Source organism: Falco rusticolus, chromosome 8, assembly GCF_015220075.1.
Source record: "Falco rusticolus isolate bFalRus1 chromosome 8, bFalRus1.pri, whole genome shotgun sequence".
Taxonomy (NCBI): domain Eukaryota; kingdom Metazoa; phylum Chordata; class Aves; order Falconiformes; family Falconidae; genus Falco; species Falco rusticolus.
The window spans coordinates 7,926,725-8,068,249 of NC_051194.1; the positions used below are offsets into that span (position 1 = coordinate 7,926,725).

Sequence of the window (141,525 nt, forward strand, 5' to 3'; positions counted from 1 at the left end):
AGCACCGCTTTCCAAGCAAGACCCTGAGCACCTTCCATGAGTGTACAGCTTCAGCCACCTTCTGCCCTGTGCTGCTAGGCTCTGTTTGTCTGAAATAAATGTAGGCAGTTTTCCCTGTTGGCTGTGGAGATTTTGCTTGCTCAGGTGGATCTACTGGGAATATCAGCAGTTTTATTTTATTTTTCTACTAAAAGCTGTGTGTAGGTCTGTTCTATGCAGATAAACCCCCAGGTCAGTCACGCAGATAACTCCCTACCTTGCTTCCCAGCCAGGGGACAAGGATTCATAGATGTTGCTGCTGTCTCCCCATCCCTGGGAAGGATGGGAAACAGGCTAGATGCCCTCTTGCAGTGCTAGAGCTTGCAATTTCCTGCTAGAAGCCTGTGATCAACCTCATTTCTGTGAGCTATTCAAGCATTTGTGTTGTTTCACAGCATCTCAAGTGCTGACTGGAAGAAGCTCCAGGTTTTGGGGGAGTCCAGCAGGATTGCTGCTGGGGGCTGTGCTGGCAGGCACCCCCACATTGAGCAGCAGAGAAGGGCTGCCCTCCTGCCAACAGGTAAGAGGGCTCCTGGACATTGCTCTTTATCAGGAAAGGAAAAGGGGAGAAAAACCCCAACAAATCAGTTCTGATCACATGGAGATTTGAGCTGGCATTCAACCAATAAACACTGGAGGATAAAGAAACGCTGTGGAAAAAGTCATGTTGTGACATAGCCACAGCTGAGGTTCCTTCATTTTTTTTAAAGATTGTTTTTCCTTTTCTCCTCTTGGTTAAAGATGAGATTGGCAGAAAAGAGAAAGCATCATGAGTGTACAAACGCTTACCCAAGAAACCACGCAAAGGGTAAGTGGAGGAGTTGGCTTTCCCTGCAGGTGCAGCCATCTGGACACAGGGCACAGAGACCTGGACTAGAGCTTCCCACTCCATCCCCCATACTGGCGACATGTATCTGTAGCATCCGTAGACACAAGAAAAAAAAAAACCTAACAGGCTTGTGGGTGGTATTTTAGTTCCCATTTCCCCCTTGCAAGTACACCATCCTTCTGGCAGTATGTTCTACCCCTAACCCACGCTGTTAGGCTGGCACAGCAGCTGGGGGCATGGAAGGCCAGGTCTTGTCTCACTCAGCAGGAGAGCAGGGATCCCATAACCGTTCATGTCTCTTGCAGGGATGCAAAGGACCCACTGCTTTCCATTACCCATGTCTGCAGGACTTCCAAGGTCAGAATCTGGCCCCTCACGCAAGTCAGTCCTTGCCCTGAGGAGCTGCAGCCAGAGGAGACCAGGAGGCAGGAGAGCACTGATTCCCTGTGTCTTTGCCATCTCGTTTCCATGCTCTCAGGCCATCTGTGGGTTTTATCCCAGGAATACCTGTCACAGCCACTCCCATTAGTATTTGGCAATGCTTTCTTGCCCTTTCTCAGCATCTGCTGACCAAGTCCATCCGGTCATCCCCACTCCTCATCCTTCATCCAAGGCTTCATGATGCCGCTACCCACTTTTGCAGCACTGCGCCCTGCAGCACCTGAACACATGAGCTGCAAACCGGGCAACCCAGCTCACTAGCAAAGAGAGCTTCCAAACAGGGATTGAGCTGCTATTAATTTATCCTATATTTGTTTTGGAAAGATGCCTCGGGAAGGTACACCATTTCCCTTTCCAGTTAGAGGCTTACCAGCCACAGGCTGTCTTCCTTCTCAGAAACATTAATCTATGTTTATTTTGCATGTACACAATTAATCCCCAAGGCATTGCATTCAGCAGGCCAGAATCAGAGCTCCGTCTCCACCAAAACACTTCAGGAGAAAGAAGGAGAAATGCTGGACCTTTAGTGGAAGAAACACATTTATTTATTTGGGACCAAGGCAGCTGCATGGGGTATAGATGATTTTACTTGGTAACCCCATCAGGATTCACTCCACCTTAAATCAGGAAGGAAAGACCTGGAGCATCCATTTCCAGTGTGATCACCAAAGAGCAGCCAGACTTCAATTCCTATGAGGCTCATCAGAAGGTTTCCTCGTTCAGGATGCTCTAATTTACAAAATACTGATCTACCTGCAGCACCAGCCATGTTCTGTTCCCAGTTAGAACTTGTGCAACTCTGCTGAAGTCAATTTACGAGGCAAACATTTAATTTAGCAAGCAGGCTCGCAATCCTAAATTTAAACATATGTCAAGCCAGCTAGTAGCTTTGTTTTAATTAACTCTCAAACTTTGTGTCTGTCATCCCTTTATATAAATGAGGATGTTCTGCCAAGGGCAGACTGTAATCCTATGTGCATACCTATGAAACCGCCTGCTATTTCACAACCACTTTTCAAAGAGCTCTTACAGAGGCAAGGGGATGTGGATGTTATTATAAGGGTCCATATGGCAGTACGCTGGCACTGCAGTATTAAATCAGAGGTATTGTAGCTTTCCAGCCTAGATTCTCACAGTATCAGGTAACGTGTATGTAGCTTTATTGTTGTACAATTTTAGTGGCTATGCATTATTCAACAGCAGCCAAAGTCTCTGCGCTGCCGGAGGTGATTCAGTGATGATAAAGGGAATATGTTTTGCTCTAAAGGCAGTAGCAAAGGGATTTCACAGGCCGATATCTTCTCCACCCACGGAGGAATAATGGAAGCATTAACATTTCTAGTAAAGAAATCAGCTGGCGACAAATTCTCATCGATAATTAAAATGAAAGTACAAGCTGCCTTAACATGTAGTTAGACTTAGGAACTGTAACCTGCTCTCTAAATTAAATGCTTTCCTTGATAATTTGGCTCTCGCAGCAGGCACCGAAATCTGCTGGAAGATGCCATCTAGTGGGTTATGGAAGTTTATTTAAGTTTAAATCTGCTCGCTGGTGTGGGGCGAAGGTGGCCGGAACTGCAAACGCTGGGTTGTGTAATGCTTTTTGTAGACCTTCTGTTGTTTTTCTAGGAAATAAAAAATTTCCCTGCGGGCGTTTACATCGGAAGAGACCTAATATTTATTTTGCCAGCCCCGCAGCCGGCCACCTTCCCAGTCGTGAGGGCTGTGGGAAGAAATGAAGAAATTCGTTGAAGAAACGAATCCACTCCCCATTTTTGGAAAAGCTATACCACTGTTGAATTCCGGTACATGTTTAAAACCCACCGTCTCGCGTCTATACGTTATCTAGTTTACGGTAAGGTGGAGGCCACCGAATTGGTACCCGAGCCCGCAGCATCCCTCTGGCGCGAGCCGCGGCCGGGGAATTGATGCTGCGCGATCGCGCCCGGCGGTACGGCCGATGGCATCGCCCCCCTGGGAGCTCTGGGGCCGGCGACCCCGTGCCCCGGCTGCCGTGTGGCGGCGGGCAGCCCCCCGGGGGGGCACCGGCAGCCCCCCGGCCCAGACCCGGCCCCGTTGAAGCCCGGGGGCCCATCCCTTTCCCCTGCCTGTCCCCCCCTGGTGCCGGCCCCGTCCCTGCCCACATCCCAGCGTGTTCCGTGCCTTGCTAATGATTTTTCGGGAGAGCCTTAACAAGCGCTGCGGGGCTGCTCGCCCCGGAGCCCGGCCAGCTCTGCCGCAGGGCCCGCTGCTTAATGGCCGTGGGGACCGCTAATTGCGGAGCCTCCCTGGAGCAATTAACCACCTTGGCTTCCCCCGCCGCCGGCCGGCTCGGAGCCCGCTGCCCGCCCTCTCCCGCAGCGCCCGCCCCGGTGCCTCGGCATCCTTCGAGAGTCGTTATTAGAGACTCATTACGGGAGAGTCATTAGCGGGGCGCGGGGGCGGGCCGGCGGGGCGGGCCGGGGGCGGGCCTGCCGAGGCCCCGCCTCCCCGCGCGCGGAGCGGAGCGGAAGTGCCGGAGTTGCCGCCCGCCGCTGCCGCCGCCGCGCGCGGGGGAAAGTTGGGCTCCCTGAGGGCGGCGGCGGCCGGGCCGCGCTCCCGCTGCCCCGCGCCTCCTCCGCCTCCTCCGTCCCCTCCTCCCCGGCGGCGGCTCCGATGCGGCGGAAGCAGAAGCGGCTGCTGCAGGCGGTGGGGCTGGCGCTGGCCGCCCTCGTTTTCTTGCCCAACGTGGGGCTCTGGTCCCTCTACCGCGAGCGGCAGCTGGAGGGCGGCGGGGCGGCCGGCGGGGAGGGGGCCGCCGCCGCGGGGCCGCCGGGGGCAGCGGCCGGCGAAGCGCCGGTGAGTGGGGGAGCGGGGAGGAGGGGGTGACGGGGTGTGGGGCTGAGCGGCCCCCCGTGGGCGTGGGGGGGTGGGAGCCGCTGGGTGAGGGGCGGCTCCCGTAGGAGTGGGAGCTGAGGGGAGGGGGGCGTAGAGGATGGGCGCGTCCCTCTGCCTTGTCACAAGAGGGGGGGCCTCGGCGGTGACTTGGGGGGGCCTTCGGCAGCGACTGGGGGAGCGACAAGCAGCAGCCGCCCCCTAACGGGGGGGGGGGCGGGGGACAGGAGTGCAGGGGCGGGCTCCTGTGCCCCCGGGGAAGGCGCTGCTGTGCTGCAGCCCGAGCCTGGGCTGGAGGGGGTCGCCGGTACTTTCTTGGCAATTCGCAGACACGCAGGGTCCCGGGGGTCTGCTTGGCTTGTTTGGCCGAGCTTGGCAAGGGAATAAAGCGAGGGCTTTGCCCCTTGCTCCAGGGAGTAGGGAAGGGGAGTGTGTCCCATCCTTGCACGAAAAGGGCAGGAATTCTGTCTCCCAAGGGTGCGCCTCTGTGCCACTGCTCTTTACCTGCCTTGGAAAGGTACAGGCAGCGAACATCGAGCATCGCACCTGGCTCCCCGCAGAGCTCCAGGGAAGGGCTAGCAGAAAGGACCAGGTGGAGCCTGAAGATCATGTCTGGCTACCGATCCTCCTGTGGGAAAGGGGAGTGGGTAACTCTTCCTGAGAGAGGCACAGGGTGCCTGCTGGATACGTGGCCTGACCATATCACAGCACATGACTGCGTTCCTTTCTTGTCCCACTGGTGTAGTAGTAAATTTAACAGACAAACCTTTCTGCTTAGTGTGTGAGACAGAAAGGCTAGATCACCCAAATTAGGTGTGTGGAAGCTCGGTTTAGCTGCATTTACTTTTGGCTACGTAATTGCTTTATCCCCTTCTGGGTTTGGCTTTGTACCATTAAGAATGATTGGGACTTGAAAGCTTGAAATGTCAGTGTGTAACTATCAGTTCAGCTGCCGCTCTACAAGGCTCCGCTTGTTAAAAACCACTTAAAACTCTTAGTTGTCTAAATCTTTCCCTGCTTGGAGACTTGCTGCTATGACTGCACTGGAAAGGTGGAGACACCTACTGTGGCAATTTCTGCTGTGAGGGGGAGAAAGCTCTCGGAGGTGTAGTCAAACTGAGACTGAGCTCTTCCTTCCCAGAAGAAACCTTTCTTCAAATTCAAGTGTTTAGTGCAAGTCTAGGTATAACCATGATCATATCTTTGTAATATCCCGTGCTGGTGGGGAAAGGGATCAGCTGTTACCTGTCATAAAAGATAAATTTGTTGCAGTTACTCAAACCTGTGTAGAAATCCCTTTAACATACACAGTGATCATTACATGCTTGGAGTTCCTGATGATACTGCCATATGCTTGGATTTGTTGGGTGCAGGAAATCTATTTTGCATGACAGATAAAAATCAGGCCCTGTAGTCCACTGCTCTGTAGCTTGACATGGCATGGTGTTATGGCAAAAGGAAGACTGTTGTAATATCACGTCTTCCAGAGGTCGTGAGGATAAAGTTGGTGATTATTCTTAGAAAGCTTCAAAGTTCCTTGTTGGAAGTAGCAGTTCATTGTGATTAAATCTATAAGAGGTGAAAAATCAGTGACAGGCTGACTTTGTTTTCGGTCAATCTTCCAAGATTGTCCTTCTGTTGTGGACTTTGGGTAGCTGTAAGACTGGCATTTCCTACGGTGCAGTACATCACTGCTGACTTCTGTGCATATTCATTGTTCAAGGTACTTAGATATCCTGTACTGCCTGTGTTGTATAGAATGTTGACTCCGTTTTTCTTTAAGTCTCTTTAAAGTATGGCAGCTGTCAGTAAATTGAGATCTGCTTTTGTTTTGATGGTGTGTTGAGCTGGGCAGGAAACAGCTGTGCAGCTTACAGGAGAATTTGCAATAAAACCTCTGTGTGCTTGTGTAAATCAGAGTTACTGGGGTTTAGGCTGAAGGCTTCATCTTCCAGTCTAATCGATGTGGAGTTATGGGCTGTAGTGGGTCTCTGAGTGAAGATATACTTGTATCATATGCCTATTTCTTTGAAGGATTGGGCCCTGAAACGATAGCTTCTGTTACACTGAGCAAGGAAAAACATACAATGAAGGACAACTGGCTAAAATAATTTGGTAAAAATAATTTCAGATGGAGCAGAATAAAGACAAACCAAACGTGGTGCGTTTTTTGTTTTGGTTTGGGGTTTTTTTTACTGTTGTCATAGAGGTATCTGCCAGCTGACTGCAGAGAGTCTTCTGGGCATCCTCAGATTCAATGGTTCCAGGCTCTCTTCCTCGGTCCTGACAAGCATTCATGGTTTGTGTACTTACTAATCAACTTCCAGCTTGTAAATGAATGTGCTGTTTGTCTGCTTGTTCATGAAGCCATTTGGAAAACTCTGGATGATAGGAGGCTATATCACAAAAAAGATCTTCGTAGCAGTCAGAAAAGATTTTCTTCTGTTTCTGGCTTTAATTTGGCTTTTTGTGCAGGCTAATCTTTGAATTGAGGACATTTCAGATGTGATACAGTATTGAGCTTTTCAATGAAATCTCTGTCCAGGCTCATTCTTTCTCTTTAAATGGTGTCTGCTGTTTCAGTCAGTAATTTTATCTTTCAGAGTAACAGCAAAAGGGGGAAAAGGTTTTAAGAAATGGCTGAATTAAAGCTATAAAGCAATTCCTAGAACATAGAGTTGTGATGCTAAAATTTTCAAGTTTAAAACCCGCTACGAGTTTGTTTTGTTGTCTGTCCTGTGCTGCATGTTACCTTCAAAATGGCAATGTATCAGTGTGGGTGATTTTTGCCTTATTTAATCTTTCTAGTGCCTGGAACAAAAGTGTCAGAAAATTAAGCAATCAGAAGCCATGTAAATATATTCTAGGAAAGATTATGCTAAATGGTTTCTGCAGAAGTGCCTAAGCAGCTAATTGCTTCTGTATTTACATGTTCAGGGGAAACATTATGGTGGCTGAAAATAATGTATTGCTTTAATAAGGTGGATTAGGTCTGTGTTCTTTCCTCCTGCCTTTGGGTTTGTTCTTCTGCAGCTCTGTTGGGTGCTTTTTGCTCCACAGAGGAGGGATGGCCTTAAGTCATCAAAGCCTTGGCCTCAAGGTCGTGCTGCAGATAGCTTTTGAAAAGCTGATGCATTGAGTTACTCTTCACTACCGCTACATGCTCAGAAATGTCCGTTGTCAATGTGTATGTACAGTTGTTCAGCACATTATATGAATTAGGAATTCCTTTTTTCATGCTGAGTGTAACAGATTTGGCTAGTGTTGTGGCTCTGTATAGGGATGATGGTGACAAGGGACTGAAGTATTTCTGCTGACAGCAAAAGTGTTAGCTTAGAAGCTTCTTATACTTCGTGGTTGTACTTTTTTTGATCACCAGTATGTGTGTGTTGGTATGCTCATGTAACGCAGACTGACTTTTGCGTAGTTTCATCTTTTTCTTTTTTTAACAAGTATTCAATAAGTAAAAACATATGATCCGTAGGTGTGAGGGTAGGAAAGAGCAAGAGAAATGCAGCTATACCTTTTGTCTCTTGAATCTCTGCTGTCTTCCTCAGAGGCTGCTGGGTATCCTCAGCTGAAATGTTTAATTGATGTGTAGTCTTGCAGTAAGTAAAAGACAGATGAGTTAGTTTGTGGGCTAGTGGTTTATGCTTGGGCTAATGCAGCTATTTATGTGACCTCTAATGCTCTGCAGAGGTACTGCTCTGTACCTGTGTGGGCAGGCTGGAGGTCGGCACTCTGTGAGGTGCCTGCTGTTACAGGAACGTGGTGTTTGAACTCAAAGGGATGCTGAGCTTGAACATCTCTTTGAACTGCTGGCTAAAAGCACTGTAGCAAATTAGCTGCCTTTCGTTGCTTGGGTTTTTATCTGATATGGTGCATGGTTTATGGAGTCACCCTGTAGCATGTTGTAGTAGTAATTTGAGCTCTATAAATTAACTCGGGAGCATGATGGAAGTATATAAATCACATAGGTGATTGTGTGGTGCCCTCTGCTGCCAGCCGGCTGGAGTGAAATGGGACGTACCTGCCTGCTGGTAGGTTGTGAATGAGAAACCAGCTGCTAACTTGTGGTTGACAAACGGTTGGGGAGAATGCTCCTTCTGGAAAGGCTGGGGTCGTAAACTTTGGCTTTAGTGCAATTAAGCTTGAAGTTTCCAGCTGGTATTGCTGAAAACGTAGCCCTAATGATGAGCTGAGTGGGGAATGATGCTGCGCTGCCTTCCAAACTGCTGCGGCTGCTCATGTCCTCCTCAGCAGAGGAGGAGGATTGGCTTTGCCACGCTGACCTGGGGCAGCTATGAAGCTGTCGAGGATTGTCAGCTTCATGCTGCAGTTGGCAAAAGCTAATAAGGAGGAGGGTGGTTTAGCAGATTCTGTGCTGCCAAGGTTGGGGGGGAGGAGAAGGGCTTGGGAGAAGTGAGAGGAATACCTTTCTGCTCTCTGCCAGCCAGAGGTAAATGGAACAACTGACTTAACATACCTCATAGGCAGATTTCTTTGGCAGTTAGATGGGTCGTGCCCTAGACCTTGCTACTGCCTTTGAACTCGGGGGTCTGGCTCCTTGCAGACCTCTTGGAGACTGCCATTTTGGCAGCTGTATTTGCTAGTCACTCATCAGCTGATATAAAAGCAAACTTTGAAAAGCTTATTTTGGTAAGCATAGTGTAAAACAGTTGGCATCTAAGGGCTGAAGTGCAAGTGCTAGAGCTGAACAAGCCTGTTTTAAATTAAGAGTGACTGTTTTCCAGTATGGGCTACTCTAAAGTTGATCGCTTCAGTGCACTTGTGAAATGAGCAGGTTTTCCTGGACTGGGTAAGAGTGGACCGCACTGATTAGCAAAGTGAGCTGAAGCGAACATGAAGTGGCTAAACTATCTCACAACTATGAAGTGCAAAGTAAATTTGGAAAAGATGTTTATTAAAAAACTGGAGCTTTCAGTGGTGCTCACTCAGGGTCTCATTATTCCTTCTGGTGATCTTCACTATAATGGCAACACGAAGCTGAATGAACAAATGGGCTGTATTCTAGGTCTTCTATGCTGTGTGAAAACAAAGGGTTTGTTACACTTGCTGTTCTTTGGGGAAGGTTATCTCTATCAAGGAGTAGGTGCTCCTGTTACTGGGCAAGTGGTTCTGTTTCACCCTTCAGACGTGCTCTATATGCAGTTCTTAATAGCTGCAATGGTTACCTTTCTTCATGGAAGGAAGATTTCAGCAGGAAAATGTTTTGGCCTCTGGCATCGGACTACTTTTTAGGTCAGTGGTGAAAACCATAAATACAGTGGTCTGTGTGAATATGGATCAAATTGTGAGAGACGGCGAGATTTAAGAGCAACTATAGTTACAGATTTCCTGGCAGATAACTGCCATGTATTTGACTAAGTGGACTGCTAAACTAATGGCAGTATCATTACTACCACTGAGGAGTGTTGGTGAAATTAGGCAGAAGAATGCTATCAACCAGACTTGCAGTTATAGAGTATCATCTTCCATTCACTGTTTAAATACAGTTACAGGCATTGCTATAAAAAGATAAAGAAGTTAGCCTTCCTGTCACTCTTGTATTGGCTTCCCTGTGGAGCAAACTATAACCTTACTTGCATTGCGTAAGAACAGATCCTGTCTAAACTCTAAGCAAATTGTTATCCAGGTGTAAAAGCAACTGCACGCTGCTCCTGTTTCTTTGCAACCTTTTCCTGTACCAGGCAACACAGGCAGGTAGCCTTCAGCTTCCTTCTAGAAAGTAAAGAGCTGGTGGGGTGCATTAGGAGCTTGTAAGAGGTATTCCACTGTGTGCTTGAAAAAAAAAACAAACCAACCCTGTGCTGCGCAAATTTGTTTTGATCCAGTATGAAAGCATGTGTTTCAACCTGTTAGCATAGTATCCTGTTGACTTCAGCAGAGCTGACATTCGTAGGCTTTTATGGAGCGCACCTTAACTGGAGTGCACTGCGCTGAGTTTCCTGGTACTTCTGGATGGTGTAAATACTTATGTAAAAAAAGCTCCTGTGATATTTACCATCAGAGGACACTCTCTCATCATGCTTCATGTTTCCCATTCTGTTAACTCTGTAGAGTAACCTCTAAGTTACACCACTTAAAATTGTTTGATAGTAGCATGAATAATGCATGTTACTATATAGACACAGGGAAAGAAGTAACTTTAGTGACTTTGCGCATATGAAATCTTTTAATGGTAATAAGTACTCTCAGGTTAAGTGACCTGAGTGTATGTGTAGATTTCTTCTGGATCACCCTTACTAGAAAACTGGAAAGGAGTTTTTGCATGGCTGAGTGGATTAAAAGCTGGCTAGTTTGCGATGGCAAAGAGACATTAACAATCATTTAAATGTTACTTCAGTCAGACTGAGGTAGATTGGGTTAAAGCTGAATAGTTACTCTTTGTTAATTTAGTAACTATTCCTATTCTGGAATCAAATCGGGAATAGTTTTTCTACCCTACCTTTGCATTTTGTCTTAACCTGAGCTAATGTCCCTGAGCAGAGTGGTTTCAGTTAGTCCTACTGCAGTTTGGCCACTCAGGTATTCCTTCTAGATACAGCTTGGCCTGGGATTCCTGTGCTTCTGGAGGGATGTATAGAAGACATTCTGACTTGACTTAGGTCTCAGATGATTTGCAAAACCGATAGCTGTCAGTGGGGAATTTTAGCAGTTAACAGAAATTTTGGCAGTTAACAGAAAGTGTGAATCTGTTTATCGGATTTCAGACTCTTGATGCTCAAGTCACTTTCAGGAGTATAACAGCATGATGTTTTATTTCCAAATCCAGGAATAATACACTACCCTCCCCACACACACACCCACACACCCCCCCCACACACACAGCTTCTAATTTTAAATATTTATGTTCTGCTCTTGAATAAATTCCAAATTCTCCATTATCTCTTAAAAAGTCTACTTGTGACTTTACCTTCAGATCTGGCACGTTGTTCATGACTTCTTACAACCCAGGGAGTTAGGAAGTGTTACCGGTCCAGCTGTATTCAACAGGAATACCTCTCTGTGGTAATGGTATCTTTTCTATCAGTGTAACCAACTCCTGCGGTGGTCTTCACTGCATTTTGTGTTACCCTGGCTAGATGACAGATAGGTAACAAGGAAGCGAGTGTTTATCTACGCAGCTTTGTTAAGAATATAAGTAGTACTGGATATCAAATTATGGCTGACTTGTCAGACTGTGCCTCTTTTGTTAGATTTACAGGGTCTGGCAAACGGTTGTAGAAAACTGCAGTTAAGTAAATCAATATGTAGCACAGTAAGTTGCCAGGCAGCTCCCCTTTTCTAATGCCTAGGTAAAAAAGTAATTTCTACTGTGTCTGGGATCTGCTGGCAGCTCTGCATCTGAAGTCCTGTGCACCCCCTAAAATATAAGAAGTATGTCATTTGACATGTCTCCTTATTGCTCATAAGCTTGGTAAAGCTTTAAGTGGCAGCTTCAAAGAAGGGAGGTCTACCATTTCTTGGTCCTTAAGTTTGCTTTTCTTTCTAAATAATTAGCTCTTTTCTCTGCCCTTTTGCAGTTCCTCCATTTTCTCTAATCTTGGCTCCAGGGTTAAAAGAGAGCTCTCTAGAGCATATATATGTAATTAAGGCTTTTTAACCACAGTTACAGTGGAGTATAAGCAGTGTTCTGGTGTTTCTGGTACCCAGGGAAGAAACTTTCTTCAGTAGAAAAGCTGTTGATTTTATTGTAACTGAACTCTGCTCTCTCTGCTATCCCAGTCACAGAGTTCCTTCTGATACTGCTTCATGCCTTCCCACTCTTGGTAAGTTATCTTTCTAAGGTTGATGACTATTAATGACCTTCTCTCTTCTATAACTCACAAGAACAAAAATATTTTATTTATTCTGCCTGTCACTTTCTTGGAAATGCAGGCTGCCAGCTATTGAGTAGTATCCCTCACGAGTGTGTTAAGAAAGCTTGAGGAAATGTCATCCAGCTCATCTCTAACGTGTGACTTCTCTGGGTCTCACTGCAACTCTGTCCAGGCATCTGAACTAAAACACAGTTTTCATTAACTCTTCTAATGGGTGGTGGCATTTAGTAGACTTTCCTCTTTTGGAGGTCATGATATAAACACATGAGCCTGTTGCCACCAGTGTGAATCAGGGATGAAATTCCTCACTTAGTCTAGGTGCTCTTGGAGGTCTTACAACTCCAGTGGATGAGAGCACGCTTAGAGGCAATTACTGAACAGGAACTGATGGCTTAAAATTTGCACCCTACAAAACTTGGTTTGTGTTACTGTATCCTTTGCTTTTCTGTATTACTGAGTCAAATGGAATTGATAAGCAGTTTAAACATATTAAGGGTTTAAAATGGAAGCCCTATTTTAAGCGAGTTGATGTAACTCATGTGGGTATTACGATTCTTTTTCTTGGCCAGAAATAGAAAGCAAAGGAAGCGGGGAGGAGGATGGAGTCGGCGAAGGCTTGACTGCACGGTTGCTGCCCAGCCTGGTGGAGAAGTTCACTCTTAATATTTGTTTGGTGACTGTGTTGTCCAGTCTCAACTCCTTATTTATTTTTCAGCTGTAGTATTTTTTCTTCCCAATTAGCACAGGAAGTAGCAGAAAGCAACTTCTAAAAACTGTCTTTCAAAACAGTGACTGCTGGCATCCTTCCCTGTTAAGCTGAGGTAACTAATTTCTGTTCACAGCGTCTCCCCTAAACACTAATATGTATTTCTTGCATGTATGTCGTGCAGCTGATGTAGCGGTGACCTGACACATTTCCCTGATGTAGCTTTCAAACAAACAGACAACTTGGTCCGTTGTGCGGGGTTGCAGTTCACAAGGTGACTGCTGAGGTCAAACTTCCAAAAGGCCTTTCAGAGTATTTTTTTAAATGCACGGAAACTGCAGCTGTTTACTGAAATAATGACCAACCAAGGGGTTAAGTTTCAAACAAATGTTGAAGGGTTGTTTTCCAGGTACTAATATTTGAACTTGTGTCTTAAACTTGGATGTCTGTAAATGAACTCTTATCTTTCTGCTGTAGAGCTATTTGGTCATAAAAATAAAGGGTTTGCAGAATAACAGTAAATCATTCTGTCTCCTGCAAGAACTTTCTGGATGCATGAAATTTTCCTTGTTTGGCTACTCACTCTCCCTTTCCAAAAATCTGATTAGAACGATGTTTTTTTGTCTTTGTTAGTCAAAGTCTTGTGATGCTTTGGGCTTTATCAGATCTTATCTGGAAACACTGTCAGCTGTCCCTCCTACATGCAGAGCTGCTTTGCTTTTGCCCTCTTGAACAACTGTTTTTACAAGATTAAGTTGTTATGAAAAGTTTGGTTCTGCTTGATCTCTAAAGCCTGAAATCCTTTGCTTGCAGTTATGTCTGCAAGTTAAGGTGACTTTTCAAAGGAAAGTCAGCCTCTTCTCAGTCTTTGCTTACAATTATTCGGAAGATAAAACACTTAAAACCTCTAGTAGCTGGTCTTGTCTTTTCTCAGTGGAAGATTGCATAGGTTTGTCTTTGTACAGATTAACTTTACTAGGATTCAAATTCATTTGGGAAGTAACTTTTATCTAGTTCATGACACCAGCAAGAAAACAATTTTTTTTCTGTGATGGAAAAAGAGGTAGTTTTTTTCTGTTTTGAGTTTCCTAACGTTTCTCAGCTGAATCAGATGAAGTCCAAAGAAGAAATCTTCACAAGGACTAGTAAGCATGAGCCGTTGCTTAATAAATAAAACAGGTGAAACGGAGTTTGAGTGTTCTTAATGTTTTGACCAAAGTTTTCAAAGATGTCTTGAGGTGTGATGTTCCTTTGAAAAATGAGAGACTTAGTGACTTTGATCTAGGGTATGATACAAAAATAACCACATAACCAGGTCTGGCATAACATAAGATATATTTTTTTGTTTGTTTTCTCTTTTTTATATTATTTTTAAAAGAGTGAGCAGCTCCTTCACTTCTGCTCAGGCTGACTTTCATCTTAACTCTGCTTCCTTGAAAGTGGCTCTCTTTAGAGACTGTACTTTCAGCTCAGGTAAGTAAAAGCAAAATATATTTCCTCACTAAAGAAAATTGGTACCCCAAAAGCTAGATAAATACAGACATATCTATGTTGTAAAGGGCTTCAGTTAAGCAAGTAAGTTATTTTCTGTTACATTACAGAAGGTCACTTAAATTTAGCCCAACTGTCAGTTCATGTTAGCCACTACGTAACAGGCTTGTTCTGGATCTCAAAAAGAAGTCAACCCTGTGATTATCTTCTGTCTTCTCATTTATCTTCCAGGTGGCCGGTTGCCAAGGTTTAGTGTTTGATAGCCAAGTAATAAGGAATAACCCTTTTTTTCCACTCCTGTGTATGTTAGTTTTGCTGATTCACCAAATACACTCCGGACTGCCACTTCTCTTTGATGCTTAGGCTGAGGCTTACTGTGTTGGAAATATCTGAAACTCCTACTGATGTTTTGCTGTTGTGTGCTGCCTAATTTTTTGTGTGGCTGTTTTGGAATCTGATTCAAGTTACTAATTTAGCCTGGGATAAAAAGCAAAAAAAAATCTCCCTTCAGAAAACCAGCATCTGTTCACAGGTCTTGTTCACAGCAGCAAAGAAGTTAAATTGGTACAATTAAAGTGTTTGGAATGAGTCTTCTCAAGGTTATTTTGCTTGCCTGATTCTGAGGGCATCAAGGCAAGCTGCAAAAACATCTGCAAGGTACTGGAAGACCTGGAATTTTGGTATGGAAACCGGCAGAAGTGTATTCGGTTGTACATATGGAGACCAGGAAACTATCCAAGTTATTACTGTTGCCATTTTTCTGCTGTTGCTGCTGATTCTTTGGGAATGTGGTTCCTTTCCCTGTTCTGCCCCAGATTGTTTCTGGTCTTCAGGTGTGGATTGCATGCCCTGTGAATGGGGATGTGGAAGGTTGGAAGTGTCTTATCTGCAACGTGTGAAGGTCCTACTTGTGTTGTCCTTGATTTTGATTGCTGCAGAGTATCTGTGTATAAAAGATAATAGGTTTTCTTTCACCATAGTTGCATATTTTCTGCAAATAGGAACTTGGGCCAGCTGATTACAGAAAAAGTCCTTGGCAAAGCAATTACAAACTAACAAGAAATTGTCTCTAACCTCAGTTTGTGCCAAAACACTTTTCCTTGTGTTTTGGCCAAAGCTGTTATCAGTGTAAACTAATACTGGTTACTATGGGTGAAAAGCCTAAGCTCTGGAAACAAGCGATGTCTTGTTGCTTTCCAAGTGCTGATACTTTTATAATAAGAGGCTGCTCCTAGTAGAAGTGCATCTGAGAAGCTGTGAATTGATGCACGCAAGCAGAGAGCGCTGGCATTGCTGATAAATTAGCTGGGAATTGTCAGTCGTGTATAAACTCAAATATTGGCTTAACCTGAAAATGTTAAATGAAATATAAAACTACAGATTTTTCTCTCTGGATATTTGAAAACAATAACAAGTCATATGAAAACTTGTTTTTTAAAATTATTTCTAGAGGGTATGAGTTTTCAAGCCTAATGCAGCAAAGTCTATTTTTATAGTCCTTGAAAACAAAACCTGACAGACCGTATTTGCTAGCAGTTATATTGCTCTGGTGACAGTACTTCTTTTTAAAGCATGCCAGAGGAAATGCTCTGTGCCGGAGCATATGTCAGTGATTAGTGGGACCAGTGCTGCAGGATGAAGTAGGAGAAATATGGTTGCGTGTAGAAAAAGCTGAATGGACAGAACATGAGAAATGTAGCAGTTTATGGACGGGTTTGGTTTTATAGTAGGAATGGAAAATAGTTATTTTTAGGCTTATCTGTATGTAACTGACATGCAGTCTTCCAAATCGGTTGAGGTTTAACCCGGAGGGCAACAGGTGCCTTTCTCTGTAAGTTTCCCTTAATTTAGAAAACAATTTAGATAATGTTGGTATTTGCATGCTTTGTGTATGCCGGAGTGAACTGAAAACCCTTGGGAAGTGAGAGACTTTGGTGCCCAACTCTTCTTTTGGATTTTGGCCTGAGTGGATTTAAGGGCTCAGGCAGAGGGTGATCCTCAGAAACCAGCCGATCCTCTGAAGACCTGCCACCCTAAGCCCACAGTTCTTGCCAGTCAAGCCCCTGGGGCGTGTGCTCACGTTTTGCTCCCAAGCAGCTCATGCTGCCTCCCTGAAGCTCAGCAACCATCCTTAGGCAGCCGTCCTCGGCATAGAGCACCCCTTGTGAAGGATGCCGAGTTCAGAGCACAGCTCTCACACCTGTGCGTGAGCTGTGTGGGACTCCGGGTGCTGCATTCAAAGCCCAAAGCTCTGGGGTGGAGGGGAGAGGAGGACAGTGCCCCGACACCCTTCCACAAGGATCCTTGAAGAGGTGCAGTAGGTGCAGCACTCGATTGACTTTGCCTCCATGCTTTGACTGTGCAAAATGACAAATAATCCCAGCTCTGTGTCTGAGAGGAACGGCTCAGCATCAAAGCATACAGACAGGTGTTAAGCATTTGATTCTTATGCAATATAGAGGCCACCTGGTATGTTAGGGCTAAGTGCTTAAGACCTGGAGAAATCAGAGGTCAAAAGCCTGTCTTATGCAGATGTTTTCAATTTGATCCTGAAGGTGCCTACAGACCTTTCTCAAGGACGTAGACCCCACTGTGGGAATCACAGAGCTGGAAGTTGAGCTGAGAGATGCACAGCACTGCAATATCAAAGTTTTATGTAGGTTTAGCTCTTGACAACATAGATGTAGTCATCACTCAGGTGCTCCAAAAGATATTCTCTTGTCTTGCCTTATTCTTCATACCTTGTCAGTTATGTTGGAGTACACCAAAATTTTTCTGTTCAACGTAAATGGAAGCAAAATGAAAATGCCCTGTTCCCTTTATCAGAATTGATGTCTGTATTTGAACTTTTCCAGTATTTGTTTATGAAAACTGCTTGTTTCCCCTTCTGAAATCTTTTGTCAGAGCAGTTCAATACAACTTGGATTAAAGGAAGTCACAAGAGGTTAGAGAATCCCTGAAAACTAGAAAAAGAAGATACTAGACTGTTCTGTAGCATTACCCTGCTGGTATCAAAATTACACTGCTACTTTTGTAGAGTAGGCATTTGGCTATTATATGTAAAGAAATTATGCAAGAAGCCAAGTTATTTCTAATTAAATCCAGGTTATGAAAGAATTATCTTGAGCTCACTACAGCTGTGACTTACCTGTCTTGGGCTTTTTTTGTGTAGAATTTTTCCTCACATTGAAGAGTGTTTAAAGCTATTTTAGGTCTGTTGTTTTGCTGGCCTGTAAAAGTTCTTGCTTTTGAGTAACTCTTGAGATAATTAGAAAAACAGAATTAAATTCTTTGGGGCTTTTAGGGAAAACTGGTGGCTTCAGGAGGTTTGATTTGTATTTCTTTAGCATGCAGGAGGCCCAGTCAGTAATCTGCAAGGAGAAAGTAAAACACCCAAAGGAAGACTGCTTCCCATAAAGCAACATCAACTGAAAGTATTATTTATTTTCCATCCCTAAAGTTGCTGTATAGAAAATGCCTTAAAAATTAAATTGTTTGCTGGTACTTGTACCAAAAAAAGCAGCTTCTCAGCAGTGCAATAATTTGATTTTATACTGTGTAACAAATACTGCACAGCTTTTTGAAAGGGACAGCTGGATTTTCACTGGTGACTGAATCAAGTGTTTAAAGATCTTGGATGTTTTCAGTCGTCTTATGTGTGGTATTTCTCTAGGTTTTGTAATTGCTTCATACTTGAATCCACTGGCTCAGGCATGAGACTTATGGATCCGGTTTCTTCTTCCTTAGCTTATTAGAGCTGTGAAAGGATCTGACTTTGAAACCTTGACTATTTTTAATCTCTCTTAATTCCTTCCAACTGTTAAAGGTCTGAACATTTAAGAGGAGCACCAGCTTACCTCATTTGTGAGTCATACCTTCACAATAACAGAATGTCTTTGGTAAAATGTTTTCAAGCTCATTGAAGCTGGATCAATTAGTGATGGGTTTATGTGGGTTTTTGCCTCTATCTGCAGCCTGTTTTTTTAGCAGAAATACGTGTACTGGTGGCTCTTTGAAAGGGTGCTGTCCATGGATAGCAAAGGAAAGGCAGTGGCTCTGGCTGGAAGATCGGCAGTGAGGCACGATGTTCATCTTCCACTTCTGATGGAAGGCTGTTGAAATCCATCTCTCTCTTGTCCGTGAAGGGTTGTGATGCACTGTTAAGGCAGACTTGTTCATAGACTTCAGTGATCTCCTCCATTCAGGAGGTGGAAAAGAATACCAAAGAAAACTTTCTTCCATCCTATTTATAAATTTTGTCAGTTTAACATGAATGAGTTTGGGCATGTGTTCAGTGCAGCTGGGTGATGCTGTTAGGATTCTGTTCTGGCTTGCTAAACAGGAACGATGCATAACACCTTGCTATTCAGTGTGTGTGTGTGTGTGTAATCTGTTCTTGGTTCTGTGCAGTCAGCAGGAAGGGTCAGGTATTAATGAAAGAGAAGATCAGTTCATGCACCTGGATCTTGTTTGAAATTACAAAGCTTCAAAAGCCTCTAAAAGCTCTCAGTGGCTCCTCGAAAGAGGAAGCTAGTTGGCAGAGAAGACCCTGAAAGCTACTTGGTTATAGAGTACTCTTAAAATTTAATGAAATATGATCCAACATCTTAATTGCATCTCTGGGTTTACACATTTAATGTTGACTTTAGCAATTCTGCTTAGTACCTAATGGGGCTAAACTCCTTGTGTAACAATTAATCTCCTCCAAAAGATCTCAATCTTAAGGAATACTAATACTTGAAAAAGCAGGGGGAGAGAGACAGCAGTTGCAAAGGTATCACCTGGCTTTCTGAAGCTCCTCAAGTTTTAAGTGTCTTGTGGTTCAAAGCAATCTTGGCTTTAGCTTATTTTATGAAAATTTCCTTCCTACTATTCTGCAGAATGGCTTGGACAGCCTACAGCGAGTATGTGAGAGATTACTGTGATCTGCAGCCAAAATGGTGGATGCATTAACCAATGCTCTTTAGCAAAAGAACTGCAGAACAGCTTTCCACAGGAATTTATTGTTCTTCAACCAGTAGCCACAAATGCTGGCTTGTGTCCCTGGAACACTGAATGTTTGAGGCATGGCACGGTTTGCAGCAGGAGTTAGTCAACAGTTAGTTTAGGTCCATGGCTGCCATGTGATGCTGTACTATCACTTCAGCAGTCCTGCAATATTAGTTTTTTGCTTCTTTGGCTTCTGCTTACCAATTCTGCCTTTGCTGAGAGGTAAAAAATAAAAGAACACAGGGAATGCTGCTGGACCTTTTATCCTTTGAGTGCTGTATCTGAGATCTTCATAATTTATATATTTGGGGTTGAAAGGGTAGACAGGGAAGGCGGTGTCATTCCTTGGACAGTCAAACTGTTAAGAGGTTTTTTTCTCTTACACCTTTGGTGTACAGCAGTGTGCCTAGTTTGGAATGGGATGCTGCCTGAGTGATTCTTGCTCTTCATCATGGTTTACATTCAACCCCAACACAGGACAGTAAGAGAACGAATGTAGTTCTTGCCAGTCACTTATTCACAGACCACAGGAGCGTCACTAACTGCACCCCTTTCCAGCTGCATAGTCTGATGTGGGAATGGGACTGGATGCACTTATCTGGAGCCGTGGACTTCAAGGGGAAGAGGAAGTAAATGTCCCTTTCTTTATCTTGTCCTCAGACAACATGCTATTCCAAACCCAGCTGGCAGAATGGCCTGCATTGGGCAAAACACTTGGCACTAACTCTTAACAAGGCTGGTGGTTTTGTAGTACCAGACAGCTGGCATCCTTGCTGGGATTGCCTGAGTGGGCTTAATTTTTCAGCAAGGTGGATGCTTTGAGTCCACGGGACTGAAGATGCGCTCCTAAGGCACCCACCCAGCTCAAAGGTGGGAACCATGTTCTGGCACAGCAGGTTAACGTGCAGCTGGCACAGGAAGTGCTTGCAATAAAGCAGCAGTCTTGGAGGTGGTGGATTGATTGCATATCCTCTCTTGCTTTCATCCGTCAGGATAGCTCTGGTTTCTCTAGTGGTCTACAGCTTGAGACTGAAAGAAAATGTCTATCATGTAAACGCTTTTGTGTGTGTATAACAGACTGTAAATGTTAAGGTGTTTTAGTATCTTGCAGTGTCACGTACCATCTAGAAACGGTGGCATCGGTTGGATGAGCAGCTTTCAGAAGGGGAGAGAGGTGTCTTTGCTGTAGCTTTTGCTGCTCCATCTTTGAGTTTCTATTGCTAGAAGACCTGCTGTACTTTGAAAAGATTGTAGTTGAAAGAAGTTACAAAGCAGCACCCCAGCAGGGTATAATCTCCTCAAAGTAATCTTTTGGGAACTGCATGTACTTGATAGACATTTCAAGGCATAAACTTTCTATAAAGAGTAGAGAAAAGTTCATTGGTATCCAGGCGAAGACCCTTTGGCCATCTGGACTTGACTTAGATGTTGTCTGCTCCTTGTGGTGTGGGTAAGGAGTGCTGTCTGAGCTGTGGATATAAGGTGCTATGCAACATATTTTAGTACCACTTAAGCTCCCTTGACCTAATCTGCTTGCTTTTTTACTGGAGCACGGATTAGCAGTGGGTTGCTAGTGTAAAAGTAAGCAGCAGTTAATTCTTGTAAGTCAAGTCCTGTGTGACTGTGATTCGGGTAATGGAAACTTTTTGGAAAAAAACAGGGAAAACTCCTCAAATGAACATGATAGGGGATAGCCAGGAGTGATTCTCATGCCAAATAGTGATGTGACAGGCAAATTGCGTGTTAAGACTCGGATGATGCTGGCTACTTCAGCTGCTGCTTTCCTTCTCCAAGTCATGACTGATCTCAGCTCTTAGCCAGAGCAGGCTTCCTTTGGAGGCCTTAACACATTCCACAGGATTCCAGATTGTTCTGAAAATACTTTCTAAATGCTGTCTTAATTAAAGATTTCTTTAAGTCAGAATTAAGTTATTAAAATGTTCCAGGCATTTTCTAGAAGTCTTTGAAAGCTGACTGAACATTCCTTTCAAAGTTGACCTACTGCCTGTTGTGGGTTACAAAGTAATATTGTGCTGCTTGTGGGTTACAGATAAGTTCAAATATATGTTGGTGGTTGTGGGGTTTTTTTTAACTTGCAGGAGTTTGCTTTTTTGTGAGCTTACGCTGCCATTGAGTCACTCTTCAGGATTTTGCAATTGTGTAGTTGTGGTCTTTCAGCAGTAATGGAAAAACAAGTCTAGCGTTCCTAGGAGGGCATTTTGAAAATCTCTGGGTATGTCAGACTAGATAGTGCTGCATAAGACAATAGACTAACAGCCATCTAAACCGCTTTAGTTCTGTTTTGCAGAACCTGTGGCTGCTTCTGAAATACTGGGTGATCATACACAATAGGGTTTTTTGTACTTTACAGGAAAAACTGCATCCTGTGGAGTTGTAGACAGCTTGCAGAACTGTGTTGCTGCAAGCATTGAAAACGCTGCTTAGGTGATTTGAGGAGATAAGAAATGCTGAAGAGATGTGCCCTTAAAGACTAGTTGCACTGTCCTGCGTCTGTCCCTGTCAAGAAGTGTGAGAAGAGGTGGTTCTCTGCCATTAAAGTAGTGATTAGAGCCTCAAACCCAAACTGTGTTGTGTGGATTGAGTGCTGCTGGTTTGGGGGTTTAATTAGGGGTTTAAGATTGTAAAGGCACACTGCAACTAGCTGTATTCGGTGTATCTAACTAAAAAGGCTGCGTATTGGAGGGAACTGAATTTCTGTAACAGTAAAGCAGTGTTCTTGCCTTAAAAGATGGGTTTGTAAGAGAGCTCTGGGTCTGCTGTCTTTCCAAATCAATGTTCTGCATAGGTTATGTTCTTCCCTGCATTTTGCAGGTAGTTTGGAGAAGCTAGTGGCTTCAGTAGGGTTGTCACATTTTCCTGGTGAGTGCCGTTAACTCCTGTAGAAGATTATATCCAATTTGCTGTTTACTTAGCCAGCGTTAGGCAGACTGGGCTGCTGGTTCAAAGATGGAGTCAGTGCAGAGGTGTCTGTCTGAGCTTGAAGCTGGCCTCTGACACTTTGCTGTTCAGTTCTATAAAGTTTCAAGAGTTGTTTTTTTTTAAAAAAAATAATAATCAGAACATTGTCAGTTTATGTTGCTTCTGCTGGGACCCGTGAGCAGCTGTGAAACTACTTATCAAGTTAATGTTCAGATTCTCACTGGAAATTGCAAGAGCGTGTCAGACCAGGACTCAGCCCTAAAACAGATGTGTGGTTATAGATAAGCACTATTGTCATGTACATCAACCCAAAATTTTTTACAATAACTGAAATAGAAGCAATTAACATTTGCTTTGCAATCTTCTGATGTATCAAAAGCAGTGTAATTATTCTCATTAAAGGTTCTGCAGTGGGAATGGATGACTGTCTCCATATTTGCTCGCAGTTACTGATAAGTAACAGTAAAGTCTGCTAAGTGGTTAGTCAGCAAAAGCATTACTGGGAAACTACAGGGCTATTGAGCACTTAAAAGCTGAAGACAAATTTTTGAAGTGTCCTTTTGTGTTCTGAAGGAAGGAGAGGAGAGAGAGAGGCAGCGCTTATGAACTTTGCACTGAGATCAGAGACTAAGCGGTGAAGGCAGTGAGTGAGTGCATTAGTCTATGGGGCTGAGCAAAACATTTCCTTCCTAAGAGAACAAAGTTTGACAGGGCTGTTTATCTCCCTTAAGTTTCCCAGGAGATACGAACCCAAAATACATTACACTCAACCTCTTCTATCACTGTACTAGATAATTTCTTTGTAGAACAACTTACCCGGAGAGGTCAGTTTTCTAGCGCAAGCCTTGCTCCTCTGTTCCTGACAGTGTTTTGCAGATTTGCCTTGTTCGTGCAAGGTCCTTCCTCCAGAGCAGAATAGGTAAAAAAGAGGTTTAGAGCTGCTCACGTTACAAAGACAAGGCAGTAACAGTTGTGTGACAGTTGCTCTCTCTGACCCACAAACCAACATATATTGGGAAGCTGCAGTTGGGGAAGGTGTACATAGTTTTTGTCCACTTCACTGCAATGTGAAGTACAAGTTTGGTGTTTTTTCAGAAGATTTCCACTTGGCAGTGTGTCATTCTCCCAGTTCTCTCACTCTGGATCTGGACCCTGGCCTGTCCTTATAGGTGTGGGGCTCTTTGCTCACAGACCAGGAACTTGTGCTGAACGCTTGCAATTCCTTTTGAGCTGGACACACTTGCCTGCTTGTTGGGCAAATTGTTTCAGTTGGCTTCGACTTTCCATACAGGAGTGCCCGTTTGGGCTGTAGGAACAGCTGAAGTAGCTGGGTTTCCAGAGTGTTTGCTTGAGTTGTCTCTGCCAAAACCATGGAAGGCTTTTTAATACAGTAATTTGGCATGAGCAAATGAGAAGTTAGGCAAAGCATGTTGAGCTGGTGGCAGTTGAAGGTTTGTTTAGAAGCACTTCCTAAAGGAAGGGAGAGGCTTTCCAGGGTGCCCTGTCAGTGGCTGGTCCATGCACAGCCGTGAGACTTTGCCCCTGTTTTATTGCTGGGGGTGAGTCCCCAGCCCTGTCAGTCTCAGCTATGCCTGTGATGCAAGTTGCTGTGCTTTTCCAGCCTCTGTGTTGGTGTACCTTACATCTGTGCTGATTTATATAGCTCAAGCACCTTTGGAGCAGAAAAACACTATCACCTTGTTTGAATGGCTTTCATTCAGAGGGAATGGAAGACCTGGGTCAAAACAGGGTTTCTGACTGGATTAAAATCCCTGCTCTCGGTCACTTCATTGGAAGCAGTAAGCCACTATTTGTTTGAGATAGAGTTTAAATTTTAAAACCACAACGTAAATCACTGAGGAAAGGGTGTCATTTTGTGCACCTGTAATGGTGATAACCTGGATAAAGCAATCTCAGGAAACTTATTTCTGGGGGAGGAGTGAAGGGAGGTATTCTGGGCATGGCACTTTAATGATAACTTCTAGGGCTTATGCCTCTTACCAGAAAGATTTTTGGATTTTTGACTGGTAAAATCAAAACCAGCTGGATTACGGGAATTTTAAGTATTTTTTTAAAAGCATTTTTTTTGAAAAGTCCGAAAAGTCCAAGAAGTCCAATTAGTAGAATTCAATTCATAAGAGTTTAAAAATAAATGGTAGGTTACCTTATAAAATATAGATCACTTGAGACTAAAGTAAGAGCAGGCATATGGTTTTGATTTTTTTTTTTTTCCTTCAAACACTGGCACAGTACTGAGGCCAGACAACTTTATTTTCCTGATGCATTATAACCAGCTGCAGATGTTTTAGACTTTATCGCTTCTAAATGGGCTTTGACAAATGTCTCCTGGAAGCCAGCAGCTCTAAATATTACATGCAGTGTATTCTGAGGAAATGTTGAAAATAAAGTTTTAGGAATTAAACGTTCAGTGTATGAATCAAGAAAATTTACTTTCTGCTTTTGTCAGATTTGCTAGCTTAAAGCATTCTTTTGCGAGACATGCACAGATGTTAGTTGGGGGACACAGACTGGGACAGATACTGCCGTGGTCTTGCATGGTATGTTATTTATTGATCCTCTATTGCTAATACTAGAAGGTAGACACTTGCTTGAAAGGGTACTTCAACATCTGGCTAAATGCTGAACTGAAATTTGTAACAGGTATTCAACTTTTCAGCATTGAGGCAAAAAAAAATTAAGTATGTATTTGAACATCTGGAAACAGTTTCATTCTTCGGTGACAACGGCATGGCTCTTTACTACAGAAACTTTTGTGATGTTTCAATTACTCTGTTCGGGATTAAAGAACTTTAAGTAAAGATCTCTTTGTGCTTTTTGTATTTACATATTCAAATATATGGCTTTGGGGTGGAGAGGAACTGACTGTATGATTATTGACATGAGAATTGCATCAGATGTCCTTGACTTCCAGAATTCAGACAGCTTGATTCATCGCTACATAAACCATTCACTCATTTTTCCATACCCTGAGAGAGACTGGGAAAATATCTGTGCTTTGCTGTAGGCGCCTCACTGAAGCAGGATTCAGTATGCAGCACCCTGACTTCTCAGCCTGGTGAATGCAGGAGAGAAAGGAGGTGTCCTGAGAGGACAGGCTGAGTGCCTAAAAGCTGAATGCTCAGAACTAGGTAGTGGAAATACCCCCCAATGTCAGGATGTGCCAAACAGGCAACGTATCTGATAAAGATTGTTTATATGTTGGCAGTTCATCAAGTAATGATAGTCCTAATTGTTTGAAATTGTTGGGGGATTGCCAGAAATCTTCATATAGAGTTTTAAAGGGAAATGGGGATTGCTTAAGTGTTATCAGTAGCTTTTTGTACAAGGACCTGTTTAGTAAACAGGTATTTCAGAACAAGGTATGTACCTTTATATATATATGTGTGTAAGGTTAATGATGCATCTAACTTGTACCACACAGGATAACCAAAAGGAATCTCCTTGCCTGTCTGTGTTACCCCTAAAGAGCCTTCCTCCAGCTTTGGACCAGTTTAAATATAAGCCAGCTTGTGCTCATTGAAATCCTTAGTGTCTGCCTGGCACTGGGGAGCAGTTCCAAGAGAAGATTAGAGATGGCAAGCATCAATGGGTAACTGCTTGAGCAGGGACCTGCATGCTTTGCTTGAAGGGGCATGGCATACTGCCCTGCAGCGGGGAGCCGAATCAAGCAAATGCAAGTCTAATGATTTGGATTTTGCTACTTCACATCAGTGTTTAAAACTGCTTAGATATAATCCTCCTAGCAAATCTCTCCATGCTTTGAGATGGTGAACATTCACTGCTGCACACTGATGTTTAAGTATGAACTGGTTATACTGAATTCTTGTGCAGCTGAACAAAGGCTCTCACTGATGCCTGGCAAAGAGGAGAAGTTTTCAATGTGTTGATTCTGTTTGTACAGAAGCATAAATGGTTCTTTGTATCAATGTACTATAACAAGTGAAACATTAGCCAGAGGGTTGGTTTTCATAGTTGCCAATTGTGTAGTGACTCTGGAAAGTGCATATGTCAAATACTTGGCAGGTGGGGGGAATTCTGCTAAGTTGCTGTGGAGCTACTGGTTGCATGGGTTTAGTTGGACATGTTTTCTTGCCGTATGAATTATTGTTAATAGAGGTTGCTGTTCATAATATGATTCTTTTCTTAGCGATGGCTCACCTGAGCCACAAAGGAAGTTGTTTTTTTTTTTTTCCCCAGTTACCCAGGATGTTTCTACAATCTGTAGAGCTTGCTCTGGTTTCTTGCCATGACTTCATCAGAAAAAAAATAATCTCAAAGGTAGTATGTGCCCCTCATATGCTGTTATCTTGATATACTTATTCTCAGAGGTTCCCTCTACTGTGTATGGAGCCTAAAGTCATCACATTTCTGACTAAAAGACAAGCCACCATTCATTTTCTGAAACAGCAGTTAAAAGCATATAGTATTTTTATGTTGCACTTGGAAGGTTGATGGAATACTTTGAAATCCATACTAGCTATGAACTTGGCTTGCATCTTCTGTATGGAAAAGAAAATTATTCCACCTTTAATGGAAACTAGCAGAAAGCTGCTATTTAACTTGAAGGAATTTGGGGTGCTTTCTCATCCCTGTAGTCTAAGTGGAGTTATCTTAGCTTGTCTGAAACAACTGCTGCTTTTTGAAATGCAATTTGAAGGATTTTGGAAGATAAAGTATTGGATTTCTCCCAGATTGCCACAGTGTACTGTAGTTTCTTCATACATTCCCTTCTTAGATGAAATGTTCAGCTTACTGCAGTGAGAGCCGCTATGTAAATTGTTCCGGACAGTCAGAGTAGTTCTTACCAAGGATGTAGGATTAAGTGACGAAGACTTTTAACTATACGTGAGCATTGGGGTTTTTTTCCATGCAGTGATCTTTTGAAAGCTTGCAAAGATTATTTAAATAGAACAATGTTTGCTGTGGAGTTGTTGTTTAATCAGGATTTTCTTTGGCTTTTACTGAGATTAAAAAGTTAGCAGGGACTTCATGTACTTCTGAAAACTAAGGCAAGTGCCTGTTTAATGTTTTATATAGGAAGGTGCTTTTAAGTTGGAGCAATCAATTAGATTCAATTGTTTGGAGAGGTTAAAAAAAGGTGTACTAAGCAGCCAAAAATGTGTTGAATTTCCCACCTACTAGTAAGCATTTATTGATTCCTTTAAGGCTGGCACTGAGGCTTTCATTCTGTTTTTACAGAAGCAACTTTCTGCTTTAGAAGAATTTTAACCTCTGGTTCAATAAACCTGAAAGTTGGGGGAAAGTGAAGATCGATACATGTTCCTGTATGAGGGAGTATGAAAGTGTGAATTTGAGTTTGTCAGTTTGTTGAACAGGAAGAATAGTAAATTGCCTGAATAGGCTCTTCTGCCTGATGAATAATGATCCAGTAACCAAACAGTGCATGTTAAAGATGGCTTTGACACAAGTTGCCTTAGTAATAGAGGTTTATTTGAAGATCTTGCCCCCATCTTGCAGCTTGCTTCCCCTTCCATTGTGCTGGTATGCCTCTGGTTGGGCACCTACTGTAAACTAGATCGATGAGACTAGCTGGTTTGAAACAAGAAAAAGCCTTTTGACCAAGCTTTGCTCCCAACGATGATGAGGACAGAATAACAGTGTAATTCAGCAAGCTGTTCTTGCCCAGCTGTGTGGAAGAGAGACTGTTGGTCTCACATGTTCAAAGAATTTGCAAAGATTTACTTCAGACCGTAGACAAAAGTGTCAGGATCTATCAATCTAAGATTAGTTTTACTTGAAAGTACATAGCAGCCTGATTTGCTTGTTTTGTTATGTGAATTGGAAAGTAATTCACTAATTGAATGTATTAAGGATTTTATTTTTTGCTTTTGGCAAGATTGACATCTCATCATTTACAGTAAGCGTTTATGGTCCTTCCTCCTCCTAATGTCATTTGTGAAAATCCAGCCCTATGTGGGCTGCTTCTGAGCAGCTGTCCTAAATGGGATTACTGAAACACTGACATTTATCTGAGCTTTTTACTTTTATAATTCATAATAGCCAACTGCTCTGGCTTATGCTTTTTGGGATGGTGAACTTGTCTTGCCTCTCTGCACAGTGGTAAATCTATGGTAAACATAATATTCCTGATCTGGGGCATCATATGGATAGTTAAATCTTGAAGTCTCTTTGCTTGTTACTTCGAGTTTCAAGAGATGTTGTAAGAAGTAAAAAAAGACTAGTTCATTTAATATGTGGCCCCTAGAGTATTTTATAACATGAGGTGTGGGAAAATAGGTCTAGTTAAAGGTGCCTGTGAAGCGATACTGAGAGAAGTAAAATCTGATGAGGGGGTGAACGTATTCATTGGTTTGTACGCATGTTGAATGAGTTTAGATGCATCTCAGAGACCACTCCTGGCTGGCAACTTGTTTATGCAATACTGAGACTGACCTTTAGTATGTGTTAGATATGAATTATGAAGCGATCTGAGTCCATATTCAATGTGCATCTCTTAACAGCGTAAAATTATTCAAAGTTGGGCTGTTTCTAGCATTAAATGTCTGGCATATTTATGATTCTCTTGCCTTTCTAGCAAAGGTGGTAACTTTCACATGTAGCGTTTTACTTCATTTTCAGGCGGCCCTAGAACATGTAGCTTGTTTCCCAGTGGTCTTGTGTGTGCTGACATGCAAATTTAATGGATTTAGTTTGGGATTCAGGCTAATGTTCTTGGGCAAGAAAAAGCTTGTCCCGTTCCATGATCTCCTGGGGAGAGATCGCTGGCAGGTTTAAGTATGGCCAGCTTCGGTTTAGGCTAAATAATCTGCTTGCTTATTACTACTAGTTTTGGCGAAGTGTGGTGCGCTTTTCCTGAAGATTGATAATCAGCTTCCCTCTTGTGGTTCCACTTCTATTTAAAAAGCCATCTTTCTTACTGCAGCCTTTATCTTCCATGCATCCTTTCCCTAAGAGTAGCAACTGCAGAGGTGGCATTTTCAACAACAGGTTAGTTGATTAAATGCTATGACAAATTATTACAGCTGCTGTTGTATTTAATTTTACAGTGTCAAGTTACTCTGTCTTAAGTAAGTGCCCAAAATCTCCAGTTCCCTTTTGTAGAGGTCGTTATATGTGGCTCACCTGTAAACATGTCATCCCTGTATGTCCTCTCCTTTAAAGAGGAGAGAACAGATGTTTCTACCTATCAAAAGATGCTTCAGGCACTTGCTGCAGGAGATGGTCACCAGGCTGTCAAAAGCAATCTTTATGGGCAGGCTGGTCTTTCAGAAGGAGATGTGTTTACAGAGCATGAAATTAACATTTTTGCAGAGAGGCAAATAATTGCTTACAATGGAGACTTTAGTAGCAGATTTGAAGCTTGAATGGTTATTAGTAAGGTCAGATGGAGCACATAGTGATGTCCACCTCCTGAGCAAAGTCATTCAGAACTTTTTAGCCGTTCATTTATGCTGAAAGGTTTTAAGGTGTTGTAATGTTCACGCCTTGAGCTTCTCACTTTCATAAAACTTGTAATGGGCTGTATCTGTATACATGGTATGGTTCCTTCAAATCATTTTTGAATGGAAAACTATGTTTGACTTTGCAGAAAGAGAGGGGGAAAGCCTATCCCTATTATCTTAGTCTTGAATTATTATTAGTAGTGCTCTAGTGATTGCAGGGTTTTAAGATGCTTTGCACGAAAAGTCTGTAAGTAGGCAGTTATTATAAACAAAAGGGATCTCTGTGAAAGCTTTCTGTGGTCAGGAGATGGGTCTAGAGGGCCAAAGGTCTCAGGTGGTGTTGGCTGTCCTAAGCTGCTCTGGTTAATGCTCTTGCTTGTCAGGTCAGGGCTTTTTCTTGAGCAGCAATGTAAAACTGTCTCCAAAGAATGGATATTGGCAAAATTAATCAGATTGATTCTTTGCTTATGACACCGATCAAGTCTTGAACTTCAGTCTTCTATGGTAATAGGACCAGTTCATCATCACTAATTGCATCTCTTTGTTCCCGGTTTCCTCAGCCTGCTTACTCCTTCAAGGTGACTTCCCCACTTCAACAGACGTGCATGTGTGACAACATTTAAAAACCACAGAGCCTGAAGTAGATGAACTTCTTGTAAAAGAAATTCTGTTCTATTGCAACTAACCACGTCACAGAATTAATGTTAAATGTAAGTGTTCAGTCAAACTTCAAAGTGGAAGTAGCTTTTCCTCTCTGCACGCCACAGTTGTAAATGGCACTTAAGGCTTGGGGCACTCAGTTTTCAAAATATCTGTGCTTCTTCAAGGGCAGAGGGGGTAACCAACGTGACAAAGGCTGCTCTGAAAACCTTTTTAAAGTGCTGCATGTTACATTCGTGATCTTCCCACTGCTTTTCTGTAGGACATCATTCTTCAGAGTTAGTGGGACTTCTTACTCTGTTCACACTGTGCTGAACAGCCGCCTTAATCATAACCCCTTTCAGTAGAGTTGTCCTTGTCTGTACTGAAAGCCAGTGAATGTGGATCTTAAAAACATCTAAGCATTGCCCAAATACTCCCCAGAACAACTGTCTTCATGTTCTGGGAACACCCAAAATCTATGATACAGGATATATATCACTCCCTGCCCCTATTAATAGAAGGCTTTAAAATAGTTAAGCTACTTCTTCGCAAGACCGAGCAGAGATTCACCTTCAGAATTCTTCCAAACAGGTGAAACGGAACTCAGTTTCTGCACACTTTGTGTAAGCTGTGCAGTAGCACTGTTTTGCCAGCACTGTTTTTGCTGTGAGTTACACCATAAATTTGCGGAGGACATGAGAGAGGTCATGCATAGAATGAATTACTCAGATGCTCCGTAACAAGACTTGCTAACAGCCTACCCTCTTTGAAATAGTCCTAGCAGCGTGAGCTTTTTGTTTTCCTGTTTAATGAGACTTGGTAAAACAAACACCTAAGCAAATCTGAGGAGTCTGTATCGGTCATTCTCTGCTGTATCTTATGTACAAACATGCATTTTATTTCTTTATTGATTTTTTTTTTCTTTTTTTGTCAATGCTTAAACAATATTATTTCAATATGAAGTGAGACACAAAAGTACTAGATATAACATGTTTGAGTCAAACTGGGTAGTACTTCATTCTGGTATGACAAGGTACAAAGTCTCTTTCAGAGAATGTCCTACTATACAGCGACTTTTCTCAGTCCCATGGAGCTTCATTATCGTGAGGTCAGACTGCTGTAGAAAAAAAGAGGTTTTGTTTTTGTTATAGGGCTAACTGCTATGCACTTGTAATGACCATGAAGGACAGCAAATGCTCCAAATCAGTTTCTTTGGAATATAGTCCTATTGTGCTGTAGGAACTAGAGTAGATCTAGGAAAAGAGAAAATACTGTGATTCCTGCTGGATGCTTGTGAGATTGTTCAGCTGCCATAGTCCTGTCCAGAAAGCGGACAGTGAAGATTTCTGGAATTCAGTGTTTTCAGTGTATTCTCAAGGGAGAGATCTCCCTCATGATAAGATGAGACTCCTCAAAGTCTAATTGCCTCTTGGCCCAAGAAAGAACCTACTAATTTCTCTTGTAGTTGAAAAAGCCTTTCATAATTTCATGTGTTCTGCATTTAATTTCATGTCTTTCAGTTTTCTTCTTTGCAGCAGTGTGGAAATGATTGAGGACTATTTGTAATACTTGCCCTTCCTTTCCTTTCTGCCCAGTCATCTCTGCCTAGTCAGCACCCATTATTTTGCATTTTTCTGTGTATGATGTTTCTGTAAATATCTCGGGCTGAAACTTGCTGGTTTTTTTTTCCAGACAGTAGGACACAGATTCATACAGTCTATGATCTATCATCACCGAAAAATGGTGATAAACCAGTCTGCTGAACACGCTTGCATAAGAAGTCGTTCAAGTCTTGTGTTTATAAGTTAGTGCCTTCTTTACCCACCCTTTGAATTGTATCCCAGATTTTTTTGATGTTTGTTCTGTTGTCAGGGCCCACTTTTGAATTTTAATCCTGTTCTCCACTCAGTGGCAACATCAGCAGATTTAACAAGCAATGCTTTTCATTCCAGTATGAATCGATAGATAATTTTACAGGGTCTAGAAAGATTCTGCAAAGACCATTGTGACACCGACCTGAATGTTCACATCAAGATGTGTAAGTTTTGATTAGTTTGGGGTGGATATTACTGTTTGAATATTAACCAAGACTCTGTATACTCAGGTCTGCATGGAGTGATATGCATCTGTCCTCTCTCCTGCCATGCCAGTTGTTACTGTCCAGAAACGAAGCTGCTTGTTTCTTAGCTTTTGATCCCGACACTGCTGTAGTTAGTAGCTGTTTGTCACTTTCAAGGTGACGCCCAAAAGAGCGATTTGTCACTTCTTAGGCATGTACAGTGTTTTTATATCAGCATCCCCAGCCCTGCTCTTCCTCGGTTCCCCAAATGCGTTCGTTATCTTTCAGTTATTGGAAATCTCAGGCACCCTGAGACCGTCAACCAGCTTCTTCCCAGGCCCGACCAAGTGATTTTACCCAGTTTCTATTTTTTTCCCTATTGTACCCTAACAAGGCTTAGTGTGCCCTCTTGCTACACTGGCACTATGAGCAATCGGGTAGTTTCTTGCTGTATTACGTACTTGTAGCTGCCTATGCCAAGTGGTGAAGCACCTCTAGGAGGAACCAATGTGCATACGTAGGATCTAGCCTTTAGATTCAGCATTTTAGTGTCGATCACTTGATCTTTTCCTGGCCTTGGGTCAGCCTCATCTCGGCCTAGGGTGGAGGCATGGGCAGTTAAAAGCCTTGGGATGGCATAAAGATGTGTGTTGTTCACAATGTCATGCTGCATTCAAGAGGGGTAGAGTCAGACCTCTTGAGCAGCTTGCTTAGGAGACAAGTATTAAACCTGGGAAGTGTGATCAGATGGCGCATACAGTACACATAAGTGCAGGGAGTTCTGCCAATGCTTTCCTTGTAGAAGGAGTGGCAGAAGGGTGGTAGACACTCTTTTGCCGGGTATGCATGCTTGGCACTTCAGCTTTTAATGGGTGAGAAGTCTTTATCTGTTATTGTAAATGCAATTTATTTTTACGGTCCCCAGAAGTTCCCATGGAATCGCCCTCCCCATATGGTTCATGGTGGGATTTTAGTCCTTACTTGTGTGATGTTCATGTTCTGCAAGTCGTCTTTGCAACCTGTCAGTGGTGGCTTGGTTTCCTGAAGAAGGTTTAAGGCTGAAATTGGGATTTTTGCGCTTGTTTTTTTTGTTCCCAGTGGCATAATGGAGCTTGTGCCTTGTCTCAAGGAGCAGCTCATGCTTCCTGGTGAGAACAACTGCTTCCAGGAACACTGTAATGGTACAAAGAGTCTCCTACAGCTATTGCCCAGCTGCTCTGCACTGCAGTGTACAGCAGGACTCCTCCTCACCATCGAGAGCAGTAATTCTGTGTGCTGCCTTCTGTAGAAGGAGAATCTGGAGATGCAAACAAAGCACAAGTACATCAAATAACTGACAAGATAAACAGGGGGAAATTGGTGGTAGCATGGCTCAGATTTTTTTCAGTAACTGGGGTAATAGCAGTAAGTCTCATTCTGAGAGGAGTGTGATTAATCCTGGCATAGATCTGTGCATTTGCTATTGCTGTGTGCAATGTACTAGTTGTCTGAGCAGCAGTTAAATAACTTCTTAGGAAGAAGAGGCGTGTTAAATGTTGCTTTTTAGTGCTTATGTTTTCAGTTTAACGTAACACTGTCAAGAAGCATCAAGTCTCCCAGGAAGTTGGTAGAGAATTTACTTGAACATCTTTAAAATAGCTAAAAGGCAAATAGTGGTATCCTGTTGCTGAAAACCAGAAACATGGTTTTGCTGCATTGCTGCTAACAAAAAGCTGTGCATAGACCAGTGCTAACATTGTCAGTCAGGAAGCACAGCAGAAGGTGGGCTACTTCAGAGCACCACCTGAAGTAACAGTAAATGAATTGAAAACTATGATTTTTTTTTTAATTTTATTTTCTAAACCAAAGCTGTCAAAGTGATTGTTACAGGTACTCTTGGTTTCTCAGTGACTGGAAGACAAGCAAACAGTGTGTCAGCACTGAAGGTACTGCATGAAGAGTGTAGAAAACAAAATAGAAAAATGCTCATTTTATTTATTAAAAACTTTGTCTTATTAGAGTTAGCAACTATTTTGTTCATTACGTTTAAGTATCGTGTGAGCATAGTATTGTTCTTGGTAGCAGGAGATAACTGGGGGAATGGTCTTCAGTTTTGCATAGAATTCTTTTGGCCTGGGTCTTTATTCAGCAGGGGAGGTTGGGAGGGAGAGGGGGGTCCTGTGTCACCTGGCCACATTTCCTGGGACAGCTTATTGTTAAACTGCAACTGTGATCTGCTGAGCAAGGTGAGCTGTCTGGCGATTATGTCCTGTACTAACAGGTGAATGCTGCTGGTAGATGATTCAACATCCTCTGGTTTTGAGTCTGACTTTTCAGCAGATGACATTGTCATTCTTGGGCAGATTGTATCTCCTTTCAAAACTCTTGATGGGAGATATTTCTATAAATTTATGTGTAACTCCAAATGATGGATAAGGGCTCAAGAAAAAGCTAAAATACAGACTTTTTTTTCCCCCCAGTATCTTTCAAAATTCATTAGGGGAGAAAGCAATTCCTAAGCTTGACGTGCAGCTTACGATGGGAAATGCTCTGTCCACTGACATAAAACAAAATCTAAGTACCTGGCACACAACTAAACGGGAATTATCATTCCAGTTTTTGAATCGTATCTGTCACATAGCTTTTGTATGGCTTGGATATAGTTTTCAGTAGCAGTAAATGCTGAGGGATTTTTTTTTTACCTTTTTGGAGTGTTTCAGAACAGTGGTATTAATCTTCTTGAAACTGGTGTACTCTGCATGCTGACAAATCTTTGCCCCTCACTGGGCTTCAGACTTCTGTAACATGCCCTTGAATTTTGCTTAAGTTCGGCATCAGCCCAATTTCTGCAAAGAAAGCTAAATATCTGACCTACGCTGTCAGCTGTTGCAAAGACTGCTGCAGCTCTGCGAGGCTTATAGATAACTTACGGTGCTGTGTCTGCTTTTCCAGGCAAAATCTAGATCACTTCTGTTTACTATTATGAACTATAACTGTTGGCAAGCCTTCAAACAGCCTTGAGCATCCTACCTCAGAAAACATGTTATAATGCAGTCTCTTGTCTTACTTGTGCCTTTCTCTATGACAGTGCAAGGCATCCTGGTAGTGTAGTTTGCACACTGGTAGGTCCCAAAATTGAATAGTTTTCTCTTGATTTGTCTGTTTCTGGAAAATATTTAGACTGATTCCTTTGGGTGGCTAGCAAGAAAGAGGTTTTATCCTGTCCTTGCTTCAGAGATTGTTGGAGCATTAGCAGACATCTCTTTTTATGCCAGGATTTCCCCAGGACCCAGTGCCCATCCAGGTAGATTCCGTTTTATGAAAGGGAAAAATTGTCGTAGTTTTTTCATCATTCAAATAGTTACAAATGCTGTAATTTTTCTGTGAACTGGGCAAAGTCAAATTTGCAGTCACGTGTTTGCCAGGTCCACCTACGTGAAGCACCAAGCCTAGCTGTAATCTTGTATTGGCTGCCTGAGTGCTGTGAATTTTGATTCTGTGCAGTATTTCTGTGTTGAGAATATATGGGGTGCTCATGGGTGTATCTTTAATGAGACTTCTGCTAGTATGATACATGGTTTGATTCTATGCTAGCATTCAAAATATTTGGAAGTCATGTTCACTCGAGCAGTCCTTGATTGGCTTAATGTTCCTATAACCTGATCGGGAGTTTATAGCCCAAGTACAGGGAGTTCACGGAAATGATGGAATTAATAGGTTTTGAACCCTGCATTTTTTTCTGAATCTTAATGCAGATTATTCAGGTGTTTCTGCATATGCAGCATAATCTGTAAGTCTTAACTGGTAAGTCAGATTTCAGAAATGGTGCTCCAAAGTGTGTTCTTACAGGAAACCAGTATAGCTTGTGTGCCGTTTGCCCAGGTTAAATGGAGCATGTATGTATGCAGACATCTGGAGGGTTCTGCTTCAAATGTCTGTTCCTCTAATTATTCTCCAAACCAGCTTGTTCACTCTTCTTTCTGTGAATATCAGGCGTGTTGTATTTAGGACAGCTTCAGATACCACTAAATGCTGTGGGAAACAAAGTCCATCTCTGTGGATTTCATACTCGCGGCTTCTGCCAGGAGTCGCAGTCAAAAACCAGCTCTGGGACACAGTAAAATATTACATGTATGTTGGTTCCTTGGGAGAGCTCACCCAGTTTTAAGTTTCCAAAAAGCATGTAAAGCAGAATGGGAAGGTGGGAGGAGTGGGAAATCTTCAATGTCATTTGGAATGGCAGTTCAGAGATGTCTAAATCTCTGAATTATCTACATCTTCATACTCAGTGTATTTTCTGTCAGAGTCCCTCCTGGCTGTTGTGCCTCAGGCAGAGTGAGTAGCGTGTTGTATCCCATCTTGACCGGAGGGTAGCCCAGAGAGTGAGACTTGTTTGGGAATTTTATAATGTGTTGCTGTATCTTAAAGCAAGGTCAAAGAAACGTGCTTATAGCTTGAGGGGGAAAAACAAGGAGGTTTCTGATGCAACTAAATGCCTGCAGGAGCTTATTCCACAGTTTTGAGCAGATCCCCGAGACATGCTACTGTGTGGGAAATGGAGCGTTTCTGCAGATGGGAAGGGCTGTAAACGTTTTAGTGAACAGAAAAAACGAGAAAGCTGTTGTGGGCAAATGAAAGCGACGAGTCCTGTTCTGAAGTCTAAAACTAGGCCAGCTGGGTTTTTAACAGCTGAAAGAAAAGTCAGAGGCTAAAACTGCTGCGCTATCACAAGGTGTGCTAAAACCCAGGGGAGAACTCGCTGCTTGATGCTGTGTGCTGACTTCAGAAAGGCACTGTGCGTTTGGAAGCCTGGATTGAATTAGTCAAACAGTAAGTTTAGAAGAGCAAACATTGCAAGATTGTAATACCATTTCTAAAGGTAAGTGAAGACCAAAGCGTAAGGTGTGTTGGTAGAGACAGATGGCTCAGCTGGATGTTGTATCGCTGTCCTTAGCTGATGTCTTTAGACTTCAATAGGCTGATGAACCAGGACTTTTTGCTAGATAAAGCTGTTGTGCTAAGGGATTTTCAGCAGCTGAGGTTGACTAAAACTTGTTACCTGGAGGAATTGAAAGAAGGGGAAAAGTTTCAGTTTGAGCAAATACTGTTCTAGCACTTGATACAAAAACGATGCTGCATTACAAAGTAGTCAGCTAAAATTGGGTCATGCTCGAGCAGTAGCTTGTCCTGTCCACCATGGAGCTGCAGGAACGTATTTCTTCAATAGCTCTACAAGCAGCTACCAAGTATCACTGGGTGTTCTGCAGAAAAGACTCTGCTTTGTGTCTGTATGCACTGATCCATTCAGCTGGTTCTGGTCCAGCTGTGGTTTAATTAGCTGGCACAGGACAGGGACTGATCCTAGAGTGCCCACAGTTATTTGTGGTGTTAACTTTCTGAAGGAAGTAGGCAGGTTATTTCCATACCTTGAAGCACAGCTTTCTCCAAAAAAAAAAACAACCAAAAAAACAAAAAACCAAACAACAAAAAAAAAAAAACCCAAACACAAATCTGAACATGTGGATTCCAATATTACCAGTGTTCCAATATTACAGGTGTTTCAGAGCATGATGGCCAAATGGTAGCATCGTGCAGGAAACTTAAGTCTGGTTTGAACCTATTGCCTGGATCCAAGTCACAACACAGCGGTGAAGATGTACTTGCCTTTTTCTGTCTTTGAAAGCACTTTATCGTTCCACCTGGTGTGCTGCCATTTAGTCCTGTGTTGCCTTTTAATAGTTCCTGAAATGTTGAAGGTATGGATTATGTTAATGTAGCTTTGAAATTTTTAATGGACTGAAATAGCTTAAAAAATTAACCTTTTGAAAACACTGGGGTGGATGGCATGACAGGCTTTTAGCAGCTTGCTTTTTCTAGTACTATGCTATCTCCTGTTCCAGTAAATGCAGAGCTTTGACTGACTGAGGTTATGCTCAGCTTCCTGACTCAGGACAAATGCTTCCAGCTGATGCTGGAGATATTTTTGTTTTTCATTAGACCATCTGAAAATCTCAGCTGTTTTTATGGCAGTACAAAGGATGGAGGCTGTATGTGCTGTGCAGGTGTTCTACCAATTAGCATGTTGAACAACCAATAGATCTCTGACAACCCAAAAAGGAATTATATTTCTTCATGGTGCAATAAGTCTTGATATCTCTTTATTTATGAAAGTTACCTATGTTTAGCATGGATTGTCCCACAATCATTAAATCCTGGGCTTCTCCTGCAGCAAGATGGAGGATTCTTCCTGATTTTTGCCAGACAAGGCTTCTCTCATGTTTCCAGCCTGCCAAAACCCCTTGGGTGCTCTAAGATTTGGAAGACTGGAAAGAATCTACCTATAGATGTTTCTTATTTCTGCTTTGCCATGACGCAGATCGTGACAACTAGGTTGTTTCCAAGGTGCATACTCTTGTCTTCCACGGAGTCCACCTCGGGTTGCAACTTTCTTTAATAAATAGAGGAATGGTGTCTGTTTTGCTCTCCCTTTTCCTGTTGTTTTTCTGGATTGTTTTGTCATCTTTGGCATCTTGTTGTAAGGTATAAATGCAAGATATACTTGCTGAGGTGCTGGGATAAATGAAGAGACCGGGGACAGAAGAGATGCCCCATTTAATGCTGTCCCCAAAGACCATACTTGGGTCTGATCATAGTTCCTTGTATTAAAAGAAAATAATAAATCGGCAAAACAAATTTTTGAACAGGGTTTAAGATCTGTACAGCATTACGATTAGTTTATGCACTTCACGAAACCTTTTTTTTCCCTTGTGTGTAAAAAAAAAAAAAAAAAAACAAAAAAAAACCCCACCAAAAAAACCCCTCTTGGCTTATGTCTCCATCCACCTTTTATTTTATTCTGGCTGGAGCCACTGGAGCCAGGCACACTAAATAGTGATTAAACAGAAAAATTAAAATTCCATTTCTGTGCATTTGGTGTTTGAACGCTGATCAATTGCTTTGGCGGCATGTTAAGTAACAGGATGGTAGACAACAGAAGGGGCTTATTTACAGCAATCTGTCTAAATCCCTTTTCAATGTATTGCTTAATATGCCTTTCTGCTTTAATTCATTTTCAGTTTTTAAAAAATGAAGGATAGAAACAGGCAGGAGTTTAGTTTAAGATATTGCTGGAGAAGTAATCACTCCTTAATGGTAAACAACTTCCAGTTCTTAAGGGAAAGAAAATGTGCTTGAGCTGAAATAGAACTTATGGGCTTGCTGTAGAGAGTTTATGGATCAAATTCAATGGCTTATGCACTTACATAGCTTGACTAGATGATCATAATGAACTCTTCATGCTTTGAAATCTGCTTTTTGCATTGCTGTTTACAACTGTCCATTTCAAAAACAGAGATTTTTGCAAAATGAGAAGCTAAGGTAGAGCAAAGCAGAAAATTGTAAAGACTATATGCTGCCCTGTTTTATAGGGACAGAAGTCCAGATCCATAATGTCAATTTACGCTGGCCATGCAGCATTGATAACTGCAATGTTCAAACAATGGTCACCGTATTGCACCGTTAAAATGCAAATATGGGGGGATGTGCTGGTGGCTTTTGGACAAAAATATTATGCCCCCTGCTATGCAGTTAGAATTAATGGAAATTAGGATAAAAGTGAAAATTGATGTGAAATACAACATTACACATAAGACAGCTCTCTGCAAATGAGATGCTTGTTTAATAGTTAAAGCAAAAGTTAATCCTAGGAAACTTGCTGCATTTTGCAGATTGCTTAGATATCACAGTCTAGAGCGTCTGTTGAAGGGGTATCAAGTTATGTAATTTGCATAATTGAGTCAAATCCCATGCAGCATCCCTGAAGGAAACCACTAAAAAAAGCAACATTCTGGTCCCTGTGTGCTGTGTCTGGATTTCTAGAGCTCAGACATCTTCTACAAAGAGGTGGGGGGGGGGGCTTCCACAATGACATCAATGTCAGCAACCTGCCCATTTTCCCAGTGAGAGAGACTCTGAGTGCATATGTGTGTATCTTCCCTCTGCCCGTGATGGCATGCTGCCCACAGCTTTACACACTGCTCTGCTAATAGTGACGATATGAGCATAAAAATCGCAGTCAAGGGGCGGAAGGCAGTGTTTTATCATTCACACTATTTTTGGTAGTCTGCTGAAATCAAGTTGGTCTTGAAAGCGTGTTTCTTAACAAGAAATACAATGCTAATCAGCCTGCTGCAGCTACACCTTCCCTTCGGGGCTATGTGGATTGTGGGTGCTGGCAAGGTCACTGAGGCAAAGACAGGGATATTCATTTTCTAGTACAGAAAGTCACTTCAGAATTAATGTTCAGACATTGTTGACAGAAATTGTCAGTGACTCACCGCAGACTTTTCAGATACGGTGTTTTAATAGCAACCTGCAAAACCAACGTAAGCGTTAACGTGTTTGCTTGCCGGGGATACAGTTAGAAATATTCTAACCTCTTAACATTTACCCAAGTTGAATTAAATTTAATGGAGCATTTCTGATTTGGATTGACTAATGTAACTTCTTTACCCAAGACTAAAAAAGCTCCAGAATGCAGCATGTCTGTCATGACCATCTGCAGCTATGTCTACCCTTCAAGATTTTAAAAGCTACTTAGAGAGGGATGTCGATCCAACAGAGATTAATGTTGTGTTTATCTTGTGTGGATCTCATTTGGCTTTAGTTGTCCAGGGCAGTAACACCATGAGCGCTGCAGCGGGAGGAACGGATAATGTCACCCTACTCTGTCCTCATTTTACTTTGCCGGTGCCAACATAGAAAACAAGTCGGTCCTTCTGAGTCTCCAAGACTGAGAACTACACAGAGCCTGTTCCTCAGGAATTAAGGATCAATAACTCATTCCATGTGCCTCCAAAGTCCAGTACTGCAGTTTGTAAAGGTCTAAATAACTGGTACACGTACTCCATAGCTTCTCCTCTTGCTTAAAGTTCACAAACTAAAGTTTCTCTCTCAACATGTGTGGCCATGACAGAGCTCAGCTTAGTCCAGCTCAAAGATGTTTTCACGTGTAAACTTATCTGGGAGTGGGAGAAGTAATGCGTCTATCCACTAGACTTCCTACTGTCTGCCTGCCTGATTTGGGCTCTACGCAATACCATGGCGGTCTCTGATTTCTTTTTTTTTTCTCCTTTTTTTTTTTTTTTAACAGCATTGGAGGATGATGTGCTACTGCCTACTTTCACTCGGTATCGCAGTGTTTAAATGGCTCGTGTCAGGTTGTTGCTTGCTCTGAGGGTATTTCAGTGCACGTTGCTGACCTCTCTTGAAGAATGGCTTGAAGCTGTGCAGAAAATTGACTTCCCTGTTCACGTTATCCTATATTGAGTGTGCAAACACAAGGGCAACTCCAGCCCAGAGCCTGGCGGTGCTCGGATGGCTAGAACTACTTTTTCATGGCTTTTGAGTTGCTGCTTGGCCTGATGCACATTGGCTGCTTTTGGTGGTGCTGCTTTGTAATGGCGTGAGATGCCCCTCCTGAAACAGTTGATACCCAGTGGTGTGGCTTCCCTCCAGAGGATGCTGGAGATGTTGGTGTGAGTCCTTTGGGGTATTCTTTGAACTTGTCTCCCATCTCTTAAGAGCTGTTGTGGAGGGGCAGCTCAAGATCCATCCCATCAGCATATTTTGAAAGGAGAGTAATCCATTGCAGCTACCTGCAGCAGTAGACAGCTATCTTCTAAGGGACATTTTCAGACGAGATTAGAGGGAAAGGAGATGCCCCTGCAGTTCTACTTTAAGTTGCCTGAGTAGCAAGAACAGGCGGTATTTAAAACACGCTTACCAGTGTCCTGTTAGGCAGCTTTGATGTCTTTCTGCTGGTGGGTCTCTTTTTTTTCCTTTTTCTTCAGGGTGCCTGACTTCCCCTGGTCACTTCATGGGGCTTGGCATAGGGTGCTGGGTTACCACGTGCACAGCGGGTGTAGCGAAGCCCAGAGTCGCCCTGTGTCTCTCTCCTTTTAGGTCTAGTCCCTAGAAACTCTTACATTGCTCTCCTCTTCAGTGGTGGGTGGGATCCCTAGAGTAACTGCTGTAGGGGTTTTACATGTGTTGAACCGCAGCAAATGGCAGAAGGGATAGAGACATTGTAAATGATTCTCCTGGTGTGTTCATTCAGTCCAGAGCGCTATAAACAAGAGACAAAAGAGACTTTAAATATTGAGGTTTCAGTCTTGCCAGTTGTTCCTGTGCCCAGTATGACACTCGTGCACAAGCCTAGCGCTCAGAAAGTTGCCAAAACTCTCTTGGCAAGAAGGTGCTCTGGTCTGCAAGAGCTTTCCAGGACTTTTCCTGGCAGGGGAGTATCCTGCAGAGGAAATTGGCCAGTAAGCAGGCCTGGAAAAGCAGGGATATTGCAAAGCAGAGGCAGAAATCTCATGGAATGGTACTGCGCTCTGTGGGTTATTTAGTGGAGATGATCAGGACAGTGACATGTTGTCTGAAAAATTAGAAAACCACTCTGGTGGCCAGACAAGTAGATGTGCTGGATTGTTGCAGTAGCACAGGATGGCTGCTTGATGGTGCTGAAAATTTGATCTGTTTTACACCCAAAATAATGAAGCTGCCACTTCTTCTGTCTGTCACACAGCAGTCATCCAGACCTGATCACATTAGCTGCTACAAGCTAGCAAAAGTCAGCTAGAGTGTGCATAAATTATTTGTGCAAACATCAGGTCAGACTGAGCCATATATAGATGCAGAGGTTGGGTCTGCCTGCCCCTTGCCCGTGCCGTGCCCTTGCTCACTGCACCCCGAGGAAGCATTTCAAACCATCTCTGCTCGCACCCACTGTGCAAAAGCAGCAGCAACCTGCTGGGGTGGAGCAAACATCCGGTCTCTTGCTGGTGTTGGCATATATCCTGTATTTTTTTCAAGGTGCTCTGTGGTTGTGTTGCTGGCACCCACCTCAGATTGACCCAAGGACTAGCTGCATACTTAGTTTTTCCCCAGAAGTGCTGTTGTCCACGGTGTTCGGTTTGCCCTCCCAGTGCTTTCTTGCACGTTTGGTTCCTGGCTCACACATTCATCTTGACACTTGAAAGTATTTTTTCATTATTGGCAAGTAGAAATTCAGGTATGAACAGTGGTGTTTAGCGGGATGGCTAGAAAACCACAAAGCAGACTGAGCAATTTAGTTTGATACTTGTATCTGGTGAGTTTAGGTGAGCCCTTCCGGGAAGGTTCCTCACCGCGGCTGTGCTGCTCTGGAGCTGTGCTTACCTTCGGAGCGATGGGAATCGGTGAGGCTTTTGCAGTGCCTCTCAAGAAACCACTTTCCCTCAGCAGATGCAAGTCTTCAAAACGTGCAGTCAGAGATGAACTGAAGACATTGGATCACTGGTGGCAATCTTCATTTTATGTCCCGATAGGCGCAGAGTGAAATTCAGGAAGGTGCACTACCCGTTTCTGTATTTGAACAGAAGTAAGGGTTTAAAAGAGTAGAGTTCATGCACTAAAGGGACAGTAATTAACAACATAAAAATGAGCTAGTGCTTTTGATGCATATAATTTCATCAGTGTAATATAAAAGAACAGGTGATGAAGATGAAGAAAATTGAGCAATCGTGTAGTAAATGAAAGAAATAAAGTATACCATCTAAATGCTGCTCTGCTGGGATTTTTCTTGTCGTTGTTGCTTTTCTTCTGAGTGTAACTGTCCTTTCCTGCTAACAACCCTTTTCTGGCAGTTGTCTGGTTTTCACCACTGTTAATCACATCCCATAGTGTGGTCCTGCTCTTCCTGTGCCGCCCTGAGGGTTTCCTTCCCTTCATCTTCCCGCATCATAAGTATTTTTTTGAGAATATTCTTGTTAGCTCTAGGTAGCACAAGTGGGAGTTCCTGAATACCTGTTCACATCGTGAACCAGCTGTGTGACTGACTTCTGGTCCATCCTGAGTGCCCATCAGCTCTCCTTCAGTGAAAATAAAATTAAATTGCAGGAAGGAGGCAGCCTTGAATATTGATATTAGTTAACTGAAATGTATAACTGAGTGTTTGGATTCATGGGTGAAACTTGGCTTCTGCCAGGTGTGTTACCATCTGCAAAATGTCAAGAAGCTGAGTGTAAGTAATTTTATGATCTGTGATTGAAAGGATCTATGTAAAAATCTCTTATGTGGGGTGAAAAAGAAAGTTCTAATAGTTCACAAACCAGCTTTTAATCAGATCGAGCTCTGAATTTTAGACCACTGGTTTATTATCCTTTGCATGGTAATACAACCAGCGCAACTTGAGGTTTTCAGGCATCTCCTTAGCCAAGGGTTACCACCCGGAACAGAACAGCAGGCGGAGCAGAGCGTGCACCTGTGTTCAGCCACTCCAGGTCACTGATATCTTAGCTGAAACCTGTTGTCGCTGGTGGTTTTGTAAGCTAATACACAGGACTGCCTTCCTGCTGACTGGTGTAAAAGAGGGGTCATGCAATGGGGACAATCTGCAAAACCTTCACAGCAACGTTCACCAGAGCTCATCTGTCAAACTGCAGTGAGGTGGATCACATCAGTCTGAAGTGTAGTGCCTTGGAATAAGAAGTAAAATGTCCAAATGTCCTATTTTCCCAAGACAAATCTAGGCATGAAAATGAAGAGTTTGTAACTAGACAAGCAAATGACATCTGTGTCCCAGATGCCAAAGATGCCTGATAACCCTGTAAGGTTACTGTGCCAGCCGTTGTTTTTTGGTTGTGCTTTGGTTTGATTGACCCATTAGTGAGACTTCAAACCTCTTGCCCTCCAAGTGGGGGAAGCTTGCTTTTTCTTTTTTAGGAAGCTCTGGCCTATGGAGTTCTCTCTGTAGTACTTGAGGAATTAAAAAGGGGAAAACCTCCAAGTTCTTTGTGTAACTACTTTTGCAGTAATGATGCTACAAATGACTTGTAATATGCTTGTAGAGTATAAATGCAACATAATTGAAAACTCATTCTCAGAGATAATGTTCTCTTCTTTACCCTAAAACCTACTTAAATATATTACTTTTACATAAATTTCCTTTGAATTTTGGGGATGTCAGTGTTTGACATCAATATCATGGTTTCTTTCCACACACCATAGTCTCTTTGATCCTGAATTCACCCCGTCTTTCATTTGCTAGCTTCTTTCCAAAACACCCATTGCTTCTGAATTTCAGGAACATCATCAAGAAAAGAGGAGCTCTAATTGGGTTCAGTGCAGGCTCGTGCCTTGTGTAAAATTTGCTTTTAAGTTCAGCAGCAAGAGTCTTAATAAATGACCTTTTAAATCTTATTTTGATTTTTTCAGGTGTGCTCATTAATAATGATCCTGCAATAGGTCTCCCATTACAGCTTTTTTGTTAATTAAATAGGATGTAAGATGTATTGGATGTTTTCAAAATGAAAATGGGAGTTTTTAATGGATTCCCTGATTAAAAATACTGGTCTGCATACATGATGGTGCCCTGAAAAAAATATCACTTAACAACTGTAGATAAAGTACTGTTCTGAGGCAAAAACCCCTTGATTCCTCCCTCACCCCTTTCAGGCTAAAAGCTACTTGCTTGTGATGGTCTTACCTTAAGGAAGGTGTTTAATCTCTTACAAGAAGGGGTGGCTGTTGAGGGAAGGTTTCACATGTTGTGTATTTAATATATCCAATCTCTTGTTTAAAAGGCATCATACGTGAGGCAAAAGAAAGACCCTTACTTTGGTGATGGACAAAGGAAAAAGGACTGGCATAACAAAGAAGCTATAAGGAGGGACTCTGAGCGTGTAGGTATGTGAAATTACTATAAAAATGTTTTAATACTGATTGTAATTTAGTCTTGTTTTATTTGGTAGGCTGAATGCAGAACAGCATGTTCAACTTCAGTCAAGATGATCTTCTTGACGTGATGCAAGTTATTGTTTCTTAGTCCTAGTTAAAGCCTTTTCCCTCAATGTACAATAAACATTTTGAGGTGAAAATGTATTGGTAGCATCTTGGTATTTTTAGGATAGGTGCAGTATTGATTTTTTTTTTTTAACTTAATTTAAAGGGTGTGCCTTTATCTCTTCCTAAAATTGGAGATCCAGAAAGGAAGGAGGGATAAAAAATACATTCCAGATTATAACATTCATGCAAGTTCTATTCCATAGTTCTGGGATTTTGTCTTGCATTGCATAAGAGCCCATTTTCAACATCACAGCTTTACACTGGTGTGTCTGCAAGGGCTCTACCTCCTCTGTGCAAGAGCTCAGGTTGTTAAATATACATATCCATCTGTGCTGAAAAAAACAACAGTGATGCGGTATTCAAACCGTATGTATTCTTCCTGCAGTGAAACAAAAAACATTTTATAGAGCCTCCACAGCATTGTCATAGCCTCTTCATCTGTTTCTGATGTTAGAAGAAAGACTTTTAACTTCTGCCATCTGCACAATTGAGTAGTTTGTAGCAAAACTGCTTATCAAATAAAATTGTTAGGCTGACATGGTTGACCCAGTGCTAAATATGACATAGAGCACAAAACTAATGAAGGAATTTTCAAAGAGCTGTAAGATGACTGCTGTTCTTTTGATATATGGATTAGTTTCTGGCCAGTTAAGCACCAATTAGTAGTAATGATGAATGTTTACTTTCTGTCTATCCATAGGAAATGGAGAACAGGGAAAACCTTACCCAATGACTGATGCAGAGCGAGTGGACCAGGCATACAGGGAAAATGGCTTTAATATCTTTGTGAGTGATAAAATTTCTCTGAATCGTTCCCTTCCGGACATCAGACATCCAAAGTGAGTATATAGTTTGCATTTCTATGAGTGAAAGTTTACAAGCTGTAAATTAGCACATCTGCAGGAGCATGCTCTTTTTGTTGCTTTTTTGATGATGGACTCTTTTTTTGTTCATCAAATACAGTCCTTTCACAGCTGGGTCCGGCAGTCTCCTTGGTAGAGGACATTGTATAGTAATTGAAATGAGAAATAGGGGAGATGAAATCTAGGGGAAAATACCTCCTTTTAATTCCAAAAGACTTAGAATTACCGAAAACTTGCAGTCCTGTGCAGGGGAGATCTTGAACTTAACCCAGAGGTGGCTACTTCTTTCACCTCTTGCAGTGTGACAGTTCAGTTCCTGAGCCTGCTGACATAGCCAACAGCTTTTAGCAGCTGATAAGGTGGAGCTATTTCTTTCTGTAGTGGCAACTGATGTAAATGTTTGACTCTGTTGACAAGTGCCCGAAGTGCAGTTGGGTGATGACTGTCACTATACACTCTGTCCAGTTCTGATGTTGGCTCCTGGCTGGAAATGACCATGAAATGCTCAGGAGCAGAACGAGATTTGAGTAACTCCACTCAACTGTGTATGAAGAGTTTTATCAGAAATCCTTCTGATGTATGGATTAGTTTCTTAGACATCTTCCTCATAAAAACCTCATCAATGTTTAAGAGTAGAAACTAGTTCCAGTTGAGTGCTGGCTTTTGAGTTCATCTATTTTTGGACATTATCGCTTAGGATGGTGTCAAACTGGATTTTGTGGAAGCCAGAAGGAGTTTTTAATCAGCAAAAGTGCTTCAGTTAGGACTTAACCCTTGTTTATACAAAGCTGAGAGGTTTTTAAATACTGTTTGTGCGGTTCTTAATCTGATAGCATTGTTAGACATTTGAATGGAAGGTTATTTTGTGTAAAGCCGCTTTTATCACAATTTGGTGAATCTGAATTCAACATCTACTTTATTCATGAGAGATAATTTCCAGAAGTCAGACTTTATAATTTGTTAGCGGCACATTTCAGAGATTACCTCTTCAGCTGTCACAGCAAACTAACCAAATACACTGGCATGACATCCCTTCTCAATGTATACTCATGAGCCAGAGTAGTGAGTATAGCTCCATAAATATGTTAGGCATGCAGCTGAAATGTTTAAACATAGATATAAAGCAGGTAACTGGAGATGTTTGTTGATCAGCCCATACTCAATTTCTAGGAAATACAGTTTGAGTTTGCTGACCTAAATTATACCTGGCCTCCATTTACAGGGGTTGCCATGGGCTCTGAGAATTTAAACATCAGCCAATGCCTGTATTTCCTCATCTGAGGATTTAATATATAACTTCACATTCCACATTGTCTCCTGACTCCTCGTTACTAATCCTGCTATTTAAACTTTTTTAAAATGTGAAACTTCTAACTCCAGTCCCCAGTTAAAATTAGTAAGTGAAGTGTCTGGGTCACCAATGACTTAAGCTGTGATTAATGGTGCTGCTGCAGCTGGTTTGCTTGTTGCTTGACACATCCTTTCCCCCAAGGTAGCGAGTTATAATTGTGGATGTTTCAAGGAGGATAAACAGCGTGTGTATAATGGATGCTGGGATTAGCTGGGCAGGGGTAACAGAGATTTGCAGTAAAGGAATACACAACTGAAAAGGTCTGTTCTGCTTTCTGTGTGCCCGTCAAAAAAAAGACATACTTGAAATGGTATGGTTTATGTTATTTGGGAGGTTGATGAGGGCAATTTATAACAAAGTTAGGCTGAGACAAAGTCCATAAAGAGGATTCTAGAAAGAAGGGAGCTGTGTTTTAGAGCACTTACTTTACCTAGCGTTTTATATATAGTAAGAGGTAATAGAGGCTTTGTCATCTGGAGGTGTGCCCTCAGCAGAGAGTGTAAGGAGGAGGAGAACTGGGGGAGAATGTGGCATCTGCCCTGTCCTAAGCTTTGGGGCCACAGCTGGCATCCTCCCCAATAGCTGGCCTGGGTGGGGAAGGACAAAGAAGCAGCCAATATGTTTACACGCTTCTGAGATGGTTTGTGTGGACCGTTACATGCCGAAGCGTCACCTCTGCTTTCTGTTGATCAGGGAAATTGAGGGGCAGGCATGTACTGGATCTGCCTGGCGCACACATGCAGTTGTTTGTTTCAACAGTCATGTCTTCCCCGGCTCATATTTCCTTTAAGTGCTTCTGGGTTTTTTAATATTAAATACTAGTTTTGCAGGTCTTGTAAAGCAGTTGTAGTTGTGATAGCTGGAGGGAAAGAATTTCTCTCTATGCTTAATGGTTAAACTTAATAGCTAAAGTTTCCCACTTGTTAAAGTAAGAAAATGAGAATTCCAGTTTAAGAAGAGTTAGAAGGGTTTTGGAGGCTCTTGTTTCGTATTGGAACAGAATTGTTGCTAGTAGCTATTTCAGAAGAAGGTAAAGATTTCAATGCCAAGGGCTGGATGAAAGCAGTCCATGCAGCTTTATTTTGCATCTTGCATCCGTGCATTGCAACCATAGCGGGCAAGCTCTTGGCAGCACCCCAAGACAATTCATTAGACCCAGAATAAGCTACTGTCCTTTCACTTGGGCACCGGAGTAACTTCCTGTAACCCAAGATTTATTGAGCTTATATAATGTAGGTGCATCCTTCTCCATTCCCTGGGAAAGGTACCAGGGAGAAGCTGCCACTGCTAGAGCTGCTTTCATTCCCATCTGGCCTTTTGAGGAACAGGGAGGGAGTTACCGTGTGCGTGCACGTGCTGCGTTGTGGGCAGAGCGAAAGCCTCGCTGTGTGCCTGGCAGCAGAGTGTCTGCAAATCAGCTCTGGGGCAGGCTATGCAAGGGGTCTGGTGCTGGGGCAGGGCAGGGAACGGTGACCTCCTGCTAGTGGAAAGGGGGCAGCCCTGCTAGCAGTCATTAATCTAGTCTAAAAAACTCTGTTCACGTAGCCACCTCTGTTTTACACTGGATGTGTGGGGTTCTAGGAATGTAATAGATTTTTGTCTTCTAGTGAACAGTTACTGGGTGTTTTTTAACGGCAGTTGTTCGCTGTATGGCTTTAGATGTTATCTGTTTAACAAGGTTCAGATTCCGCTTAGGGCCACACATGCAGGAAAATAAACACTGCACGTACCGCCGCAGTTTGAATTTTCTTCATGAAGCTACTCTGCAAACCCCCACAAGCCAAGAGAGCGTTAACCCTAATTCAAAATCAAGAAGATTAATGCTGTGGGGAAATAGTCCCATATTCAAGACATCCATATATGGGGTCTCTGCAGACCTAACTCTCCAGCTTTATCCAAGTTCTTCAGCGCTTTGTGTTCAAAGCCTAGCCTTCTTCACTTCTCTCTGCAGAACTGATCCCAGGTGTCAAACTAGACCTGCTGAAAAATGGGGAAGACAAGATTGATTGTTTAGGAAAATTGAATTGAATAATTGTCCAGCGTGACAAAGGAAGCCTTTGGTAGAGGTTGGAGGTTGATTTGTTACTGAGAGAGGTGGGTTTCTTTATTGAGCAGTTCTTACCATGCAATTATCCTGTCTCTTCTGTGTGTTCTTCACGATGTCGTGAACTTCTGGGACTGTTTAGGGAAGGCTGCTGTCACACAAAATCCTGACTTCCTGCATGTTCTGTTTAAAATATTTGGATGACAGTTATACATGTGATTAGAGTGATTTGGTTCTCTGAAAACTGGGAATAAGTGAGCTAAACCCACCTACTGATAATGCCTAGAAGAGATACGTTCAATTTCTGAAACAGCTTTGTATAACAATTTCCTCTTCTTTGTTACCTTTGAGGTGTAAGGACAGGGAAAACAAGTTTTATAGAGACTTTTGTATCTGAAGCCGTAACTGGAGTTTTCTTTAAAAGCAGCTTTGGCACCTAATAGATCCCTCTGACCTTCTGTGTGGCTAAGTGTCACTAGCCATTAACGGTCCCCACTTCATATGGAGGTTGGTTTGTGGGGTTGTTTTTGCGAGGTAGACTAGATCAGGTCAACACTGGCTTGATAAGGCCTGAAAGTTGGTGGGTTGTTTTCAGGCACTTTGCATCAGTTTGAGGAATAAAGAATAAACTAAGTTACTAGATGGCAGTTAATGTGGAAGTGCTGGTGTGTTTTGGCACCACCTTTTGACTTACTCTATCTGTGTCCAGCTGCAAGAATAAGCTGTACCTGGAGAAGCTTCCGAACACTAGCGTGATCATACCGTTCCACAACGAAGGATGGTCCTCTCTCCTCCGGACAGTGCACAGTGTCCTAAACCGCTCCCCTCCTGAGCTGATAGCAGAGATAGTGCTGGTGGATGACTTCAGTGACAGAGGTATGATAATTTGTATGTAACACCTCCATTTTTGCTTACCTACCTAAGGGATCAATGAACATGCACGTGTGTGTATAATGGCTTGAGGTTTTTTTATTTGCCAGCAGTGGAGATCAAGTGAACCTTGCTCTGGTACATTTAAAAGGCTAAAAGTCTGACAAAAAAACTCACGTTCCATATTCAGTTTGTGCTGGTTTAGCTGTTTTGGCATGGGCTGTCCTGTGTTGTAGACAATGGGAATCAACAGGGAAGCTGGTTTTAATATTCTAAGGGCCTGTGTAGCCCTTAACATTTAACTCCAGGGTTAAATGCTTGATGCTTGGAATACAACACACAAAAAAAAAGGGCGGGGGGGGAGGGTAGGAATAGTTCTCTCCTCATGTTCTGCTTTGCTTGCTTTTTTTTTTTTTTTTTTTCTAGACACAGAAAATGATAAAAGAAGCCTTGATAATAGGTTTCCACCTTGGACTGACTATGATTTGGCTTACTTTTCTCCTGAATATTGTACTCCTGAAAAGTAAATAAGCAACATATAAAACTGTGACTGCGTTTGCTTGCTGACTTGCTTGCAACTGCACTCCTTATTTTGTACTGCATTGCCAGTAGTCATTTTGGATTGGGTTTAAGTGCTACATGCAAAGACGTGTAGTCACTGGCATTAACGCATCACCACAAAGGAGCAATCGCTTGTAAATGCAGCAGCAATGTGTAGATATAGTTGCTGAATTTACTTGTTCAGGCAAGGGTTTTTTTTCTCTGAACGTATAGTATTTAAATGCTATATGATATGAATTAAGGTAGGCTTTGCCTTGTAGTTCACACCCTTGCTATGGTGACAAAGGCAATCAGGTAAAGGAGGAATGAGTGCCTAGACATTGCAGAGCTAGAAGGTTCACATGGAAAGTCCTCTGAAGTAGCTGGTGTTCTCCTTTGTTGAAGAGGGTACAGTGACTTTAAGAGGTTACGATCAGATCTAGCAACTCTATTTTCTCCTTTAAAACTGCTAAGACTATTTAGCTTTATGACCTGCAGAGTTAGAGTCTTGCTGCTGAAACTGCTCAACTGAAGGAAAAGAGCTCTCTACACAGATACTAAAGGGTACACCTCCAAAAATCTGACATGTAGGAAGCTCCTAAAATGAGCTTGAAAACAAGCTCGTGAGTATTTAGTGTTCTGACCTATGCTGACTTTCAGGTAAGCACTACCCAATGGCTATAGTATTTGTTTTAAAGTACATCTCTAATTAGTTTGCAAGCAAGGCATGCTGGTTTGAACAGATCAATGTTATATGAAATAAGTATTTCTTTAGAGGATTTTCAGACTAAGCTGGGGAGAGAAAAAAAACACCCTCTTAACAAGGTCTCTTTATTGCTGCTCAGTCTGGAAGCAAATTAGACAAGTTCATACTGTAACCACAGCTGAATTGTACAAACAGGTTTCTTTTGAGAGAAATGGAAGTAATGAAATCTGGTTTCCTGTGGATCTGTTTTTCTTGTTCTCTAGATGTGCCCTTCTGAAGAGGCGAAAGAGAGCACTCCCGGCTCTCCCACCCGTGCTCCTCATCAGTCTATACACATGCTGTTTGTTCAGGTTGTTCTTGCACTGTTTCACCTGCCTCTGATAAGATGCAAACTCTTCTCCATCAGTCATCCATCTTTCATACAAGGTTGCAAGAAGTAGCTGAGATTAATTTGCGTGCAGCACCCATTTATGGATGGATGTAATAAACTACTGGTGTTAGACAGTGAGCTGAATTGTCAAGGGAAGAAATGACATGCAGGCAGAGTGAGTGCTAATATTATTTTTTTTTTAACCAGTGTTTTCCTGCTAGCTCAGTTGATCTATACATGTTGAGACAATTACTAGTTAGGCTGAGACATTTTTCCTTTACTGCTGTCAGTTCTGTATCCACACTGTAGCATTTCCTGCTGGCTGCTGCTCCTTTTCCAGCAGTCAGTGTTCTTCCTTAACCAGACTGGGGTTGGCTTCCACATCCCTCCCTGGGTTTGAATAGATTCTTAGTCTTCAGGAGGCTGTTAAGTCCTAAACACACAATTGAATTGACAGGCAGCTGGTTACAAGTTTCTGGTTTAAATTTATCCATTGTATGTATTTAAAAAAAAAAAAAAGAGAGAGAAAACCAACAAACCCACACTTCAGCCCAATACCTGAGAACTGATAATTTAACACATCAAACTGAACTGCATAAAGGAGCGGAGGCTCTGGGAAACTTACTTTGCATGTTACGTGTTTGAAAAGGGTACATCCTTGGATTTGGACTGTTAGGCCACTGCTCTGGTTATCTGTTTCTCATGATTAAATTGGGCAAGTGATTAAAGACTCTGTGTCCAAGCTGATGATCATCACCACTGTGCCCCAGAGCCAGTGAGCAGTAAAAAGAACAAGAGATTTCTTGATTTTCTTTGAAAATCATAAATTATTAGTCCTCTGCATTGTCTGCAAGGTGAAATGCTGTGCTTCTGTTTCAAATGTTAGTTCCACAAATTTGTAACGGCATCTTTCTTCTGAAATTATAGAGTCACTGTTGGACATTGTGATAGTAGAGGCCACTTTTGAGATCAGAGAGGCATGGTATGAACAGTAAATGTCAGCTTCTTCCCCAAAGAGATCTGTAAATAGTCATAAGCTCCAGTGAAAAGCAAAAGATGAAAAGGAAAATCGCTCCATAAAAATCTATTATTAATTTTTTTTATGTGGAGAGGTTACCCTGACAAGACAAAATATCAGATACTCTACTGTACCTCATGATGGCCTTTCACTTGAGGGTTTTCTAAACAGAGCTGTAGCACTTTAACTCTTCAAAAAGTCTAACCTTTAAAAACTTGGCTTTCCCTGGCAAGGAGACTATATCCCTCTTGCTAGCATTTCTTGTGTAGGGGTTAAACATACTGCGCTTTGCTGAGCTGCCCTTGAGGTTCTGTTGGCGTTGCGCTCTTGCTCTGCTATTCCGCTGGTTTCTGTAGGTGCTGATGTTGGTGCCAATCCATCAGCCTCTTTCATCCGTGTATCTCATACATGGGGAATCTTTGCTTCAGATGAAATAAAGAGGACTTTGCTAATAATAGAAACAGTAAGTATGGAAACCTGGCTACGGCACACATTGGTGTGTTTTCTGACAGATGTTACTTTCATGTTTTTCATCTGTTTTTAAGCTTGAGAGTAAGGAATTTTTGGTGTCACTATGAAGAGGATTGAGAAGTTGGCAAACAAAGTGATAGCAGAGTGAAGACAGATTTCTGGATTAGTTGGTGGCTGCTGTGGTCTGCAGCGTACCTGAGAGGCAGCTGTGTTGAAGCTTTCGGACAGATGAATCATCATCTGGAAGTGTCAACAGCTATTTATTTCTTAATTTGTTTGAAAGAGGCAATTCTGTGACCTTTAGCAATAAGCATTTTTCAACCAAAAAAGGCTGTCCTGATGACAGCAAATCTTAACAGCAAGCAGCAAAAGCTTTACGACTCGTGTTTTTAAAATGTTTCCTTTGCTTTGTATGTGGAAAATAGAAATGTGCTGGAACAACTTGCTGTCTGAAATATTTTTTGCATGTCTGTAGTATAAGGCAAATGATCAAAATCTAGCCTTACTTCAGACAAATTTAGGGCTGGGTTCCACATCAGCCACAGTGCTCTGGGAAAGGCTGCCGGTTGGTGGGATCGGTATAATGCAGTACAGTTGTAGCATCCAAAAAAAAGTAGTTTGCCTTGAGATGCGGACCACGTTGTTGCCTCCAGCAGCTGTCTTTGTTGACACTTGAATCTTTCTTTGTGGGGATTCCCTTGTTGGGTTGGGTTAGCTTAAAAGAAGCCACTTTCCAGCATGTGCCATTGGTCAGAACAGATTAATATTGTGGGGCTGTTTCTACTTTCTCCAACAGTAGTCTTTATTATCAGTGTAGCATTGCCATTAAGACTGCTATAATAGCTTATGCTTTTTTCCCCTACAAACTTAGTTATGATGTCAGTGATATAAGGACTTTTGTCTCCTGACTGTAAGGATTTTGAAACAATTGTAGGGATTTAACGTGCAGAAGAATATAGGTTATTTTAAAGCAGGAGGCACCAGTTTGGCAGACTGTTGTTGGTAGGTAAGAATTAACCTGCTCAGCGTTGTCTGCCACTTGCTGCTGAGGACTGCTAGAGACCCACAGACTGACCTCCACAGAGTAACCTCAGCTATTTCAGGGTGGTCTGAAATAACACCTACCTTTCTGGATAAGCAGAAATCAGAATGCAATACGTGTGAATTATGACTTTAGAATTCCTCGTCATAAAAACGCGTAGCTGTGGCAGTCCTATGTGGATTTGTGACTTCACTTTTAATTTCTGTAGCTATTCTTTAGTTCTGATCTCAGTTAAATTAAGCCTTTTCATATGCTGGCTTGCAGGGTACTAATTATATCCCTCTGAGCTTGTTGTTACCAGAATGGCCCTAAGTAAACTAAAATGGTTTTTTCCATGTATATCAGTTTTCTCCTGGGGACTGTCAGATGTGAAATTTGTTTGCTTTTAGATTATTTAATTACAGCGCTGCTGAGTGGTAAGTGGGTTCTATTATATCATAGAAATGGGAGGAGGGGAAGAGAAGTTGAAATGCAGGTCAGTTTGTAACACTGCAGGTTTTTATATTGGCTGTGATGGTATTTTATTGTTGATAGCATGCATCAAATAAGTCAGTTCATGATTCTTCAGGGTCTGCTCCAGACCCTAGAACCACAGTCTGAATCTGGCTGTGGTTGTGAGAAACTGAGCTGTTAATCTCTAGTGTCCTTCTTGTACAAAATGGACTGGTGGTCTCCATCTAATTCTTGTAGCTTGTGGACACCTCTGCCGTATAGGCTATCTCTGTGTTTACATGAACAAACGTAAAGCTGTCCTCTGTCTCTTGCTAGATAAATGAACAGCCTTAAGCTGAAGGAACAGAGGATGGCACACTTTCTTTTTGCAGGATGCTTGTCTAAATGTTCTTTGCTTTTCTCCTGGTATGTATTTGGTAGCTCTATGCAGCAGTGGAACATCAAGTATATACTGCTACTGGGTGAAAGGCAGAAGTCAAACTCTGCTCCCTTTTGCCTGTTGTGGAGAGATCTCTTTCAGGTGGAGGCTGAACTGGAACACATAGAGAATCGCAAATAGCTGAGGTTGGAAAGGACGTCTGGAGATCATCTAACCCAACCTCTCTGCTCAGCTACAGCAGGTTTTTTGAGATCTTACTCAAAATCTCCAAGGATGGAGATTTCATAATGTTTCTGGGGAACCTGTTCTGCTGTTCCGTCACTGTTACAGTAACTTAATTTAAAAAAAAAAATCTTTTTGAAAAAAAAATCTTGTGTTTAAGCAGTGTTCCCTGTACTTCAATTTGTGCCCAAGAACTGCAGGTATTTTTCTGCAAAGTTCCTTCCCGGATGCTGTGTCCTCAGTCAGTATGGGTGCATGGGGTTACTGCTCCCTGGGTCCAGGAATCTGCATTTCCCTTTGAACTTCACAAGGTTCCTGTTGGCCCATTTCTCTCGCCTGTCAAAGTCCCTCTGAGTGGCACATCAGCCATGCCTCCCAGGCTTATATCATCTGCAAACCTTCTGAGGGTGCATTCAGTCCCATCATACAGGTCTTGAAGGAAGATATGCAATGATATTAGTCCTGATGTTGGCACCTGGGGCGAAAAGCTACTGATGGTCCAGGCCTGCAGCTCACCTTTGTGCTGCCCATTGCAACCCTTAGACCTCAGCTGGTTTTCTGTCCACCTCACCACTGTCTGCTTATCTTGCCCAGATTTCATTAGTTTGTCCACAAGGATGTTATGGGAGGCAGCGGTGAAAGTCAAGATGCCTTTTATAGGTAAGAAAAACTTAAGAATGAGGGAATCCAACCTTATGGAAGAGCAGACCTAATAAAATGGGCTGCGTGAGCCTCCTGTGTGCCCCATTGCCCTAGTTCCCTTGTTGAGTCACAAAAAGGTACAACTATCTAGGGAACACCAATACCTCTAAAACTTTAACTTTAAAAAAAAAACACTTTTTTTTTGCATTTGTATGTTTATCTGGAACAAACTGACATGTATTTTTCAGCCTTTCCTTTAATGTAAAACATGGTAAGGTTTTTACCTTTTCACCCTTTGCAGCAATTGAAAATTTTAAATTATTCAAGACATTGTAAATGTAATGTGTGCTAGAAGGCTGACTTAATTGCTGAATGTCATTTAAAAGAAACATTTTGCAGTGTACTTGGGGCTAGTTATGTGCAGAGAGGAAAATGTGCATGCCACACAGGTGGTTCAGAAATACTTTGAGTTTATCTTATTTTATGGCTTAGCTTGACAGAAATCAGTGATTGTGGCTAAGTGCTTAAATTAAATATAAAAGTCACGTTTCAGCATTCAGTTATTTGCATATTGACTGACAGCCTGTTCTTACTCATTTTTGAAACTACTTTTGTGTAAATGACAGTGTTTTAGAACAAGTGCTGTCCCTTGTTGATGCTGTGGTTCTCATTCTTCAGTCATCTCTAGAGCATGTGTGTTATGCAAAGCACTGTGTTGATACAGTAATAAAGTTGAATGAGGCAGCACTGAAAATACTGCAGTCTCCAAACATCAGGATTGTTCTGGAAGTGTTAACCCAGCTGTGCTGTCTGCCTTACAGCATTGTATGTCTCTACATTGGCAGTACATGAAGACTTAACATCCTTCTTACAGTAACTAGTCAAAATCCGCACCTGCGACTGGGAGGCAGTAATAGTTTCCACTGAAGTACTTGAATATACTTAACCCAATGTGACAATGACATTTGCAAAGTCAGCCTTCTGGCTTTTAGAGTATATTCTAGGGTGTTGTTACCCAAGAGGCATGCATACTTGGCTATAGTTGATTTTGAGGAGAAAATTTTGTTATGACCAAGGTGTATGGGATCTCATTTTCCCTTGGGGAGTCGTTAGGGAGGTTCCAGATTTCATCTTCATCTTTCTTCCAAGACTACCCTGATTCCTTGAGCCTTATTTTGATTCATGAAAATTATGTCTGTTTAGGAGTCCTGAACATTTCGCCCTTCTTTACGTTTTTCTTAGTCTTTCCCTAGTTTTACTCACTTTTTCTTAGTTGTGTGTTTTCAGCAGGACTTTGTGCAGTAAGAATTAGAGCTGCCCTTTGACATTTAGGAGACAGCAAAGCATCACGAGCCTAGACACTGGTACGTGGCCACTGCTCATCTTTGAAAGGCAGCAAGATGCTTTTAGACCTTTGAATAAGGGAGTCAGAGAGTGTTTTCCCCAAGCAGCATCATATCAGCCATTGGCTCTGACTAACATTTTCCCCTTCATTTGCCTGCTCCCCTCCTGAGGGCCAGTCAGCTTCCTTTGCTTTGCCCCGTTGTGCCATCTCCACACCATCGTGTAGCTTGCTTGAACATTGCAGGGGAGTCTCGGAGCCCATCCATTCACCGAGTGTCAGAGGGAGCCAGAGCCAAATCCTCCTTTCCCCTTTAAAGACAAATCCCTGTGAGTTTCTAAATCTCCCTTTATATTGCAGTACCAGTAATACTGGAGGTAGCCACATGGGATAATCTGAATGGAAAAACAAATGTGGGTAAGGCTACTTGGCTGAACCACAAGCAGCATAATTTGGTCTGAAGGGCAGAAGTCACTAAGTAGTGTACTGAAGGGAGAAGGCAAGGGGTGATTAATGTGCCATTTGGTGCAGCATCAGGTATGTAGCAAATAGAACTCTGTTCCATTAACCACATCTGCCAGGCCTTAATTGAAAGAAATCATGTTCTTAGTACCTGAAATAGAAAAGGGTTTAATACTTGAATTGTTTTTGGTCTTTAAATGGAACAGTAAAGGATTTATGCAGCTAAAGAGATTATCTTTTCATCTTTAGGCACATGCATTGTGAAAGTAATTTTTTTTTCTCTTAAATGCGCTAAAGTGCATCTGGTTAGTATATCTCTGAATATGGAGTGACTGTGCTTAGGACAAAGTGGTGACAGTCTGTCTTACTGAATTTTGAATACGGTTCTTTTAAAGCTTTTTACCTTAACATATTTCAAAAAAGAAAAAGCCAAGCTTCTCTTAAGCAACTATGCTTTTCCACAACCTTTTCATAAATGTTGCTTTCAAGGTCTCTTGTGGAAGTTGCAGTAACTATTGTCTCAAACAACTGATAAGGGTTTTTTTTCTGTAAATAAGTCCACAGAATAAAGAGATTTTTTTCCTTTCTGTTAGAATTCATTGCATACTATCTCAGATCTGCTTAGACTTTCATAAATAACGGCTTTGAAGTAACTGACAGAGAGATCTCCCCTTGGGTAAGTGGGAGAAGGTTGGCTCTTCTAGGTGGGGAGAGACCTGGAAGTCTGAGAAAACAAATGCACTCTTAACTTTCATTAAAATGAAATTCTGTCATGGAACGCAGTCATTTTGATATCCATATCTCACTATACCTCAGGCTCTTGATGATGCTCAGTTTGCGGGCCTGGTCATTCGTCAGGTGGTTTAACACTACCAGGTGCATCAAGTCACAGTGAGCAGTTCTTAGGCTACGGTCAAGTTCTAAGGATCTCACTGTCAAAATGCTTCTGATGGAAGCAGATACTGGTGTCACTTTTCCATGTGGAGAGTGACTTGCCATCTGTTTCTGCTAGGGGCACAAATACTACAGAGTGAAATAGGGTTCAAAGTCGTTTAAGGGGTTGTGACCCAGTCTAGATGTGATGTTTGTTGCCCAGATGCCAGTGGGACTTACAAGTAGCACCACAGAGCATCTATACTGGTGTAGGGGTGAATTTGTCAGTATATACTTTGTCAGAATACTTTGTTCAGTAGTGAGTGCCAAGTGGAGTGGAGCAATAAAATGAAACCTGATGCACATAGCCAATTTTGGTTTATAAAAAGAGAGTAATTTTGTTATTTTCCATTTCTGGCAGTGCCTTGTGGGTGTGGGATACTCTAGAGAACTGCTAGTGACAGAGCTTGCTTTGGATCCGTCGTGGAATGGGGAGGGATTTGATTTTAATGTTTTCTTTTTTTGAGCATTCATTTTTAATGTGCCTTTAAACACCATTTCTGTACTTGTGTATACCTTTCATGAATCTAAACCTTACATTGTTTGTTAGTCATGAAAAACATATTCTCTACTGTTTTAAGGGACCTGAGGGCCCATTGTAGTTGTTTACTTCAGGGTTTTTTTGTGACAACCTAAATTAACTAACCAGTTTACTTTTCATCATCTTGTATTTATTACTTTAAGACCAGTTGCTATGGCTGAAGGATCCTTCTAGAAAGGAGATGAAGTGGCTTTAAAAGGTCCAGTTTACTATGACCTCCTCCTCAGCTAATTATCGTGTAGTGAAGGATGCCTGGTAAACTGAAGTTTAAAAAAAAAATAAATGAGGAGCAGAGTTTCCATTACAACTCATTAAATCAATAAGAAACCCTATGCATGTAGCTTCTGTTAGTGGAATTTTGCAGGAAAGCAGCTTTAATTTTATTCACCTCACCTTGAAGTACATGTCCTCGTCTGCTAGGAGTCAAAAATCTAGATATCTGCCAGCTGCAGTGCAAATCAGCATTTTAATGCTTTACAGCTGCTTCTCTATAGAAGTTAATTAGAAATGTGATTTGAACACCCTCTGCCAGTACTCATACGATGTCTATTATTGGTAATCATAGTTTCTGCTATTTAAGCATGCATTTTGGGTGGTATTGACAAAGCAGCTGTTCCTACACGGGGACTTGGATAAAGGTGGAAACTTCCTCACTTTGAGAAAATTGGAAGGTAATGCTGCTGCAATATAAAAATAAAAGTGGACAATCTAAAACACATTCCTTTTCTATGTAGTTTTAATTTCAGTGCTATTTACTTAGTGAGACAATGAGGGTGACATTACTCTAGCATCTATTCATAAATGTCACAAGGACCACTGCTGCCTCTTACCCGCAAGCTAGGTATGCATTGATGTCTCCAGTGAAACACAGTAGTTGACCATGCTGAATGGTGCAAGCCGAGGGTCAAGATTTAAAAGCAAGCTACCTTCAGCTATCAGTACTACCCTCTCCCCTCTGTCATCCAGCTAAAATGAGCGTGTCAGTTGAAAATAATATTATCCATGAGATGGTTTCGTTTTGGTGTCAGTACACTGTGAACAGTCTTGGGTTTGTGCTTTAGGATTTAATAGATTTATTGACCTTTCTGGCAGATGTCACTGACTTATTGTGATAGTTGCGTTTCTTGCCAACAAAGTAAACTGGCGTTGGGAACTGATGGCAGAGATGTCTAGAAGAGTAAAGTGTGAGTTTGTAAAATACACTTCTGACATACTACAAGTCAAATGTGTCTGCATTTTTCCTGCAGCTGTTTTGGTAATATTTTCGTGTGCCAAATACTTTGTTTTCTGTTCTCTTACAGGCTACAAGACAATCATGTTTTTGCTTTGTCATTCATGGTTATTAATGTATGAGCGTTATTGTAGGAATGAAGGATTATCGGTTAGTTTTCCAATATTCCATTTGGCTGCAACCCCAAAGCAAAAATTTTGTATACCTGTGCTATTAATTTTGGGCTTCATAGTGGTTCTTCCTCACCTAGATACTTGAGATCAAAGCCTTTGGACTCCAAAGGGATGCATTCCTACCAAGTCAAAGCAACTTTCAAGCAGGTTATGTCTTGGACCTAATGGAGCATTCTCTAAAAAGACTGGAGTAGAATTCTCTGTTAATTCTTGTGCTCTTTCTGGAATCTTTCCTTTTTTGTTGGTTTGCACAGAGCGAATACTTTCAGGCCAAGAAGTTACTTGTAAGTGAATTGCTGATAAAGGCAAAGCTGAATCTCTTGAGAACTGGTTTGGTTTGGGGTTCTTTTTTTTTGTTTGTTTGTTTGTTTCCCCAGCAAAACATTACTTCTAAGGCTTTAGTCTCACAGCTTTGATATTTTCCAAAATGTTTCAGCATGAAATGTCTTAACGCTTCATCTGCCTGCATCTCTCCAAATGATGGCAAGTTTTGTCTTGCTGTCGGTCATAGGCTTTAGGTTTGTGTTGTGATATACTATCCATTGCATTACTATCAGTAGTGGGTGTAGGCTCTGACATGCTCACCAGAAGCAGCTGCAGCTAACCCCTCTAATACAGCAGCTTGTTCTGACTCGGTCCATGTGCACCCACTGTTCTGAGCCCTGTGGGTCACAGAGGAGTTGTGTTCACTTGTGTTTGTTCTGTCCTGTGACCAAACTTCTGAAATGCTTTTGCACCCCGGCTTCTCTCTCCAGTGCTCAGAAAGCGGTTAACGATGTAAGTTTAAAGGCAGTTAGACTAATCTGGTCTGTCACAGTTTAACTCTAGTACAGAAAGTAGAGGATAAATTCGAAGGATCCTGAACTGCTGTGTGGTGCATATATTAGCCTTGCACTGCTGGAAGTGGTGATGCCATTGGTATGGTGGCTTGTCTTAACGTTTTCCAGTGTTTTCACCTGCCCATACAGTGTTTATCAATTTAGTAGAAGAGTGTTGTCATCGAGCAGGAGTGTAGACATTGCCTTGGTTAAACAACTGGATAATCAAAACCACTTACTTGGCCTTAAGATGAGGGCACAGATTCCCCAGGTTGAAGGCAGTGTTCCGGACAGTAATGCCCTTCCTGCTAGTCACCATGGCTACACAAAACTTGAGCAGAATATTAAGTGTGCTGCAAGGAGTTCACTCTTGTTTCAGCAGCTATAAAGGCTACAGAAGCCAAAAACTGCAGCTATCTTGTTTGTACGTCAGCAAAGCAGTCTGATGTTAAAGCAATCAACGAGGAAGTGACTGAAAGTCACAAAATCACCTCTTTAGATCAAATGTAGTCAACAGAAGAAAAAGCCAAAGTGTGTGCTTTAATCTTGATACATATTTAATGAAATGGGAAGGCAGAAGAGTAAACTAATGAGAATGACTCTTTCCTCTGGGAAAGATGGGTTGTGGCACAGGAGGAAAAACTAGTGTTGTGGGTTAACCAGGGAGTCGGTGTGCAGGACTTGGGAACTGATGCATACGCCACAGGCTGGCTTCACTGCTTCCAGCAAACAAAAGGTGCTTAAAGCCTACAGCATGAAAGAAGGACAAGTAAATGCTTTTTCCTGGATTCCCTCAGGAAGAAACAGAATAGACTTCCATTACAAATGAAACTCTACTGAGAGATTAAGAAGTTATGCTGTAGCTAAGATGATTATTCCCTGTGTATTTCCCTGCTTGGAAATGCAGCCTACTAAAATTTCACTAGGGTCTGGGTGTATTTATGTGCTAATGCCATTAAATGTGAATTTTCTCATTTTAAGATTACACCTTTGTCTCTGCATTCAGGACTACTATCTCCCGAAGCCATAACTGAGCAGGGTTTGGATGTCTGCTGTAGGGTGGAGGAAGCTAAGAAATGGTTCCCTTGGCAAATTCAGGAAGTAGTTGATGATACAGGCAAGACAGCAGTTTGTGCACTTGGGTTTATTGAAGTGCACAGCACAGGCTCACACAAGTGGTCTTTGCCCCAGCAACTTGCGGTCTGGCTTATTTCTTACACCCCATGCTTCCAGTTTTGTGCACTATGTTGTACCTAAAACGGGTGCTTAGTTTTAAAACATCTAGAGGGAGAACAGTAAGTCACTAACCCTTCCAGAAGCCTGACTCTTTTAGTCTTTGTAACGATGTTTGGTGACTGCTATATTAGCAAGTGGGGTGGTACGTATTCAGCTATTATCCCTATGTGCAGAAACCCTTTCCTCCCCCAGTTTTTGTTTGTAAAGATGTGCTGAGACCCAGCACTGATGCAGAATGGGCAATGGAAACTGGGCGCCCTCCCCTTTAAGAGTCTACCACAGAATTGTAATCAGGGAAGCAACAGATATTAATTTTCTCCCTTCCCAAGCCTTTTCTTCTTTGTTTGTAAGAAGATTCAGCTCGGAAAGCTGTGATCAGCTTAATCAGTTTGCTATTATTGGGATTGGTGTTCATAGTACAATTTATTAAATCAGTTTATTATCCTCCCAACCAATTTCAGTGATCAGAGTGTGAAAACATTGAAAGAAAATTAAAACTAGTGTAAGTGCTGCCTGTTTGGATAACAGCACATTTTGCTATTTAAAAGGATTGCTCATCTGTACCAAAACAGGGAGAGCAGTTAATTTCAATGATGTAGAGCTTTCTATTTCAGGGAGGCCTGGCTTGCACATTGTGATGGATTCATGAAGAAGTATAATTCGTTCTTAAATTGTTAAACAGCACGTTAGGGCCAAGTATCTAAGTAAAGATGAATGGATTAATTTGTAATCTTAAACAAGCATGTCTGTGTGTGGGAGGATAGGGATGGGAGACTGGGATAACCCGTAAACAAATGTCAGATGAACAGTTGCACTTCAGGTTTTGGTGGCTGGAGAATAGCCAAAACAACTGGCAGGAAAGGGAAACCAACCCAGTTTGCTTCAAAGGGAATTCTGTAGATCCTCCAGTCGTCTCCTCCCGTGCCATGTGCCTTCAGCAGGATGGGGAATGTTCCCTGAATTTCCAGAGTGGCTCTCCTGTCTTCATAGTGTCTTCGACCTTCTGAGCATAAACTGAAGCAATGCACCTCGGCAGGAGGCAGGATATTGTAGGGCAGAAGGAACTTTGGTGTCACCAGTGGTATCTAAGTAATGCAGGAAGGTGTCTGGAAACATTTCTGATTTCAGTGGTGCTGCTCATTCTGGATTAGGTTGATGGTACTCATATGAGCAAGGGCACTAGAGTTGCAGATGTGCTGTACAGTGTAAAATTCAGAAACCAAAGCTGATAAGGTCTAAAGTAACACAAACCATAAAATGTTGCACTAGTAGGACAGGGGAAACGTTTCTCTCCTAATTCTTTCTCTGAACATAAATCTGTATCATAGTTTCAAGTTCTACTGGTACTTAAAATGAGTTACACTTATTATTTTTTTTCTATGACAAATGGTACTTCCTTCCTTGTCAAATACTACAGAGGTGTTACAGAGACATATATAAAAAGCCGTTAAGCCAACCGTATTATTGGCAAACAAACTGTTTGAGTCCTAAAAACCTTACCCTGTCCTCCTCTGCAGAGGACGGTTTGCCTGAGTGAAAGTGAAGGATTTGCTTGCAGCTCCTTTGAGTTCAAACATCTGTGAAAATGAAGGTTTCATGGGATGGGACCAAAAGAAATCTGCTGTCTTTTCAGCCCTGGGATCAATTAATGACCTTGACAGCTCAAAAGCCTGAGCAATGGCCACATTATTCAAAACATTCAACTTGAATCATTCGAGCACAGAAAGCAAATGTGTATCGAGCACCTCTTGGCTGCAGCTGCCCAAGATTCACTGCAGTCAGAGGTGGAGGTCGTCTTAATCATCTGAGCTCTGAAGAGTGCCGAAGTGCTACCAGCCCATGAGTCTGTTCTAAAAGAGCCCCATGATTTCCTCAAGGCAGCACCCACCTTTGCATCTCAGGAGAGAATGACCTGAGTCATCAGCTTCAAGAAGCATCCGCTTAAAAACAAAACAAACTTTCAAGAACTCAGCAGGCTGGTTACAATCTCTTTTCCATAACTCTGCCAACCTACCGGGAGGCAGCCTGGCAGGTTTCCCTCCCGAGGGAGGTGTGTGCTAGTTGCACGTAGCAGTGGGGTTTGCAGGTGTCTATGGGGAAGGTCACCACCCCATATGCAGTTAGCTCTAAGCAGGTGCTTCAGGTCTTGGTGTGTGATTTGGGGGAGGGAAAAGGGCACAAACAGGCCAAGTTTCATCTGTGACTACAGTGGCCTGCTGCTGCCTGCAAAACTGAGCTGCTTGGGCGCGAGGGAATGAGGTTCCGTGTACTGCAGAGCAGCTCTTGAGGCGAGTAACTGTTGAACTTAAAGCGTGCGGGCCAGACGTCAGAAACTTGAACCGCTGGATCTCTTCCACTGATTTCTGTGGGGAAAAGAACTTTGGTCAATGCCAAATCAATTCAAAATAGGCGACAAGCCTCCTGGTGATTTTGCACAAGTCTCTGTGAAAATGTGCCCGAGCCAGTGGGATGTGGAAGACAGGGGAGGGATCCAGATGCTGCTGAGCAGGGACAGGCTGCGTGGTTTGCCGTGACAAGATGTATTGAGTTAACTTTTGCTTTGACTTGAACAGTCTAGTCCCGTGGACCCTGCGACTGCAGTGCTATTGAAGCTGTTCTGGTCCTGAGGATCCACATCTAAGCTGCCTTGTTTCTCATGCATTTGCCTCTGTATTTTTTGCTGTATGCTCTCTATATTTTGCTGTAAAAAGAAAAAAAAAATAATAATCCTTGGCCTCCTCTGTCCTCTTCTGGCTTCTGTATATGTTTGGTTTGGAAGTGGTAACATGCTTAGGTGTCTGTTCCATTGGCAGGCAGGCAGTGGCTGGGATGGAAACTCAGCTGAATGTAAGAAATGCCTGTCTTGGAAAATCCTTGCCGTGCTATAAGCGGTCACCAGACTAATGGCATCTGAGGGCAGCTCTGCTTGGCTGGTGAGGCCAGTAGGGAGAAGTGCAGTAAGACCACCATAGGAATTTGACCTGGGGGGGAGGGGGCGGGAACAGTCTTACATTGGCAAGCTTTGGGGCTGCTTATGTTAAGCAGGCCTGCTGTTGAAGCTTCTCTACTATCTTCACACAGTTTTATTTACAGCTCAAAATAAAGCAAGCAGTAGTTCTTGACTGGTACTGTTAATGTATACACTGTATATCAAGTTTATTGCGAAGTCTGTTAGCAAGCTAGAAGCCTAGTTTTTAATCTGCACATAATCTTACTCTCATTTATGTGTTTGAGCTGTATTACTTTGCCCAGCATAGGCGCAGCCATTGGAATCCATCCAGTTCACCTAACAACTTTCATTAAAGAAAATTGCCCTTGTAATAAAAATTACTCAGTGTGACAAGATTCCATAATATATTTTTTAAAGCCTCATAAAATTTTGTAGCAGTTAATGTCACTTGTTTGGGGTTTTTTTGAGATTTTCTTTTAAAAGCAAAAATTGACTTAATTGTGACAACATTTGTAATAGAATGAAATAACTGTTTTCTATCTCAGCATATAGAGGCTGGACAGCAGGAATAGCACAGGGATAATTAAGTAAGAAAACGTCTTTGAAAAGTATATTATATTGTGTTTTGTACATTGTGAGGTTGCTTGAAAAGTCTGTGACTCTTCAGTAAGGGAAAGCAGATACAATAAAGTCTGTTCACTTGCATACGTCATAACCTTATAAAATACAATGATAAAGCATGGGGGTTTCTGCAGCAGTTGGGAGCAGCTTATCTGAGCATCATCCCTCCTGGCCACAAGGACAGCAGTTGATCCATGTGTCCCCTGCATCAAGCGAGAATACATGGGTGCTGCTGGAGCACCTGTAGCTTTTCCTTGCTTCTTCCAGCTGCCAGAGACATAAGATGGTTCCTAATACGTGACACCCTTCTAACCAGTGTAGCATAGAGCAGGCTCCTCGCTGCTAGCGTGAAATGCTTTGGTATTTTTTTACTATGGAAACATAGTAAAGAAGTGCTAAAGAACCAAACCCAGTGTTTGGGAATGGAATGGGAAGTCGGGATTAGGCTTTCTGCTGTCTCTTTGCAAACTACTCGCCTGAGAAAGCAGTGTGGCTCCTATGCCGCCTTTTCTTCTGTTACACAATAAAAATGGGGAAAACTCCCAGTTCTTAACTGCTTGTTCATTAGTAGATATAAATCAACCTGTCTTCAGTTAGTCTGTAGCAGAGCAGCCATCATCATTGCTACAGATATGGCCAAGTCCAGTGTCATTTTGTTCACTTGCTGCTGTGTGTGTCTTCCTGCGTGAGACCAGCTCCAAAAACATGCTAGTGTTTTGGGGTAGCAGGCTCAGCTGCGCTGTGCTCCTACCCCTGGAGGAATCTGTCAGGCTGCCTTCAGGTGTCACCACAGATGAAATTGCTCAACAAACCAGGACAGTTCAGAAAGATGTATGATGCCAAAATATAAAATGACCAGCACACAGGTAGAAGGCAAACCTGTGGGATCTTTCAGTTGCTGAAAGTTGTATCTTTTATTTGGGGTTTTTTGGGGGGTTTTTTTGAGCTTTGGGTTTTTTAAGACTTAGACTTTCCAGTGCTTTGTCAGGCTGGTTTAGATAACGGAAATATTGTGGAGTCTGATCTTGCAAGTGCTGCAGCATCTGTGGCTGCTGTTAGGGGAATCAGAGACAGAACTTCTGTGTGATGGTTGCCTCCTTTATTATAATGAGCAGCAGCAGCCACTCTGGTGTTTGTCTTGTGTTAGGTACACTAAGGTGTACCTCCTATCGCAGGCTTAGCTGATTTACGCCTGAAGCGAGGATTGCTTGTTCTGTTTTCTGATGAACTAATCTTTTCTGATAAACCAATAGTAGCAACGAGTGGTGATGTTAAACAGGGGTGGTGGCTTTTCTTTTTTTTTTTTTTTTTTTTTTTCTTTTTTTTTTTTCTTTTTTTTTTTTTTTGTTGCAGGGGGAAGTAGAGGGTGCAGGAAGCTTTTTAAATCTACCCACTGCCTTAGGAGGAAGGCAGCTGCACTAATAATATATTTAGTCTCTATGGAATGCCTTTATTTGAAAAATCAGTAATTGAGTAGACAAAATTTCTGGTTGCATGAGAGGATCTATTCAGAAGAGACTCAAAGGATGAGGGAAAAAGTGTGCTAGACAGCAGGAAGTTCTAAGGGCTCTATTGAGCAGGGACACCTATGAAGATATTGTGGGACAATTAGACTTGTCAGGCAAAACACTAAAATGCGTTTGTGAGCAAAAAATCCTGGGGAATGTGAAATAAAGCTTTGAAAAGAGCAAAGAGCTTGCTAGGAATACCTCAAAAGCAAAGAGGTTGATTTTGGTGATCTTTGAAGGAAGGCAGGTGGTGGCTGCTTCAAAGAGAAGATACAGAACGTGTGTTAGTCATAGGGATTTTTCCCATCTTTTGTTTTCTTCCAGTAGCTAAAACCCTGAAGCACAATTGCTGGGTCAGCACCATGGGGGAGAGCTCATAACTCAGCTAAGTTTATTTGCCCCTTTGCTCTTTTTAGAAAGCTATTCCAATACCCGGCTTCCCTGGTGCCCTGTTCGGGGCTACTTCCACGCTGTCCGCCTTTTCAGCCCCTGCCTTTCATGCCTGCTTTGGAAGCCAAGGAATACTCTGCTAGATGGAACGGAGTGGATGTTTTCCCTATAGTCAAGCAAAATAAACCTGTGAAGTTGTTTGTATTGGAATGATTGCCTCTCTTCAAGTTTTGTTGCGTGAGATTTTAAGGTTAGTTAATTGCCTAGATTTGACAAAATAGCTTTTGCCTAGCGAGGCTTGTTTCCTTGATCAGTTGCTGATGGCAATGGATAGTACAGTGCATTAATGAACTGTCCCTGGCACACTTTGAATAGGGTTTGCTGTCTAGTCAGTCAAAACTTCAGATGCCTAAAGATCAACCCATTAGTGGTTAGGCCAGCATCAGCTCTTAGTCTGTTTTTAGGTTTTTCTATGGTGCTTCACTCTGATGTAAAGACAGCTGTGTGCCCCTCAGTCTTTATGTAGACCAAGCTTTTTATTTCCATTTCTAAACAAGCTGTCTGTTGTTTTGATCACTCAGTAATCTTTGTCTGCAGTTCTCCTCTTTGAATTCTTGTTAATTGTGGTGACGTGTGTCTGTGCTAATTCAGGTGTGGCTCCAGTCTGTATTCAGTAGAGTAAATATTTCCGTATTTAAATGCAGATATCTACTCTGGCATTTAATGTAGCCATCCAGATACATACAGTGGCTATGCCTGCCTTGCCAGCTTGGAGGGATGGATGGCTGACTGCGCTTTTCGCTGGGTTGTGTATTTATGCATGACTGGATGGTCATGTGTGTTTTGAAGAAGCCAAACGCAACTTAAATGCACTGAGTGCAGTTTCTGAAAGTAAATTGTCCTGTGTCTCTTCTAAGCTACATCATTTTTTCTACAAAAGTGTCTGAGAATCCCTGCTCTGATGAAGTTCTCCCAGAGGTCTGCCAGCTGGGGCTTTTTATTCCTTATCCTCTTTCTCTTCTGTTTTCTTTCTCGTCCTGCACGCCATCTTTTCCTAGGTTTTTTTGTTGTTGTTGTTGTTGTTTTTAATTGTTTCTAAGGTTTTGGAACATCTTCAGAAGTCTTATTTAAGCACTTACGTTTAAACCCTGGATTCAAAAGAAATTCTTCTTACTTCCTTTTTCCTGTTACAGCATTTGTTAACTGTTCAGGCTGTACTTCCAATCTGGTAAACTTCTGGTAAAGAAGGAACTACCATTTGGAAGAAATCAGTTGTTACAGTGTTTAATTTTTTATTTAATTACAGTGTCTAAATTTCTCGTTTTCGTACAGAACACCTGAAGAAACGTCTGGAAGATTATATGGCCCAGTTCCCAAATGTGAGAATCCTCCGAACCAAGAAGAGAGAAGGGCTGATAAGGACTCGAATGCTGGGGGCCTCCATGGCGATAGGAGATGTCATCACCTTCTTGGATTCCCATTGTGAGGCCAACGTGAACTGGCTGCCACCTCTGTTAGGTAAGTGTGTTGGTCTGTACAGGCTGAAAACTGAAAGCTAAAGAGCTGGCAACAGGTGTTGGTGTTGAATTTTGTTTTATTTCCACCTGCTGCTTTCCCCTCATGCTGTAAGTGAACAAAAGGAAGATTAAATGTCTTAAAAGGGAAAACAAGCCTACCACAAGACTTAAGTGAATTGTTGGCAACTTGTAGCCTTTAATACAAGAGCTCTTTTTCTCTTCTGGAGTCCTGCACTGTACAATAACCCTGTCATACACTTTGTTTAATTAAAGAGCAGAGATCATATTCTTCTGTTTCCTCATTAAATGAAATCTTAAATAATTTACAGCTCACTAGAAGAGTAAACTATAGAATGGTCATTCAATAACTTGCAGAGAGCAATGGCTTTATGATATAGCGAAGATCTTTACATACAGTTTTAAGTAGCTTTTAAGGGTTTTTCTCGGCTATATAACTATATTCAACTTCATACTCTGCAAGCCTGCGGAAAATACTTCTTGTGAATGACAGCTGCTGGTATGTGTTTGTAGAACATGTGCAGTCCTTTCCAAGGCAGTGCTTCATCTTTAAGGAGACATCAGTTTTACAATGTCAGTTCTTGTCAAGGATGACTAATTGAAATGACAGTACCTTCTGTTTCTGGTACCTGTATGCCTCTGGCCAGTACCAAACTTCTTTACAACCTATTGCAAGTGACCTGTCAAAACTCTTTCTGAATTGTGACTTTGTCAAATAAACTGTGGGTAACAATACTCAACCAGAGATTTAAGAAAAACTAGTCAGATTTGTCAGCAGGATTGTTGGATGGTAATACTGTTGCTTTCAGTACAGTTTGTATCTAGCGATAGCGTGGAAAATTTGCAGCTTCATGAGCCGCAGGGAGGGAGGACAGAATTAGCTCAAATGCCATTTAAATGCGAACACATACAGTATGTTTTAATTTTAAAGCATAGAAAGGATTTCTGTTGGATGTGTATTGGAAGCTGAAACGTCATTTGTCACCTCTGCTCTGAAAGTTAACTTCCAACAAGAGACCATCTCGGTAATAAAGTATTTAAGAAGTTCCAGATGTTTGTGGAGGAATTAATCCGGTGTTGTATTATTTGGTTGGAAGAAAATGTTAAGGGGAGGGGATAACACTTGCATTTCTTGAGCCTGCTGAGACTAGTTATGCCATTAGTCTGAATCCCTTCCTGCCAGATCTGGCATAGAGGTTAAAGCGAGGTGGTACGATGGGCTGTTGCCCTGGCTTTGAGTCGGTGCAGAAAGGGTTGACAGCCTGGTTGCTTGTTAAAACGAGGGCTGTTCACCAAGTACAGGATTATTTGGTTCAAGCCTGGCGGTTTAGGGATCAATGGTAGCGTGGCTGTGTCTTTCTATTCTGCTTCTGGGTGATGGTCACTGTAGCACGAGTGAGTATCTCAATTATTGCAGAAATACCAGATAAATGGATATAAATTGGAGCATCTGCCCAAAAAAGAACAAATGGGAAGAAAGCTATGTCATTCTTGGACAGCTTCATATTTTGATGCTCTTTTCTGTAATTTCATGGTCGAAGGAACCAACTGGTGCAGGTTTTCTAACATGTTTCTCCAATCTTCAGATCGCATCGCTCGAAACCGCAAGACTATCGTTTGCCCTATGATTGATGTTATCGATCATGACCACTTTGGATATGAAACTCAGGCTGGAGACGCAATGCGAGGTGCATTTGACTGGGAGATGTATTACAAGAGGATCCCTATTCCTCCTGAGTTACAGAAACTTGACCCCAGTGATCCCTTTGAGTAAGTTACTGAAATGCAGTGTGCCAAGAGCTGGCTAACAAAGTAACACCCTGTTACAGGGTCGGTTTACACCTCAGTGTAGTAAAAGTCAGAAGCTGGTGTTAAGCTACTTGCTTTTTGGCAGCTATTTGCTTTGTTGGTTTAAAAGAAATGCATTGTGTAGTAGCTGTGAACACTTTCCTTTTCATTGCTATTTTTTGCCACCTTAATTTCCACAGTAGTTAACGTTTCGTTTAAAACTGTAATGTGTAACTTTTAATGTGGTCATTTATTACTGAGATCTTTCAAACTTAACTTAGTATCGCTAAAGCTCTGCCAAAACCAACAAACCAATGACGGCTTATATGTCACTCCCAGGTGGGGAAAGAAGAAAACCTAGCAGAATAATTACAGCAATTTTGTTGATTGCAGTGCATTGCAGAAGTAAATCTGTGATCAAGTTATGTTCTGCTGTTGCTGTGCTTGCCAACATTGAGGCAGTTCTGCTGTCCTTTATACTTCTGCAGTGTTCAAAAAAAAAAACAACCCAAACCCTACAAAACACTTTTTGAGGTCAAGCTCAATTACTTGATCGTACGACTGAGATGGAGCACCACATGTGCAGCATATGGGTCCCTCTGGGAGAAGTTATGTCCTGTCACTCAATGGAGAGCTCTTTATGCCTGTTCGGAGGAGAGGCACTGGCAGGTTCTGAAGGGAGCCTAGTCTAGTCCTCCTCATTTGCAAGTGGGAAATTAGCAGATAATGCAAAAACAACTGTCTCGTGCTCCGGCAGGGCTGCAAAGGCACTGGGAACACTGAGTGGTGAAAAGAATATTTGTCAAATTTTGCTTTGTTTTTTAAATGTTTAGCTAGAGATCTGTATCTTTGAATGTGTTTGTAATATGGAGTCTGGTTTTTCCTTAAGGTCTCCTGTAATGGCTGGAGGACTGTTTGCAGTCGATAGAAAGTGGTTCTGGGAGCTGGGAGGGTATGATGCAGGTCTGGAGATATGGGGAGGAGAGCAGTATGAAATATCCTTTAAGGTGAGCTACGTTCTCTGGAAATTACTTTTGTTTTTAAAAGTAAGAATTGTTCCGAAGCGCAGAATGTGAATGATCTATCTTGTCCTTGCTTTTGCGTGTGACTAAAGGTGAAAGAGCTGGGAGTAGTAAGATAGTACACAGAAGAAACAGCGATGATGTGACCAGTCATTTGTGAGGGTCAGTTTTGGAGCATGATTAGCTGGGGTGTCCCCTGTTCTGTGGTCACAGCTCCAGATTCATGCACTCTTCGCAGCGAGGGTAAGTCAGCTTACGTGGAGCTCTCTCTGACTGTTAGGCTTCTTAGTAAACGCTCGGGTAAGATGATGAAAGACTCTCCTCCTTGAGGGAAGGAGGATTCAGGCAGCTCAGTGTTTGCCTATTTGAGTACCTGGGTCCTAAGCTTGAGCTCCCAGAGATGAGAGTAACTTACTGTCTATAGTCAATCCATCTGACTCCTGGCTGCAAGGAACAGAGACTATTAATTACCCTCAGAAAGGGTAATTAATAAGTAAGAAATCCTCAGCAATTGGAATAACAACACTGTTGCTGGCAGTGACTTCAGATCGTTATCTGCCTGGCTCGGGGACAATTCTGTTACTCACTGATCGACCAGGCCCTTCAGTTGAGGGCTTCAAAATAAGAGCCAGCCAGCTGACCAAAAATGCATAATAATAGTAACAGGTCACTGGGACCCCTGAAGATCACTGGTACCTGTGTTATCTTGGAATGCGGCACTCTGAAATCCGTTCTAGGAAACCCACTGGAATGTCCCAGACCACTGAAGGCGGGTGGCTAGTCGTCTCTTCAGTGGTGGGAATCCCTTCCATAGCCCGGAGCTAACTGAGGAAAGATTTCTACGTTAAAATCTGTCTGAGCCTCCATGTTGTGTCTCTTTCAGAGGTTGAATATATAATCTTAGAAGTGTCTGAGTGCCACTGAACTAAGCTAATTGACCTCAGCACGGGACTAGAAGATGGTAGCGATGCGAATGGAGTGCACACTTCAGCTTCAGCAGCTAAAATTCTTCATCTCCCCTGACAAACAAGCCGTGGCTGATCTCTTGCAAAACAGATTTCTAAATCTCAGTTCCTCTATGCAATTCAAAGGCATATCGAACTATATTCAACAAGCCATATTACCATACATACGCACTCCGTACTACTGCACGGCGAACAATGGAAGAAAAGACATTGTTTTCACAACAATGTATTTTCTTCTGCTGTTTGCTCACAAAAAAACCTCTAAGTAATAAAGTCACATTGGAGGTCCCTTGTCCCCTGTAATCGTAGCAGGAAGGCAGGGGCGGGGGGCACCCTCTTTGGAGACGTCATTACAGTTAGAGCCATTTATTCTTTGTGTTGCACGTAATGAAATTGTCTAACGCTGTCATTCTCTGCAGGAGGGGCAGTGGCAGTATTCAGCCTCTTTTCCTTGGCCCTTTTTGAAAATGCTGGTTTCCAAGAGTGATGACAGTGGCTGGGCAAGCCCTTTGTCTCTTGTGCCACAGCAGACAGTCACACTGCTTGATCTGCAGGAAATAAGACTACTTCATTCATCTGTTTGCTTATCCTCTCTGAAACACGCTGTGTTTTAGTTCAGTCCAGAGATGGTAATTTATGGAGGGATAAATTTGCTTTAATTAATCTCTGCAAAGACCCCCTTTTTTCTTTCATTGTGCAACTGAAAAATGAAGTTTTAACTGAAAGAGGCTCAGTGTATTTTCAGAAATTAAGATAAATTGATACATTCATCTATGGCTGATAGATTTAATAATTCTGCTGGAATTGCAAGAATAGAAGGTTTGTTCATAGAATTTATGAAGCTATGACATTTCCTGGCGAGCTTAGAGCTATGTTTTTACCTTTAGAAGCAGACTGGGATTTTGTAGTTAAAGGGGCACTGTCAAATAATTTAAAGCTCGGGGTACCTGCTTTCACATTATTTATTATCTAATGGGAATTCAGATTCTAAGCGTGCCAAATTTACAGCCTGGCTTTAACAAAGAATCCGTTCCTGTGCCTGGGAGTTGTGGGTGCAGGTACCCTTTTGTACTGCTGGTCTTTGATCCATCGCATCAGATCTGGCCTTTGTGAGCCTCCCCAGGAGTAGATATTTATTTTTTTTTACCCTTAAGCGTATTCTTTTTTGGCCGTGTATGGATTGTGCTTTACAGGGGGGTTTTGCCTTTATTTCAAAATCCAGGGCTCTGTTGCTGAGAGACTGGAAATAAACAAGTTTATTTAGGAGCCTCTTGCCTTTCCGTTTTGAGATCATACATATTTCTGTCATCAGCTGGCTCCGCTTCCTTCTAAGAAGAAACTTTCAGGCTGAAGGCAAGCCAGCAGATACCGTCAGTGTTCAGCATCTCAGAAAACATTTAGCTGGAGAATGGATCAAACTCTATTAATAGAAGCCTTGCTCCTTGTGTGGAATGTGTACACCAAACATCACTAGAAAACAGCCTGCTGGAGGGACAAAATATGTAGGTGAACTTCAAATTAGAAACAAACTTTTAAACCCTGACTGCTGGCTTGCAGTTTTCTGGGTCTTCCCAGTCACTTAAAACAGAAATTTCTAGATTAAAAATGAAGGAACTGCTGTATTTGTTTCACATTCAAGCAGAAAACGCATGCTTCTTCCTTCTCTTGATCTGTGTATATCCAGAATAGCTCAGGGCCTATAACCCAGTACTTCTGCAGGTCAGGGGACTTCCTATTTCAGGTCATCCTCAGATGCAACAGGAAGATTGCAGTCCTGAATTCTAGTTGCAGGCATTAACACTTGCTCAAATGAGCCACGTTTTTTCATGACCCTCCTCGCAGAACGCTCCAGGCAGACTGCTCTGCAGACCTGTGTGGTGTTAAGAACCATTCTCCGTCTCGGTGGATTACCAGATGCTGACCTTTAAGTACATCCTTGTAGTTTGGAGAAAGGGTAAACAAGCATGCACATCTATTTCTGTGTAGCACTTCTTACCTTTCTGTTCTGCCGCCCCCTAACCCCACAGCCATAGTTTCTCTGTTCAGTGAACTTCGTTGAGGTTTGGGGTTTTTTTTTTGCTTTTTGAGGGTTGCTTCCATACCTCTCCTCTCTCACAGTTTTTCCTGGCCTTTTTTTCTTTCTGCAATGATGTGAACAAAATTGAATACTTTACCCAAAGTGACAGTGTCTCTTCTAAACACAACTTAATAGCTCCGGTTTTCTCAATGTTCCTGCGTACTTAACACATACCTGAATTCTGCTGCCTACGTACCCACTTTATTTTCTTTGAAATTAATGTATTTTAATTGGGAGTGGTATGCATGAAGCATTTAAACTGTTCCTTTCTGTAAATGCTACTTAGTACAGCACTTACCTATGCTCAGTTTTCTTTGTGATCGTGTTGCCTCTTTTTCCAGTATTTTTATGGCTTCTCTTCTGTTTGGCTTATATAATCTTCACTAAACTGCTTCACGCCTCTCTTCCATAAATATATAGTCTCTGATTTTTTGGGGTGTGGGGAAACAGAAGAAAAAGTGATGTGTCTGACTTGTATAGGCATAAATATGTACTTTGTACCTCAGATCTTGAGTGGTGTGGTTCTCAATCCTGTAATTGTCCATTGTACTTCAAGAGCAAAGAATGAGAATCCAGAGTGTCCCTTGCTAGGTGATGATCATTGCAGTCTTAGAAACATTTGTCTTGTAATTCAGAGATTGTAAAGCCTTCATAACATTCAAAAGGCTTGGTACAAACAAGCCTTACCAACAGTTGCCCTGAAAGAGGGATGGGCAGAAGGGATGGGCAGTACTTGTGGTCTTCACTCTTTGCTTCAACACTGGTAGCATCCACCGCGCTTACTCTGGTGACCGTAGATCGTTCCCTTTTTGCAGGCTGTTATCCCAAGGCATCAACATGGATTGCTTCTCCTGATTTCCATAGCATAAAACATGTCGCGTGTTTTCCAGCAAATCCAAGTGCTCCGTAGCTTCTGTTTGCATATCAAATACATGCATCTCTTTTGCCCTGTGTCAGCAGCACGTTTCTGATCAACATGTTGCCACAGGCCTCCTGGCAGGTGCATAGTTAGGGTGCAGCTGCCAAGGGATCGCGTCTGACAACATTTCTAGTAGTATTGCTGAAGTTAGTGCTGATTGTGAGACTCCACTGCTTATTCCAGGCACATACTCTACCACCACTTTCCAGCAGCTCACGTTTGCCCACACTGAAACAGGCTGGGCATTCTGCTACCTTTTTTGTGCGTGTGGTTTTTGGTTTTGGGGGTTTTTTAACCCAGCACATACTGCTTAATTCTAAGGCTGTCAGCTACAGTATAGGATGGCTTCTTTCTCCTTTGCTGGTGATGCAGAGATCAGTTTCAGACCACTGGCTTGTATTTTTTTGCCTGTGTTCACCCTATGTGCTTGGTTCAGGTTCCAGAGCAGCCTCCCCCCAAGCAGCAGCAGAAGGTGGACCCCTCCACTCTCCGAAATGTGATTATTGGAAAGTGCTGTCATTACTTTAACATGCTCCAGACTGTAAAGAGAGACCATGGTGGTATATGTTGTGTGAGAGAAGGCATTGTGCAAACATAGATCCCTGCGCCTTTTGAGCTACCTTAATCTGTTATAGAGCAGTAAGTCCCAGCTGCGACAGCAGCTGATGCTTACAGTACAGAGGATTACAATTTTTCTGAATTATTGGTTGCCCTTGCTTTCATCCTATCACCTACCTTGTTATGCAGAGAACCCCCTTGACTTATCCACTGTGTTCTTTTCTTCCCACCTTTCAATGTGTGCCCAGACAATCAGCCAGCTTCTCTCCAGTGGTCCATCCCATGGTCTGTATTTCAGTTGTGGCTGGCAGAAGCAGCTTTCTTCTCAAGGCTTGACTCTTTTCTTTTTGTGTGTTTTTTCCCTCTCTTGGGAAGCGCTGGCTCATCATGGTGCAGTCTTTGGAAACCATAAACCTTGTATACCCAGATAATTTTTGTTCACACACCAACTGCTGTATTGTATTCTGTGTTTGAGAGGAGAGGTTCAGCTGTTTTATGTGACATTGTTTTCTGAAATAGCAGAAAGGGAATTGGATAAGCATAACATTCCCATGTAGAGAATAGGTGGCATATTATCTTGTGCTTTCATAGCATACTAGCTGAGTCAAAAGCTCTTGAGGCACTTTATGAATATGGAGTTACAGCTCTCCAGGCTACTGAGAAGATGGAAGTAATACCACTGGTGTTTTTATTTTACTTCCCTTGTATATAGTTTTATTATTAGGGTGAGATTGTGGCCTTAGAAAAATCTATTGCAGTATGCCCACTGACCTCAGTGTAGCCAGATTTTCTCTTAATTCTAGCAGATCTGTCAGCTACTAGATTCCTAGCTCAAAATTCAGATTGGTTAAAATCATGCCTGAGGAGGAAGAGAAATTTCCTGTTCTCTTCGAATGAGATCCGATTACATCGTTGTATAAAGTACTGCCTGCCTGACCAGCTTTAATTCTTTTCCTTATGCTGTTCTAGTAAACGGCTGATTTAAATTAAGTGCATCAAGTTCAGGCTCTGGTGTTTACTGTCATGTCAGCCAGGGAGATGAGGCACCATCTCACCCTTCTGTAAAACAACAATGGGAAGAAACCGGCCTAAGGAGAACACCGTAAGTGACGGTCAGTGTGGCTGTGAAGGCGCGAGGTGCAGCCCCACAGGACAGCGCTGTTCGGCTGTTTGACAGCGCTGTGTTTTCAGCAGCCTAAGTTCTGGTGTGTCGTGCCTGTGAACTGTACCCGTGTTTAGAAACAACCAAGTATCGCTAACGGAGCGGAAGCGTTCTCTCGGCTTGCATGGAGCTATTTTGGGTTTGCTTCACTTGCAGTTATTCCTTGACAGACCCTTGGATGTGACTCCCCTGACCTTTAACTCTAGCTGTCGAATGCTTTTGTTAGCTGTGTTTTACCGATGCGTGTCACGTGCTTTCCCTCTTCTTCCAGTTTTATAGATAAGGACTGGTAATTGTCTTTATGGAGGTTGTAATGAGTTCTGTCACCACACAAAGCAGCTCACTAATAAAATAAATCAAAGCAGCAATGAATGAATGGAAAGCATGCTTTTAAAATTAGATTTGTACTGGAAGTGCCATGCTGTCACTTGCAGCATGAGACAATGTTAAAAAGGCACTGAGTTGGCAAAGTACCTTGAAAGGGTCACTGAGCAATGCTAACAGGAATTGGGGAGCTTTCCGTTGCCTCCATGCAGCACTGGTAATTAATTGCAGCATCATTTGGGAGTAAATATTTTAAAGCACAATTAGGAAAAAAACATGTAAAAGTGATCTTAGATTTTACTTGTTCAGTAACTCGGGTGGCTTTTCTTACATCATTACACGTGTTTATGCAGTGTTATCTTCTGTGCCTGGAGTCTTGTCCCGGCTTGGAGCTCTTGACCCAATGTATCAACATATTATCGGTTCTGTCTAGCCGCCCATACCCCCTGCCTCCGGTGTACCACTCAGTAGGTACGTGCTGCCTGTATTATTGCTTCACAAGATCCGCAGTGCAAGGACAGTGCTCCCCTCTCCAGCTGCACATTGACTGCAGGGGTCTGTCTCTCCCGTTACTTAGGGACCTTGTCTTTTCAGAGATGTGGATGCAGGGTGGCCTGACTGAACGCCTTTCCTCTGAGATCAGGGGCAGGTGAGGCACCCTGTGGGCAGGCAGCAACGATAACAAGCTGGTTATCACATTCAGGCTTGTGTTACGCTAAAATGCAGCTGCTTGTGAACCAATAGGGCTTCCTTCATGCAGGGTGCAGTGCTCCGGGTAAGAATATGGGTTGTTGAGGAGTATGTGTGTCTGTGCGACCGAGCTCCAGGCTTTCTCAGCTGTTCCTGCAGGTTTTTTTATAGTTCCCAGATCTGTTGCAGCTCTTACAGCCTTGCACAAACCATTTCAGTTATAGGAACACAAAACATCCCCAAATTCCTGTTTTCTCAGCCTACCTGTTAATTGCCTAGCAGAGAAATCACACTGTGGGCCTCTGCAGCAAAAAGCACAGCGGCTACAGAGTAAGAAGCATTTCTAATTCCACTAGAAACTTCACAGAAGCTGGGTGATAAGTTTTTTTTTCATCTTCATCTCTTGAGAGGTACCAGCCTCTCAAGGCACAGCAGGGACAAAAGGAATGAAATTCTGTCGAAGGAGTGTTTGTCAACTTTCTTCTTGTCTTTCCCACCATAACGATACGTAATTAAGTAGCTTGAACTTTAAAAGTTGCCTGTGAAAAATATTCCTCTAACTGAGAGCAACCAACCTCCATTAAGTTATACGCAGTCAGCAAATGACTGTAATTATTAGGGCCAGTAGACAGAGCTGAAACTCCAGAGGACTTTAGTGTCAGAGCTAATAATTATGCAGCAGCCTTGGCCAAATATTTCTCTTCCAAGCTAAGTATTTAATATTGTCACTGTAGAATATTAATGGAATTGCCTGCTATGTGCGAAGCTGTTGACTAAGCTCATTGTACAGTGAACTGCAGTCGCTCAAATTAGCCACAGTGAACGGAGGGATCAAGAACACTGCATCAGCCTGCAGCACCAGTGGACTTTCTTAAATAACTGCTGCCTTCGGGGCATTAACATAAGATCTGGAGACAAAATGAAGGGCAAGACAGTGTCGTGCTTTAAGAATTCAGGAAGTCATTTGTGTTGCATACTGAAGGATGCTTTTTCTTGAAGTATTGATTAGATAACTCTGGGAAGCACATATTAATATATTTCTTAAACCTAGTGAATTAGATTGACTGGTTCAGAAAACATCTCCTTTGGTTTCACTTGGACGAAATAATTGCATCTGTGCTATAAATAAGGAATAAAAGAAAGTTGTTGCAGAGTGTTGGCACAAAGTGAAATCTTCCCAGGTAGGGAAAGACACTTCTGGCCTAATCTAGACATTAACCGTGCACCAAGGTAGTTGTCTTCAAGTAGCAGTGTGTTCCAGCAACTTTCTGAGGGCTTCTTTAAAGCTATTTGTTTTCACCAGGCAGGGATTTCCACTTAATTCTAAAGCTGCAAAAGCAGTGAGTGCATGTCAGCAACGAAACCATATGAGAGCGGTGATAACCATGGGAAAAAGTAGCAGTTTCTTCTGGTTTCCGGCACTTGAACAAGCTAATAAATTCCATGGAGTGTTTTGCATAACACAACCTGTACTACAGAGGTGACCTCCCTTCTAAGCAACATTACACAACCTACACCCAGGTCTTACGTGGCAGTCCAGTTTAACTGTTGTGATTACTATTGCTGTAATAACATATATCAATGTGAAGTGCGGTGTGTGCTGTTCTCTGGGTGCTTGGATGCTTTTTTTCAGTTCTTTTCTCTAAAGAATGCAAAATTGAACTGTTTAGCCATTAGGCTTGATAGCAGTTGTGCTAAATCACGGCTTGCTGCATGGCTGCAAGCAGGTAGTTCTAGGATTTGAGTCTAAGGCAGGGAGGGGAGGGTATTTGGGAGAGAGTGTACTTTGAAGTAAAAAATCTGGGTTAAGCTTTTTCATGACTTGAAAGTCTTTCTTTTTTTTCTTTGTATAACCATGAGTGAATCTGTATCTCTGCTGTTCCGTAGGTATGGATGTGTGGGGGTCGCATGGAGGACATCCCTTGCTCTAGAGTTGGTCATATCTACAGAAAATACGTTCCATACAAAGTTCCTACAGGAGTAAGCCTAGCAAGAGTAAGTGGCAATGGCATTTCCCGTGACAGATTTCTGACTGCAATGTGACCATGCTGTTGTCTCCTCTCATGCCACAATGGGAGGCAAATGTAGGTTTTGTAGTCCATAAACTGTACTTAGGCAGTGATGAAATTGGGCAGTTTTGCAGCGGTGAAATGCGTAGCATGAAGGGCAGAGAGCTAGGGGAGCTGCAGCCTCGTCGCAGCCAGCTGCCATCTCCAGACAGCAGCCGTTGCTAGGTGTTGGGAAGGGACTTTGCGATCAGGCGCTGGCTACGGAATCACCAATAAAAACAAGATATGGCTTGATTTGTATAATACTTAAGTCGTTTTATGGCTTGTGCTCTCCAAGAGCAGCAGGCTTCAGCACGGTGATTGTGTTTTGGTGATTGAAAGACCTCTCAACTTCAAGCATCACGGACACTGAATGGGCAAGCTGTAATTTTCTACAATGGAATGTTCTATGCCATCTTATTTCTTAATCTAGTGTAGCCCAAAGAGGAAAGAGCTTTTGCCTACCGTGCACTGGGTTTCTCCAGTCGATTGCCAGATGAGAAGGGATTGTATTGCCCTCTGGTGGGAGAAAAACATCACAGGAGCCGGGAGGCTGCAAAACTAACAAACACAAAAGGATACCCTGCTGTTCTGCAGTCTTCTGGCTTGCACGCTGTTAAAATGTTTCCCAGTTTAATAGCATCACCCTAGTTATAGATTCGGGTTTATTACTGAGCCCAGCAATGACCTGTCAGACGGACGGAGTGCTCTCCTGTCTGTGCCATCTCTTCAGGAAGGAGCTGTATTTCTTTTGATTCAGTATTTGGTTCTTGCATACTCCCACAGTGCTGGAAGGAGATAGTGGACAGGTGAAGGAAAGGCTGTTAAGATCATACAGTCACTTTGAGTCACCTCAGTCACCCGCTCTTGCCTGTAGGCTGCATTTGGGGCAGGGTCAGCACACTGCTTATTGTTAACGCCCTAATTTTTTGGGTAGTAAATGACCACTGCTGGACTGACCACCATCATGCAAAGTGGGCAGTGCTGCTGGGTCACTGAAGTCACGACTGCACGTGGCACGCTGCTGTGTGACACCAGGAATCTATCTGATGTTCCCAGAGAACAGTCCAAGGTCCAACAGTCTCTTGAGTGTGCTGTGACAAGCAGTTGGGTGGCTATCTCAAGAGGGTGGTGTTCATCGCTATCTTGGAATTGCACAGTGGATTAAGCTTTAGTGATATGTGACATATACTGCTGCCAGGAAGTAAATGCTTCTATTCTGAAAGTTCATTACCTGAAAGTTCCATATTCCTGCAATACCTTAGAATTTCTCTTAAACAGCTTTTTACCCAAGAAAATGGAAAAATAGTAGTAAGAACGAATATTGTGAACTTTCCAGAAGGGAGTACTGCAAATCCCATTCCTAGATGGATATAAAAGATGCAATAAGAAGGATTTAAGAAAGCAGCTTTTTGTCAGGGACCTTTTAATGTCCAGTGGTATTTACCAGCATCATTTTCTGACTAGCTTCTTTACAGAAAAAAAAGGAAAAAAAATCCCCAACTTTTTTGATTAATGTTGTTTTTCTTAGCTACAAGGAACTAGATATAATGGCCAAGTGCCAGGATTCTGTTTTGACCTCAACTGAAAATATCTTTCTAAAAGTCCCTTGGAACTAGAGAATAATAAAAATAATCTTTGTCCTGAAGCTGGAGAGAAAGAGTGGATGTGAATGAAAATCCTTTCTGAGCAAAAACATGAGAGCTGTTCTGAATGCTAATGTCAGTAGTCCATGCAGAGTGTTCTCAGGTGTTTTTTCCTCTCATTTTCATACATGGCTGTTACCCACAAAGAACCTGAAGCGGGTGGCTGAGGTGTGGATGGACGAATATGCAGAGTACATATACCAGCGTAGACCAGAGTACCGGCATCTCTCTGCAGGAGACGTCGCAGCTCAGAAGGAACTTCGCAACAACCTCAACTGTAAAAGCTTCAAGTGGTTCATGAACGAGGTCGCATGGGACTTGCCCAAGTTTTACCCACCCGTGGAGCCTCCAGCAGCTGCCTGGGGAGAGGCAAGTTTGTGCTTTGAAATCTGCAGTGGGCAAACAGGCTGCAGTTTGGTTTGTTAAAGTTGCCTTACCTGTGTGCTCCAGTACCAGCTCGCTGTGAGTAAGGTGGCAAGTGTTTAAAGATCCTGCTTGATATGTTTCAAAGACCAGAACTCCTCTACCATCGTGTTGGCCTGATCAAAGGCGGCAGTTATGCAACCGTTTCTGTTAGTGCCCAGCTACACAGAGAATAGAGACTTGGCTTGTTCTGCACATTATGTATTTAGTAGAAGACAGAACATGCCAACAAGGAGGACTAGGGAGAGGTGGCAGCTAAGCAGTAGTAGAAATCTTGTATTTCCAAAAGCCTACATAACTGTGCTGAGCTACTCTGCTCCTTAGCTTTCCCATCTGAAAGCCAGGAAAGCCATCCCTGTTTTTGAAAGTTGGCTGTGTTCTGGGAGAAGAGTCACCTAGGAGTGAAGTCATGAATTGTTACACACCACAACATGGTGGGCTCTGCGGTCCTGTAGCTGATGGGTTTTGCTGTGCCCTGGAGGTGGGTCACATTTTGAATTCCAGTGCTTTCTCCTAGCTGTTACCTGCCAACTCAGATGTATAGTTACGTGAGGGTGTCTTCATACAAATACTGCCACTATTTGAGGAAATTTAAGCTTTCTTTTCTGTCACTTGATAAGAGTAGGAGAGTCAGTGACTGATTTACTGTTTCAGATACGCAATGTAGGAACTGGCCTGTGTGTAGATACTAAGCATGGAGCCCTGGGATCCCCACTGAGGCTGGAAAACTGTGTGAAGGACAGAGGAGAGGCAGCATGGAACAACGTGCAGGTAACGGTCCTTCTGATAAATTATCAGCCCCTAAATACATTTGGGGAGGGAGAAGTTATAAGAATAAATGTTTGAGAGGGAAAACCGTCGCAGAACTCTTAGAGGGTGCTGTGCACCCCAAGGCTCATGTGCTAATTATACTTGACAGGCTTGTAGCAGGATGTGGCTTGTGCTTGTGGAAGGGTCTGGAGCCTGGCAGACTTTGTGCAGGGCTTTTACCTCCGCTTTGAAGTTCTCAGAACAAGCAAAAGAAAGCACAAGAAAACAATATGCCAAAATAATAAACCAGTAACAAGGCAGCTGTAATATGTAACAAAGTGAATATTAACTTCAAAGGTTGTGCTGAAAGAAGTGATAGAGGAGCATCATGCATATTAATGAACCTGCAGGAGCGTTCAATAACTGCTTACTATCATCCTTCTGACAGGAGGCAAATGCATTATAAACACCCAACCATTGTTGGAGAGAGATGAAACCGGCCAGGCTATAGATTCACCCTCTCAACATATAAGGTGCCAGAAACGACAGCTTTATTGTAACAGAAAGGAGGGAAATATTAGTTTGTCTAAACTGTAGCAGCTGAGCTGAGAAAAGATCAAGAAAACAATGCCTCTATTACAGAGCCATGCATAACTCTTCAGGGGAACAGCTTCAGTAGTAGAAGACAGAAGGTTGTTGCCTATCAATTTTGATGCATGAAAACTAGAAACCAAACAAATTTTCTCAGGCACGGTCCAAAACTAAGCCTCTGTCGTGTCAGGAGGGTCTTGAACAATTAGCGTTGGCTTATGTTTAGGAGGAGAATGTATTTTGAACTTCTGTGTAGCATTGAGCCTAAATGCGGTCATTTCCCTCACAAGGGAGGTTTAAAAGAGAGAAAGGAACAAAGCAGTTTCTGGGTGCAAGTTTTTGGCCACATTGCCTCAAGTAGTAGCACCCTGCTCATTACTGGTCTTTCTTACTGCTATGTGAAGTGTCTCTGAAGAGAGGATCATACCTCCACCTGTCTCCAAAAGGAGCCCAGAGAACAGCCCTTATCCTCAGGGACTGAGAGGGAGGTGTGCTGGCTAGTAGCCTTGCAGGACCACATTGGCTAGTGCTGGTCACAGAGGACACTTGCATCCTTGCCAGAGATGCTGTTCTTGTCAAAGCAGAAAGCAAAAGCTTGACACCGGTGTCTGCCTTTAAACAAGTTTATCTTTTGTGGGGTTTAGTCCTGCAATGCTTAAAACATGTCATAAGGCAAGCTGCGATCATCAGACCGAAGATGCAGCTGAACCACTCTACTGCCTCAAGCCAAAGGGCAGGGCAAGGGGCAGAGCTCGTATGTGGTGGTACCTCCACCAGCCCGTTGCCCGTGGTTCAGCCCTGCGGCTCAGGGGTCTCCAAGCCCCATGTGCTGGCATCCAGCAGCGCTCACCACGACCGCAGCACTGCCAGGCATAGGCTGCGCCTGGTTGCTAGAGCTCAAACCCTTCTCTTCTCTTTTCATTTCACCCGAAAGTGCTGAGACGTCGTTGCAGGGTCAGTAGAAGAGAGCACCAGGAAGCATTGCCCTCGTGTTTGCCCTTCCGACACTCCTGTGGAGTGGGGTGGGGAGCTGAGGGCTCCCAGTCTCTTGTCCCAGAAGGTGTGGGGCAGGCTCTTCTCAAGGTGACTGCAGGCTGCCTGTGCGGACTCAGGTGTTTACTGCCCGTGGTAACTCGGAGCTCCTGTAGCTCCCTGCCTTTTTTGCTGGCTGAGAAGTGCTGTAATTGGTCAGCTGCTCACTTAATCCGTGATGTATGTCTGCATTGCAGAGACGTTCAAGGCTGCGATTAGTACCCAAGCTAACTGGCATGGCTGTTGGCAGCAGCGCGGTCTCGTTTTGCATGCTGTGTGGCAGTCTGCGGGGTAGCTGTTACAGGCTCCCCTAGTCAGCAGTCCCTGTCACCAGAGGTGGAAGCAGTTTGTCTCTAGAAGATGTTGTCCTTTCCCTGAAGCCACCCCACCCTGTGGGCAAAGAAGGGGCTATCGTTCTGCCGGTGAAAGCACGGCGCCCAGTACCAGCCATCCTGAGGGTCCTGTCTGTTTGTCCTGGCAGGTATTCACGTTCAGCTGGAGAGAAGACATCCGTCCAGGGGATCCTCAGCATACCAAGAAATTTTGTTTTGATGCCATTTCCCACAGCAGCCCTGTGACCCTCTATGACTGTCATGGAATGAAGGGGAACCAGCTCTGGAGATACCGAAAAGTGAGTGTGTGTGCATGTGTGTAAGCACATCTGAACGTGCGCATATTCTTATTTAAGGTGTCAAATTGCCTATAGGCGCTTCAGTCTCCTCAAAATGTCACCACTCATGTATTCTATTCTCTTCATGTAGCTGTAGTAAGAGAATCTGCAGACAATCTGTTGTCACTGTGCTATCAATTACCCTTGATTAGAAAGAGGTGATTCCCCTGTTCCACTGGTTAGAAATGGTGAGGACTGCTTCGCCAGCGCTTGCTAAGCAGGACCCTGTCCTTGCTGTGGACACTGTCCTGCCCACAGCCGGCCCCGAGGTGATGCAACACTCCCTGCAAACAGGTTTTGCAAGGGGTGTGCTGTGTTTATTGGTTTGTTCTGAATACTAGAAGATAGAGATCATGGCAAAAGTAGGTAAGGATTTATCCATCCTCCTACTAAGCAATGCTTTTGTGGGCAACAGGTAAGTAAGTTCTTGGCTAAATGCTCTATCGTAGTCCTTGCAGCCTGCACAGCAGTGCCACAGTGCCTGCAGCAGGGTGTGAGCCTGTAGGCTGGAGAACACGGCTTCAGACAGAGCTTTAGACCTTCCTGGTGCAGCTGTGAGGAGTGGGCCGGATACCGTTGCAAGGGGTGGGAATGTACCCTGACGCTTGCCACCCCTTAATTGCGGAACAACTTCTTCGGATACATCCAAATGACAAAATAGCTTGCCTTGGGTTTTAAGATGTCGTTCTGTTGGTTTTAAAACAGCTTTGCTTCCCTGCTTAGCAGTCTCATATCAAATTTCTCTTCTCCAGGACAAGACCCTTTACCATCCAGTAAGCAGCAGCTGTATGGACTGCAGTGAGAGTGACCGTAAGATCTTTATGAATAGCTGCAATCCTTCATCTCCAACACAGCAGTGGATATTTGAACATACAAACTCAACCATCTTGGAAAAATTTAACAGAAATCTTGATCTTTAAAAGACTGAGAAAAAAAAATATATTTTACAATTATAGTTTTTACTGGGGAGGGTTACAAAAAATTTTTTTAAGAATACTTTTTTTTAAATAGTTAATGAAGGTAAAAGGGAGAATCTCAGGAGAAGGGTAACTAGCAGGCCAGTCTTTATTGCAAAGATGCTGCATCCTTCTCTTCTGGGGATGGTGGAATTTTAAAGGCTTTGCCAGAGCCACTTCTGTGCTGAGACTGAGCAGCAACTCTGGTTTTAGAGGAGTCTGAATGTGATTCAAACTGCTTTTGGGTTTTTTTGCTTTGTTGTTTTGTTTTCTTTCCCATCTGGGTCTGGTGTTAAATGATTTTGTTATCTGAGACCCTCCAGGACTTTTTGTAGCTGCTATACCACCTGCTGAAGCATTCCCATATAGATGCTTTATCTTCCGGAGTCCATATAAGTAAAATCTTGAACAGAAGATTTAAGCCTCAATAAAAAAAAAGGCCATCAAAATGTAAAACGGAATTAATATTTTTTTCCCCTAAACCAAAATATATTTCAAACAGGTTGAGTATTATTACTTTCCAAACCATAGCTCTGATAAAGGAATGAGCTCTAGTGGAAGTGCAGCCAAGTGTTGGGAATATCACTGTAGTTATTAATGATGAGGAATCTGGGTTTCTGGTCCATTCACTTTGCAGTCAGTTTGTCATTCGCTGTTGAATCTTCAAGGTGAAAGATTAGCAGAGGGGTTTTAAGTAAGCATAGTTCTTACAGGTGAAGATTTTTGCTAAGAGCCTTTGGATATCATGTTCCAAATTTGCCTTTTATTCAGTTTTAGCACAGACAGTTTCTCAGAGTTAAATCTACATGAAGGCAACTTCCATTTTTTTCTTTAGAGGTTTGAAGGCTAACTTAATTCACAGCCAGTGTGAGCAGATTAATTCAGGAAAAATAAGTCAGGGCTGAGATTATCCATTGGTCTTTATCCATTTGTTCATCAGTCTGTAGTTCGTTGCAGTCATGCGTCCTGTGGTCAGCAGTGTTCCAGACCTGTGGGAGCGTGCTATTAATCTCTCCTCTTCTCCCAACATCCACAGTGCTGTACAGCTTACTGTGACTGGAAATCTGTTTGCTGAAGTGGAGATGTGGGACTGATGGGCCCATTCCGCTGGTACCTTGTCCCTTGTGTAGTCAATTAGCAGTGCAAGGTATTATTACCCTTCTGATTTGGCTGCAGGATCTGCCAAACACTGAACCAGAATTGTCTCATCCCAGGAGCTGGAAAAAGGCACTGACACTAAAGGATGGCTGGAGGACTGTTGGTTTCAAGTGTTACCTGAAGCAAGTGTTTTTAAACCAGGGTGGGGTTTTTTTTTAGTGAAGTTGTTGCAAAAACTTGATTTACTAGTTCAGCTTAGTCTTATACTGAAGTCGGCAGCGGCATTTTCTAGTAAAAGCTGGGGGTGATGTTAACCTTTTGCAAAGGTGCTGTATGAATAAGTAAAATTAGCCCTTTTCTGGTAATTGCCCAGCACCACAGTTGGTCCAACTGCCCGTGCAGGAGTCTTGTGAGAAGGTAGTGTGCAGGCAGCTCTGGGAGTGAAAGGCTGAAGCACTCGGGGTAGGAGCAGGGCACCCTTCTGGGACTCTCGATAAATGCAGTTAACAGACTCCCCCTCCTCGGAGGAGCAGGGACGCTCTGCTCTGGGATGTCTCTCATGTGAAGGCAAGGAGATTTTTTGCCTAGTGTCAGCAAACAAGCAGGCTGGCTCCCTCTGAAGAGCTTCACAAGGAAGAAGTTGCTTTTGCAAACTGTAGGATCATTGGCCATGTTTCAGGTGTCTTTGAGGCTGTGTAGTGCTGTGTCTGTCAACTGGGAGCAAACTAGGACACAAATATCTGCCTCTCGAGCTCTCAAGTCTGATGTATTGACTGTGAGGCTCAAAATCATTTCCACCTCTCATCCTCGCAGCTGAGGCCGTGTCTGACCTCTTCTGCCAACTTAGGCGGTACGTGCAGCCACAAAGCAAGGGAGACACAGGCACCGTATTACAGCTGGGGCAAGGCTTGCCAAATGTGTTGGTGTCTGATGTTTGGGGAGTGAAGAAAGAAAAAAAAAAAAAAAAGCTTTAGGCTTTCCTTGTGACAGTTTTGCAGCACTACTTCTATGGAAGTGAGACCAGCATCAACCAGAGTTGGCATCATATGTTCTCAGTAACCACAGTATGTCTGTCATTAGGATTCCTTCTCGTTTCTGGGAGACAGAGCCACCTTCCAGTGCTTTGTGTCTGACTGTTGCTTTCCTTAAGTTATTCATGCTCTCATTGGTCTAGTGGTGCTGACTGTGGATCATTAGATGGCCTGACTAGATGTCTTTATGAATGTTTTAATACCTGTGGAACAAGAAGCTGTTTGTCCATGAACAGTGCTAGTTTTTTATAATTGGGTCACAATCAGCAAATTATATAAATGGACTGTAGGTCATTCTGCTTGCAGCTTGCAACTTTGTGTGTCTTTCTTTTCCAATGAGAGGATTAGTTTCTGTTTCTAAAATGCATGGCTTGCTTTGTACTTGGGCTCACCTTGTGACAAGAGTCCTAGCCGCTTGGCTTGCTGGATGCTTGCTTCAGAGAGAACTGCCGTAATGAACAGGTCTTTTACCACTTAGTGATCTTAATTTGGAGAGAAAGGACAGCTCTTAGCAGCTTGCACCAAAAGATTAGGTAATTTTTGAGGCAATTCCTGTTTGACAGCCAACCACCAGTACACGGAAACTGGAGTTTTAGTGTGAGTAGCCATACTGGCTCCTTCTCGGTATGGATGATCTGCTCTGTTTTCTGAAGGTTTGGGATCTGAGTGTGATAAGTGCCTCACAAATTCTGTACACTTCTGACTTGCTTGCTGGGCTTTGAGCTATTAATTTATTTACATCAATTATATTTTTCAATACCCTAGAGGCTTTGCTCACTACTGAGAAGAGTGAATATAGCCAACCATCCACTGATGGAAAAATAGAAGCTGTATTTCATCATCTACATCTTTAATTGAGCTTTTACTGGGCAATCTGGTTAATTATTCCAATTATTTTTGGTTATTTGTAAGCAAAATTGCTAAAGCATGAATACATAAGCAAATCTTCACATCCACATGCAAGTCAAGACTGGAGATTAAATACCAGTGATCATCTAATGCAAAATAAATGTTTTCATATTTTTTTCCCCAAATGTATTTAAACGTTCCTCTCTCTGTGGCTGTATGAATTCTGTTCCTTTTAAGTATCAGAATCCCAGACAACCGAGGGGATCCCTGGATGTGTGTTCTGTCGCATAATACTGCTTTGGTTTGTTCTTGAAGCTGTTCTTGATTTACACTGGTGCTAATCTCTTAGGCCTGCAGGCAGAGTAATAGGTTTGGGGCTCTCACATGTGCAAGGTGTCTTTTTTCATGCCTGGGAAATTAACTTTCTTTTCCACATCACAATAGAAGAATGTGTGAGCCTTACTGAAGGGGGAATACAGCATCATTAAAATAAAGATGTGCCTTTTTAAATGTAAATGTACAGCAAATGCTTAAACTTGAACCATTTCCTAGTGCCTTGCTGGACAACAGAGAAGAGGGGAAGGGGTTGGGAGATGAGGATGTAAGAGAAAGCTTGATTCTGATTTGTGCAGTGTTTGTGTTTGTGTGTGTTTTTTAAAATGTCTGACTTTAAGTGCAGAATCTGTTTGAACAACAGTAATTTGGAAGCTCCTAGGTTTCCTCTGTTAAATTGATATTAATGCCTCTGGGTGGGTTTGTCACTCCTCACAGGAGGACTTGGAAAGGACGGCAGCTGCCTCTTGGTATGCTGTAACGACTAAAGCTAGACCAGAGGATGCCTTGGTTGGCTGTTGGATGTTTCGCCTCATGGTGAAGGCTCATGCATTTCACCAGCATGCAAGATCCTGCATTTTCTTTTCTAAGTATCCAAATCAGAAATCACAAGTAGTCCCAAAGGCATATAAAATCTGCAGCAGAAATGTCATTCAGAAAGTCAGTGCCCTCCATCCCTGGGAAACTTTTAAAGGGTGTGTTCAAATCTCTAATACAGAAGTAGCAAGAAAGCAATGGCTCAGCTAAACTTTCTTCGTGGTTTGTTTTACAGTAGTCTATGCACAGGGCTTTGCTTTCCTTTACCTGGAGAGTTCCAGTCAGCAAACTTTCCTCCTCCCTGCTGCACTGAGATATCAACGTTCTGCAAGTCAAACAGGCACCACCGGCAACCAGCATTGCAAGAACACAGTGCTCTCGTAGCTACTGTAAGATCATTATAGTCACTGTGCTGGCTTACATCACCGAGGGGAGAGGAGAGAGGTCTCCTGAAAGTCATATCAGGTAATTGCATAACTGCTCGGTAAAAAGGGAGAAGCTTTTATTTTAAATTGTCTTTCAAGATACGGACGGACACTTGAATGGGTTTGAGGCGGCTGGAGAGAGCAGCCAGCCTCTAGCAGTCAGCCTGTCACGCTTTCAGTCAAAAGAGCCCTGGTAAAGTTATGTCTGAAACAGTCCGGCTCTGCTAGCACAAGGGACTCCGGGTGTACCTTGCATCCCACGTCCACTCCCAGCTGCTGTGGTTCTTGTTCCTACTCGCCTGCCTTATTTCTAACCACTTGCATCAAAGGAGCCCGGTGGTGCCTAAGTCAGCCCTTATCTGACAAGCAGCAATCTAGGTTTCCATTTTAGCATTCATTTAGCATGAAAAACATCACAAATATTTAGCCAACTGTTGCCAAAATGGTGAGTAGCTTTACGTTAATGTCAGAGTTTGGGGCGGTAGAGTTAAAAGCTCTTTCACAGGATACATAGCAAAAGGGGAGCTGAACTGGGAGTCAGGACCCCTCCCAGTCTACCGGTGGCCTATTACTTGCTCTTAAGCAAGGAACATCTGTGTCCTGCAATTTTCCAACCTGATGATTCCAAGATGTAGCTTTAAGTGCTTTATTTGCTGACCTAGTGAGTGTTGAGCCCGTATTTTAAAACAAGTTGCAAGTCCTCACCTGGTTCAAGTGGAGAGGAGAGGATGGGAAAGCTGAGATCTGAAATTTCCATCAGCATTCAACACAGCGTTGTCAGTTAATTTCATAATCCTATTAACCAGTCAGATTGATTTATTCACATTATAAATTTAGAACGTAACTGAAATAAACTCACCTCCTTCTCTGGTTGCTCCTTTGTAGTGTCACACTTTAACTTGGAGATCTGTGTATGAAACTAGGCAGTGATAGGTTATGGAAATACTAATAAAAAGCCTATGTCTGGGTTTTTCGACACTGCCTCTGCTAGATAAGTATGTTCATTTATTCACTGCATTTGAGCTTTCTTGATGCTTCTGTATGACCCAGAAGGCTTCAATGATTTCAGCAGATGTGAGGGATTTGGGAGTTTTACATAAAGCCATGGGATCTATGTGGTCTTAATCTGCTAGTGTACCTCTAGGGAAAAAAGTCCTAATCCCGGTTAGTGAGCAAGAAAATATGAACTTCGACCACAAAACAAGATAAAAACTGATAAAGCTAACAGACTAAAAAGTTAGCCCTTATGATAACAGTAACAAATAGCTTCAGCCTCTAGGGTGGAGAAGGGAATTGGTTTCAAAATGCATTCTCCAGGATCTCGGTGATAAGGTCCAAGTTTGTCTATTCCTTGTACTGCATGCATTTTATCTGTAAAACTGGATGGTGCCTCTTGAATCGGTGTATATTTATTTTGTGCATATTAGGACCAACAGCCTAATATCTGGGGGTGGTAAAGGACTTGTAGCACTTTAATGTAGTAGCTTTCATAAATTGGGAATCATTGATAGAATGCCTAGTGTTTTTAAAGTTGAATGGACTTCCTTTTATAATATATTTAAAATAAATTTTTAATGTGTTTTATGAAAACTGTGTATGCAGAAATGACTGTCCCTGCCTGTTTTGCTCCAGTGATTATTTCCCTTCTCTCTACTTCTTATGAGAATAAGCTTAGTTACGGGGGTCTGGTGTTTCCCCAGGGTGGGCCTCCTGCCACGTCACGCACTGCTCTCCTCCAGCCCCCTTGGGAAACATCCTTCTCAGCTGCCCTTTGTGTTGGGTGTAAGTCGCAGGGTTTACTGTGTTCATGCACGAGCAGCCAAGAAGCTCGCACCTGAGCGCCGTGTTGGGCGTACGTGGCAGGTTCAGGCAGCTGGGGGCTGCAGATGCCTGTTGGCATCTCTGTGTCTGCCCTTCGCAGCTGCTTCCAGCCAGCTCTGAAACAGATGGAAACAACCCACCGTGCCCCAAAACTCCAGCCTGTCAGAGGACCCTGCAGCACCTCAGCTCAGACAAATTTAACAAAGAGTGGCAGCTGCAAGGGGAGGAGACGCATGAGGAGAAAGACAAGGAGATGTGGAAGGAGATATGTTCGTGCAAGGTGGTGTTCCATGCCCAAGGATGCAGTCCTGGAGGGACTGTGGCTGCGGTGGATGACTTGTGCCAAGGTAGGACACCCCTGAGGGGCAGTGGCCATGGACAGTCCTTGTTGGCAGGGCACACTGAGAAGCACAGAGGAGCGGAGAGAGCCCAGCACAGAGAAGTGAAGACAAACAGTTTCGCACTTGACCCTGACCTCCTGCAGCACCCAACCACCTCACTGAAAGAATGGGGAGAAGCTGCATAAGAACTGCAGCAAGGGGGAGGTGAGGCTGTGAAGGACAGGTATGGGGATGAAATTTAGCCAAAGGAAGGAGGAGGAGGAGGAAAGGTGTTTACTTCAGTGTGGGTTTTTTTCTTTTTTCTCAATAACCAAATCAGTCGTTGAAAGTTTGTGTTAATTGGCGACTATGTAAGTAAAACTTCTCCGGGTTGATACTGTTGCAGATGACACAGTGCTGGAGCATCACCTACTGCAGTGACTGCCTCGTGGCCAAGCTACAGCTGGCTTCCGTAGGGAGGAGCTCTGGAGTGTAGTTGGCTGCTGCTCTGTGTGGGTGAGTACTTCAGAACAGGAGCTGGGGGGGACTCTGAGGCACTCCTGTCCCCCTGACCACACACTGCAATGCAGTCATGCCTGGATGGTGACCCTCCGCAGTCCTCCTCGGAGCATGGGCCTCGCTGTCCTTTCAAGAAGAGCACCTTGCAGGTGAGGTCCTCCGAGAGCTGACACCCACACAGCAGCCACCACGTCCGGGATGCTTCCCTCCCTGAGCCTGCCATCAGCCACGTGGTCAAAGCAACACAAAAAGCTTTTCTCAAAGGCAGTTTGTGTGTTTACTGCTGAGATACATGGCCATGAGAATAGAACGTTAAAGTCACCTGAGCCTGTACGTGCACCTTGTCTGAACTGCTTTGTCCTGCAGTTTGGGGGAGTTCAGCGTCCCACAGGTGTTGCCCAGCTTAGGGCAGGATAAAGCTGTCGCTCTCTCTGCGTTTCTGCCTTGAGAGCAACTGCTGGTAGATCCGTCCTGTGCCTTGGTTTGCAGGGGAGGGTTTTTAACAGCTCGCTGCCCTGTTTGTCTTCTAATCCTCGTGTGGGGAGCGCAGTCTCTCGGCCCAAGCCAAGGTAAGTTTATAGGCATTGCTCATGGCCCTCTCCCATGTTCCCGTTAGGACCCTCTGCACTTTCTACTGTCACCACTTCATTTCTTTTGTGGCCTTCCCAACGTTCCTTTTTACTTGACTCCTTGGGGTGAAAAACTGTAATAAATGGAGGGGAGACAAACAGTAGCATGTGGGAAAATGTGCATGTGTGAAGGAAAGGAAAGCCTTGCTGCCGGGGGACCAGCAGATAACTGCAAGGTGTGCTCCCAAGGGAAGATTGTGCCGTGATTCTTGGCTACGGGAACATTTCCCGGGGGGAGTATGTGCCAAAAGCTGTGACAGAGTAAGCTTTTTAGCAGGTTCAAAATGTGCCACCATAGAAAAATGCTGAAGAGAGTGGGAGTCTGGGGGAAGGTGCGAGGGCAGTGTTTACATTGGTCCCCAAGGTACGGAAGGTGGAAATAGTCCGGTTTTTGATGGAGGTATAAAAAAATAAAAAAGCTTCCTCTCTGGACATCTTTGGCAGCACAGGCCTTTTGGAGAGTAGTGCTTCTGTCCGAAGAACCCCAAGCAGCTCCATTAAAACAGTAAGTTCCGGATGACAGCTACATCACAGACTTATCTTTAGAGGGTAGTGCTGCTCCAGCTAAGATTTAAAGGCCTGTGCAGGTTCCCCTTATTTGATTAGAGGGCTGACTTGGATGGGCAGGCTATTACAGCTTCAAAGGCACTAAAGCTGCCTCGGCGCTGATGGGTTTATGAAACATTGTTTCTCACTTCGTTGCAGCTCCTGCAAAGAATTATTAGATCAGATTAGTGATAGATACCTAATAAAGAATGTCTCTATGAGGCAGTTTATTTCACAGCAAGCTAGTTCCGGACTAGCAGACTGTGAAATCTTGAGGTTCCCACGAGGATAAATATTCTGAAATAAACTGCAATTACATGAACACCTCCATGCACCTTTTTTTTTTTTAAGACTGACAAAAGGTGTCATTGCGTTAGCCTGAGCTGGAGGTATTTAGCATTGAATTAGCAAACAGTGACAAAAGCAGGGGTGTTTTCCTTTTAGTAGGCATTGCAAAACGACTTAAAATCTTTCCATTTGCATGGGATGAGAGCTTGCAGCCGAAGATGAAATACAATCTGATGGTCTTACAAACCTGTTCTAGTACTGATGGTGCCTGTTTCTCCAGTTGCTCCCAGTTTCCCATTGAATAGTCCAGGGAGCACCTGCAGAATCTCCTCCTCGCAGGGTCAGGAGTAAGTCCTGCCTGTTATGATCATGTTCCCTTTTATCTGCTTGCTTGCTGCTACCATCATCTGTCCCTACAGTCTGTTTTCAACTTCCCGAACGTCAAGACAGTCCTTCTGCGAGATTTCCTCAGCCTGCCGTTGGATTTTTACTCATAATGTTAAGATAAACCTAGAAAGCTTGCTATCAGGAGCTCTGAGATCACTGTCAGCCTTTTGGCGTTTTCTGTTTCCCAAAAAAAAAGGGAGTATCTGTATGGCTTTTGCCAGGAGGGTATTACTTCAGGCAGGCAGATTCCAGGCAGTTTGGCCGGGGGCTTTTATAAGCGGTAGCATCTTGCTTTTTTTAAGTCTCTTTGCTCTTCTCTAACTGCTTGTTGGTCTGTGGGTAAAGTCATTTGTTTCCACCACTTTCCCATTGGAGTGGCCGGCTCTGGGGAGTGGTGTCCTGTGTGGCCAGTACAGAGCACCCTGTGGTTCCCTGCTAGTCAAACGGACAAACAGAAATTAGTAATTGCCTGAGGGCACCAGTAATAAAGACTGAGAGAAGCAGCCAAACTGTTGAGAGGAGAGTATTAAGTCCCTGCCCTCCAGATTTGTTCGGAGGCATTTTTGGTATTGCAAGGACTGCCTGGAAAATAACAGATTTTAGTGCTTCTTGGTCGTCTTGTGGGGAGCAGGCAGAACAGGCTGCGAGATGTCTGCGTCAGTGTTGCTGGAGCAGGCTGATCTGTAACCAAAGGCTTGGAGGAGTCTCTTGCAAAAGTATTTTGTGTGTGTTTCACTGCAGTCCATCCCGTGCTAGCGCACGTTGTTCCACATGTGGGATTTCAGACTTTGAAGTAATTTTAGTCCATAGAACCTTTTCCCTGCTTGTGCAGAAAGTCTTTTCTTCAGGAAGGTGAAATCCTTTCCCAGTTACAGCTGCTCACGCACCCTTGACAAGGGCATGTGCTGTCTGGTATTACAGAGGTCACGGCGTTCCCAGTTCTTTTCCTCATGCATCGGGTAGGAGTTTCTCTTTTCCCCCTCATTCTCCCCACTGCCACCCCCCCTTTTTTACCTGACTTTGGGGCTTTTTGGGGATTGTTTTTTTACTTTCCCTTTAGATGATAGAAATGCTAAGTTTCAAACCAAATTGCTTTGGGAAAGGCTTTTGCAGGTCCCTTCTTTTCATTATCCCAGTCATGTAATTAGGGGGAAACCCGCAGCTTTTGATGACATTCCAGCCAGGGGCTCCCGCCTGCTCCATGAGGAGCCTGGGGGCTGCAGCCGGGCCCGGGCACCAGCCGGGGCTGCCGGCAGGGCTCGGTGCCAGGGCCGGGCTGGGCGCCGCGGGCTGAGCCGGCACCGGAGCGGGGGGCAGGAGGAACCCGGGCGGGGGCCCGCGGGCCCGGGGCTGCGGCGGGCGAGCGCTGCGGCAGCCCGAAGGCCGCTGGGGCCGGGGGACGCGTCCCGGGGCACGGGGCCGGGCACCCGCTCCGGCAGCGCCCGGGCCGAGGAGGGGCACCCGGCATCCTCAGCCGCTTCACGGGGCCGGGGGGCTGCGGGCCGGGGGCTCGGGGCTGGCGGACGGCCGCCCCTGTCAGCGCCGGGGGGGGGGGGGGGCGCTGCGGTGCCCTGGCAACGGCGCGCGGCTCCCCCCCCGCCCCCGCCCGCGCTCGCGCGCCTCTCTGCCGGCGACCTTCCGGCTGCCGTGCGACCGCGGAGGCCGGCCGGGGCCGGTCGGCGGCGGTAGATGGGCAGTGACTCCTCCCAATAGGCTCGCGGAGCGGCGTCGGCGCGCCCCGCCCCTTCAGCCGCGCCGCCCAACCAGCGCCCCGCCTGCAGGCCAGGGGCGGGACTTCCGCTGCCGGGGAGGCGGTTTTGTGTGTGTGTGAGTGGTGCGTGTGGGGTCCCGGCTCCCCCGCGGGCGGCGGCGCTTGGGGGGCCCGGCCCGGCCTCCGCGGCCACCGCTGAGGGGCGGCGGCGGGCGGCCCTCCCGCCGGCGCGGCCCCTTCCGCCGGCGCTGAGGGGGGTCCCCCCTTGAGGGGGCCCCTGCGAGACTGGGGGGCCCCCGCGGGGGGCGCCGGGCGGCGGGGTCCCCCCGAGGGCGCGGGGGCGGCCGGGCGGCGGCGGCCACGGCGGCTCTTTCCCCGGTTCTCGGCTCCCCGGGCGGGGTGAGGGGCGGGCAGGTGGGCGATGAATGGTTTCAGCACCGAGGAGGACAGCCGGGATGGGCCTCCCGCCGCCCCCTTCTACGGCCAGAGCTGCTGCCTCATCGACGACGGGGACCGCTGCGTGCGCCCCGCCGGCAACGCGTCCTTCAGCAAGCGCATCCAGAAGAGCATCTCGCAGAAGAAGCTCAAGCTGGACATCGACAAAAGTGTGAGTGGCGGCCGCCGCCGAGCCCTCGCCACCGAGCCCCCGCCGCGGCCGGCCGGGCGCGCCCCGCCGCCCCCAGCCCGCACCGCACTGCGGTCCCCGCCGGCCGGCCCCGAGCTGGCGGCTGCCCCGGGGGTTCCCCAGGCCCTGCCGGCTGCGGGGCGGGGGCTGCGGGCCGGTGCCGGGCCGGGGGTCCGGCTCGTCCTCACGGCGTCCGTCGCGTCCTGAGAGCCGCGGCCGGCGAGCGAGCCCCGGGCGGGGGCGGCGGGGGGTGCGCAGGGGAGCACAGGAGCCGGCCGTGGCGGCTTTGGGGCGACAGCGCTGTTTTTAATTTCACTTTCGCCTCGAAACCCGCTGATGCTGCTAGGTGAGCCGAGCGGTGCGGGTTGCTCGCTCGGTCCGGTGTCGCTGAGGTTGCTTTGTTAATTAGTTGGAGTTGCGGGGAGGCAGGTGACGGGACGCGAGCTGTCCCAGCGCCCTGGGAAGGTGAGCTGTGCTGCCGTGGAACCGGGCGCTTGGCCGCTTCGCTGGGCAGCGCTGGCGGCCCCATGTGCTTCAGGACAGTGAGTGACAGCTGTCAGCTCCGGAACGGGTCGCTTGCCCAGCGGAGAAACAGGCAGAAGCAGCCTGGCAAGGTTACAGAAGGAAATTCTCCGAAGTGACTCAGCCGACAGAATTCTGCTCTGGATTGCTTTTTATCCCTGAGCTTTAAAGATTAAAACCTTTAAAAACAAAAAGGGTGAAGTTCCCCAGTTGGTTAGGTCCCTTCTGCAGAGCCAGAATACATCAGGGCATGGGAACAGCATGACTCAATTTGAAATAAAATCTTATTCTTAAAACCCAGAGTATTTCTCCTGGTTATGGTCCTCAGCAGATTTGTCTAGTGGTATAGTCGTTTCTTTCATTTTAGAAATGATTCTTTGTTGACAGATGTAAGCCTTTAGAAATAAAAGGAGGTAATCAGACTAATGAAGTAAAAATGAAGGGAAGGTACGACCTGGGCTGCATAAAGTGATTTCGAATGTACAGTCCCTGTGTCACCTGAAGATATTTCTGCCTTCCAGTACCAAATAATTTTGATCATTCGTGGTCCATTGTTTTATATATGCTAACAGTGTGAGATAATATTTGTTACAAAGCGGGTTCTGTGGCAGGATAAGCTATAGGAAAGAGACATTTTTGCTTGTGGTTTGCTTGTTTTAGTTGAGGTAATTAGCCAACTTTTATTTGGTCTAGATTTTGAAATACTAGCATTAATAATCTTCCATGCTATTGAAACCAGAAAGTTGACAAGACCAGCACAGAATAATATTTTTCTTGATAGTAGTCGCCTGGTAGTAAGTCCTGAAGCAAACAGATCTCCTCCAGACAATTACCTATTTTTTTTCTGACATATGACTGCAACCATAAAAAAGAAATATATTGTCTGCAGAGGTTCAGGTTCAGCTGGAGCTGTTGAGTCCTTCATTTTCCTTGCCTTTAGTCTTTGTAATGTAAATTACCTCGAACTCAGGAGTGCGATACCAGGCCTGGGGTTTAAGATTAGAAATTCCTTAATGTCATGAGGCAGTCAGTCATGCCAGTCATGAGCGATGCACTCTTGAATGCTGGTGTCTGGCTGCTGTTGAATGCTGTTTCCACAGTACCTGTTTTGATTGTTTTTTCACCACTTCTGATTCTCAGGTGAGACATCTGTATATTTGTGATTTTCACAAGAACTTCATTCAAAGTGTCCGAAACAAAAGAAAGAGGAAGACAAGCGATGATGGAGGTGACTCTCCTGAGCATGAAACGGATGTCCCAGAGGTTAGTAGGTGCAAGTGGGTGTAGGCTGCTTTACCAATTTTGAGCACGTTGAAGAAAACATCACTTGGATGTTTCCACGTATTGGAAAATATTTAAATTTTAAATTGCAACTCCACTGAAACCACCATGGAGTTATTCTCACTTTTCAGGAAGGCTTTTTTGTAATGTGTAATTGTCTAATTTTCTTATTCATTCCTGTATGAGTTCTTTGCCTGTGTGAAGTTTTCTACAAAAAGAGGTATGATAAGGTACCTTATCGCACAGCTTCACATATGTACTGCTTCCAAACAAAAAGCTGTTAAAAGAGTATTTGGTACTAATTCTTTTTTAAAGGTAAAAATAAGTTACTTTCAGTGGTGATTGTGGCCCTGATACGGTTCTCCATTACCTAGCATGCATTGTTTTGCAAATACAGTGAAGAATTCAACAGGTCACTCTCTACGTTTGGGTATTTGGTATCCAGAGAGATTAAGCTTCTCCAGACCTTTGTGTATATGGTATTTTTGGCACTATTTAAAACTGCCTTCAAATAATTCATAACATCTTTTTATTTTCAGGAAATAAAAGCCTGGGGGAGGTTTTCTGTGTTACGGAACTCTAGAATAATTTCTTCTCTGTGCTGTTGTGCACTGTATTTGCTTTGGTGATGTTTCTGGTACTGTTGACATTGCAAAAAGTTGTGCAGAGGTAATGTTCATGGAGGACCAGAGTTCTGGCCATGTCAGCAGAGCCCTCTGCTGGAAATGCCACCCATATTGGCAAAAAGTGTTTTATTTCTGGAAAAAAAAAAAAAAAAAGCCACCAAGAATCGTTTTGCCAGCACAGCTATGTCTTTGCTGCAAAGCTGTGTCCACACCTCGCTGTGTGGAGGTGTTGAAAGAGTAGAAAGGGTTTGGTTTGTTTTTTTCAGGATATCTGACCTTTTCTTGAAGCTCTTTTTGTTTCCATTCCGCAAGATTCTCCATCCAAACTTTCCTATACAGGCTTTATGTTAGTTGCCAGGATAATTGGTGAAGACTCAGCTGGCATCTGAAAATGCTAGTGCTCTAGAGCATGCAGGGTATTTGGTGGTTAAAACCTGAGGGAGGCAGTCACCTAACTGAAGAGGGAGCTCTGCAGCTGTCAGTTTCATTGTCATTTTATTCTTGGGTTTCACCAGAAATTCCTTTTGTCTGTGAAACATGGCATTTTCCACATGATCTTTATCTTCCTTCCTGTAACCTCCCCCACCACCACCCTTGCTTTTAATCTCTGCGCTTCCCATTTCAGTATTTGAATTTCGTTTCTTCTCTGTCTCTATGCTCTGTTTTATGTCACAAACCATTTGTTCGCTGCCTGCTAAATTGATATTTCATGTGTGAGCTTTTTAAACCTTGTGGGAACAAAAGGTTCCCCTTTGCTTGAAGGTTGCAGAGGTGTAATTGAGAGCAGAAATTGGCCAGCAATTCTGTTGACAGCATGTGAACCAGAACAAAATTTTGTATTTCCCTGAGGCTGTTTTGGTCCTTTAGCATTAACAAATACAAAATATACTTAGATTTGTCAGTAAGGCAAGCTGGTGTGGTTCTGAATACAGGCAAGGAGCAGTCCTGTTGAGGCAGAAATAATTATTTTTAGATAACTCTATGTTTCTGCCTGATAGAAGCTAAAGGTAGTGCTCATCCTCTCTTCTCTGCATCACTTCCAGGTTGACTTGTTCCAGCTCCAAGTGAACACCCTGCGACGTTACAAGAGACATTATAAGTTGCAGACTAGGCCTGGACTCAACAAAGCTCAGCTAGCAGAAGTAAGTGACGACAGAGGTAGTATTATCTCTGTTACTAAAAAACTTCTTATCTCCTCTGCTCAAGTACACGTTTTGTGGACACTAATATCTGTAGCGACTCTTGCTAGTACGTACTGTGTGCTCTGCGAAAGGTTTCATGGGACGATGCCAACAGAAAGCTACATGCTTTCATTCACCTGAGACAGTCGTGGAAGACATGGAAGCTGGCTCTTGAAGGCATGTTTTAGTAACTTGCTTTTCTCTGCTTCCTTTCCCTCCTTGTTCATAGTCACAATTCATTACCTGTAGGGAACGGAAACAGAACCTAGTTTCCAGCGACCTGGGTGTTAGCTGAAGATTTCTGTTCAACTGAAAGTCAGACTTACACATTACCAGTCACCTTAGGTGCCCTGTTAGTTTTTCTTTCCTCACAGGCACTTGACCTGGTTGGAATTGCTTATCATTAAAGGCAGAATCACTGACCATGACTTCAGATTCCTTATTTTCCTCCCTTGTCCTGACGTCTTACAATTCTTGTATTAAGTCAATAAAAGGCTCTTTCCTTCTCACCATGTGGGATACTTAAGAAAGAACTCTCTGTATCTCTTTGTTATTTGAGCTAGTTGTGCTTGGTACACATCTGCTCTGCTCTCTTTCCTGACTTGATCTGAAGGCATGCTGTGGGAAAAGTCTTCTCTAAACTTGAAAAAACTGTAGCAGTTAATGGTAACAAGGTTGATTTTGTAAGCTGAGACTTTCACAACTGTCTGCCCAAAACTAACTGTTTTGCTTTAAAGAACAAAAAACGGCAGACCAAAAGAGACAGCAAGACACTGTCTTGCTCTCTTTCAAAGTCAGCTAGGTAATGAATATACAGAATATAGAGAAAGTGTAGTGCAATGTAGGAGTAAATTGAACGAAGCAGGGTTGGGTGTATATCCTCCATATTAGTTCTGATTTGTCATGTTCTAACTAACCAGTTCATAGTCTCTCGGCTACCTCCTGCCACAAAGGACTTCTTACTTAGGCAATTTACCATGAATGTGCCAAGGAGTTAAAAAAAAACAAAAAACAAAAAAACAAAAAAAACAAACTACTATGCAAGCGGAAAATAAAGGGAGCCTAACTTAAAGTTGTCACACACTTCCCAGATTTCCTGTGAAGTCTGAGCAGCTTTGACCCTACGCTGGATCCTCGTCCAGCTCCCATGCTTGAATCACTGCTGCCTGAGGCTCTTAGACTCCTGCTGCTACCCCACCGTAAGGAAAACTCAAACTTCCATAAATCTTCTTGGAGTGACTTATTGCTCAGCCTGCATCAAAATCCAGTTCTGGAGCTGTGTTGGGTACCAAAAAAGAACTTCTCCCATATGAGAAGCAGATCTTGTCCAGCTCCAACATGTTTTCTACGTTCATTTCCTGAGAAAAAAAGCAGCTAATGGTTCAGGGCTTATGTTAGTGTCAGAGAGGGGTAGCCCTAACCCTCCCATTACAAATCCCCTGGTGTTCCTTTCAGTGAAAATTCACTCAGTGCGTTTTCCTTTGGATTCTAAAACTTTGCTACATAGGGTTCACACAGCAAGGTGTTTCAATATTTCTGACACTTTAAAATACTGAGATGCAGGGAAAAATTGCTCTCCAAATAATCTCGGCATGAATGTCGCTTAGGAGAGGCTATGCTGGTTTGGCAGGAGGACATTCTGGCTTCCAAATTCCGCTTGTAGGTTGGCTGCAAATACTGCTGACGTAGCAAGACTATGCTATGTTCATATGCACATTCCAGCTGTAAAGAGAGAGAGGTAAATGAGGACTGACAGTTTGAATTGGTGCATGTTTGACTACAAGTATATTACATTCAGTGGCCATAAAGTCATTTTTGGAAAGTGAAGATAAACCTGTTCTGATTATTTCTACTTTTTAATTTCAGAATTTCTGTCTCTTTACATGTTGTCCTTCTAGACTGTCAGTCGTCACTTCAGGAATATTCCTGTGAATGAGAAAGAGACGCTTGCATACTTCATCTATATGGTGAAGAACAACAAGAGCAGGCTGGACCAGAAATCAGAAGGTAGCAAGCAACTAGAATGAAGATTAACAAGACTTGGAATAATAGAGACCTTGAAGGAACAGATGGTATTGTGCATTTTAGGTATACAAAAACTGTTGAAGTATATTGTACATTTTTTTTTTTTAATGCAGTAAGTCTGGATGACAGAAAAAAATATAGACATTCTTATCAGGAGTATTTGAAAACATGTGCCCAACATGTTTCTGAAGACTTCTTCCCCTCATTTCAGAATCACATTGGAATAAAGAAATGGGGAAACCAATTAAACCTGTAGGACTGTGGAGTTTGTCAACTCGGTTTTTTAAACCATTTCTGGAAATCTGCATCTCAGTGCAATTCAGATCACAGGTGGAATTTTTTCACTGAATTCAGACTGCATCACAAACCATCACGCAGTTTGTTTTGGTGCAGGACTGGAATAGCGGCAGAGATAAAATTCATTATCAAGGTGCATGGATCAGAAGTTTTGTCTGATGTTTGCTCCCCACCTACACATTCTCTGTCTTGCCTTGAGTCAGTGCTTCAAGTCCCAAACTTCTACAAATGCTCCAGCTCACCAAATCTACTCCGTGAACACTGCTTGCCTAGTCTGAAATTGATTATTATTTTTTTAATCCGTTTTTCCTCCTGCCCCCTTCTGACATGGATGCCAAACAACTCTCTGCAATCTTCTTCTAATTTCTTTCGTTTAAGAACTCACTAATTAATTGCCTGTAAGCATTTTAAAACTTCCGCATTTCCTCAGAATATGGTATTAAGGCAAATACAGCTTATTTGCTGGGTTTGATCACATTGGTAGAAATGCTCATTTAATTCGCTTATGCGTATTTCCCTTGTATTCAAGGCTCAGTGATGGTAGGTGAAACAGTATGACATCTGTCTCTTGATCTCTGTGTCAGATCAGGTATCAATCACAAGTGATGTGAATTTTATACTGCAGCTAGTCTTGAGCAGGTGTCACAAAACTGCTGTGTGGATTGGTGGGCTCGGTGGTCTGTGTTTAGCGTAAAGCAGACTTACACGAATGGGTGTAGCACCATAACCAGGGTAGTGAACTGGCTGGAGCATGATGCATTTCATCTGTCTTTGCAATGGGCAAGAAGCAGCGAAGCACTTGCCTTTCGCGAGCATTACGTGTGCTGTGCTTTCATGAGAGCTGTGTGAGTGGTGGGTGGCATGCGGGTGCTCTTTAACTGGGCGCTGCAGGAGGAGATGGCTCTGATTTTGTTATTGAAAGCCAAGGTGTCCTTACAAATAACAGTGGTTGTTTTGGCAAAAGGAGCATATAAAAGTGTCGGTTGTGACTGACTGTTCTCCAGTGACCTCAAGTTCTATTCAAGGGGATCTCATGATTTAAAGCACCACTCTGTTTCTTTGCTGTCCTAACCAATGTCTCCGTTCTGTTACAAGATGCCAAGACTCCACACAGAGCATATTCTCAACAAGCCTTAAGCAACGAACTGAACAGTAGAAAACTTTGGCTAGCATTTTGTCAATGGCAGGTTTTAATATTCCAAAACTGGATGAAGCTTTGCTGAAGAGCTAAATACACAGGTCACGATCCCAGCTTAGTACTGCATCATGTGTCGTAAGGCATGAAGAGTTCACGTAGTGAAGCTCTTGTTGAAGCTCTCCCAAGGTCTCTTTAAAAATCAAGTCACAACTTAAAGCAAGCTGTTCACATCAGCTCTGAAGTGTTTGCTAATACTCCAAAAACATGTTCAACAAACTTCAACATGTCTAAGTCCTGTGTCATAGACAGAAATACTCTGTTATGGTACACATCCCATTTGTGAAGTTTTGGAGAGTGTGATTGTTTCAGCATTTCCTTGTTCGATTCAGTATGGATTTTAAGAGTATCAGACAAGAGAGAGGTTCAAGGAATGAGGAGAGAATGTCTTGCGTCGGTATTTAATGAATGTTAAAAAATTTCCTAATTATGCTGGTCCTTTCCTTATTGAAAGGGTGGAGTAATTCCCACGTCAGTCAACATGATCTGGCTTCTCTCATTCAGGACAGATAGCTAAAAGGGTGTGTTCTCTGACTGCATGTTAATCTTCAAAGTGCTCGTGTCATCAGAGGATATTACCAAGGGAAAATGAGTTTCTGAGTTGAGAGGGTTATGCCTCATTGTAACTTCTAGACCAAAACTGTAAAAATGTAGTTTGTTTGGGATTTACTTTTTTGTTGTTGTATTTTGTTTTGTTTTATTTCAAAGAGTAAATAAATCTGTTGGGGTGTTTTAGCAGCCAGCAGCAAAATGATTCTTTTCAAGGAAATATGGTGGCAGGTTCCATCTGTTCAGGTGTATTCACTGGAATGCTTTTGTGCAGAGGTGGTATCCAGGAAACTTTTTTTTTTTTTTTTTCTTTTTTCCTGAAAATAGTCAATTGATGTGAAATGTGATCCTTGTTGGTTTCACTCGTAAAGCAATTATACTTTTTTGAAAAAATTCTTAATGAAGTGTGATGGTGAAGAGATGTTTACCAGCCATTAGCAGTTGTTTATAAGGTGGAAAGCTTGGAGGCAAGACACCAAAGAAACAGAAGAATCTTTGGCTGTCGGACCCCATGGCCTTATAAACCCTTGCAAATGCCTTATTACCTTATTCTCAACTTAGCTAGAGCAAAACGCCTTGAGCAAAAGAAAGCAGATGTCTTGTTGGAAGGGTTAGCCACTTTATGGCTCCCATGCTATAAACTGAAACCACACGTCAATTCAGTAGCAATATCCATGTTCAGGGTGCCTGTGATTCTTGAAAAGCATTTAGTGTCTAATAACCAGAAAACGCAACAATGCAATTGTCGTTCTGTATAATACCATTCTGTGTATTTGATTCCTTATGCTGCATGCCAATTAAAAAAAAAAATAGACTTTCCAACTTTTTGTTTTAAACTTCAAAGTAAATGTGTTTGAACCTCACACTTGTGAAGCCATGAGGTGGGACATTTGCTCAGCACTTTTAGATGGGACTTGTTGGAAAGGTGGAAGACCCAAATCGCTTTGGCTGGTATGATAAGATTTTTATGGTTTTTTTCCTTTTACATTTTGCTTTTCACAGATGGGCCTTAAATTCTGTCTAGCTTTGAACCATGGAGCACAAGCCTTGGGGGCATGGAGGATGGCCAGATGTCTTCTTCCATTTATAATAGTGGAAGATTATTTCTTACAAACCTGCATAGGTGACATTCACCCTGGGGCAGAGGAATCGTCTTTGAAGCCCTCCAGCCATTATATAGCCTAATTCAATTACATAGCCTAATTCAATTCTCATTGAAGAGTTGCATTAACTTAATTAGACTTCTGAATAGCTCCAAAGCCATTAGTATGAAATCCAAATAATGCGGAAACATCTCTTCCGGGGTTAATTTCATCCTGTATGCTGACCCTCTGCTCGCTTTAAGGGAAGAAGAAGAAATCGTTGCTGGTAGTTATTGGCTTGAACTCAACTCGAGGGAGTTAGAAGCATGCAAAGACTTGAGTCTGGGGCAATCTGTTGGCTGGAAAGTGCAAATATATCCAAGGAGACTGTGTTAGAATGCAGGGTGTTAAAAAAGTCTGCATCTCAAAAAATATTGTATATCAACCAGAAGTAAAGAATTGCATTAAAAGCTAATGTTTCTTTTACCAGGCACTTCAGATGCTCAGCCTGAGAAAAGCAGAGCGGGCATGTTTGTACCACTTGTCCCCAGCACTCTGCTGTCGGTTTTCCTCAGAGCAGTGGCTGTAAACCACTAGATACCCTGGTGTGCAAGACTTGACCAAAACGTATCAAGTCTGGCATTTCAAGTTAGTCTGAAGTGCAAGCTGGATTCAGAGAGGCTTTGAAAGCAGAAGTCGAAATAATCCACAGTACGTGCGAGTTTGCAAGCGGGTCATGATGGCACAGAGAAAAGGAAACGGGACATGGCCCACAGAGAGACTGAACAAAACACGCTTCCAGTTAGCAACGTGGAAGGAGGTTTGTTCGGCGTTCGCTCTTGTAATGGATGTTTTACGAGAGGGAAAGAAGCGGGGAGCTGCGCACTTTACATCTTTCGCTTCAGCCAAGTGTAAATACCAATGGGAGATCTTCAGCAGTAACTGCAGTTGGAGGGGAGAGAACTGGTCTGCTGGGGGACTGTTTCTTTAAGTTCACGGATCGTTTTACTTCCCTAGAGCACTAGAGTCACTTTGCCTCTATGGTTTGAAAGAGCGGGTCATACAAGGTAGCCTCCCGTACAAAAGGAGTCCTTGTACTGCCCGGAGCATTGACTGGAGAGTCCCAAAGGTGAAGGAATGTTACTGATGCCTCACTCCTCTTGTCACTGACGCCCTTTAGCCATCTCTAGCTTACCGAGTTAGGGAGTTTTCATTTTCCACTTTCCAGGTGCAAATGAACCGTTCGGATGTGAGATACTCCTTGCACTTTTCACAGCAATGCCTGGTCTCGCGTTTTTTACTTGCCTGTGAACACATCTGTGTGGAATTAATTAAATGGTTGAAGAAAGTGTGGGGAGAGGGGCGGGGGGGGGGGAGGGGGGCTTCTGCCTTAAACCTGAACTTCCCTCGCAAGCAGCTCTGCGGGCCATCCTGTACATCAGCAGGCTCCAGGAGCTCAGCAGAGCCCTCGCAGGGCTGGGATCCTCCTGTCCTAGCTGCCACTCTGCTCCGCAGCTAGAGAGCAGGGGAGGTGAACAGCAGGGAACTTGCAGAATGGTTTGGAGTCTTCTAGCGGGCTTACTGGGAGAGAAAAACTGTGTTCCCTCTTCTGTTTCTGGCCTCCATGTGTTGTGCTGATCTTATGCCAAATGTTTTGGACACCTTGTATTTTTAACTGTGTAATATAGCTGTGCATTGTTAAAGCAACTTAGTAACTTATAGCAAAAACTGTAGAACTCATTTCTCTGAGGTGTAGGAAATGTCCTGCTTCCACTGTGTATGAGACTTTAATTCTGTACTGTCTGACAAAGATAAAATGCTGAATTTCACTTTAATAAATGATCTATCTAGCAACAAGGCCTGCATTCCCTTCTGTTTGCCTTTCTGCCCTTAGCACTTTTGGCTCTGGAGCCAGTGGCGTTCTGCTTTGCATGGATGCTTTGTGCCAGGCTTCTCTGATTCACTGTCATGTCCCACCCGCCTCCCCAGGGCTGAAAATGCTGCGGACTGGGAGGGTAGGATGGCACTGCTGACTGGGATGTGTCAAGCCTGAAATAGAAAACTCAGGTGGTGGGCTATTTCGTGACAAACCCATGTGGGTTGCACAGGTGCAAATCACGGAGCCTTCTGAAAGCAACAAAAAGACCCCTCAGAAGAAGGATGGAGGTTGTTGGAGAGCCACGTGACCTTGCATTTTGGGAAGTATGGGGCTCCTCTGTGATGAGGAATGCCTCTCCCCTATCGTGAACAGTCAATCAAGTGCAGCATCTCGTTTGATTTATGTTTCCTAGTGAATCTTCTTTGTGTCTAGCTCGACCCTGTGCTTCTGCTGCCTTCGCGAGCGCGCCCTTGGCTGCGTCTCATGTATGACTTCCAGCTCCTGTTGCCCAGAGTCGAAGCTGCACGCCTGGCTGACAAGGTGGGTGCTACTCCAGAGCCACGCGGACATGGAGCATCCCGATGGTCAATCAGTTACCTGGCAAGATCCTTTTCCATCTAGCACTGTGTTTCTTCTTCCCGCATTGCTCTTCCTCCTGACCATCAGCCATATAGGCAAAGATGCCTCACTTTTTTGTGGCAGCGAGGAAGCAAGTGATGCCAGAAATGGGGGCTTGAATGCTTGTTCTCCTGAACTCTGTCACGGCATTTCCTAAGACTGCTGGCACTGCCCGAGGCATGCTTTAGCCTCGATTTTTAGCCTGGAGAGAGGTTGTAGTGTAGCTTTTCAGACACTTGGGCTCTCATGGGGGAGGATGATAGGATGTTGAGAGCTGTACGCTCAAAATACATGACCTGAACTGTCAAATTACACAGTTGATGTGCAGTAAAGATTGGCACAGACAACCGTCCCTGAAATAATCTGACAAATCTCCTGTATCCCATTCCTTGGTGCTGTCCTACAACCAACTGACCTGTCTCCTCATGACAGTTCAGTTCATGGCAAGGGATGAGGTGCTCCCTGGAAGGAGGGTGGCAGCTCGTGTTGCTGCTGGAGGTGACTTCCAGCCGTGCAGAACGTGCCTCCCTGTAACGCACTGATGCATGCAGGAGATGCTGGGCTCCCCCTGCCCGACGTCCCGGGGTGTTAGCTTTCAGTGTTAGGGAGTGGGGACCGCAGGGAAGAGACCTTAGAGCGTTGAATCAAATTGTGTTGGTGCTTTACTCTGCTGTGAGAAAGGAGCAGTGATCAGTAGTTATGTCTGAGTCTAAAATTCTCTTAGCTAAAGACTGACCTTGATGTACTGGGGAGCCAGGGGAGACGGAGCTGGCGCATCAGAAGCAGATTCCGTGTCCTCGGTGCCTGCGTTTGTGGATGTGTCTGGTGGCCTTTGCAACAAACCAGGATCTTTCTGTGTGGGAAAGCTGGGAGCTCCCGGAGACAGGGACAAGGCTCTTGCAGCGCCCAGCTGAAGGTGGCAAGACCAGAGGTGACACAGGTGGGTGCCATGAAACAAGGAGCAAGGGTGGGTCACTTTACAGGGCATCACCTGCATGTTGTCAAGCTCTTTTAGGAGGTATCGGGGAGGGGGGAAGTCCTCGGGTGAGGGCAAGGGCAGCGTACCCCAGTGGAAGGGGAAAAGGCGGCCGTTTGTGTCCCCACGCCGGTGAGTGCAGGCCCTGTCCTGCCAGAAGGGCTGCAGGAGGACGGCTGTAAGCTGCAGCCTGTTGCACGGGTGCTGCCTGTAGCATGAGAGGGTATAACGGGAACTCCAGCCATACAAATAAACTCATCCAATTAACCTGTTATTTGTATAGGCTGACGAGTAATGCTGCTTAATCTCATGTTTGGTTTGCTGCCTGCCGAGAAACTCACAGGAGATTTCAAGCTCAGAACCAAGGAAGCGCCTTGCTCCGTCTTTTTAATGTATTCACACCGAGAAACCGAGCCCAGCAGGCCGAGCTGATGGGCCTAATGCTGCACACCCCTCCCTCGGCTGGCAGCTGCCGTGCGAGGGCAGTGTTAGCTCGGTAACCCGGGTGCTGTGCGGCTGAGCCCCGCGGGGACCAGAGCCACGTCCCGACCCAGAGCTGCCTCCTGGGTCAGAGCTGCTGCGCTGCTCAGGCGCCGGAAGCAGGGTGATGCTGGAGTGGGATGTGGAGATCATAAAAATGGTTTGTTTGGTTTGGTTGGTTGGTGTGGGTTTGGGTTTTTTTTTCGTGGTTGGACATTGAAATTGAACACGTCCGATTCTCTGCGTGAGCCGTCCTGCAGCCTCCTTGCAGCCCTGATGGAAACCAGGCTCCGGTTCCCCTCTCCCCAGTACAAAGGGCAGCGCGGAGGACTGGGGAAAAATGTGAATGTGGATTTAATGGTTTTGTGTTTTAGAGATGTGGTTGAGCAGACTGAGTGTGCAGGGGAGAGCCTTAGGGCTTGCTTTTCTTTTTTCTTTTTTTTTTTTATTTCCCCTGTATCCAATAAGGAACGACTGCACGGCTCTGCCAGCACTCAATCTCACTTTGGCAGGAGCTGGAGCCGATTTCACATCTCTTACCCTTGCAGGCAACGTTGGCTTCTTCCCTAAGTACCTCAAAGCCCTCTGATTTGCTTTTACTTAATTGTTTTTGGAACTTTCTCCAAGACCTGTTCCCTTTAGTGTTGCAGGAACTACTCTGTGATCGCTTGGCATCCTCAGCAGAGCGCACTGTGGTGCCTGTGGGAAAAGCAGAGACTGAGACAGGGGAAAGGGAGAGCGTCAGGTAGCTGAGATGGCTCTGCTGCTTCTCCTCCCACGGGCATGGAGTGCCAGGGACCAGAGGGCACGATGACGGGCATCACATCGGCAAGCTGACTAACCCCAGTCGTGGTGGCGAAGCAGAGGAGGCTCCGAGCCCAAGCGGTGTGTGCGCGTTGCCTGTGTCTCCTCCTGCTCTTGACACCTGCGTGGGCAAATCCGTCCTCAGCAAAGGGAAGGTGGTGGGATGTCTCCCGCGGTCCTGGAGCCAGCTCGTGCGTACCTGGGTTTGGTGGCTGGGTGTCAGCCAGCCCCTGCGCCTGTGGAGCAGACGGCTGGCAGGCAGCCTTGAGCAAGCTGATCTCGGGGGGGGGGGGGGGGGGCTGGCCGTCCAAACGGCAGACCCTTCACTGGGGTGGGGTGGGAAAGGCGAGCACCACATCCAGCACCTCTGCACTGGGACGTGGGTGAAACAGCTCAGCACCTTCCCAGCTCTGCCCGGCCACAGAGGGCAACCAGGACCTCTGTAGAGTCCCAGAACAGGACTGCTCAGCTCTTCCCTGTCCAGTCTGCCCTGGAAGGATCCCTGCACCCTGCAGGTTGAGGTTCTTTTTGCTCCACACCCACCTTCCCAACAGAATCTGGTTGTTTAACTATTTCCTTGGATTTCCACTGGTTTACTGGCCGTAAAGCCTGACCCTCATGTAAGAAGCGGAGCCCTTGGTGCTGGGCTGGACTCACCTCAGCCCTCTGCATCTCTGTTTTCCTGGGGATAAGAAGCAGGTTGAAAGCTCTTCATTGGCGCAGTGATAGCATTGTGTACACACAGGGCTTTTCTTGTTAAACTAGCAGAAACTGCAGTGCCAGGGAGCTGCTGTGCCTCACCTGGCCATACCTTGTCCTCCTCCTGTCTCTCCTGGAAAGGGAGAATCCTGTTTTCCCCACTCCTCCCTGCTGCTCATCCAAAGCAGGCCAATAGGCACTGCAAAGGTCCCCACGGGGGCTTTCCCTCCTCCTTCTGCCATGATCCTAGAAACAGGAGCCTGAAAAGGTGTTGGGTGTGGAATTGCGTGGGCTGAGCCCTAAGCAGCCGCCTTGGTTCCGGGGCGTTTTGTCGGGTGAGCTGTTGAAGACAGCAGCCCAGGCTCAGGTCTGAGTCAAGCCGATGAGCTCCAGTGCAGAGCCTGCCCTCCCGCTCCCCGTCAGACACGGGACCAAAGCAGCACGGACTGAGCGGTGAAGGTGAGCAGAGGAGGGAGTTTCGGGGTTGACGCAAGCTTTGTGCACTAGCTCAGCCTCCTAACTCCTTCCAGCTTCCCCGTTTGGGAAGGAGCTCCTGGCTGAGGCAATTGAACCAGCCTGCTCCGGCCCCCACATCCCCCCCGGCTGCTCCTGCAGGTCAGTTACAGGCCATGAGAATTTTGTCAAGGTAGCTGCTGTCTAAGGAAAAAAAATAAAAAACCCTTTTCCTCTAAATTCCTCAGCTTTCAGCCGCTAGTGACGCCATAAATTCCCCTACTTCTCTGGTTACTGTAAAGTCTTTCAGGGTGGTCAGGACCTGAATTCCTCACGCAAAAGAACAAGCGGGGAAAAAGGAAACTTTGCGAACAAGAACCTTCCCCGCCTCAGGGATCCGTCGCAAAGAATCGTCGAGGCTCCAAGCATGTGCTCTTGCTTTGCAGTCCCTCAGCTCAAAGCTCTTGGGTAACTGCCCGTCTTGCTTTTTTCTCACCAGTAAATACCCTCCTCCCAGCCTGGGCTTCCCGCTTGTGCTCCAGCAGGTCCAGCCGGGTCCTTGGCTCCTCTGCTCTGCAGGCTCCTGGAGCTGCAGCAGCTCCGGTCTGCTGTTGTGCTTTAGCTTTGGAGTGACCAGGAGAGACAGAGCTTGTCCAGCGTCCACAGCTATGGAGATGGCATGGAGTCCTGCTGAGCAAGGTGCCCAGCTCTTTTGACCCCCTGCCCTGAGCTGTATGGCACCGATCCTCCACCACCCCAGCCCCAGCTCCCAGCCAGCTTCCATCCTGGACCTTAAACCCAGCTGTTGTGTGGGACACAAGTGGGCCGCTGTGCCAGCTCACACCGCCCAGCTTCACCTGAGGGCTGTGCTGAGATGTCATGGGAGAAGATCAGCAGGGAGCCAGCAGCAAAGTGTCGTCGCTGCCAGAGAGGATGCCTGCTGATGGGATTGCTCCACCACTGAGCAGGACAAGGGTGGGTGGTTCTCCAGAAAGCCATGGTGAGCACCTTTGCTAACCCCACACCAAGCACTTGAGTCTTGTGAGAGGAGTAAATACCCACTGGTACCAACACCCTGCGCTGGGTAAGGGCCTTCATGGAGTGGAGCAAAGGTTGGCTTTGGAGAGGTAGGGGCAGGAGGTGGGCGGTGAGTTTGCCTGTTGCTTGAAGGATGGTCTTGGGAAGGTTGGCCCAGTGTGCAGGGCTTGTGGTCTTCTCCCAGCACAGGCAGCTACATGGAGAAATACACCCTGGGCAGAGCTCAGTGCTAGCAGACCCAAGCAGGAACAGCTATAGGGGTGAAATCGCAGAGAGTTTGGATTTGTTTTAAAAAATGAAAGAAAAAACAGTTGGAGCCTTCATATGCCTTGTGGCTCTAGAGCCTTCCCATGCTTGGACATCATTTCTACAGCTATGGAACGGAAACGCATCGTCTCTTTAGATGGGTCTCAGAATCACGTGACTCCAGAAGCGTGGAGATTTCAGAAAGAACTATCGCATGTCATGAACTTTGCAGCTGAGGGGGCCTCAGTGGGACAGAAAACCTTCCCACTTGAGTGGTGTTCCCAGGAGACAGTCTGACTTGGGAGCCAGCAACTGGGCTGAGAGGCTCCAAGTGTTGGGAGAGGATCAAAAAGCTCCCCTGGCAGTAAATCTTTCACCTGCCATGTTACTCACTGGGGCTTGTGGCCATTCCTCCGAGGTCGGCCCCGGGTCAGGATTTCTCCTGTCTCTTTAGCCCCAAACCTGGAGATTTTTGTCTTATCTTTGACGCCATCTTGACACCGAAAACAAATTATGGCCCAATTACCCTTACTGAGAGGGGCTGGGGCTACCTTAAGTGGCCAGAACTATCAGGCGCTTCCTTAAGAGGGGGTAATTAAAGTGGGGTGCAGGGCAGGGAGGGGGCAAGGACTGGGGGGGACTGCTGGCATGGGGTTACCCTTGTCCCCCTGCTTGGGGTGGCAAGAGGAGCCATCCCATCCAGCCCCAACCCACCCTACTCCATCCCACCTGGCCCCACTCGCTCTAGCCCAGCAGTGCTGCATCCTTGGGCTCCAGAGAGGCCAGAGCAGAGACAGGGCTCCTCACTGCCCCCCACCAGCACAGTGTCCGGGGGTTGCCCCCTTCCCCCCCAGCCCTGTGTCACCCGCTGGGGCCAGGCCAGAGAGGCCCTGTGACAGCCGTCAGCCGCCCTGGCCCTGGCCGTGACCTTCAGAGCGACCTCCAGTAAGTCCCTGCCGGGGCTGGGGACCGGCTGTGCCTCTCATCCTGAGCAGGGACATATCTGTGCTGACCCCGGGGAACCAGCAAACAGCAGCTTTATGGCCAAACAACCACCCTGAAACTGAAAAAAATGTTATTTTTCTCTCCCTCTTTCAGTGCCAGCGAAAGGCGCCCTCCCCTGCTGTGTGCCTGGGCATGCCTTGCCAGGTGGTCTGCTGCCTGCCCGAAGCCAGCAGCCTTCCCTTCACAGATCCCAGTTCTGGGAGCCGATGTGCTGAGCTGGGTCCCAGCCCGCAGCCTGGACCGTGCTCATCTGGGGGCTGCAGCCCATGTCCCCCTGCCCGGGCTGGCGATGCCGGGTGCCTGCGGAGCTGGGTCCCTTCCAGGATCCAGTCCATGGAGCAGAGCAGTGGAGCTCTGCAGAAACATCCCCTGGCCTTGCAGGTTTGCTCCAGGTACCCTCGCACTCCTGGGTGATGGGGTGGCTGGGTGTTTCTGTCCCTTTTTTTTCTTTTTTCTTTTTTTTTTTTTTTTTGTCAGATTGGTATTTTATTTGGCTCCATACTGTCTACCAAGCTGTCCAGTGTAACCCTTCCCTCGCTGCTTCTGAGATAAGAATAGGCTCCCCTGAGATCAGATAAACAGGCCCATAAATACCTACAACAACAAGAAGCAGGGTCTGGGTTTGGTAGGAAGGGAGAAGGGGAAAAAAAAAAAAAAAGGAGAGGAAAAAAAAAAAAAAAGAGCACCATTTCTTTACACGCCAAACCCCAGGGGTACAGAGTGTGGGGTGGAAAGTGCCTGGCAGCCCCTCTGCCCCCAGCGCTTGCCTCCTTGGCTAGGCAGGGCAGACAGCAGGGTCCCCTCCACCATCCCTGTGGTTGGATTCCAGTGGCAGGGGACACGGCACGTATGATGTTACCCTGGGGCCAAGCGATCCCTGTGTGCGTGTGCTTCTGTCCGGGCAACTGCAGACTCACGCCTGCGTGCCGGGAGCATGCTGCTTCCCAGCGGCATCAAGTTCACGGCAAGGTCGAGCCGTAGGTGTGTGCAGGGCCACCTCCCCTGGCCGATGAGCTGGGCTCTCAGGTGGCCAAAAATTCAAAGCTAGTGGCCAAATGGTTCTTCTTCCACCCAGGTTTGGTGCAGGCAGCACCGGGAGCCCTGCCGCAGGCTGCTGGGATGCCTCTCCCAGCTGCTCAGGTTTGCTGCCTGAGGAAAAGAGGCTTTCCCTGTGCAGGGCTCCCACCCCCCCACCCCCCACCCCCAGCTCATCCTGCTTTGGGGGTGAAGGGGGTGACCCCATCCTAGGCTGGAGCCAGTGCTGAGCTCTGCATCGACACCCCTTCCCGTCCCTGGAGCGGCAGAGCTGCCTGTGCGGTGCCGAGGTGGGGACGGAGCTTGCTGCTCGCAAATCCACCCCTTTTTGCATGCGTTTTGGGGAGCAGTGAAGCCCTGGTGTACACAAAATGTTTGGTCTTTTTTTTTTTCACCCACCCTCCCCAAAATGCTGAGCCAATATCTCACAGGAAAATCCCCTTGCTGGGCAGGGAAACGCTCTGCAAACACAGAAACAGAGAGCGTTTTCACTTGCAAAAGCCCGAAGGAGCAAGGGAGGCTGGCGGTGAGGACACCTTTCCCAGAAGTTTGCAGCCAGCAGGTACCACCAGAACCGCGTGGTGAGAAAAGCAACAGCCCTGTGGATGCTGGCAGAGCATCGCCTGGGTAGTGCAGGGTGCCCCCTTCCCAGAAGCAAAGCTGGAAACCCACAAGAAAGAAAACACCAGAGGTTTTTGGTGCAGTAGGGGAGGCTTCCCAGGCTGCAAACGACGTTCCAGATAGAGCCCAGTGTGCCGGGACCGAGGACAAGAACTCTTGTACAGTGTCCCCCCTGCCTTACACAGCGGAGTCCTGGTCCCCATGTAACCCTTTCTCTCATCTGATGCCGAGGGGCAGCCCTGACGGGTGCCATACGGATACGGGGATACAGGCTGGGACATGTAAATGGGATTGGGGCTGGACACTTTTATGGGGCACGGGATTGCAGCGTTAGTGATGGCTTAGGAGCTCTCCTGTCAAAACAGGCCTTTAAGGGACTGTGAAATAGCATAAAATAGGATATTTGGGGCTGATTTTCTGTATATTATCCTTTTTAAATTTTTTTTTTCCTTGAATATTTTTCGTTTTAGAAAAGCCCTATTCCAACTTCACTCTGGGACTTGATGCCATGCTAAACTGTTTATAGCCCAAACAAAACAAAACAAAAAATATCACTGTGGGCATCGCTCTGCTCAGGCAATCAATTTTCATCTTGGCCTCATTCAGAAAAACCAAAAATTAAATCAGAGGCTGGGAAGGCAGCCGTGCAGCAGTTCCAAAGCGAAGCAAGGCTGATTCATGCAGCCTGATCATTCTGCAAGCTTTAATTACGCTGGCCATACCCTCCAAGGTCTGTGTGTCTGTCCATCTGTATCTGTACACACACGGAGCGGTCATAAAACCCGAGCTGCTTCCCCACGGGTGAGCTGGTGTCTTTGTGGTGTGTGCGGCTGCACACGCACAGATTGATCGATGTGTCAGCGATTTACGGGTGTTGCGTCATTATTTCTATACCTTCAGTCGCAAGCACGAGCTTGGTTTCAAATAGAAAATCTAATGCTCCCTGCCGAGCCCTCAGATTAACCCTACGATAACGTACAGCTCTTGCCCACGCTGGCTTTCTTTGCCCCGAGCAGCCAGCCGAGCGTCGGGGTTTATCCGGCCGCTTCTGGGAACAGCGACGTGGCCAGGCTGGGAAGGCAGGATCGGGCCCTGAGCCCGTGCATGCATACCGTGGAAGCCACCCTTCAGTAACAGAGCTGTGCGCGCACAGAACAAAGGAACGAGGATTCGGCTTTAATTATTAAGGATTATTAAGGATTTATGCCTGAGAGGTGACAGAGACGACTCCGGGCTGTGTGAGCGTTGGTGTGTCTGAGGCTGGCGGGATCTATCGTGTTCGGATGGCGAGGAGGGGACATTGCTCCTTCAAAATGTGGCCAAGGCAGCACCTATGAGGGGGTTCTGTGCGAAAACGCTGCCGGTGCCAGCACTATCCAGGGCAGCTGCCTGGGCAGGGGAGGGGGCTGAGCCCTGGCTCTGCATGGCAGCAATAAAACCGGGGCTCCGCAGCTCTACGGTCGGTGCTCATGCCATCCAGACGCTGTAAAGGCCTGATCCTGCCATCCTTCCCCAAGCCAAATACAAGTCGGTTCCTCTAGCAAGTCTCCCGGGTCAGGAGGGAAGGGGTTGTAGGGCAGGGGCAGAGTTTGTGCCCTGGGCAGACGGGGGGGGTACGTGTTCACAGAGCCCTGCCAGCTCCTGGGGCAACCAAGTGTGGTGTAAAGAAGCCAGAAAGGATTCCACGGAGCTGCCCGAGCCCCACAGGAGGGAATTCCCTCATATGGATCCCCACAGCAGGGTACTGACTTCAGGGGAGTCCTCAATCCCACAGCATCCCTCACCCCGGCCGCAGCAGCGCGATCTCAGGGGAAGGCGGAGGGGTTGGACCCAAAGCTGTTTGCGTAAAGTTTAAATTTTATTTTATTTAGTTTTTTTTTAATTATTCAGTTTTAAATACGTGGTGTGGCGCGCCCAGTCCCTCGGGAAGTGGTCATGCAGATCTGAGGTAGAAAACCCGGCACAGGAGTGTTCCCAAATGCACCTCTAGGTAGTTTCACCGCAGCCACACGTCGGTCAGGCAGCGGATGGGGGGGGCGGGGGGGGCCGTATTTACAACAGCAAACGAATCCAACCGATTCAGCCCGGCCCGGGAGGGCAGGAGCCGCCGATCGCTGTGACACGGGGAAGGAGCAACGATTACTGCGAACGGGGGAAGGGGCGAGGGGGGGATGGCCCGGCCGGTGCCCGCTGCCGACGGGACGGGCAGGATCCGGCCCCGCCAGGCGCCCTTCGCTTGTCTCCGGCGGGGGGAGCCGGGCCGGGTACCCGCATCCTGCGCCTGGACGGGCTCCGGGGGCCGGGCCGGGCTCTCTACGGCATTGCACATGGAGGGGCGAGCGGGGAGCGCCGTCGGGGCGGCGGGGCAGCCCTCAGGGGTTCAGTTCCAGAGCCCAGACCTGCTGGGGCCAACCCGTCCGGCCCTTCAGCTTCTTCTCGCCGTGGCCCAAAGGCTGCGAGTAGACCTCGGGCTGCTGCGGGAGAGGAGACGGGGAGGGGGGAGAAAGCAGCGGTCAGGCGCGGAGCGGGGCGGGGGTCCCGGGCCGCCCGCACCTTGTGCCCACCTCGGGGCTGCAGCCCGGCCCCGCGGCTCCGGGCGGCTTTGTCAGCCCGAGGATAACGGGGGGTTCGGGGCCTCCCCCGGCCCGCTGCATCGGAGGGGGGGACCGGCCGCCCTTGCTCCGAAACGCGCCCGCTCGTCCCGGGAAAGCGGCCGGGGGGGAACACGGCCGGGCCCGGGGCTTTATCCCTCGGGAAAGGCGCCGGGAGCTGCCCGGCCCGGCGGGAGCGCTGCGGGCAAGTCGGGGCGAGCTTTCCTCCGCCGAGGTGTCCCCCACGGGTCTGTTTTGCTTTGTTTTGTTTTTTTAATTTTTTAATTTTTTTTAAGCTGGCCAAAAAAAAAAAAAGTGGTCCAGCGGGGCCGAGAAGGGTTTTTTTCCCCCCATCCCCGGGTCTTCCCCGCCCGCTGCCGGCCCGGGGACAGCGAGGCAGCGGGGTCCCGGCCCCTCTTACCGTCTCTCTTTTCCTCTTGTTCTCCCTGCCGTCGGCCTTCTTGAGCTCGGCTTTGAAGCCCTCGGTGTCCCCGGGCTGGCTGTCCTTGGCCAGCACCTCCATCAGGTAGGCGATGTAGCTGGTGGCCAGGCGCAGGGTCTTGATCTTGGAGAGCTTGGTGTCGGCGGGCACGTTGGGGATGCACTCGCGGAGCTCGGCGAAGGCGCTGTTGATGCTCTCCGTCCTCCGTCGCTCTTTCTTGGGACCCCCGACCCCTTTCCGCCGACCCAGGCGGCCACTGAGAGCCTCCAGCCGCCCCCGGCCGGCCGGGCCGTACTCGGGGGGGCCGTAGCTAGGGCTTTGCCCGGCGAGCTCGGGGGTCACCTCGGCCGGGTTGAGCACCCAGCCGGGGAAGTAGGCGCGCTCCTGGTGGCACCGCGCCGCCGGCCCGAGGAGGAAGGGGTCGTGCAGCATGTGGTGGTGGTGGTGGTGGTGGTGGTGGTGCTGGTAGCCCCCCACCAGGTTCATGGTCCGCCCCGCTGGCCCCGGGGGCCGCGCTCAGCAGCGCACCATGGCCGGCCGGGAAGCGCTCCCCGCCGGGCGGGCGCGGCAGGCAGCGGCGCCGGGGAGCGCGGCTCCGGCGTGGGGCTGCGATGGTGGTGGCTGCCTTTGGGGGGTGGGTCGGTGCCTTTGGGGTTTGGGGGTTGTTGTTGTGGGTTTCTTTTTTTTTTTTAACCCCTTCTGGAGCCTCCCAAGCCTGCCTTTATATAGGGCCGGGGGCCCCCCCGCCGCGGAGCCAATGGGCAGGGGAGGATGCTCGGGGGCCCCGGGGGGAGCGGGGCGGCGGAGGGGGCGTGCGCCGCGCTGTTGACTCGGTTTATTTGGGCTCACACCTCCGCTGTTTGCTCTCGCCTCCCTCTTGGCGCCTCGGTTGCAGGGAGAAGGGGGTGAGGAGAAACCCGAGGGGGGACACCAGCCCCCGCCCCGTCGCGTTTCTATCCCCTCCGCTTCCTCGCTCCCGCGGCGGGGGTGCCCGGCCCCTCACCCCGGAGAGCCGTCGGGGGGACGAGAGGCGGCAGCGGGTGCGGGGAGCCGCGGGTGCCCGGAGCCCCGACGGCTGGGCCGGGCCGGGCGCCGCGGGCGCTCCGGGGCCGCAGTTGCCCCGGGGCTTTCAGCTTTCCGGAGCCGGCGGCGCTGGCGGGGGGGCAGCGCCCGTCCCCGGGGCCAGCGGGTCCCGTCCTCACGCGGGGAATTCTCGGGCCCGTGGGAGCAGAGCACGGGGAGGTGGTGGGTGCCCGGGCAGCTCCTGGGGCCGGGGCATGAGCAGCCTCCCTCGAGGGAGCTGGGCGCTGTGGGAGGCTGCGGTGGGCATGGCGGGGTGGTTCCTGCACGCACAGGGTGCATTGCCCACGCGTGTTTGGTGCGTACACATGCGTTGCACAAGCTCACGCTGTGCACAGATGTGCGCTGCAAGCCTGCAGGCGCTGCACACGTGTACAGCACGCACCCGCGTTGCGCAAATATCTGCTGCATGCACACGCATGCTGTGCACGTATGCGGTCACACCATGCACGTATGCTGCTCTCACAGGTACGCTGGATGTGTTGCCTTCACGTGCCACAAACGCAGAGGTGCTGCATGCACTGCACACCTATCTGTGCTGTACACACCCCACGCACAAACACATTACACAAGTGCACTTAACTGCACTCATATATATTACATACACGCACCAGCAGCACATATATGCTACACACAGTGCCACTGGATTACATATATGTAACATATATCTAATACATACACACACTTGCTGCACACGCGTACTGTGTATACACACATGCACATTGCATGTGTGGCATATAAAAACACACATGCAAGCTGCATATCCATGTACCGATGCTGCACGCACATACATAAATTTATAAATTTTGTGCTATCCACACACACAAAGATATTTATGATACGGCAGCGGGGATCTGCCCTGTGTTCCCCTCTCTTAGCCTGGCCATGGAAAGGCTGGGAGGGTCCAGTGGGGCTGGCATCTTGTACTTCACCGCAGCCCCCAAACCTGAGCCCAGCGTGGGGCCCTGCAGCAGACAGCATGTCCTGCTCACCTCTGCGCCTTCGGGAGACAGATCCCCAGGGCGACAGCTCCCAGACCCTGTGCTTTGCCCCCAGCCTGGCTGGGTAACATTGGGGCCAACCCCTGCTCTTGCCCCAGTGCCTCCCAGTGAGGACGGCCTGGGCACGGCGGTGGCGATCACAGCGCGCCGGGGCAGGAAGGGGCTGTGGGCCCGAGGTATGTTAGCGATTAACGGCGCTTTCCAGCGATTCATCTTGCAGCGGAGGGTGGAAACGTTGGAGGGTTGTTTGCAGGCGCTTGTATTAATCATCCGGGCTAACACACCATTAACGTCCTCCTGCATTTTAAAGATGACAAATTTTATTTGACTTCTCTCAATCACGGTTCCCGGGCGGATTCGGGAGCCACTTAAATGCCTCGGATTTTCCATCGTTAGTTGTTACAAGGCGAGTTGCAAAGGCAGGAGGCCGGGGGGGGCCGGGGCAGGGTGCAAGCGGGTCTCCAGTTCTGCCGGGCCCCGGCAGCTGGGGGGGGGGACAGCCGTACCGGATCTGCCCAGCCTTGCTCCCCCCGGCTTTGTTCTTAGCTGCTGCAAAGCCCCCCGCTTCCCCACCCCCTTTAAACAAGCGCCCTGCAAACATTTGCTAGTGATTACTCTCCCTTTAGAATCAGGCCTTGGGTAGGGCATCGTGTCCCCCATTTCCTCCAAAACACCCATGGCTGGGTGGGATTCCTGAGCCCAGCTCAGAGCTGGTGGGGGCCAGTGCCCACCTAGGAGAGGTTCAGGGGTTCCCACTTCATGCCTTGCCCCGGCCCCCCCATGCTGGCAGAGTATCACCTGCAGAGCTCTGCTTCCTCTCACAAACCACCCAGGCTCCTTATTGAGCCTCTCTCCAACCCTGCAAAAGCCCTGATCCAGCAAACTGCCATACCAGGGTCTGTGCCACCCAACCCCATCCCCGGAACACCCCTACCCCCCCCAAAAAAACCCCGCAACCCTTCCATTCCCATAGCCCTGCATTGCACAGGCCACTCACAGCCGCGTCCAGCTCGGAGCCGTCGCCTTGAGCCGTGCACCAGAGCCACCTCCAGCCTCTGGCCAGCAAAGCCAGGTAAGCCCAGCCCAAGCTTGGGCATTGTCTTGCTTTATCCCCCCCCCGCCCCCCCCCAGGTCCCCGGACCCTGCACAGTTTGGAAGTGCTCAGCTGAGCAAATAGTGTGACCGGCGGGTTGATTTTCCTTTGGAAAATTGTTCTAATCTTTCGTGTTTTAATAAAATAATAAAACCGGAGCCCTTTTCACGCTGACACCTTCTAAATCAAACCAGACTGCCTTTGTCATGGCGTCCAAATTTAGCACTTCTCAAACTTTTGGTGAGTTTCTTTAATTTCACGTCTCCCCACTCGTGCAGAAGGGAAACGCTGAGCGGTTCGGATTAGGCGATTTATGGCTGGCATGGCAGGAGGAACCACGTTTCTCCCCACCTGTTTTCCTTCAAAACCTTCCCAAAGAAAGATTTTCTGCCCTCACGGCTGGGCGATGGCGAGGGTGGCCGGTGCCGCATGTCGGGGCCTGGGGTTCTCCCGGGTCTCTGCAGCCCCCAGCACCCCGACCGCAGCAGGAACCACGCAGCTCCAGCGCACCCATTCCCTGCCCTGGGATGGTGGCTGCGGTTTTGGCCCCGGCCCCTCCGCCGCTTTCTTATCAGCACCCGGAGGGCTGCAGCCTGGGGTGTCCTGTGACTTTGACGCCAGCCCTGCTCCCCCTGCTCCAGCTCCCTTATCTAAATAGGAGCGTAAATCAGGACCTTGGCAGATGCCCTGGCAGGACAGGGACTCCATAAAAAGGGGCTCTGCTCCAGCTCTGTTTACATTGCAGCCCCGTAAAATATTCCCCTTGTCTTCCCTGCTAGCGGCTCCATGCAACATCCCAGCACCCTCCTGCATCCGCATCCCCGCTCGCCCCCCCCCCTCCCCCCCCTCCAAGCTCCACTGCAGCCTCAGGGTGCAGCTGGGAAGGTCCCAGCCCTGCCACCCCACGTCCCTGCCATGTCCTCCCATCAGGTTATGCCCCGAGGTACCTCCGCACCCAGCCGCTGCCTCCGATACAGCTGCTGCAGGCACAGAGCAGGGCTCGGCCGGCTCCCCGGGGCAGCTGGGTTGTGTCTAAAGGTGCCCCTGGGTATTTATAGCACTCGCCAGAAATAATGCAATAATAATCACTCAGCACCTTCCTAACAGTTCTGCTCCTGGAGGCCTGGGGGGAACGGTTAGAAAAACCTTGGGAAACTGAGGCACGAGCAGAGTCTGCTTCGAGGAGAGGTGCGTGGGGCTGGCTGCGTGCGTGTTGCTGCTCTGGGGGGATTATTTTCCTCCTGGTGATGGGAGGTGGGAGGGAACTTGCAGAAGTGAATAAAATCAAGTCAGTTTGGCAATGAACCTGGCCCTGGGGTCACAGCCAAGGCTGGGCTACGAGTGCCACAGTTGTGAAAACCCACTCAGGACGGCCCTCCCCCTCAAGAGGGTTTGCCACGCGTGTCTTGCTGCACCAGCACGGATCTTGTAGGGGCAGGGGGAGCGCTGGGATGCAGGGGGGCTCATGCGTGCTGGTGCTTGTGCACTCCTGTGCCCGCACGCTGCCCGAGTGCCCCAGACTGCATCACTGGGCTGCTTAATCCTACAGCATCACCCAAACAGCCCCAGGTGGGGTTCAGGCTGTCAAAGCCCCGCTGAAGGAACAGAAGGAATTGGGGGTGAGCTGGGTACCCAGTGCTGTGGCTGTGCCGTGCTGAGCCCGGATGCTCCTGTTCTCAGCCACAATCCACAGCATCTCCTCTGCACATACACCTCCCGCGCCACCCCTCCAGTGACAGAAAGGATGACGGCAACCATTGCCTCTCAAGAAATACAATCTATTTATGGCCAAGCAGCCACTGTCCTGTCTGGATAAATCAAAAGGAAAACAAAGCTTTACGGAAAAAAGTATTAAATTTTCCATGTGCTCCTGAAGGGATGCGCCAGGCACTCGCTGTTTATTTTTTGTGCTCTCTCTTTGCTAGTACTGTAAATGACATTGTGTTTACAAAAGTTTTTATGTCATCAGAGCAAAGTCACAGCTCAGCTTCCTCTCCTGTGTATTTTATGTAGATGGATGTGTCTGTGAGGAACATTCAAACTAAACAGAGTGCTGGTTTATAGGAAAATGTATTTATTTGAAAAATCGTAACTCACAATTTCGGCAAAACCGGGCTCCACATTTATTGCCGCTAATGGGGTGTGGCGGCCATAAATTAACCTGGAAAATTGCTGCGGCCATATCAACAACGGCTCATTGTGCTGACGGAGCAGAGCAGAGCAGCCGCTCCCCAAAGACGGCTCATGTCAATTTGCAATTAGGATTGCATGCAAACAATAGGCAAAGGGAAGGTAACAGCAGCCTCGCAGCTCACCACTGGAACCGGACCCAAAATCATTACTCCAAGCTGGCATGGGTGCCCTGAACCATACTTAAAACAGCGCTGTTCCCCCTTCCAATAGGCACGGACATCAGTGGAAGGAAGCTTTGCCTGCCATAAAGGGAATTTCTGTTTATATAACGTTACCCATCATTGACATGCAAATAGAGGTGATGGAAAAATGAGTCTGTGAGCTCCGACTAGCAGCCCAGGTGACCCATGTGTACAAAAACTGGTCCAGTTGCTCCCTGGTTGACGTCTCTTTATCCAGAAGAAGCTTTTGCACTGAAGCAGGAGTGATGCTTCTGCCCTAAAGCCTCTTCTTTCCCCATCAGATTCCCTGCCAAGACCAACACTGATCTCCAAAGCCCTGGGACAAGGTGCTGACCCTGGGGCAGGAAGTGCCACCATCACCCCCCTGTCCCTGATCCCCTGGTCTGGGGCAGAGTTTGGGTGCTGGCCTGTGGTAGCACCTCTCCGCTTGTGGGGAGAAGTGGAGAAGAGCTCCCAGCTGATGCAGGTCCCTGACAAAAAACAGTGCCTTCCCCTCCTCCGTCCGCTTTCCACTCCTGAAGCAAATTTACAAGGGCTCTAAAATGTCCTGCTCCAGGGCATCAGCCAACTGCTAATGGCTGGGGATTGGGAAAGACATTTCCTTCGCGCGAGAAGGATTGCATAAGCGCTTATTAAGGCAGCTCCTGGCGTCTTCGTCTAAAGCATCTGGTTTGGGGCATGGCTGGAGACGCTGCTGGATCTGGATGGGGTAGAGCTGGGCTCGCTGCTTCCAGCATTCCCCCTGTCTGGATGTGGGTGCGTGTTCAGGTTGTCTCGTACATGCTGGTGGGGAAAGGGGCGGTGGGTCATGGCATGAGTTGTGTCTTTCTGGCTCCCCCTCTTCTCTCCATCTCACCATGGTGGTGCTACCACAGGGACTTACCTTCACACCTTTTACTCTGTTGGCTTCTGCTTTGCCATGTTTGGCAGGAGGAGGCACGGTTGGAGCTTGGGGAGCTTCCCACCCCGGGGTACCACGATGCCCCATGCGCTTGAAGAACTTCCCTGGTCACGCTGCCATCCCACCTTCCTCGAAAGAGAGGCTCCCCTCCTGTCCCGCTGGCACTGTGCCTGGTGCAGGGACTGCCCCATGCTGGTTGGGCTCCTCCTATCCCACACCATGTTTGCGTGACATTGCAGGTAGCTGGCTTTGCGGCGGCAGAAGGCTGGTGACAGTGGCCCAGGCCACCGAAATAGGTTGGGATGCTCTAACAGGGCTCTGCTGTACCCCAGGCTCAGTGCAGTGTGCTGGCTCTGGGGACCAGCATCCTGCCCATGTTTCCCTGTGGTGGGACCATGTCCCAGTATCCATACTTCCCACCTCCTCTCCGTGCAGATCCACCTGGGGTTAATTCATTTTGTCTCTAAGTTTTTTAGGGCAATTCCACTTCTCATCACGCAGTGCCTCATGCCAGGTCTGTCTCTGCCTTCCCAGGGTAGGAGGATGAGGATAATTAGTGGTGCCTTGTTATCCTAATTATCCTCAGCTTTCCCAAAAAGGCTTCTCTCCCCCTGGGTGCAGGAGTTACTACTCCACTCCCAGGAGAGCAGAGGGACTGGTTTGCCCGTGGTTCCCCCCCACCGCATCCTGAGAGGTCCATGCAGCCACCGGGCTGGCTGTTGGGTTAAGGCAAGAGTTGCAAGATGGTTTTTTCAAGGTTAACTTCGTTTTCTGCAGATTGAGAAGTTTTAAAAATTAACAAGCATCTGTTAAGACTTTTTTTGCAACTGAAAATTATTTGGGGGCTGGGGGTTTTAAATAATTTTAGTACTTTTTTCCACCCTTTTTTCCTGTTTTATAAATGGGAGGTGGCAGAAGCAGCAGTACAGCCGGCATCAGACTGGGCTGCAAATACTTTCCTTTTTAGGATGCAGGTTTGGGGGGAAAGAGATGGCAGAGAGTAGGGGTTCAATTATTTGTTTGATTTCATTGGGTTTGGTTTATGTTGTCCTGTCCCCCCATCTGTGCCCCTCCCCCCCCCCAACAAAAAACAGTGAGAAGAAGGGTGAATCTGAAGATTCACAGGGCAGCTGTTTCTGCAGTTAAAACCAATATTTTCACACGCAAAGTTGCTGCTGGCTGTGGGCTGTATCCAGCCCTCTGCCTCGCCACACTGGCTTTTATAAGCACAGCCAGTGCAAGATCTTGTACGGGCGACAGCGTGGGCTGGGAGGGGTGGCTGGGCTGCCCAGAGCCGCCGCCGTGCTGGCGCTGGCCTGTCCCTTGGCTCTGGAATGTACTCCCAAAATACACAATTGCAAAGGCATTGCAGAGCCACCAGCCCCACACTGGGCTGGGGACACCCCTGGAACCTGCCACCCTCTGTCCTTTTATCTGGCAGCGTAGCACCCTGAGTCTGGGTGTTTTGGGGCAAGAAACCATCTTTTTGATGAAATTATTTTTTTAATGAAAGTTGCCCTGGTCTCACTCCCCGTTATCCAGGCAGCCCCTGGTTTTCGGGTAGCCTCCCCCAGGGCTCTTCATCCCCACCCCAAGCTGGGACCCAGCACCCAGCCCAGCTGCGCTGGTGCCTCCAGGGCACCCATGGGAAGAGGTGGGTGGTGGGGATGTTGTTGGGGAAAGAGGCCCAGATGACTGGGTGTCCTACTGTCAGTGTGGTCTGTGATGCTGCTATGGACATCACCCCGCCTTGCTGTCAGGGCAATGGGGATGTGCTCTGAAAAGTGAATCCAGATCTGCAGAAAGTAATAACTTTATTTATTGTATATCAATATGTGACTCCTCCTAACATGCTCTGGAGAAAAAAACCTGTTTGAAATAGAGCCTATTGGAAGGAAAAAAACTTCTCACATAAAAATGTTGATCCGTCCCCAATTCTCAAAACTGAAACAAAATAGTTTGCTTTGAGCTGAAGACATTTCTGCTCTTGGCTCCTTGTTTCCTGAGAAGAGCAGTGAACATGAAGGAAAAACAAGCCTTCCCCATTAAAATACACTTAAGCGAAACTCCAGTTTTCTCTTAAACTTTGCTTGGAAACATTGGAGCAGCTTCGTGCAAACCAGTTCTGCCTTTGAGAAGCCATTAAAATAACCCAACCCAAAATAGCCATTTCTGCAGGAAGCATCTCGTTTGGACAAAAGAGGTTTGTTTTACACCATAAATCCAAAAGCTCCTGGGGAAGCGTGGTGAAACCCGCCTGCTGGCCCTGGCGGTGGAGCAGCTCCGGGGATGTTCTGCAGGACTCAGCCAAAGCCGGCAGGCACTGGTGAGGCGAGGACCACCACTGGTGTTTCACTGCTGGTTGTCCTGGCTGGTGGAGTATCTCTGACTTCAGCACGGTGCATTTTCCACCTGGATGAAGGCTTGCAGCGGGTGTGTTTCGGCAGGGAGAGAATTTGGACCAGTGTTCAGCCCTGCTCCGAGCTTACCCCAGCACTTCTGTGGCCCCTAAAGGGCCCATCCCCTGCAGGAGCTGAGGACACTCACCCCAGGACAAACAAAAACACTTCCCCAGCAAGGTGTCAAGGCCCTTCATAAAGTCCTTTATTTTCACTGACACCATGTTACACCTAAAGCACAGAAAAAAAATGCCAGTAATTCCTAAGCCAGCAATATACACACCAGCAATCCCGATATATTTATATATATATGTATATTTTTGTATATATAAATAAACAAATAATATATATATATATATATATATATGGTGCTGTTTTTTCTGCTAGTGGCATCAGACTGTGATTTAGGCACGAATATTTCTATCCCAGGGTCTTTGGCAATGAATTTTTGACATGCAGCTGCTGCCCTTATGCAGAAAGCCCAGCCCAGCAAGACCCTGCTGGGGCGCTCAGCCCAACACGCGTGCAATTAGGGAAAAATTATTACTCATGGATTTCTGCCAACCTGCCAGTTTATAAGGGGAGCTGGGATCCTTCTGGACGGGCGCTTCTCCTCGCCGTGGCTTTCCAGGAGAAGCTGTCTCAGCCTCATCCGCTCAGTGTGATGCTGAAGTCGCAGGGCGGAGGGTGCCTGCAGCCGGGCGGCAGCGAGCACCCGATGCTGCACCCTCACCGCCCCAAGAGCTGCTGCACCCCGCTTTCCTGAGAAGAGGATGGGGAGAGAAGAGGGCACACTGCCATGGAACTGCAGTTTCAGAGGGTGGCTGGTGTTTCTTGAGCCAAAACGGCAAGAAACATCATGTCTAAAGATGACAGGCTTAATTTGCAGTGTCATTAACCAGAGCCGAAACCCTAGATGGGCTGGGTCTCCTGTGTGCATTGCGCCTGCTTCCCGCACTGCAGCTGATCTTTCTCTGATTCTGCCAGATAAAAGCTTTTGCGGGTGCATTTCCCTCTCCCAGACCTTTGTTTCTTCCCATGGATGTTATTATTTAGTATATGGGATGAGGAAGTCATTTGTCCTCCTCTCTCACACGCATCCACAGTGGGTGAATGTACCCCCTGTAACACACCAGCTCCCCAGCGCCCTGGTGCTCCCCCATGTACTTGCAAGGGGTTCCGATAAGCACAAGGCACAACCCTTGGGAAGCATCCCTTGTCACCAGAAGAACACTCATTTCTGAACGGGCCACAGCCTTGAGGTTCATGGAAAGAAGTCCCAGGATCTGACCCAGGTGTAGTTTGGTGAGGCTGGTGTGAGCTGCAGGTGGGCAACGGGACTGGGAAGGTTCACAGAAGCCCCATAACCACCCGGTTCTTGGTCCCAGTTGCGGTTACAAACCACATTCCTGGTGAAAAGCAGCTGCTGAGACCCAAACATGCTGGATGCGGAGAGAGCCTCTGGCCGGGTGAGCTAGGCTGTAGCGTTTGGCCATGCCAGTGGGTCTGCTGGGCTTACAGACACCAGCGCTTAAACACAAATCACTTTTTTTAACACATACAGTTGCTCTGGGTTCTAAGCAGCCCCTGCCGTGGCGAGGAGAGCTGGCAGCGAAGGGGCTCGTGCGAGCTTGCTGGGAAGCGAGCAGCAGCGCTGAGCATGCCGCCTGCCTGCACCACATGAGCCGGCAGGGTCAGAGCACAGTAGGAAAAAATACCGCAATAGGCAAAGCATCTCCCATTTGCCCCTAAGCTCCAGCTCTTCCTGTGCTGATAACGAGCCCAGTAAATCTCCCTACAGCAGCGAGATAATTTTTCCCCTCTCCTGCCCTCAGACCGGTGCCTTGTCAGACAGGGCTGGCTGCAGGAGCCGCGGCGGGGCTGCCCTCCGTGCCCCTCTGCGGGGAAATACCCCAAAGCAGTGCAGCCCCCCAAGCATCCTGGCAGGCTCTGGAGGCCCCGAGCCCTGCCCTGTGATGCAGGAAAGCAGCGGGTGCAGGCAGAAGCTGCCTCCTCTCTAATTGTCCCCCTGGAGCCCTGTGGCCGAGCACTTGCTGATATCTCGGCCATCGCGGCTGGTGCTGGGCTGACTCAGGCAAGATGCAGGCTGATACAGCCCTTCCACCCCCGCTGACAGGGATGCAGGACAAGAGAGGGGGGAGGAAAACCTGGAGTGTATTTGTCCAAAGACTCCCTTACCTCAGTGCTTTGGCTGAAATGGGGAGCCTGGGTGGTGAGCAGGTCCCATCGGGAGGTAGGTTGGTGCTCAGCCCCAGGCTGTACGAACCCAAGTCACCTGCTAGATGTGGTTCATGGGTTATGGCTGGATGCACAGCACTGACCTGGGAGAGCTTGAGCCTGCTCAAACCCAAATGGGATGCAACATTGCTGCTCTGAAAAGCAGCTTTGTGTGAGCTTGGCAGCAGGGTCAGGTTTTCTCAATGTGGGAGCTGGGGTGGACCAGGGGTTATAATTAGCCATGCAGGAGATGGCCACACACTGCCTCCCGATTGCTCTCTCATGGGTGACAAAGAGCCAGGACCCCTTTTTTGTCCACCACAACCACTGTCCCTCCCTTCAGCCAGGCTCCTGCCACCGAATCACCCACAGTAAATACCTCTGTGCCACAGCTGCTCTGCTGCCCACTTGGGACTTTTCTCCTTCCCACACCAGCAAACACTGTTGGTTTTCCTCTTCCTCTCCCAGATCCTTCATAAATATCCCATTGCCGGCTCTGCCAGTGCCATGTTGCCATTAAACCATGCAGGCTGATTGCATCTGTTAGTGTCAACTGTCTGGGGCTGGAATGTGTCACCCTGCTCCAGAGGAGTCATTTATTTAGCCATAGCAGAGCATTTCAGGACAAAGCGCTGGGTTAGATCACGGTGGGACAGTTTTCCTGCAGTGGCAAGTGCCGATCCATCTCGCGCAGCCAGAGGAAAGCGCTGCTGCTGGATTCTTTCCTATTTATTTTTCCTAAACAGAGGAATGAGGAGTGCGCCTACCAGCAGGATCCTGTACTTTGCTGGAGTGTCCTAAGGAAAGGAAGTTTGCTTTAGAAAGTCTCCAAAACTTGTGAGTCTAGAGCAGACATTTTTTACCACCCTCCCTGTCCTGTCTCACTGCTTCTGTAAGGACTCTTGGGGTGCCTGGCCAGTGGCAGGGGTGGCCCCACAGCTGGGTGTGCTTCAGGGACCCTGCCATGTGGTGGTAAGGGCTGGGGCTTGTAGGGTCTGGCATGTCCATGGTGGTGGAAGAAGCGTATACAACCGTGTCCCAACACGGCCCCATGTTCCTGCAGGCAGCACAGGCAGGGGAGCACTGGTGGTGACAGTGCGGTGACAATGGGGAGCTGCCAGCTGCGATGTGCCCATGTGCACCACACGCAGCAGGTCCCTAATGCTGAGAAGGAGGCTTTCTTTGTAGGTACTAGATGTGGTAATCAGACATTCAGGGTTAAAACAGAAAATGTAATTAGGCGCCTGCTCTTGTTACCCATGTAAGTGTGCAGCTGCATGCAGGACCCCAGGGTGCTGGGAAGTACTCCATCCTGACCGTGGCATCCCCCATCCCTGCCTGACGAGAGCTCATCCCTGTAAAGGCAGGGATGTGTGTTTGTGGGGGGACAGAATGATGGAGATGAGGAGCCGAAGGGATGGCTGGTCACCACTAGGACAGACACCCTTCTGCACCAGCTGTGCAGCAGGAGCAAGCCATCCTCGGTGCAGCGATGGAGGACTCGGCTGCCTTCCTTTGGGATACATGCCCTTGGGTGGTACCGTGCCACTGGTAACAGGTTTCCCATTACTTCTTCCCAGCTACCTGTGCTGGTGTCCTCCAGGGGGGCTCAGATGCGCTGGAAGCACCTCTCCTCAGGGTGCTGCCCGCTGACCTGCGTATGGTAGGGGTGGAAGAGACAGTCAGTCTGTATTGCTTTGTTTATAAGAACATATTTGCGGTGATTGATGGCTGAGCTGGGGAAGTATGCTTGCAAGTGAGATTTTAAAACATGAATCAAACAATGTTTGGAATATGTACACTGCTCTGTCAAACATTTCTCGGCGTTTGGAGTCTGCAGAGCCTGCGCGTCCAGAGGTACCAGTGCCTGCGTGGAGGTGTCTGGAGGGAAAGCGTCCGCCCCGCTGCGAGGGTGAGCGTAGACATCCTTCAGCCTCGGCATCGCCTCTCCACACCAAGAGGCTGCTGGGGACGGGCCAGGGTTTGCGCCTGCGGCCGCACTGCCAAGGGGTGCATGCGGAGGTGTCCTGTTAAGCGCCGTCCATCACGGGACATTCCTTTACTGGACGCTCCTTACTGCCAAGTTGTCCCCCAGGGCTGCCGAGGAATGAAAGCAGTCCTGGAGGACAGAGTCAGCTTTCAGGCTTCCTTCCCCTCCAGATAACCCAATTGCCCACGGAGAGAAGAAAGGTCTGGAAGGGGCGGGCCGTATCCAGATGTTCACTAAGTGCATTAAGACCCTCAGCCAGAGGAGCACATGCTTCAGGTTAAGCCCCTGAGCAGTCCCAGCTGCAGCAGTATTAATGAAGTCTTCAGTTAATTGCTTGCTGAATGCTCTCCCTGATAAGGGCCAGAGTCGTTTATAGGGGACAGGGAATCTTCTTGCAGTTTTTCTTTGCATGTGCTGCTTGGGAAGCCTTGCGTGGGCATCCCTCCCTACCGGCATCACTACTTCCATGCCACCTCCTTTGCCCATGGAGAGGCATGAGTGTCCCAGTTGGGAGAGCTGCCCACAGCCATCGTGCAGGGGTCATGGATCTGGCCCCCCATTTTCTGGCGCTCTGCTTTCTCCTCTGTTCATAGGGGTGTTACCGCTTCCCATCACCCATGGGGTGGGGCTGGATGTGGCTCATCTCAGCAGAAGCAGCTGTGGAAATCACTGCCAGCTGTTGGGATACCTCTGCCCCAGCTGCCCCATCCTACTCTCTCCAGATCCCAGGGACATCTTGTCGTCTCAGCCCCAAGCTGGCCCTGGGCCACCACCTCACCCCACCGGAGAGGATCCAGCCATGCCAGCAGAGCTGGGTGACGCCTTCAGCCTTGGGAACACGCATACATGATCTGATGGCACCAAGTGACGTGTTATGCTTGGAGGATCATCCTCGCCCCAGCAAGCTGTCCTGGTGAGCAGATTCCCCAGGGTGACGCCAAACCCATCCTTCCTGGGAGAGGGATTGGTTGGGGACAGCTCGATGGTGCAGTTGCCGGCTGGCTGCCTTTCATCGGCCATAAATGATGTTTCCAGCCCTGGGCTGGGTGAGGGCATTTGGGACTGAGAGGGACACCAGAAACTGGGCATCCCTCCAGGACAGGCAGACCTTCCTCCTGTGGCCTTTCTGCCCACTGCTGCCCGTGGGGACAGCGAGTTTGCCCATCTCATTCCTCCACCCAGCCATTATCTATGTATGCATTTATTTTCCCCAAGAAAACCATTAGAAAGATATTTTTGATCGAAGAGAACCAGAAGGACCTCTGTTCCTCCACCCAAGCACACCACCCTTGTGCAAATTCTCTTTAACCTTGTGCATGGAAAATGCATCCCGTGAGCAGATCCCGTTCTCTCGCAGGTCCGCTTTCGTTGCCTTGTAGCACAAGGGAGATTTATTCACTCCGTGGGTATTTTTAAAAGGTATTTGCTTTATAGCTGGGCTTCTCCTGCTTAGGCGAGATTAGGAGATCGTATTTCATGAGTTCTTGTGGATCCCTTTTCTGAAGCTCTAATGAACTATGGATGAGTGACCGTGGTAATCCAGTCTGTGCAGGAGCTCGTTAAAGTTGCCGAGTCCGTTATAATAACTAGCTACATCTGATCAGATTACTTCTTTAAATCACTGATTCCACCGGCATATGAGAGCCTGCTCTCATCCCAGTGTGGGCAGCAGGAGCTTTGCTCCAGGTTTGGCGAGTAGTGGGCTCTGGCTAATGAGGCACAATTAGATAAACGCATATTAAAGGCCAAGGGGCTGCCCTCTGCTGCTTGCCTAGCCGACCCTGGCCAGGGTAGGCAGCCCTGCATCTCACTGGAGGCGAGAGACTGGCACAAAGAGATGATCCAGCCGTTTTCTGCTTATAAATTGAGATTCTGGGAGAGGGCTGGCAAGCAGCTGCCCAGCTGCGGCAACCCCAGCCTGTGTGACACCAGTAGGGCAGATGGGTGGTGGGGCAAGCTGTGTGCCCAGCGAAGAGAAGCCTGCAGCATCCCCCTGCCCGGCACCAGGCTGCCTGCCCCGGGAGCCTGCAGCCCCCACCGTGGCATCGTGCCCTCCCCGTGGCGGCAGGGCTTGCAGCCCCAGAGCTGTGGGATGGAGCCCAGCCCAGCGTCCCAGTAAAACAGAGCCCAGCACACTGGTAAAAGGGGTTACAGCCCCACTGGCAGCAGGGTCTGCCCTCCTGCCCCACGCCAAGCTGATCATCCCGACCCCTGCCTGTATCCTTTCCTTGCTGAAAGCTGGGGCAGGCAGCCCTGCAAAGATCCGGGGCTGGGAGGGGGGAAGGCCAGACCCATCTGCAAAAACGCAGGCAGAAATGTTTCTTTGTCTGGGGAAGTGTCAGCGAAAGAAATTCCCTTTGAGGATAGGTTTGTGTTTGCAAGACTTCAAACCCCTCATCTGGACAATAACAGCTCCTGTCTAAGGGAATCAGGCCCGTAAGGTATCGGCCAAGCCTGGAGTATTAGACGTTAGGACAGTAATTAGGGCTCTGGTGCTGATAAGGGTGCAGACCTCAGCCACCTTCTGCTCTGCTCATGCCAGAGGGGTGAGTGTGCATCACACCCGGCTGTTTGCAGGGCTCCCAGTGGTGCAGAGGCACTGGGAGATATAAACACCCGTGGTCTGCCCGGGCCAGGGCTCCCCATCGCTGCCCTACCAGCTAGCACTGCCGGGAGCAGCCTGGCTCGGCACCGGCACCCCACGCTCAGCAAAAGGGGGGTCCGCTCAGCAGTCATGGCAAACAGGTCCCCACTGGCAGTGTAATATCAAACCTGATGTAGTACGGGCAAAAAGAAAATTATTTTATTCTCGTCTTGGCTGCCTATGCCATGCCAAAGCCTGGCAGTCCTCACTCAGCCGTGGGTACCATAGGGTACCAGCTCCTGCCAGCGTGTGGGTCCCTGATGTGCAGGCACACCCAAACACGTTCAGGACCAAAAAAAAGCTGGGTCCTGGGCTTGACAGCTGCCAACCCTATAAAAACAGAGGGGCTGCCGCCTTAGTCCCCTGGCAGGGAGCCCTGGGCTGGCAATGGGGCTCGTGCCAGCGCCGCGCAGCCCTGGCTGCAGGAGGAGAGGTTGATGCACAGGTCTGCAGGCAAAGGAAGGCCGCCGGGGACTTCTGATCATCTCATTAACTCACGAGAACGGCAGAAAATAATTGCTCGCAGTTCAATGCAGTCCATCTGTGTGGGATTTTCTCAATAATAAGTGCATACGGCCTGGTTTTAATGTTTTTCAACGTTTTTTAAAGTGAAACATTTCCTAGTGCCGGAGTCCAGGCAGAAATCAGTTCCAGCCCTGGGGGCAGCGAGGGGATTTAGAGGCACAAGTCTCAGGTTGACTTTTTAACAGGGTTCGTACAAACTATCCTGCCCGTAATGCTCGTGTAATTGATGCTTTTGAATACTCCAAGGAGGCCGAGGTCCTCTGAGGCTTTGAAAGTATGTTTTACAGTATTTTCTGATGTGATATATAAAAAAAGCCTAATCATGAGTCAGGCAAGTAAAGCTCCTGAGACTGACTCAAAATTATTTACACGTACACACACCCCTTTTTAAGTGATCAAATTTATTAAAGTTTTTCAAAAATTTTTTGTGGGTTTTTTTGGTTGGTTTTTTTTTTTTTTTTTTAACAAAAGCTGATTTTTCATGTAGTCACAGGACTCTGGCAGTTGTGGTGTAAAACCTGCCCAGCAGCTGGCTGTGGGGAGGGCAGGACGTGCCGGCCGAGGCTGGGCTGTGCCTTCCTGCAGAAGGGTTCAGAGCAGGAGCTGATTTGTCTTATTTCCCTGCAAGACGCGTTTGAGACTTAACTCTGGCCAAGCAGCCAGTGACTGTGAGGAGTTTTGGTCATCACGACAGAGGAAGTGATGGGCTCAGTCCTTTCCAGACCATGATTTTGCAAGTCCATGAAAGCCAAGCAGGTAACTGGAGCAATTTCTCAGGGATAAGGGAACTTCACAAGCATCTTGTGCGTGCGCACATGCACACACACTACACACTCTCTAGTTAAAGCCAGTGCTATTAAAGTGACGCTTTGACCCCTGCCAAAAATCTGCCCTAGTAATTTCCCTGTGTGGTGGAACGTCAGGCATTTATTGTGGCTTTGCTGTGCCACCTTCCCCCCAAATAAAGCGTGGGGGGCTGCCCACCCTGCCCACCCCACAGCTCAGCCCTGCTGCCAGCAGCCTCAGCCCCTATCGTGCCTGGTAATTGGGGAGGGAGGGAGAAATAACCCTCCTAATCCCTTATCAGCTTTGTATGCCTAATCCTTCTTTTAAGTGGCACCAAGTTAACTGGCTCCTTTTCCAGGGGCACTGCTCGGGTGGGAGCAATGCACCCCACGAGGGTCGTGGTGGCCCCCGGCCCCCCTGTGCCTGGACCATGGTGTGAGGCTGCCGAAGCCCTGGCAGCAGCCAGCCCTGGCTGTCTCATCCTGGCTCTTCGGCTCGGGGCTGCCTCCATGAGACAAAGCAGACCCCATCCCCCCTGTCCTCCCTGTCCTCCCCACCCCAGGGCTCCCGTGGGCGCAGCAGTGCCCACCCCAAGGACCCTGCGATGGCGTGGGTTCAGCAGGGTGGCCAGGGGCTATTTTGGGGAGGGCTTTTTTCTGGGCCACTGTTGAAAAGCTTGAACGGCACAGGAGTCCCAGTCTGGCCCAAAGCATTTCAAATATGCTTCGCCGTGGGCTGGAGCGCTGAGCCTGCCTTAAGTGGGCAAGGGATTTAGTAATCGCAGCCTCCCATCGTCCTGCCAAGGGCACGGGAGCCTGGCTCTGGCTGCCGCAAAATACTTGCTGGAGGCTGAATATTGCACAATTTTCCACCTACCCCTGAAGCCTGCGGTGGGAACTGGGGGCTGACCCCAAGCTGCTGCACGTGCCCCGTCCGCAGCTTGAGTGGGCTTGTGAGGTTTTCCAGGGGTTATTGGTTATTTGGATGATAAGGCCCTGGGGCAAACTATTGTGATTAGTGATACTCCAATAGAGAGAAGCGGGAAATAGAAAAATTGGATTTGGGGGAAGCCAGCACGGTGCCTCTGCCCGTGCCGAGTGTCCCTGCAGCATCCCCGGGAGATCTTCCAGCATGGCGGGGAAGCAGCCAGCATCTCACCGAGCCCTGCGTTTTAGGAGCTGCCACCAAACCAGGAGCTCCCCTTTTCCATACACCTACTGAATGGTTTGTGTTTCCCAGCTGTCCCCAAAAATATATAACAGGGAAACGTGGAGATTTTGGTCCAGGAAAGATACCAAGAAGCTTCATTTAAAAGTTGCAATGTGCTTTAGGTAACCCCAGCTGTTTTGGTTTGGTTTGCTTTTGGAGGAGACACTTTTCAGGTTTTAACCACTTTTTGCTTAACCCCTTCAAATCATGGAAAGTGAATTTAGGGCCAAGAAACATCTCCCAGACACAGAAACCCAAGTCATGTTTTTAAATGGCACTTAGTGTTTCTCAGCCCGCCCTCCAGCCTCACCAGAGCTGTTTGCAGTTTGACTGGAATTTACAAATACTATTTTTTACTCCCAAATTTACACTTTTCATAGTGGATATATACTTCTCCAACTATTTTTTTGTTGTTGATGGGCAAGGCCAGTTTGGGCTATGGAAATGAAAGGGTGGCAGTGGTTTTTTCCCCTGTGTGGCTTTGCCAAGGTGTGGGGACTCCATGAGCAGCAGTGTCCCAGTGCAGCCTGGCTGGCACCTGCAGTGGGGACGCACACCAGGAGCAGGGTGATCCATCCTGGAAACAAGGTGGCATGCTGGAAATGGCTTAAAAAGCTGGAAATGGGTGGCATATGCTGGCAATTTGTGATGCATTCCAGGAAGGGGTGACACACTGGGAATGGGGTGACACACACCAGGATGGTGGTTGGAACATATGCTGGGAAGAGCGTGACACATGCCAGGAACAGGTGACATTTGCTGGGCAGGGAGTGACAGACATCAAGAAGGGAGACACAGGCATTGAGAAGGGGGTGACCTAGTGGGAAGGGGGTGACACATGCTAGGAAGGGGGTGACCCCCACCAGGAGAGCAGGGCAGGACCACGTGTCCCAGCCCAGCAGCTGCAGATGGTACGGGACAGCCAGGATGGCACTGGTGTGCAGACTGGTGCGGTATCCTGTGGTTTCAGGCCACCTCGGCCATCACATGCATGTACCTGCGTGCGGAGCAGCCCCGACACAGCGTGATGCATCGCGGAGCTGCTGCTTCCCTCCGCCTGGCAGCGATACCCACCACTGGTGCTCAAGCTGTGGCTAATGTCCTTTCACCGTGTATTATACAAATAATATAAATAACTCGTCCTTGGACTTCAAACATGCCACTTCAGATGTATGGTGGGAGATTACAGAGTTTGTTAAAGCTCAGGTCCTCAATCATTTGGGCAGCTTCGAAGCTGCTCACTAAAATACAGATCAATGCTTCAATTTTATGGGAGGCCTGTCCCATGTGACCAGACTCAAATCCCTTATTTTATGGCTTGCTTATACATTCCTGGTGAAAAACGGTTTACATTTTGGGCCCCGGGAGCTCTCCTAAATCAGCTGCCAGGTTTTTGCAGCTGGTAGTAAAGGGAAGCGCTGTCATCGGGCTGCCCGGAGGTGAACAAACGAGCCGCCAGGCACGGGACTGACGGCTCGCCCTGAGCCATGCACCCGCTCCCTCGCTACTGCGGCAAGGACACTGCTCCGGCAAGGGGACAGCGGCCATGGCAACCTGGGCACCCCTGGCGGGGTGCCAGCCCCATGGCAGCATCTCCCCCCAGGAGATCCCAAAGCTTTGGGGCTTCAGAGACACATGGATGAAGTGGTTAAGCCGGGCTGGACAGCTGGAGAGGAGAGGGATGCTAATCCCCCAGCTCTGGCGGCTGCTAATTATTTGCTGATTCAGCTGCCGAGTGGAGCCCAGCCCCAGTGCAGGGCCTTGGCCCACGCCTGCTATCGGTGCTGGGGATGCTCGGGGCTCAGCATCGCCTGTTTTTTCTTGAGAGGCAGAGCAGAGTGTGGTGCCTGAGCCTCGGCTGTGCTTCTGCCCTGAGAAAACTGCATGCCACAAGCAGATTTTGCAGGGAAACTGAGGCACGGGTTGTCCCTGAGCAGACCTGAAGGAGTCATGATTTTATCCTCTCTCATCTTCCTGCAGTACTTCACCCCTTCCCTTCACCAGCCAGCATGACAAAGGGGGC

At 46.1% G+C, this 141,525-nt stretch overlaps 3 protein-coding genes across 5 annotated transcripts; 2 read left to right on the forward strand and 1 right to left on the reverse strand.

Annotated features, from left to right (window-relative positions):
- The first annotated feature begins 3,964 nt into the window (after nt 1-3,964).
- GALNT10 (polypeptide N-acetylgalactosaminyltransferase 10) lies at nt 3,965-94,278 on the forward strand. Its single transcript, XM_037397417.1, has 12 exons — nt 3,965-4,147; nt 45,904-46,006; nt 46,866-47,004; nt 51,133-51,299; nt 70,674-70,859; nt 72,463-72,646; nt 73,554-73,671; nt 82,269-82,376; nt 84,223-84,444; nt 85,153-85,269; nt 87,353-87,502; nt 88,294-94,278. The coding sequence occupies exons 1-12, from the start codon at nt 3,965-3,967 to the stop codon at nt 88,459-88,461; spliced, it is 1,845 nt and encodes a 614-aa protein (XP_037253314.1). The 3' UTR covers nt 88,462-94,278.
- Nucleotides 94,279-99,137: 4,859 nt separating this feature from the next.
- Nucleotides 99,138-110,231, forward strand: SAP30L (SAP30 like). Of its 3 annotated transcripts, XR_005105788.1 has the most exons (5): nt 99,144-99,598; nt 101,279-101,401; nt 103,089-103,187; nt 105,125-105,314; nt 108,295-110,231. XR_005105788.1 is itself a non-coding variant. In XM_037397815.1 (4 exons), the coding sequence occupies exons 1-4, from the start codon at nt 99,413-99,415 to the stop codon at nt 103,412-103,414; spliced, it is 528 nt and encodes a 175-aa protein (XP_037253712.1). In that variant the 5' UTR covers nt 99,138-99,412; the 3' UTR covers nt 103,415-103,720. The 3 variants fall into 3 exon arrangements, 2 of the variants coding, with proteins under 2 accessions (XP_037253712.1, XP_037253711.1); XM_037397815.1 differs by lacking the exons at nt 105,125-105,314; nt 108,295-110,231 and adding an exon at nt 103,295-103,720 and having other exon boundaries at nt 99,138-99,598; XM_037397814.1 differs by having other exon boundaries at nt 99,145-99,598; nt 105,125-110,231.
- Nucleotides 110,232-120,588: 10,357 nt separating this feature from the next.
- On the reverse strand, nt 120,589-121,747 carry HAND1 (heart and neural crest derivatives expressed 1). Its single transcript, XM_037398734.1, has 2 exons — nt 121,241-121,747; nt 120,589-120,702 (listed from the first exon to the last, which is right to left on the reverse strand). Exons 1-2 carry the CDS (start codon nt 121,745-121,747, stop codon nt 120,601-120,603), a joined length of 609 nt encoding a protein of 202 aa, XP_037254631.1. The 3' UTR covers nt 120,589-120,600.
- Between the last annotated feature and the right edge of the window lie 19,778 nt (nt 121,748-141,525).

Coding starts and splice junctions, on each gene's coding strand:
- GALNT10 (XM_037397417.1), top strand. CDS start 3,965: ATGCGGCGGAAGCAGAAGCGGCTGCTGCAGGCGGTGGGGCTGGCGCTG. Junction 46,007..46,865: donor GAGGGACTCTGAGCGTGTAG/GTATGTGAAATT, acceptor GTCTATCCATAG/GAAATGGAGAACAGGGAAAA. Junction 73,672..82,268: donor AGTATGAAATATCCTTTAAG/GTGAGCTACGTT, acceptor GCTGTTCCGTAG/GTATGGATGTGTGGGGGTCG.
- HAND1 (XM_037398734.1), bottom strand. CDS start 121,747: ATGAACCTGGTGGGGGGCTACCAGCACCACCACCACCACCACCACCAC. Junction 120,703..121,240: donor ACAAGAGGAAAAGAGAGACG/GTAAGAGGGGCC, acceptor CCTCTCCCGCAG/CAGCCCGAGGTCTACTCGCA.
- SAP30L (XM_037397814.1), top strand. CDS start 99,413: ATGAATGGTTTCAGCACCGAGGAGGACAGCCGGGATGGGCCTCCCGCC. Junction 101,402..103,088: donor ATGAAACGGATGTCCCAGAG/GTTAGTAGGTGC, acceptor CATCACTTCCAG/GTTGACTTGTTCCAGCTCCA. Junction 103,188..105,124: donor ACAAAGCTCAGCTAGCAGAA/GTAAGTGACGAC, acceptor TTGTCCTTCTAG/ACTGTCAGTCGTCACTTCAG.